General features: G+C 45.2%; 1 protein-coding gene across 1 annotated transcript; it reads left to right on the forward strand.

Moving 5' to 3' along the window:
• Window positions 1-1,406: 1,406 nt before the first annotated feature.
• NID1 (nidogen 1) lies at window positions 1,407-102,393 on the forward strand. Its single transcript, XM_052639469.1, has 20 exons — window positions 1,407-1,756; window positions 32,822-33,121; window positions 35,347-35,573; window positions 38,134-38,507; window positions 42,515-42,664; window positions 47,272-47,523; window positions 49,075-49,275; window positions 51,712-51,957; window positions 53,719-53,862; window positions 61,363-61,488; window positions 67,591-67,740; window positions 70,389-70,511; window positions 82,397-82,615; window positions 85,014-85,186; window positions 90,828-90,954; window positions 95,965-96,136; window positions 97,327-97,484; window positions 98,642-98,765; window positions 100,026-100,138; window positions 101,112-102,393. The coding sequence occupies exons 1-20, from the start codon at window positions 1,532-1,534 to the stop codon at window positions 101,231-101,233; spliced, it is 3,726 nt and encodes a 1,241-aa protein (XP_052495429.1). The 5' UTR covers window positions 1,407-1,531; the 3' UTR covers window positions 101,234-102,393.
• The last annotated feature ends 41,786 nt before the right edge of the window (window positions 102,394-144,179 follow it).

Consider the following 144,179-nt stretch of genomic DNA (forward strand, 5'->3'; position numbering starts at 1 on the left):
GATGTTGAAGCTGAAACTCTAATACTGTGGCCACCTGATGTGAGGAACTGACTCATCTGAAAAGATCCTGATGCTGGGAGGGATTGGGGGCAGAAGGAGAAGGGGACGACCGAGGATGAGATGGCTGGATGGCATCACTGCCTCGATGGACATGAGTCTGAGTGAACTCTGAGAGTTGGTGATAGACAGGAAGGCCTGGCGTGCTGCAATTCATGGGGTCGCAAAGAGTTGGACACTACTGAGCAAGTGAACTGAACTGAACTGAGCTGAACTGAGGCAAAGAGTCGGACACGACTGAGCGACTGAACTGAACTGAGGCTCAAAACTTTCCACTCAATTTAAACGTTTCTCCCCTCTCCCTTCCCATATCAAATTTATAATAAGGTTTTATTCCTTTCATTGTAATGCCTTTTAGATTCATTTTCCCCTCAACTTCCACTTTTTTTTCTCATCCTTTTTTTATTTTTCCTGTCAATGATTCTTGGATGACCCCTGCGTCTCTTCTTTCAACCCGGGGCCAAATTAATGATCAAGGGATTATTTAGGATACAATTTACACCGTTTATCTCCCGTTGTCAAAAACTCTACATAGTTCTGTGGATGTTAGAGAGAGTTCAAATTCCTAGCTGTGGTATTAAAGGTTTTACTAGGAATAAGATTCCTTTCCTTGGGGAACGGCATCAACTCCAGCTTCTAGAAAGTTCCTTCTCCAGCCCCCTGGGTGAAATTTTATCCTTTCTGGAAAACCTGATTTGATTTCCATATCCCCAGAGACGCTATCCTTGACCAATTATTCCAGTCCTGATGTCCTTTATGACTTGGGGGCCTTAGCCTGCCTAACTCTGAATGATGTTCTACACCCATGACTTTGACTCTGGAGGTTGGACCGGATTTTTGGCCCAACTTTCCATTACGAAGCACAGGATCCCACACTCAATGTTAAGTTGAAAGAATGGATGTTTGAGTCAATAGCCGTGGTCCTGGCCGGATCCCTTCTTGTACTCCCTCTTCCTACCAGTCTGACCATGTCAGTCCGACCTCCGGACGCCACCAAACAGCTTTGGGATGGACTGTGTCCGAATGCGGGGCAGTTCCACGTCGCCGGATCTCTACGACTTAGCCTTGGGCCAAGGACAGTGGTGCAGAGCCCGGCACTCTGTTCCTAGCTCCCGGAGGGGCCGTTCGGTGGGAACTGGGTTGGTTTTGGGAATCGCGGCCTCTAGCGCCCATTACCCGGCGGGGAACGAGGGCGACCGGACCCGAACTGCTGGGGGATTCGGTGTCGCCCCTCGCCCTCCCCCTCACGGCCATTGGGCAGCCTCCGCGGACGGGGCGGGGCGGGGCGGGGCCCTCTCCATCTCCCCTCGGCTGCCCTCGGCTCCCCTCCCCTATTTCCCGGTGTGGGAACCTCGCGAGGCGGGACGCGCCGAGGGGCTGCCGAGGGGCTGCCGAGGGGCGTCCGGTTACATCTCCGCCTTTCTCACCCTCCGGCCGCAGAGCTCCTCGGTGTGCGGGACGGCGCTCCGGGAGCATGTTGGCCACAGTCCGCCGGAGCGGAGCTGCGTGGACCCGGGCGCTGCTGCTGCAGCTGCTGTTAGCGGGGCCTGGGGGCTGCTTGAGCCGCCAGGAGCTCTTTCCTTTCGGCCCCGAACATGGGGACCTGGAGCTGGAGGCCGGGGACGACCTGGTCTCTCCAGCCCTGGAGCTGAGCACTGCGCTCCACTTCTTCGACAGATCCGACATCGACTCGGTCTACGTGAGTGCGACCCCGGGCGGGAGGTGGGGGCGCTTGGGCGAGAGCCCGGGAGGGGCTGAGGCGGCGTCTGGAGGAAGGCCCGGGCGGGCCGGGGCCGCCCGCGGAGCCGGACGGACCGGGGCGTCGTGGGCGGGCACGCGCACCCGGTGGTCGCCCGGGCGCGGGGTGCGGCGCTCCGTCTCCAAGCCCAAGGGGGCTCCCGCCTCCGCCCGGCCAGCCGACGCCTCCGCGCCGCCTGGTCACGATCGCTCGAGGAGGGTCACTGGGTTCTGGGGAGCTCGCCCCGTCTGCGCCGCCTCGCGAGCGCACTGCCAGGCTCCAGGACTCTGTGACCCGGGACCCCGGGACCCCGGGACCCGGGCGGGGTTTCCTCTCCCGCAGCAGTGGGCCGGGAAGTCTGTCCGCGTCGCGCTATTGTCCCCTGCTTTTGGGGGACAGGACCCGGTCCGCTTGGGACCAGGCGCCGGACGAAGGCCAGAGCTGGGTAGCAGATGGTTCGCGGGCCCCGGGACTCCTGTAGGTGCCGGGGCAGATAAAGACCGCCAAGCCCAGCTCTCGGCCCGGGGAATGCAGTCGACAGCCCCTGCATTTGTGTGTGCGGACTCCGGATACGTCTTGGCAATGATTCTGCTCTGTGTCCAGAGTTCAGGGCTGGGAAAGCAGAGCGCCCCGGTGATCCAATTTCCTGTAGCCAACCATTGTCACCATGGGGGGTGGGGAGCCAGATGGGGAGAGGGACAGGGAGGGACCTTTCGCTCTCTGGAGCCTTCTCCGGAGTGGCTGGGCGCGGGGACGCTGTCAACTTGGTAAAGTCCTTTCGTGCCGCCTCCTGTCGCTGCCGCGCACCATGTGGATTTCATATAAAGCTGTGTGCATTCCAGAAGAGAGGCGGGGGAACAACTCCAACAGCGGCTGGAGCCTGTCCTGCCCCTGACATGGCTCTGCTGGTCTGATCCCGGCAGACTGCGCCCGGGACAACACCCACGTGGAGCTTGTCGGCTTTGCAGAAAAAGAATGAGTCCTTGAATTCTCCACCCATAGAGAGTGTCCCCTTGCTATCCCCACCGCCCTGACCTCCTTTGGCAGTCTGCTGTAGCCTAGAAAACTCCCTTTTAGGTTTTTAAATGTGCAAGATAAAATCCACAGGATTGCCAAGGAAATAAATTCTGTTGAAATAAGAGTTAAAATATTAAAAAAAAATGTTTGAAGTAAGATATGTCATTAAAAAAATAATTATATTAAATAACAAGGTGAAGCAGTGGCTCCAGTGTATGGTCAGCTAATGACTGAACTTTCAAGGTCATGGGACTGTAAACAGTATTCAGAGACACCTACTATACACCTACACCTCAGTTCAGTCAGTTCAGTCGCTCAGTCGCTCAGTCGTGACTCTTTGCGACCCCATCAATCGCAGCACGCCAGGCCTTCCTGTCCATCCTCCCGGAGTTCACTCAGACTGACGTCCATCGAGTCCTACACCTACTATAATGACTGTATAGTGATAGGAGCATATCTGTGACTTCTATTAGTGGCATAGTCATTAAGCGCTAATAGAGTTGTTGCCTACACTTACAGTGGAAGGAAATGCTAAATTTGGGTATGAGCTACTGAAAATTAAGTTTATTTTTCTAAGTTGACAGACCCATGAATTCTATGGGGGGCAGGTAGTCATTGGATCCTAAGTTCAGAACCTCCATGTTAAATTCAGGCTCTTCTCTCCTTTACTTGTGGCATCAGACTAGACACATTACATTCTACAGACCTAGAAAATCTATTGTTGAAAAGTGATTCCTGTCAATCCACACCTTCTGAGCCTCTTTGTTTGTTTATAAAAATGTTTATATATTTGGCTGCTCCGGGTCTTGATTGTGGCATGCAGAGTCTTTAGTTGCAGCCTGAGTATCTTTTTTTTTTTCTTTTTAAGTTGCAGCTTTGGAACCCTTAGTTGTGGCATATGGGATCTATTCTCTGACCAGGGATCGAACCCTAGCTCTCTGCATTGGGAGCGTGGAGTATTAGCCCCTGGACCACCAGGGAAGTCCCCTGAGCCTATTTGGGGTTTTAATCTACGTATCAAGGAGAAAGACTCCCAGAGCTCTCTTCACATCTTAACTTCTGTGCTACAGGTTCAGTTCCCAGGAAGGACCCTGAGATAGAGATTGTATGTGAAAGCGTTAGTCACTTAGTCATGTTGGACTCTTTGCAACCCCATGGACTGTAGCTGGCCAGGCTCCTCTGTCCGTGGGACTCTCCAGGAAGAATATTGGAGTGGGTTGCCAGTCCCTTCTCCAGGGGATCTTCCTGACCCCGGGATCAAACCCAGGTCTCCCAAATTGCATGCAGATTCTTTACTGTCTGAGCCACCAGGGAAGCCCTGAGATAGAGATTAGCAGGCAGGTTATTTCATTAGGGGGAGCTCCTCAGATCCACCCCTGTGGAAGGGAGGGCAGTGAAGTAGCTGAGCTGCAATGAAGGTCAGCAAGATGCCTGCTTCCCCTCTGGGAGCTCTTGAGGTGGGATAAGCCTTTCAAAGCTCTCTCAAGTCTCCTGAGAAGGTGATCAGTGATTAGATTAGGGCTGCCCTGGAAGGAGTTATGACCCTTGGGTGAGGCAGTTTTTTCCATGGAAACAACAGGCAGTGTCAAAGAGGAGGGCTGTGGGCTGCATTCCCGGGAGCTGAAGGGGGATCTGGTGCCATGTCACAGCATCCACCACTATCTGTTGTGTAGATCCTCTTTAGCTGGTGGAAACCCTTACAGGGCTCTGAATGAAAAAGCGAATTGACAGGGAGTGTGAGTATGAACTAGATGGTCTGTACTGTTCTGGGCACTAGATTAGGAAAAAGAAAGGAAGGCCATCGAAATGGAAAACAGTTGCTGGGTGAGTATATCTACATGTGTCAGGGTCTAGCTAGTCTTACATTATTTAATCCTCACAGCAACTTGCCCCTCTTTTTTCAGATGAAGAAATAATAATTAGTAATTACTCAAGGCCATAGCATCAATTAAAAATGCCCAAGCTAGGATATCAGCCCAAGTCTATGTCTGACTCATAATGCATTCAACATCAACCCTAAAACATGCCATGGACCAAAGGGATTGCTGTGAATTAGAGTAGTGAGGGAAGATTTTACAGAGGAGATTACACTTAAGATTTTTTTAAATTTAAATTTATTTATTTTAATTGGAGGCTAATTACTTTACAATATAGTATTGGTTTTACCATACATCAACATGAATCCACCGCGGGTGTACACATGTTCCCCATCCTGAACCCCCCTCCCTCCTCCCTCCCTGTACCATCCCTCTGGGTCATCCCAGTGCACCAGCCCCAAGCATCCTGTATCCTGCATCAAACCTGGACTGGCGATTCGTTTCTTTTTTTTTTTTTTTACTTTATTTTACTTTACAATAGTGTATTGGTTTTTCCATACATTGACATGAATCCGCCACAGGTGTACATGAGTTCCCAAACATGAACCCCCTCCCACCTCCCACCCCATATCATCTCTCTGGATCATCCCTGTGCACCAGCCCCAAGCATCCTGTATCCTGCATCGAACATAGACTGGCGATTCATTTCTTACATGATAGTATACATGTTTCAACGCCATTCTCCCAAATCATCCCACCCTCTCCCTCTCCCAGAGTCCAAAAGACTGTTCTATACATCTGTGTCTCTTTTGCTGTCTTGCATACAGGGTTATCATTACCATCTTTCTAAATTCCATATATGTGTTAGTATACTGTATTGGTGTTTTTCTTTCTGGCTTACTTCACTCAGTATAATCGGCTCCAGTTTCATCCACCTCATTAGAACTGATTCAGATGTATTCTTTTTAATGGCGGAGTAATACTCCATTGTGTATATGTACCACAGCTTTCTTATCCATTCATCTGCTGATGGACATCTAGGTTGCTTCCACGTCCTGGCTATTACAAACAGTGCTGCGATGAACATTGGGCTACACGTGTCTCTTTCAATTCTGGTTTCCTCAGTGTGTATGCCCTGCAGTGGGATTGCTGGGTCACAAGGCAGTTCTATTTCCAGCATTTTAAGGAATCTCCACACTGTTCTCCATAGTGGCTGTACTAGTTTGCATTCCCACCAACAGTGTAAGAGGGTTCCCTTTTCTCCACACCCTCTCCAGCATTTATTGCTTGTAGACTTCTGGATCGCAGCCATTCTGACTGGCGTGAAATGGTACCTCATTGTGGTTTTGATTTACATTTCTCTGATAATGAGTGATGTTGAGCATCTTTTCATGTGTTTGTTAGCCATCCGTATGTCTTCTTTGGAGAAATGTCTATTTAGTTCTTTGGCCCATTTTTTGATTGGGTTGCTTATTTTTCTGGAATTGAGCTGCAGGAGTTGCTTGTATATTTTTGAGATTAGTTGCTTGTCAGTTGCTTCATTTGCTATTATTTTGTCCCATTATGAAGGCTGTCTTTTCACCTTGCTTATAGTTTCCTTTGTTGTGCAGAAGCTTTTAATTTTAATTAGGTCCCATTTGTTTATTTTTGCTTTTATTTCCAGTATTCTGGGAGGTGGGTCATAGAGGATCCTGCTGTGATTTATGTTGGAGAGTGTTTTGCCTATGTTCTCCTCTAGAAGTTTTATAGTTTCTGGTCTTACATTTAGATCTTTAATCCATTTTGAGTTTATTTTTGTGTATGGTGTTAGAAAATGTTCTAGTTTCATTCTTTTACAAGTGGCTGACCAGTTTTCCCAGCACCAGTTGCTAAAGAGATTGTCTTTAATCCATTGTATATTCTTGCCTCCTTTGTCAAAGATAAGGTGTCCATAGGTGTGTGGATTTATCTCTGGGCTTTCTATTTTGTTCCATTGAACTATATTTCTGTCTTTGTGCCAGTACCATACTGTCTTGATGACTGTGGCTTTGTAGTAGAGCCTGAAGTCAGGCAGGTTGATTCCTCCAGGTCCATTCTTCTTTCTCAAGATTGATTTGGCTATTCGAGGTTTTTTGTATTTCCATACAAATTGTGAAATTATTTGTTCTAGCTCTGTGAAATACCATTGGTAGCTTGATAGGGCTTGCATTGAATGTATAGATTGCTTTGGGTAGTATACTCATTTTCACTATATTGATTCTTCCGATCCCGGTATATTTCTCTATCTATTAGTGTCCTCTTTGATTTCTTTCACCAGTGTTTTATAGTTTTCTATATATAGGTCTTTAGTTTCTTTAGGTAGATATATTCCTAAGTATTTTATTCTTTCTGTTGCAATGGTGAATGGAATTATTTCCTTAATTTCTCTTTCTATTTTCTCATTATTAGTGTATAGGAATGCAAGGGATTTCTGTGTGTTGATTTTATATCCTGCCACTTTACTATATTCATTGATTAGCTCTAGTAATTTTCTGGTGAGTCTTTAGAGTTTTCTATGTAGAGGATCATGTCATCTGCAAACAGTGAGAGTTTTACTTCTTCTTTTCCAATTTGGATTCCTTTTATTTCTCTTTCTGCTCTGATTGCTGTGGCCAAAACTTCCAGAACTATGTTGAATGGTAGTGGTGAAAGTGGGCACTCTTGTCTTGTTCCTGACTTTAGGGGAAGTGCTTTTACATTTAAGATTTGAAAGACAGGTACAATTTCATTAGACGGAGGCAGAAATGGAGAGGCCAGAAATAGAAGATACTGCTGGGGCAAGGGCATGACGGTGGAACAAGCTTGCCAGGTGCTGGGAAAGTGAGGAATATGACCCCACTGGAGCAGAATGTTTTGTTGGAATAGGAGGATTCTTCCTGGGATAGGCAGGTGGGAGTCAGGAAATAAATGTATCAGTCAGCTCTTGCTGTGTAACAAACAACCACAAAACCTCAGTGGCATGTAACAATAAGCATCTGTTGCTCGTGTGTCTGGAATTAGTAGATGGTGGGTTCATATAGGGTGGCTTCAGCAGGAGCAACTGGGATGATCTGGTTCTACTCTAGGCAGGGAGGTGGGAAGTGTCTATCATTTATCATAGCTGTTTTGCCTAACATGGTAGCCATTTAGCTATGTATAGCTATTTTAAATTAAATTAATTAAAATGAAATAATATTAAAATTTCAGCTTTTGAATCACAATAGCTGACATTGCTGCTGTTGAATGTATGCATTAACACTTTATTCTATTAGATGGTGATGTTTCAGAGGGCCAGCATGTTCTTTTTTCATGGGGATGTCAAAAATGTAAGAGAGTAAGTGGAAATGCATAGTGCTTTTTCAAGTCTTCTCTTTTGGGTCACATTTCCTAACATCTCATAGACTAAAGCAAGTCTCATGACTAAGCCATGGTGGGGCGAGGGGCCATCTTGGTTGCCCAGCTTGCTCTTGTGGGCCGTTGCATGATAAGATCTATTTCTCCGTGTGGAAAAACCTCATATTTTTGAAGTGGCAGTCCCGGTGATGAAGCCAGTCATTCTTTGGACCCTATCCTGAATAATGAGTGGGGAGTGGGCCAGTCTGTAAATCTGCTTAGCCAGCTCGCTGAGCCAACGAGCATATTCCATGAGCTCTGCTGCCTTGGCCAATGCTGTGAACTCCCCCAGGCAAGAGTTCTTCAAAAACTCGATGCAGTTGTACAGAACAGTCAAGACATTTGCTTCTTTTGTTTGGAATCTTATTACCTCGATTTACTGAGGCTGGTTATCTCATGCTGACTGAAAGCTCTAATTGCCTGTAGGCCAATAGAAGAAATTCTAGAATGTGATTCAATTGCATATGATATTCTTTATGTCTTGATTCATACACATGGTGAAATGAATTAGTTATTATTTAATATGTTCAGTTGGTGTGGGAAATAAAATTCTTCCTGTGATGGAAAAACAATAAAAGGATATCCTTGGAAGAAAAAAGATTGTATCCTGACTCTCCTGACTCATCTCTTCATCTTCCTTGTGTACGACTGTCTGTCTGTGTCTGTCTCACACACACACCACGTCTTCCACAAATTGATTTTCATTATCACTTACACATAGGAATCTTTCCTTAGGTAGGGTAAATTTAACTCTCCTTTTAAGATCTTCTCACATTCTTCCAACTTTTACCCTACCTTCTATGCCAATGTAGGCTGCTCATTTTCATCAAAACTTGCTTCATTCCCACCAGGGGATTACCAAGGGATTCTTGTGTGTTGTATGGGACTGTGGTAGGCGCTGGGGCTCTAAACCATGTGAAATGCAGCTTCTGAATATGACCAGATCCGTGCCCTCCTCAAGGAAGTCCCAGTGTCAGGAGGGAGCCACAGAGGAACAGGTGGTCCCAGTGCCCTGCACTGTGAATCGTGATGAAGGAACAACACTCAACACTTGAGGAGCTCAGAGTCTCCAGACAAGCTCCACTCAACTGGGTTCAGTCCCTGACCCCTTAGTAGGTTTGAGCTAAGTCCTTGAAGCATTGTACTGTGATCATTGCTGATCTCATCCTCTATTCTGTCTGTCCACAAACAAATGACAAAGCCCCTAAAGTTGCAGAGTATGGTGCATTTCCTTTGTTCAGTTTTCCTTTCTTTGGGGATTATAACCAAACTCTGTGGCTTCATCTGCCTGCTCCGTGGCAGCGTCTCTGGGTTGTGTTTAAAGCACTATCCTGAGGCAATGTGCTCTAAAACTGGGCTTTCTTCTCCACTGAGAGCAGAGATCGCATCTTTTTTAAAAATAAAATCCAAACCTTTCTTCTATACTTCACTCTTGGTATTAGATTTTTAAATATTTATTTTTATTTATTCATTTGACTGAGCCACATCTTAGTTTCTGCATGCAGGATCTTTAGTTGTGGCATGCAAATGCTTAGTTGCAGCATGTGGGATCTAGTTCCCTGACAAAGGGGCAAACTTGGGCCCCCTACATTGGGAGTGAGGAGTCTTAGCCACTGGACCACCAAGGAAGTCTGTGGTGTTCAATTTTTTGATGTAACTTTTGAGAAACCTGTTTCACGCACAACAAACTAATGCTACTCTTTCAAAGACATCAACAAAAAGATGTCCCTTGTACATGTAATATACAGAACCATAAAATATGTCAAAATGGAAACTCCCTGCAATTTCTTAATGTACTAGGAAGTATAGCAAAGCAAAATAAAGCATTACAGACAAATAGTGTTTAGACATTCTGGCATATATAGTGTTCTTAGTGTAATTGGAATGAAACTTTTCTGTATATACACACAAAATATTTTAGAAGCAAGTAAAGTAAACAGAAGCACCAGTTCTGTAAATTACTCTTGATCATGCAGGCAAGCAAGTCTCATATAGTTTATGGTGTTTCATTGAGGCAACACTTGTGCCCACAGAACCTACTGACTCCGTGGCAGTTGCATTTGAGATCAAGACCAGCCTCATCTGCCATTTCCTTTTTTTCTATTATTTATTAAAAAATTTTTTTATTCGGGTCTAGTTGTTTTACAACGTGGTTTTAGTTTCTACTGTACAGCAAAGTGAATTAGCTGTATGTATACATATATCTCTTTTTTTGGATTCCCTCGCATTTAGGTCACCACAGAGCACGGAGTAGAGTTCCCTGTGCCATACAGTAGGTTCTCATTAGTTATCTGTTTATCAATAGTGTCATTGATATAGTGTCATCTGCCATTTCCTGAAGCAACATGCTGCTGCTGCTAAGTCACTCAGTTGTGTCCGACTCTGTGCAATCCCATGGACTGCAGCCTACCAGGCTCCTCCGTCCATGGGAGTTTCCAGGCAAGAGAACATACCCACTTGGTTTTGTGGTGGTGTTAGGGTGTGGGACTACTCGTCCTATCTTCCTTTTGTTGTGTTTGAACCTTCAGCATTTCCAGTTGATGTTCTCATGTACCTATGCTAAGTCACTTCAGTCGTGTCCGACTCTGTGTGACCCCATAGATGGCAGCCCACCAGGCTCCCCCATGTACCTATCAGGGCAAAATCTTTTCAAGGTTCATATTTTTAGTGTAGCATCTGCAGACCCAACCAGCAGCTGTGAACTTTGTCACTTTGCTGGTAGTTTGAACTTCCTGCTGCCACAGCAGGAAGCCCAGTGTTCATGCTCAAGAAATTAATTGCTTGCTTGTATAGCTACGGCTGATTCATGTTGATGTATGGCAGAAACCAACACAGTACTGTAAAGCAATTATCCTTCGATTAAAAATAAATAAATTAAAAACAACAAAAAAGAAATTAATTGTTTGGCTCTTCTGGTGGATTGCATTTTCAGCATGTGTTCTTGTAACTTTTGGATTGCTCTTCTGAATTGGTTTTTTAATCTTGGCCTTTCCAACCTTTTATGATTTCTCGTATGTCTTGGCACTCCGATTAAGTTCTTTTTTAGCAGACTACAAGCTGATTAGATGTTTCTCTATATTCAACATGTTCCCATGACTTTTTTGGGGAGGCTAGAGTCTGGGTTTGATGGGAGGTTGCATGCAGCTCTATCCTAGTTGTGAGTGGCTTGCAGGCCATCCTGGCTCCCTGAGGTTGTTGTATGCCTCTTGCCATCACTCATGGACCTGCTGCACTTACTGGCACAAAGGAAGTTTATAGTTACGTCCAAGGCCACCACCCATGGTTATGCAAGTGGCTTGCAGCACAGGGCTCTGGCTGAGAGGACAGACTGGCTAAAATCCAGCCCACAGGCCACTCACCAAGTCCTGAACCTCAGCATGGGCCTTTCCATTCAGAGAAAAGAGTGCCTGCTTCTATTTTGCCTAAAGGCCTCCTGTGGTCTAACAGTGGCCCTGGCTGGGTCACAGAATACTTAAGAGAGTATTAATTTCCATCAGAAGTGAAAAGGAAATTGATGAATCATGTTGATTAACTGATTTATAATTGAGGTCCAGTCATTTCATATATCACCCGGTTACTATTCCAGACCTCTTTTTGTTATTAAATGAAGAGGTTTGACAGGATTATCTCTAAGGTTCATTTTATCATGGATCTTTGATGTTCTCTGATCAAGTGACCAGATGTTGAATAGGTACCTTTACTTGCTCAGTTGCATCTGACTCTTTGAGACCCCATGGACTGTAGCCCGCCAGGCTCCTCCGTCCATGAAATTTTCCAGGCAAGAATACTGGAGTGGGTTACCATTTCCTACTCCAGGGGATCTTCTTGACCCAAAGATCAAACCCGTGTCTCTTGAGTCTCCTGCATTGGCAGGTGGGTTCTTTACCACTGCACCACCCGGGAAGCTCTGTTTCAGGACACTGGCTGTTTCTTATAAAATGTAGTGCAGTGTTGAAATACATTGCCTAGTCATTCAACAAATATTTAATTTGTTGCCTAACATGCCAGGACGAGTGCTAAGCTTTGGAGCTAGAGATTGAACCCAGACCAGTGTTGTTTTTGCTCTTCATAGTCTAGTGAGGAAGAAGTATCAGTAATGATACAGATCATTGACCAATTGCCACTGTGATAAGTGCTATGAAGAAGAAGTTCATGTATTGTGGTGAAACTGAGGTAGGTGGAGGATCAGGAGGATCTTCTCAACCTGAAACTGAAGCCTGGAAAAAGAGGGTTAGCCATGTTAAAAAGGGAAAGGTCAGGATGGTGGCTCACTACTGAGTGTAAGACCAGGAGCAGGTAGAGAGGAAAAGCTTGGCATGTCTTTGGGATGGGATGAGAGCCAATGTGAGTGAGAGTGGTGGGGCAAGAACTGGAGGAGCTAAGCCAGACTCGGACACGCCAGGTTAAAGCCCTCCAAGCATTTCCCTTTGCACTTGACATCCAGCTTCTCACCACGTGTCTGCAACTTGCATGGTGCAGCGTGCTGGCTATCTGCCCTCATCCTATTGCCCTGCTCTTCTCTCATGCCAGACTGCTGCCTCAGCAGCCACTTTTTCTTCCTTGAGTGCAGCCAGCTTGTCCCACCCTGGTGCAGGCTCTTCTCTCTCCTCTGATCTCCGTGTGTCTGCACCTGCCTGTCACACAGGTGCTCACACGCAGACCCCCATGTGTGATGTTTTGTTGCATTGTCGATTTCATCCCAGCATGTGTAGCCACCTAAAACTAGTTTGTTTATTTGTTCACTTGTTTGTTACTCGTCTTTTTTCACTAGACTCTGAGCCCTTTGAGGGTGGGGCAGTCTGACCTGACTTATTCACTGCTCTCTGCCTGGTACCGGGAGTAGTGTCTGGGGGACAGTAGGTGCTTTGTTATGGTTTGTTGAATGAATGAAGGAAGGAATGACTCCTAGGTATTTCTTTATTCTATAAAGCAGTGGGATGCCATTAGAGATTCTGAGTCGATGAGTGACTTGATTTTTTTTAAACTTTTATTTTATATTGGAGTATGTGTGTGTGTTAACTGCTTAGGTGTGTTCAGTCTTTGCGACCCTGTGGACTGTAGCCTGTCAGGTTCCTCAGTCCATGGAATTCTCCAGCAAGAGTACTGGAGTGGGTTGCCATTTCCTTCTCCAGTATTGGAGTATAGTTGATTTACAATGTTGCGTTAGTTCCAGGTATACAGCAGAGTGATTCAATTATATATAATTACTGCATATATTTATTTTTCAAATTATTTTCCCATTTAGGTTATTATAGAATATTGAATAGACTTCCCTGTGTTATATAGTATCCTTGTTGGTTATCAACAACAATATCCTTGTTGGTTATCTGTTTTAAATATAGCAGTGTGTAATTTCAATCCCACGATCCTAATTTATCCCCATCCCCTCCTGACATGATTTATTTTTAAAAGATTTCCATTTCCTCAACAAAAACAAAATGGTGTTAGAGAAAAAGGAGGGACAACTGCCTAGATTAAAAGGGTTTTAGAAACAAGTTAGTCAAATGCAAAGTGAGGACTTTGTTGAATCCTGATGGAGACGAAGTGGCCGGAAAAGACATTTTTGAGACAAACTGCTTTTCTAGAAAAGCTACATATGGAGTTATTGATGGGTGAAATAATCTGATGCCTTGGATTTCATTTAAAATACTTCAAAAGAGAAAAAAAAATAATGCACATATGTGGAAAGAACAGATAAAATGAGAACTAGAGCGTGTGGATACTTTTGGTGATTCTTGTGTGTTTGAAATTTTTCCCTTGTAAGTAACTTATCATAAGAAGCTTTTAAAAAATTATGCTGCCTCCGGATAGACGATTTTGGGGGGAAGTGTGGAGGAGGAAGAGTGAAGTCCACAGCTAGAGACCTGTTGCCAGCGTACAGGAGAGGGTGTGACAGTGTCTGGACAGCGGTTGTGTGTGTAAGGAGGCTTGCTCGCGTGTTATCACATCTGAGACATGCAGCTGCCTTGTGAGGTCATTCGGGCAGGTGATAGGACCAGCCCCATATTATAGAGAGGAAAACTGACCCCTGCAGCTTGTCAAATACCTTGTCAAAATAGACTCAGCTAGTGCTGAGGTGGACCTTGAGCTCGGATCTTACCATTCCTAGCTCCATGGTCTTTGTACTGTGCCACCTTGGACACTGATTTCTTCCCTTCCTTCACTGATTTATTCATTTCACAGTCTCTTATCAGCACTGTAGTGTACAGATTTGGGGACCAGGTGTGTGTGGCTACATCAGATGATGAGTGACACCTCATATGGTTCCTGCTGTCATGGAACTCACTACTGTCACACCATTCACACTGCATCACAACATACACTGCATCACAACACTCACCATTGCATTGCTTGTGAAAACAGTTGGTTCTTAGTCCTTAAGGAGCAGGCTTATTAACTCGGGTAAATTTTTTCCTTTTCTTTTTATCTGGCCGTGGCACGGGGCATGTGGGGTCTTAGTTTCCCCACCAGGGGTTGGACCTGTGCCCCTGCAGTGGAAGTGCCATCTTAACTACTTGACTGCTAGGGAAGTCCCTTTAATTTTCACTCAGAAGTGTTTTCACACAGATACAAAAAAGGGGAGAAATGAGTATCATGAACACCCATAGACACATTACATAAATGTAACCATTGTTAGCATTTTCCCTGTTTAATTAATTCTTCTTTACTCATGTATCCAAAGTAAAGTCAGTATGACATTTCCTCACTAAATATTTTATATGCATTCCTAAAACAATAAGAGCATTTCCCTAACCAGCATACTTTTATCTCACTAAACAAAATCAACGTGTGTGTGTTAGTCACTCAGTCGTGTCCAACTCCTTGTGATCCCATAGAGTGTAGCCTGCCAGGCTTCTCTGTCTATGGAATTCTCCAGGCAAGAATACTGGAGTGAGTTGCCATTTTCTCCTCCAGGGGATCTTCCAGACCCAGGGATCAAACCCAGGTGTCCTGCATTGCAGGCAGATTCTTTACTGCCTGAGTCACCAGGGAGGCCCTAACAAAATCAATAATAACAAAAACAAAATCAACAATAATTTCCTATTTTCAGTTTAAGCCTTGTCCATATCAAATCTCTGATATCCCCAAAGCTGTCTTTATAAGCTAGAATTATTCGGATTGGGGACCAAAGAATGACAGGCGCTGCATTTGACTTTTTAGTCTCTTAATTTTACCGATCCTCTCCCCACTTTTGATTTATCAAGTTATTTAAGAGTCACTGCTTATTGTCCTATATAATGTCCTATTTTCTGCATTGACTTTTTCTGTAATGTAGTCTAGCCTGTTATTGCATCTCTATAATTTCTGAAAACTGGTAATTTGGAAATATTCAGGTTAAACATTGTTTTTGTTAGAAAACGTAGAATTTTACTTTAAAATTAACTTGGGGAATAGTAAGACAGTGCAAATGGGTAAAAAAAAAAACTTGCAAAAATACTGCTAAGTTTTCTTACTAGCCTGGCCTTCAGCCCCATTGATCTCTCCCCAGAGGCAATTACTATTCATGAATTTTTTATCTCCTTGCAGAGAGATTCTCAAATGTACAAACGTGTGTGTACACATTCCTTCTTGTTTTGTATACTTCCTTGATTTTCTAAATAACAGCTTTATGAGATATAATTCATGTACTATAAAATTCACCCCTTTACAGTGTACAACTCAATGATTTTGTATATCCCAGGGAACTGTGCAACCATCATCACGGTCTGGTGGGCTGCCGTCTATGGGGTTGCACAGAGTTGGACCCGACTGAAGTGACTTAGCAGCAGCAGCATGGTCTAACTCTGGAGTATTTTGCTCACACCTCACCCCACTCCACTCCACCCCCACCCAAACAAACCCAGTAACCTTTAGCAATCATTCCCATCTCCCCCCACCTCCCTCAGCCCCTGGAAACCACTTATCTACTGCCCGTCTCTATGGACATGTCTGCTCTGGACTTTTCACATAAATAGAATCATACAACATGTGATCCTTTGTGATGGATTCCTTTCACCCAGCATAACATTTTCAAGGCTTGTCCAGTTTGTTGTACATGTCAGTTCCTGGTTCTATGACTGAATAATATTCTGTTGTTGAATTTGTCCATCCATAAGCTCATGGATATTCAGCTTGTTTCTCCTTTCTGGCTGTTAGGAATAATGCTGCTGTGAATGTCGTGTCCAGGTTTTGTGTGGACATCTGCTTTCAGGTCTCTTAGATATACCTAGGAGTGGAATTGTGTATGGATGTGAGAGTTGGACTGTGAAGAAGGCTGAGCACCAAAGAACTGATGCTTTTGAACTGTGGTGTTGGAGAAGACTCTTGAGAGTCCCTTGGACTGCAAGGAGATCCAACCAGTCCATTCTAAAGGAGATCAGTCCTGGGTGTTCTTTGAAAAGAATGATGCTAAAGCTGAAACTCCAGTACTTTGGCCACCTCATGCGAAGAGTTGACTCATTGGAAAAGACTCTGATGCTGGGAGGGATTGGGGGCAGGAGGAGAAGGGGACGACAGAGGATGAGATGGCTGGATGGCATCACTGACTCAATGGACGTGAGTCTGAGTGAACTCCCGGAGTTGGTGATGGACAGGGAGGCCTGGCGTGCTGCGATTCATGGGGTCGCAAAGAGTTGGACATGACTGAGCGACTGAACTGAACTGAACTGAACTGATGGTAACTCTATGTTTAATATTTTGAGGAACTGTCAAACCAGTTTTCAAAGAAGCTGTACCATTTAACATTCCCATCAGCAACGTATGAGGGTTCCAGTTTCTCCACATCATCCTCAACACTCATTGTTACCTAACTTTATGATTTTAGCATCCTAGTGGGTGTAATGTGGTATCTCATTGTGCTTTTGATTTGCATGTCCCTGATGCTAATGATGTTGAGCATATTTTCATGTCCTTATTGGCTGTTTGTATATCTGCTTTGGAAAACATCTGTTCGTATCCCTTGCTCATTTTTAATTGGGTTTGTATTTTCATTGATGAGTAGGTTAAACATTTAACAAGAATATTTCATGAATGAAGCTGTGTATGTCACACTGTATAACATCAGGAGGCAAGTGATGTCTGCTTACTCTGTTAGCTGCTTGTGTTAAGGTGATGACAGCTTAGATCATGTCTGTTGGGTTACATTTTTCCTCTTGTGAGCAGGGAGCAAGCAATGGGGTGATACTTTGACTTTACACAGCTGTCCTCTTGCCCACCAACCTTTCACTTAATGTCTTTGGCAACTATTGATACTCTGCCTAAATCAATTACTAAATTAAGGGTTGCAAAATGGTGTTCTATTTTGTCTTGCTTGTTGGCTTGTTGCCTTTGCTGTTTGGTTTCTAGCATTCTTTCAGTTAATACATTATTAGCTGGCTTCACATGTGGAGTGAGTGAAGTGAAAGTCCTTCATCAAATGGGGCTTTGGGGTTATACTGACTTGGTTCATTCTGGAAAAGCAGATGAGTGCTTAATTCTTTCCTTGTGATACTTGATGTTCAAATTAAGGGGTTGATATAATCCAAATTCAGGGAGTCCTGGTGCCCTAGTCAGCACAGGTGAACGTCTGATTTCTCCATTGGAGGTGTTAGAGAGGCAGGCTTCTCCCCAGAGGCTGCCGGTTTGGACAAGGTCCTTCTCTTCCCTTCCCTGATCACCTACTGTTCTGGAATGCTGAAGGACACTTCTACCTCTTCTGTGATAGACACATCAGAAGTTAAAATTTAAAGACTCTCAACCACTTTTCAATGTCTCAGTAGTAATTCCCTGCAGAAGAAATGGCCAACTGATCCAGAGCCTCTCATTAGGCCTTAGCTGGATTAAGTTTAAAACATTGACTCATCTTTTAACTATTACCCTAGGTTGCCCCTTGTTTTTAATCTGCTAATCCTTTTGTTTCTGTCTCTAATTCAAGCCAGAGTCATTTCCCTGGCTCAGTGGGGTTAAGAGAAAACATTTGCAATTGACTCAAGAGTTTTGTTCTGGCACTTTTGTTGTAGCCACGCGTTCTGGGAAACAAACTCGCTCAGAAGGACAATGCAGTTACTGGAGTGCAGTTTATTACACCGGCGGGCCCAAAAGGCAGAGTCTCCTCTTAGCCAAGGACCCCGACCAGTCTTTCTGAAAACCTTATATACCCTAAGTGTACGTGCCCAAACCCACCTCCCCAATTCCCTGAAACTAGTCTGAGCAAAGGAAAAGAAAGATACAATCAAAGTCAGCCTGTGATTCATATGCCTTAAGCCTAAGTAGTTAACAGTGGACAATTATCAATAGGCCTGTGGTCATACCCCAATAAGCATAATAGAATTTATGATTCTATTCGGTTACACAGATAATTAGGGTATTCTTTTAGGCAACAGAGAGTCTAGGTACAAGCCCTGGGGCTCTTCCATTCAGGGGGCCTGGTTTTCCAGTTGGTATGTCGTTTCCATAGATACTGGGCATATAGCTCAAAGTCCACAGTCCGGCTCAAGATAGAGTCCTACTTTCAAGATGGAGCCTGTTCTGTCTGTTTCCTCCTTCATTCCCCCCTCTTGATGCTCTTAACTCATAATATGAGCATCACTCATAGGGATATATTGCGCCCTGACTCTCCGACCTCCAGTTTGGGAGAACGCCATCAACTTTTGGGTTGCAAAGTTCATAATACACTGTAAAATAAAGGGTCCACAAACCAGAACTATCAAGGCAACTATAACAATGGTAAATATAGTTTTTCACCAATCACCCTTCACTCAGATAGGACCGAAATCCAAAAAGAAAGATTATCATCAGACATAACTTTTACGTGACCTTTCATGTCATCTGCTGCTGCTGCTGCTGCTAAGTCACTTCAGTCGTGTCTGACTCATATCATCTGGGGTGGCTGATGTATAGCCGGATAAATCAGGAATATTTACACAACATTCAACATTAATTATAGCACAGGTCCCTCTTTGTACTGAAACTATGGTTAGTCTCAAGATGATACCAGCAAGTCCTTGTCGCAGCAGTTGATTGTAGAGCTTCACCTCTTGTTCTTCTTTAAGATGACCTTGGTTTCACAGGGGTCAGTGGGGTCCTTTTGTGTAGTCCGCTCGGTGTCCTCCGGGTCTGCGTGGTATGCTCTCTTCACCCTCATGTGGAGGATCCAGGGAGTGACACCCGCAACTTTAACTGCAGCAGGGCTGGTTAGAACAACAGTATATGGACCCTTCCAATGTGGGGCCAAGGAGTCATGTTTCCAGTCCTTGGCCACACCTGATCCCCGGGCACAAATTCGTGAATCTGTTCCCCAAGGGGGAATGGCGCCCTTTCTTGTACACACTTAGTTACCTGATTTATTACCGTACCCAGTTGTTCCATCTGCTGTGAAATCTCATCTCCCCTTACCTGAGGCAAATTTGTTGACACCTGTTTTATTATGGGAGGAGGCCTCCCATACACAGTTTTGTATGGAGAAGAGCCTTGGGACTGTGGGGTCATCCTGAGTCTTGAGCAGAGCCGTCGGAAACAAGTCCACCCAGGAACAGTCAGTCTCTAAGATCCACTTGGAGAGTGTCTCTTTAAGTGTTCAGTTGGTTCCTTCCACCATCCCAGAACTCTGGGGCCTATATGCTGTACGTAATTTCCGCTTGATGTTTAAAGTTTTGCTTACTTGTTATACTAAATCAGTTACAAAAGCTGGGCCATTGTTTGATCCAATGCTGGTAGGAAGTCCAAATCTGGAAACTGTCTCCCTAAGCAGGCACCAGGCTACTTTTGATGTTCTTTCAGTCGGCGTAGGAAAAGCTTCTACCCATCCCGAGAACGTACATATCATGACCAGCAGGTAATGGTAGTGTTGATGAGGTTTCATTTCAGTGAAGTCCACATCCAGATGTTCAAAGGGCAGCGAGCCTTTCACCTGAATCCCTGGAGGTTTCTGTCTGTGCCGAGAGGCAGCCTTGACCTGTGAGCAGGCAGTGCAGTTCTGAGATTTTGTCCTGCATAGGGAAGAGAGGCGCGGAACCAAGAAATATTTTCAAATTAGCTCTTCCAATTTGTCATGGCCTAGATGGGTCACTTGGTGCGTTTGGCTTACCAGAGTGGGTGCCAGCTCCTCCGGTACCAATAATTTGCCACTTGGCAATTTTCACCATCCCTTTTCAGTCTTGATGGCCCCTTCTGCTTTGGCTGGTTGTTTTGGGCTTCAGTGTATTTTGGAGAGTCTAACGTTAGCTCAGGTAGCTCCGCCAATATGAGAGCTTTAATAGGGGCTTCACTTGTCACCCCCAAGCCCTCAGATGCTTGTTTAGCAGTCTTATCTGCCAGTCTGTTCCCTGAGCCTGGGGGGTATCCTCTTTGTGACGTCCTCAGCAGTGTATGACTGCAACACTTTGTGGTTTCCAGGCAGCATCTGCTAAGTCACTTCAGTCGTGTCTGACTCTGTGCGACCCCATAGACGGCAGCCAACCAGGCTCCCCCGTCCCTGGGATTCTCCAGGCAAGAACACTGGAGTGGGTTGCCATTTCCTTCTCCAGTGCATGGAAGTGAAAAGTGAAAGTGAAGATGCTCAGTCGTGTCCGACTCTTGGCGACCCCATGGACTGCAGCCTTCCAGGCTCCTCTGTCCATGGGATTTTCCAGGCAAGAGTACTGGAGTGGGGTGCCATTGCCTTCTCCAGGCAGCATCTAATAGGGTCTTAATTTCTTTCTTATTTTAATCTCTTTTTCACTAGCTGTCAAAGGCTTCTCTCCTTATACAGAGCCCTGTAGCGTGGCAAAAGCATACTTGGAGTCTGTGTCAGTGTTTGTCTTCTTACCTTTTGACAGCTGGAGGGTGTGGGTTAGAGCATATAGTTCGGCCTGTTGAGCGGACCAGTATGATGGCAGAGAGCTAGCCTCAACGATGGTTTCTTCCACTACTACTGCATATCCCAACAGTCTACTGTATAGACTGCTTCCACTATTTTTAAGTTCATGGTGCTCTCTGGTGGCCATCCTACTCCCATAGGGGGCCATTCGACCTCACAGAGTATGTGGAGGTGGTTAGGCTTCATCTTCACCCCATGCTGCTGCTGCTAAGTCGCTTCAGTCGCATCCGACTCCATGCAACCCCATAGATGTCAGCCTACCAGGCCCCTTCGTCCTTGGGATTCTCCAGGCAAGAACGCTGGAGTGGGTTGCCATTTCCTTCTCCAATGCATGAAAGTGAAAAGTGAAGTCACTCAGTTGTGTCCGACTCTTAGCGACCCCATGGAGCCTACCAGGGATTTTCCAGGCAAGAGTACTGGAGTGGGTTGCCATTGCCTTCTCCGGCTTCACCCCATAGTCTCCTCCTAATCCCTTCTTTAAATTTTTAATCATGCACTCCAGTACAGTTGCCTTAGATTCACTTCCCCTCATCTTGCTTACCTTCTCGGACCTTCTTCTCCTTTTCCTTTTCATTCTGTCTACGAAGTTCTCAGTAACCCTATGTACTTCTGATATTTCCACTCAATGACACTTAAATTGACATTCTGCCTCCTTCCTAACTGGGGTGAGAAGAGCCTTACCTGCCAGATCCCAGAGGGAGAAGGGCGATCGGTGTGTCTTCATCTGCTGGTCAGCACAGCCGAACCAGAACGCCATGTGATCCAAGACTGTGTCTCCCTTAACTTTAAAAGTCCGTTCTGCCTTGGTGGGCTTGATCAGGTGCGGATGAAAATACAGATGGGTTAAATATCCCACGTCCCAGGCCATCTCCGGAAAAGCCAATTTGTACTCACTTTGACTTCTCTGGTGGCTCAGATGGTAAAGCGTCTGTCTAGAGTGCGGGAAACCCAGGTTTGATCCCTGGGTTGGGAAGATCCACTGGAGAAGGAAATGGCAATCCACTCCAGTACTATTGCCTGGAAAACCCCATGGACAGAGGAGCCTGATAGGCTACAGTCCATGGGGTCGCAAAGAGTCGGACACGACTGAGCAACTTCATTCATTCATTCATTCATGTATCCCCCTCCTTCTAGCCTGACAATTCTGAGGGGGTCAAGAATTTTATAGAAGATGGGACACCTCCTTGGGGAGAGCAGAATACGAACACACAAAAACCAAGTTTCTTCTCCTAAAAATCCCCTGCCAATTGCTTGGTAATAATTTTCCCCAAGACGGCATGGACACCATCTCCTAAATTTCATGTACAAATTTCCACGTACAAATTTCCTTCCTAAGCCTTAACACGCTCGTCAACCTGTGTACCAAGCAATCGTTGCCACCTGCCAAATCCAGGCTTCTGTGGGTCCCTGCTCCTTCTAGTCCCTCCCACGGGGGTGATCAGGCCCCTCTTCCACCCTACCAGGTGGGTTCCTCCTCACCTGAGCGCTCAGTTTCCCTGCCGTCCACTACCTGCTAACATGAAAGGTCTGGGCATTGAGAAGCAGAATCCTTCCAGAAGGGCGAGGCACCTTCCTCCCTCTAGAAGATTCGAGCCGAAGGGCCTCGGAGTAGTCCCAAATGGGACTTGTTTCCTCAAAGTGAGGAGTTTCCCGGCCCATGCACCAAATGTTGTAGCCACGTGTTCTGGGAAACAAACTCACTCAGAAGGACAATGCAGATAGTGGAGTGCAGTTTATTACACCGGCGGGCCCAAGGCAGAGTCTCCTCTTAGCCAAGGACCCCGACCAGTCTTTCTGAAAACCTTATATACCCTAAGTGCATGTGCCCAAACTCACCTCCCCAAATTCCCCGGAACTAGTCTGAACAAAGGAAAAGAAAGATACAATCAAAGTTAACCTGTGATTCATATGCCTTAAGCCTAGGTAGTTAACAGTGGACAATTATCAATAGGCCTGTGGTCATACCCCAATAACCATAATAGAATTTATGATTCTATTCGGTTACACAGATAATTAGGGTATTCTTTTAGGCAACAGAGAGTCTAGGTACGAGCCCTGGGGCTCTTCCATTCAGGGGGCCTGGTTTTCCCGTTGGTGTGTCATTTCAATAGATACTGGACATATGGTTCAAAGGCCACAGTCCAGCCCAAGATGAGAGTCCTGCTTTCAAGATGGAGCCTGTTCTGTTTCCTCCTTCACTTTTAGTGTATGATCTTAGGCAAGTCTTATAAACGGAAATTCATTTTTTTCTCAAATGAAGGATGAATATGATACTGAATCTGCCTGCCAATGCAGTGAGACACAAGAGAGGCAGATTTGATCCCTGGGTCAGGAAGATCCCCTGGAGTAGGAAATGACAACGCACTCTGGTATTCTTGCTGGGAAAATTCCATGGACAGAGGAGCCTGCCAGGCTACAGTCCATGCAGCCACAAAGAGTTGGACACCACTGAGCAACCGAGCACTTACTAGATTCACTGTGATAGCTGGAGTGAAAATGCTTCGTAAACTGTCAAATACCGCAAAAGCGGGTCAGGGGTTTCCTGGTGGTCCAGCGGCTAAGACTCCACGTTCCCAGCGCAGGGGGCCTGGGTTCAATCCCTGGTAAGGGAACTAGATCCCACATGCTGCAGCCAAATTAAAAAAAAAAAAAAGTGGGTCCGGCCCCAGGCCCCGCTTTGGGCTCTAAGCTGGAATCAGTCAGTCTCCACCACCTTGACTGTTACTAGTTCAGGCTATTTCAGGAGCTTCTTTCTCAAGGTTCTGTTTTCTTAGGCCTTTTTGTTTTCCAGCTTTTCCTAGCTGCCCGGCCTCTAAGCATGAAGCCAACCCATGAAGCTTTGCAACTTCCTTTGGATTTGCTCCCAGCAGGTTACTTTTGCTCCCAATTTCTCTAAACTACATGGCTGAATATAACGGCTGAGCGCAGGTCATGGACCCGACCAGGTGTGGGTTCAAATCTTGGTCCCGTCTCTTGCGGACTGTGTGACTGGAAGCTAAATTAAGTCTTGTCATTTCTTTATCTGTTTCATATACCTGAAAAGCCGGGTGGTGGTATTAAACTTTTTAAAAATGGGAACAGCTTTAGTAAAAGGCCTCAAACTTAGCAGGAGGCATTTGCTGCCTTTTCCTTCTTGGCCCCAAATTACTTTCCCTTAGGTTCCTGCTTCCTCCCACCCTTAGAGTTTGCTTTTGCAACTCCTACCAATTTCATTGTCTTCCCAGTACAGCTATTTGCATTTCTGAAAGGGTCCCATTTGTTTCTTATTTGTGCCTACCTCAAGTATTCTTAACCACGTCTGTTCTAAAGAAGGCTTTCCCCTCAGTGTTGCAGGCTGCTTTCTGCCCTGAGGTTCTGCTAAGAGGCTCATTGAAGCCAGAAAATGGATGTTATTTCACTGCCTCAGTGTGCACTTAAATGTGAGAAATCTAACACATAATTTTAATGTTTGGAGTATCTGCCTTTGGCTTTCTCCTGGGCGTCACGTGTCTCTAGGTTCACTTTAAAGATGCATGGAGATTGGAAGTGCTTTTTAAAATAGGGACCGCTCCTCCATTGCGAGTTTGTGCTCTGTCCCACATCTTCTTACTGTCAACAGAGTTGAAAGGATTGTAAGTGGATCCAGCTGTTAGCTGTGTGGGGCTTGCATTTTCACCAGAGGCATTTTGTGATGTAATTGATGGTGCAGCTGGATGAAGAGCCTGGTGTTTGGTGTGTTCCTTGGGGTGAATGAATAGGTGTGTTCTGTACAGGGGTGTTAAGTTGCGCTAGTAAAACGTTAGGCTGAACATTACCTTTGCTGAAGGAACCTCTTTTTTCGCAGTGTAAACTGTCAGCAGGATTCAGGGAGGTGTTTACATTGGTCAATGTGCTGTATGTGGCTGTTTTTCAATAAAGAAGCAAGGTATTATTTACTCTACCAAAAACCTCAGCTAGGCAGTATTTGGTGAGAGTTACCCTACCTAAGACAATAATATTATTACTACTTTAGCCCTCAATGATCCAGACAGACTTTCTCAGGAATGCATTCAATTCACAAGAGTTTTGGAAATTCCCTGGCAGTGCACTGGTTAGGACTCCGAGCATCCACTGCAAGGGACACAGGTTCAATCTCTGGTCAGGGAACTAAGATTCCACAAGCCACATGGCACAGCACCTTCCCCCCTCACCCCCCTCCAAAATTCACAAGAGTTTTGCCATGTAACAGTTGCCAAGTCCAAGCTCATACTGCTTACCTCTTGACAAGCCAATAAATGAGAGAGTGGTTGGGGCAAGGAATAGTGGCTTTTTCAGAAAGTAAGCAGACCAAGGAGATGGTGGACTTGTGTCCCCAAAAACCATCTTTCCCGAGTTACGAGTCAGGTTGTTTTTTATACCAAACAGGAAGGGTTGTTGGTTGCTGCAAACTTTTTGGTATGAGAATCTTTTGTTCTTACAACAGTCCTCCATGTAGGTTTGGTGACAATGTCCCTATACACTTCCAGCAAGACAAATGTTATTCTCTGTTCTGCAACTTTTTATCTGTAGTGAATGGAAAGTGTTATACCTTTAAAGGCCAGAGCCTTGAAAATGCCTGTCTATTTCAGACCCTAGGCAACATTCCTGTAGCAAAAGCAATAGGATACAAAGGATAAAGGAAAAGAAAGATCCAATATGGAGTCAGGTTTGCTCTTCCCTATTACATAATCTGCAGCAAGGAATGTGCTGGTGCCATTGCAACTCAGGGAACCTGAATCAGGATTCCATGGTGCTAATTTGCAAACTGTTAAAAGATAAACTGAGGCATATATTTTAAAAATTAAGAGTTTATTTGAGCAAAAATTGTTTTGAATTGGACAGCATCCAACCCAGCAAATAGAAAGGAGCTCTGAGGAGCTGTATGAAATGAAAGACTTTATTAGGCAGAAGGGAGTGGGAAGAGGAAAGTTATCTGGCAAAAGAAAAAAGTAGGTTGTATTATTGCAAATTTATTTTTCTTTAAGGTAGCAGGGGTCTACCCAGCAGGTTACCTCACTACTGCTAATCAGATGGTTCCTGCATATAGTGGAAACTATAATTAAGCCTCGATTTGGTGATGTGGGGCTTAGCATAAGCGACTCCATTTTGGGCATGTTGTCTTTTTCTTTGTTTTTTCCTTTTTTTGTTATTGTTGTTTGTTCCTTTTTTTTTCCTGTTGTTTTTTAACTAAAGAGAGAGAGGTGCAGATGTACAGGAGCTGGTGGTAAACCCTACTTGGAGAGGGCAGGAGGGCTTCACAGGGAGAAATGGGACTTTGCCAAGGATGAAAGCTGAGCAAGGATCTTTGAGGCCAAGGGAACCATAGATGCAAAAACTTCTATGCAGTTAAGTAGGTGAAACACCAAGGTGAGTTTGGAGAAGTGTAAGCAATTAAACACATTTTTCTAGCCCATGTATTTCTACTTTAGCCTTCTCCTTACCACCCATTTCTCCTCAACCCTCTCTGCCCCCACTCTGCCGTCCTGCCCCTCTAGGTTGTCACAGAGCACCAGGCTGGGCTTCCTGTGTTATACAGCAGCTTCCCACTAGGCATCTGTTTTACAGATGGTAGTGTATATATGTCAATAGCACTTTCTCAGTTTGTCTCATCCTCTACATCCCCTGCTGCGTCCACAAGTCCATTCTCCACGTCTGTGTCTGCATTCCTTCCCTGCAAATAGGTTCATCAGTATCATTTTTCTGGATTCCATATATATGCATCAATATACAGTATTTGCTTTTCTCTTTCTGTCTTACTTCACTCTGTATTAATAGGCTGTAGGTTCACACACTTCACTACAACTTACTCAAATTTGTACTTTTTTTGGCTGAGTAATATTCCTTTGTATATATGTAAAATAATGTCTTATCCATTCATCTGTTGAAGGACATTTAGGTTGCTTTCATGTCCTGGCTATCGTAAATAGTGTTGCAATGAACATCGAGGTGCTGCTGCTGCTGCTAAGTTGCTTCAGTCATGTCCGACTCTGAAACCCCACGGACTGTAGCCCACCAGACTCCTCTGTCCATGGGATTCTCCAGGCAAGAAAACTGTAGTGGGTTGCCATTTCCTTCTCCAGAGGATTTTCCCAACCCAGGGACCAAACCCAATTCTCTACGTCTCTCCTGTATTGGCAAGCAGGTTCTTTACCACTAGTGACACCTGGGAAGCCTGAATGTCCACAAGGGGTACGTGTCTTTTAGAATTGTGGTTTTCTCAGGGTATGTGGCCAGTAGTGGGATTGCTGGGTCATATGGTAGCTTTATTCCTAGTTTTTTGAAGAATCTCCATACTGTTCTCCATAGCAGCTGTATCAATTTCCATTCCCACCAACAGTGCAAGAAGGTTTCCTTTTCTCCACATCCTCTCCAGCATTTATAGCTTGTAGATTTTTTGATGATAGCCATTCTGACTGGTGTGAGGTGGTACCTCATTGTAGTTTTGATTTGTATTTCTCTAATAATGAGCGGTATTGAGCATCTTTTCATATGTTTATTGGCCATCTGTGTGTCTTCTTTGGAGAAGTGTCTGCTTAGGTCTTCTGCCCATTTTTTTTTTTTTATTGGATTGCTTGTTTTTCTAATATTGAATTGCATGAGCTGCTTATATATTTTGGAAATTAATCCTTTGTTGATTGTTTCATTTGCAGTTATTTTCTCCTGTTCTAAGGGTTGTCTTTTCATCTTGTTTATAGTTTCCTTTGCTGTGCAAAAGCTTGTAAATTTAATTATATCCCATTTGTTTTTTTTGTTTTTATTTCCATTGAGCTAGGAGATGGGTCAAAGAGGGTCTTGCTTTGATTTACGTCAGAGTGTTCTACCTATGTTTTCCTCTAAGAGTTTTATAGTTTCTGGCCTTACATTAAAGATTTTAATCCATTTTGAATTCATATTTGTGTATGGTGTTTGGAAGTGTTCTAATTCTTTCTTTTACATGTAGCTGTCCAGTTGTCCTAGCACCACTTATTGAAGAGGCTGTCTTTTCTCCATTGTATATTCTTTCCTCCTTTGTCAAAGGTAAGGTACCCACTGGTGCGTGGTTTATCTCTAGGCTTTCTATTTTGTTCCATTGGCCGATTTCTGTGCCAGTACCATACTCTTTTGATGACTGTGACTTTGTAGTATAGTCTGAAGTCAAGTTCCACTAGTTCCATTTTTCTTTCTCAAGATTGCTTTGGCTACTCAGGGTTTTTTGTGTTTCCATACAAATTGTGAAATTTTTTTGCCTAGTTCTTTTGAAAAATACCTAGGAATAAACCTACCTAAAGGGATTAAAGACCTGTATGCAGAAAATTATGACACTGATGAAAGAAATGAAAGATGACACAAACAGACGGAGAGATATACCATGTTCTTGGAAGAATCAGTACTGTGAAAATGACTGTACTACCCAAAGAAATCTCAGAAGGTGTTATTTCAGTGGAGCCCTGGAAGATGTGAGAAATAGCCCATTATGTGGATGCAAGAGGTGAGGAAGAGGGTGCTGGTGGTCTCAGGAATGGAGAAAGTGCTGTATACTTCAGAGACAGGACACACAGAACATGGGATGAGAAAGAGGAAGGAATCAAGCCAGGTTTCCTAGCTTAAGCAGCTGGGTCAATCAGTGTCTGTTATGGGCACAGCCCTGGGCAGCTGGACAGGGGGACTGCATGACTCTCTATGGTCTGCAGTCTCGTCCCCTTGGAGATGCTGTTACGCACCTGGTTCTTGGACTCTTTAATCAATAGAAATTTATAAGAAGCCAGACAAGAAACTCAGGCAAGGCTCTACGGGGACTCATGCTGTAGCACGAGGGAGCAAAAGCAAGAAACAGGTGCCCTTGCTCGCTCTCCTAGAGAGAAGTGAACTGGTCCCCTAAACGGAGTGAGGGGAGGGGAAGGGGAAGAGGACCGAAGGGGAGGCCTGTGTGGTCTGCCCGCCCCCTTGGTGGTGCTGTGTGCAGGGATCATGTGCAGTGACCTGCTTTTGCTCCAGGATCCTCAGGAGTGGCCCTTAGTTTGTGGCCTTTCACAATGTGTCTCAACTGCCCATGCATGTGGCTATTGTTAGTACTTAATAGTTTCTTTGTATTCTGTTGCTGGGGGAGGCATTTGTCCAGGTCCAAGTGCCAGTGCCCAATAGAGGGTCCCAGGTCCCAGCCTGTCTCAGTTGTACTCAGTCTCTCCCCCTGGTCCACTAGGGGCCTTTCAGGCTCTTCTTTATGTGCGCCTGCCCTGCTACTGAATTGCTCAACTTCAAAAAGATTGAGAAAAGGAACCAGTCCAGTAGGAGCATTACAAGCTGGATGGATTTGTGAGATGAGACTGGCACCCAAATGTAAGAGAACGTTGTTCATCAGCTCTGCCATTAACTGTTACATCTGGAGAAAACAAAAATAAAATCAAAAGTGTTTACTGAGACGTTTAAGAATCAAAACTTCAGGATGTTCTGTATATGACATCTTTTTTTCATTATCACAGAGAAGTGAGTTGAATGTGCCATAAAACTGGCTGAAAAGTAATTTTCCTAATAGTGCTAATATTAATGAGGGTTATCTGGTCTTTGTCCAAAGTATTTGCAGGCAGGGATTCATACTTGTCTAAAACCTCAATTCCTAAAGCATTTCTTATGAAAATAGGAACATTCCTGTGCCCAGATTCTCAATAATAAAAGACACCGGGAGCGTTTTCAAAACTGTTGGCCTGATTTAAATTTCACTGGAAAACAGCTTTTTAAAACCAAGTTGTCTGTATGTGGCCTCCGTGTGATCGCTTCTCACTGGCAGCTGGTAACTGCCAACTTCTGGTGGCTTGAGAAAGTGAGCTGTTTCCCACGCTCCCACACGGCAACCCAATCAGGATGTTTGTGCTGGGAGATGTTTGGATGGGGTTGGGGCGAAAAGGGCGAGAGACCAGCTGGACGAGGCTCCTTCCCCAACTGCCTTCTCTACAGCCTGTCCATGCTTTCCAGAAGACCATTGCTGGTGCCAGGTGGTGATGGAGATTATGTCACCTGAACACTTAACAGCCCGTGAACTTTGGTAAAATGGGAGGGTTTTTCTAAGTCTCCAGTAACTCCCAAACCTGTTGCTCTTCTCCCTTCTCGGGGCCCAAATTGGCTCCATCAATGCTGAACCTTTTTACCTGGTTCTTGGCATGTTGTAGGGTTTCTTGTCTGCCCCTGCCCCCTCCTGTAGGAATGAGGTCTGAAGTGACTGAATGATGAGGCCATGGGAAGAGGAGGGAGGGAAGGAAGTCACCTGGAAAACTCACAGGACTTCTAATCAACTGAACAGCTGCAACTCCCTTCCACGCATTCCCGTTCTTCCAATCTGTAGCTTCTTGAAGTGCAAACTAGGGTGCCATATGCAAAGTCACTCCCATTGCAGTCAGGATTTTTTAAAAAATTCATGGACTCCAGAAGTAAAAAGATCACTTGTGTGGTGTTCTTTGCCCCCAGTGGACTATGTATTAAGAAGGATATGTGTGTGTTAATCACTCAGTCATGTCCGACTCTTTGTGATCCCTTGAACTGTAGCCTACCAGGTTCCTCTGTCCTTGGAATTCTCCAGGCAAGAATACTGGAGTGGGTTGCCATTTTCTTCTCCAGGGGATCTTCCCGACCCTGGATCTCCTACACTGCGGGCAGATTCTTTACCACTGAGTCACCAGGGAAGCCCTGGAAGGATATAGGAGAGACTCAAAGCCTCATCCTAAGCCCGGTTTTGCAAGGAGGCCCAAGCATGCCCACCCCCAGGGGTCTGTGGTCCCTTCCCCATTTTCCCAGGGAATGTGGATTTTACTTGGGTAAGAATGCAGCAATATTTTCATAGGCTTTAGACTGGTTTCAGGAAATGTTAACTGGACTTCCCTGGTGGTCCAGTGGTTAAGAATCTGCCTGCCAATGCAGGAGACGTGGGTTTGATCCCTGGTCCTGGAGGACCCCACATGCCACGGGGCAACTGAGCCTGTGTGCCACAGCTACTGAGCCTCAACTCTAGAGCCCCATGCTTTGCAACAAGAAAGGCCGCCACAGTGAGGAACCCAGCATTGCAACCAGAAAGTAGCCTTGCTTGCCACAACTAGAGAAAGCCCTCGTGCAGCAGCGAAGATCCGGTGCAGATAAAAGAGAAAAAACGTGATAGCTGATTTCAAGAAGTGGTAACTGATAACTGGTTTCAAGAAGGCTGAATTAAGTGGTTAAGTGAACACAGTGAACTAAGTGAATTAAGTGAACATAGTGATTAAGAAGGGTCAGTTTGGAGTTGGTCTCCCTGGGTTCAAATCCTGGTGCTGCCACTTACTGGTAACTTTGGACAAATTGATTCACTTATTAATACCTTATTTTCCACTTCAGAAAAATGTGGATAATAGCAACAGCTATTCTTGGGTCCTTCCTCCATGACAAATAGCGAAAGTTCTATTTGACAACTTCATTGGCAAAAGACAGGTTTAATCGAGGTTTGATTCATTATCATACTCATTTTTCTTATTTTAGAAGAAATTCAAATGCATACATCTTTGGGACCCCAGACACTGTGCCTGCTATCTACCTGGCGGGGCTGTTAAAAACACTCTCAGCTGAGAGTAGCACCTTATTGCTTTTCTTGGCACCTTTTGATAACTGGTGAGGTTGAAATGGAACATGTTCCTCTTATTGGTCTTTCTTCTTGAAAACTGTTTGAAATACCCTTTGGCCTGCTTCCCATTGGAATCTTGATGTTCTTTTATTTACATATAAACTTTGTTTTCTGATCATGCACATAATACATGTATCTTGAAAAATTTGGGGAAAAGCAAATTTATTAGAATAAAAATGACCCTCAGAACTTTAAAAAATAGTAATAGCTCTTCTTATGGGGTTCTTTTGAGGATTCACTATTAATAAGAGGTCTGGAACATGGTAAACATCCAATAAAGTTAGCTGTTGATGCAGGTCATTAATCTGTTTAAAGTAATGACAGCCTCGTGGCCCATTCACATTTACTTCTTGACTCTCATTTGCTTATTTTCCCATCATCTGTTTGTGTTAGTCCTCCACATCCTTCTGGATTGTGGGTGCCTTGAAAGCAGAGTCTGGGTTGTGCCCATTTGTGGACCCACAGCTCTAGCTCAGCCCTGGTTTGTCATGATTAGTTCATCTGTTGAGTAAATTAAGGCAGGCTTTGATGATGACTTATGTTTGAATGGTGCTTTTTGTGCCACAAAGCACACACATAGGAAGCCTAAGACTCAAAGTTTAGGACCCTTGCCCAAGTCATATGCCAGAGTCAGGTCCTGTGAGTCTTTTCTTTATGTATTTGTTTAGCTGGGTCAGGTCTTAGTTGCAGCTCTTGGGCTCTCCAGTTGCTGTGTTAGGGCTTAGCTGCTCCAAGGCATGTGGGATCTTAGTTCCCCAACTGAATTAAGCCTGTGTCACGTGCACTGCAAGGCAGATTCTTAACCACTGGATTATTAACCCAAGGTCTACGATTCTTGCCCTTGCTCCTTCCAGTATGCTGTCCTCTCTAGGAAGAGAGTGCTGAGTTTTATAATTCCAGATCATGGCTTTTGCTGATTCTGTTGTATTTGAATCTCACGTAGGTGAAATTATATAGCATGTATTACGGTTGTGTCTGGATTCTTTTGCTCAGCTTAATACGTGTGAGATTCACTCATGTTGTTTTATGTATTTTTAAAAATCACTGTATAATATTCCACTGTATGCTAAGACCAGAATTTATTTACCTGTTCTCTTGTTGATGGGTATCTGGGTGGTTCCCAATATTTGGTTGGGCTTCCCAGGTGGCTCAATGGTAAAAAAATCCCTCTGCCAATGCAGGAGATGTGGGTTCAATCCCTGGGTCAGGAAATGGCAACCTGCTCCAGTATTCTTGCCTGGAGAACGCCATGGACAGAGGAGCCTGGTGGGCTATCGTCCCATAGGGTCATAAAGAGTTGGACGTGACTGAGCATGCACAAAATTTGGTTCTAAGTCTCTGCACTCCTTTTAATGATGCTTGGTTTTTTACAGGTCACCACAAATGGCATCATTGCCATGAGTGAACCCCCAGCCAAAGAAACCCACCCTGGGCCCTTCCCACCAACCTTTGGAGCAGTCGCCCCTTTCCTGGCGGACTTGGACACAACAGATGGCCTGGGGAAAGTCTACTATCGGGAAGACTTGTCTCCCTCCGTCACTCAGCTGGCAGCGGAGTGTGTCCAGAGAGGGTTCCCAGAAGTCTCTTTCAAGCCCAGCAGCGCGGTGGTTGTCACTTGGGAATCCGTGGCTCCCTACCAAGGGCCTAGCAAGGACCCCACCCTGGAAGGCAAGGTAAGCACCCATCCAGGCACAGGGGCAAATAGTCTAATGCGTTGGCTTTGCACACTTTGGTCTTCTGGTTTGTGCTACTCTCATGTACACCACATCCATGTGATTGGTAAAGATAGGACATCCACAGCAAAATCTAATAAGTTATTTATTGCAGGTCTAAAATGTTCAAAATCTTATCTGCAGGATACCTAAATCTGTGTTGTAATGATGATCAGATGTAAAGAAAGCCAAGATCCCTGAGATAACTAGCCACATGGCAAGAACAGAGTTGATAAATTACAGCCCTAGATAGAGAATTTATTACAAGTTTATGAATATGCAGTGATAAATTAAAATAATAAAGCAGTCCCAAGGGATGTGAAGAACTAAAGATAAGACCCATGTTCTAGTTGGGGGGACAACCCCCCCACCATCTATTTGTACCATGTGAATGGTTCAGGACACAGGTTTCTTCATAAGCAGGGCTGTGGTTTCTTTAGATTCAGTGGTTGGGAAAGATGTTAGGGTATGTAGAGCTTGGACCTGCACTTAGAAGGGGAATATTTGAGCAGGTCAAGAAGCCCTCACTAGTTCTGAAGTGAGACTTTAGGACACGCTTCAGTTTCTCCTTGGAAAAATAATTTCACTCCACCATTATTTAAGTTTTGTACCATGACAGGGTAGAGTACAACTTGAAAGGTCCAAAAGCATCTTTAAATGGAGGAGATGGTCCAGGCTGGTGGTTCCCAAAGTGTGTACCCCAGAATACTGTTCCTACAGACAGTCCTTGAGGAAGAAGACTCCTTGGGCCAAATAAGTTTGGGAAATGCTGAAACTATAGGTTCCTCTTAGTGTCTCACTCTGGAAAGCCCTACGGTACAGACACCTGCTTCACTTAGTTTAATTTAGTCATCCCTAAACCTCTTGGCTGTACCGTTTTCCCTCCCAAATAGGACACATTGCGTCCCATAGAGCACACTTTGGAGAAATCTGACACGTTTTGCTTTGCCACCTGTACCCACCTGAGTGGCGTGCTTGAAAACTTTAAAACCTTCAGTTTCTTGGGACTTCCCTGGTGGTCCAGTGGTTAAGACATGCGTCCATGACAGGGGCCTGGATTCCTTCCCTGGTGGGGGATCTAAGATCCCACATGCCGCATGGCATGGCAAAAAAATAAATCGATAAAGTAGAACCTGAAATTTCTCAAGTGTGCATGCTCTTTACTTGAGTGATAACTGCCCGGCCCATTGTACAGAGCTCTTGCCTGCCTCGTGGGCCCAGGCTCCTCTCATCCTGACTTCTCCGCTCCCCCCTGTAGCAGCTAGACCAGATTATTGGCAATCCCCTGATGAGGCTTTTTGCTTGTTTGCTTTAGCCGCAATCTCATCACTAGCTGTGCTCTGCCTGTGATGGCCTCTCCCTGACCCTCACTGCGTTAAGCGCCTGCTTGTTCACTCAGCCTCCTCTGCCCCCGCCCCTTCCAGCACTGGGCACTTTGCCTGCACGCAGCTTGGTTACAGAATCCATTCTTTAGTTTGGGAATGTTTTGTTCAGATGTCAGTCTTCCCACCTAAACTGTAAATTCTCAAGTGCCAGGATCATGTATTTTTATCCTTCGTCTTCACAGTGTTTGGGGCAATGTCTGGTGCACAGGAAAGGTACTAACATGAAGGAATACGTTCTCTGCCCGATTCTCATATGCTGGCTCACATAGTCCTCGTAACATTTCTGTGCAGTAGGTGATTTTCTCTCCATTTTACAGATTCAAAAATCAAGGTTCAGAGAGGTTAGGTAACATGCCCAAGGTCACTCAGCCAATGATGAGGGCAAGGAGTTGGATCCAGATCTGTTTTCTCCCAAAGCTCATGTTCTTTCTTACTGAACAGTGCTAGGGCTCAATAAACTAAATAATAAATGTGGTTGAATATGTTTAATGGCTGTGGAAATAACTTCTGGGGATAAGAATTTGCAAATTTGCTTCAGAGAGAGAGGTAGCATCTCTATAATTTTTGGTTAGCCTTAGGGTCACAGTTATGCAGAAGGTATTCATTGACTAATTAGAAAATTTCATGTTGACATAACGTTAGAGATATTTAAGTGGAATTATCCTGGAATACTGTCCTTGCTACAGAAATATTTCTTTAGAATAAGGTGCAAATAGTGCCATCTCTGTATTTTTTGTATGTAGTCTGGTAAATAGCACAGTTTAAGATCCTGAGTAACTGAATCTTAACTCATCTTCACAGAGAAACACATTCCAGTGCATTCTGGCCTCCTCTGATTCCAGCACCTATGCCATTTTCCTTTATCCTGAGAATGGTCTGCAGTTCTACACGGCATTCTCAAAGAAGGAGGAGAACCAAGTTCCTGCGGTGGTTGCTTTCAGCCAAGGTTTAACAGGATTAATATGGAAGAGTGACGGAGCTTATAATATATTTGCTAATGACAGAGAATCAGTTGGAAATCTGGCCAAGTATGCTTTTTTATGCTTCAGTAGATTCTCCCTTTAATAAGATTCTCATCTGACTGTTTTATAAGAATAATGTAATGGGCTTTATAGAATATTACCTAAAAATGTGGATTTAAATTCTGTAGGGGACTTTCCTGGCAGTTCAATGGTTAGGACTCTGCGCTCTCACTGCCGACAGCCTAGGTTCAGTCCCTGCTTGGGGAATTAAAATCATTTAAGCTGTGCAGTGTGACCAGAAACAAATAAGAAATTTAAATTTCGTATATAGTTTTTATATTATGTAGTACTTTTTTCCTGATGAACTCAGGGAATATGCTCTTAGAATGAAAGGCATCCAAGTTTTTAGATATCATTTTCATTTGAAACAGTTTTATCATCTCTTCTATAAAGTCAGAAATACAAAGTATTCAAAACTATCTCTTGCTATGAACCCATGGCTGAGAGGGTTTTTCCCTACACTGACTGGGGGTGGGGAATGTTGTTATAATAGAAACAGTGCTCTCTTGGGCTATTTTGCAGAATTTGGCAAAGGGGGAAAAGCTCAGACTTTTTTTTTCTAATAATTAAACTTAATTATTCTTTTAAAAATTAAGCACCTCCTCCTCCCAATTTCACTTTGTCAATGGAGTCTAAAACTCCTCAACCCTTTGACAGTGTACTGGTAAATATTTAACAACTGACTTTATGCAGGTTGAGGAAGCCCTCACTCATTTATAGCATTTCCCTATTTCCGTGGTATAAATACTTCTACCACGGCCAGTTTTCAGCTGTTACATTATGTCACTCACCTGGAGGTTGAGAAAAGGTGAACCATTATATAGTATTCTCACCCTAGAGGTGCAGTAGATTCAAATAACTTCAAGAACATAGCTAATAGGAACATAATTCATATGGGATGAGTTTTGAGTATTTATTGCCTCTGCTTTTAATATAGTTTGTTTAATTGTAAGTTTATATAATTTGATTTTTCATAAGCTGGTTCAAGCAGGCTCCTGTATATCACTGCCTTTTCTCAAGTCCCAGGTGGACAGACTGATTAGACTTCCGATTTCTGCAGGACTTTCTCGATTTCTCTTTCCCTGTCCCAGCCCAGTCTTTTGCTCAGTGTTCTCCACTGAATAATGTATGTCCCTTCTTTCTATCGTATAATCTGGTCACTTTATACAATTTCTGATAGTAAAACGGTATCAGAACAGTAAAAATGGTAGTGCAAGAAGTCGAAATTAGGGTTATTCTGTTGTGTTTTATAACTATAAAATGCCTTTAGATTCTGAATATCATTTGCATTTTACTATACCCTCTGAGCATAAAAAGGTAAACTGAGACCTATCCAAGGTTCCACAGCTAACAGTGTCAGGATTTCTAGTAAACCAAGTCTGGCCTGTTTTCACTCACAACTTTTGACACTAACGACATGGGTTTTTTTTTCCCTCTTACCAACTAATTCTTTAACTCTTCAGATACCAACTGGGTATCCTATAATTCAGTTCTGACACTAACTGCTTAGAATCAGCACAGACCTCATAGCTTAAGAGCTCAGTCCTACAAGGTTGCCCCCGCTTCAGACATCCCTTGAAAGTCCCAAGTTGCTGCCTACACTTCCTATCAACCAGCTATAAACTGGGGGCTCCATGACTCCCTGCTCCGGTTTGATAATTTGCTAGAATGGCTCACAGAATTCAGGAAAGTACTTCACTGACTATTACTAGTTTATTATAAAGGACACAACTCAGGAATAGCCAAATAGAAGAGATACATAGGGCAAGGGGCATTGTATGAGGGGAGGGGGAGGGGAAGGGCTTCCAAGCCCTCTCTGGGCACACCACCCTCCTAGCACACCTCAACTGTGTCCACCAGTCCAAAAGCTCTGTCAACCTGATAACTTAGGAATTTTTATTACATAGGCACGATTGATTAAATCATTGGCCATTGGTGATTAACTATCTCCAACCCCACTTCCCCACCCTCTTCCTGGAAGTCAGGGTGTGGGGCTGAAAATTCCTACCCTATCATCATGCCTTGGTCTTCCTAGTGACCAGCCGCCTTTCTGAAGCTACCCAGGGTCCCCAGCCACTAGCCATCTCATTAGCATACAAAAAGGCATTCTTATCACTCCAGAGATTACAAGGATCTTAGGAGTTATATGCCAGAACCAGAGACAAAGGCCAAATACTATCATATCACAGCATGTCCCCAGAAAGAGCATGATGGAAAAAAATGCACGCAAATCCAGTCAGCAGGTTACTCATACTGACCAGTGATTCATATAAACACATTTTAAGGTCTGAAAATATCTCTGAGCATGCCTCTGGAATGGCTGAGAAGAAGCCTTTGCTAGGGTTGTGCCCACTGGATACAGCTTCACCATATCCTGCTGGATGGTCTCAGCTCTATGAGGACCAGACAGGACCACATCTGCCCTCCTATCCTGCACCAAGGCTGTGGGCAGTAGCAGGCCATGGGGTTCTTAATTGACATGGATCTCAGGGCTCCTTCTGCTTGGTTGGTGGGGGCTGTTTGTAGGTTGCTGGCCTGTTTCCAAGAAGCCTGTCCTTCCCTCTAGGAGCAGCAACTCTGGGCTACAGGGCATCTGGGTGTTTGAGATTGGGAGTCCAGCCACGGCCAGCGGCGTGATCCCTGCGGATGTGAACCTGGAACTGGACGACGGAGCAGAGTATGACGATGAGGATTATGACTCAGTGACGCATCTAGGCCTGGAGGATGTGGTTACTACATCCTTCCCCTATGAGGCCCCAAGAAGGGGAGACAGTGGCACGTACAACACGCCCAGTGACCTCTCCCCCCGCCGCATGGCTACCGAGAGACCCCTCACACCTCCCACGGAGAAGACCAGATCTTTCCAGCTGCCCGGGGAGAGGTTTCCCCAGCAGCAGCCACAAGTCATAGATGTGGATGAAGTCGAGGAAACAGGAATTGGTAAGGCCGTTTGTGTGGCAGGTGGTATGTTGTTGGATACTTGGATTTCCACACAGGGGAGCGTTGCTGGAGGGGTGTCAGCTGTGTGCATTATTTGGAGGTTTGTAAGGTTTGTAAGGATGAGAGCCTGGAGAAGGAGGGGTGGAACTTACAGAGCATGGGTGAAGTGAAAAGTGAAAGTGTTAGCTGCTCAGTCGTGTCCAACTCTTTGTGACCCCATGGACTGTAGCCTGCCAGGTTCTTCTGTCCATGGAATTCTCCAGGCAAGAATGCTGAATTGGGTAGCCATAACCATCTCTAGGGGATCCTCCTGACCCAGGGACTGAACCCAGGTTACCCACGTTGAAGGCATGTTCTTTACCATCGGAGCCACCAGAGCGTGGGTGGAGGGACCCAAAGGCTGCAAAGACACCAAGGGATCCAGGATTAGGGCTGGGGTTATGGAGACTGTAGAATGTGTCCTCTTTCAAGTTTCCTATTCTTCTTTTTGTGTGTGTTTTAAAGAGAAAAGTACTTTAGAATTATTTTGAAAGTCAGATTTCCTTATTTGTGATTTTTGAGATCAGCAATATATTCACCCACCTGAAAAAACATTTTAGAAGTTCCTCTGTTGACACGGTTTATCTTTGACATTTATTTCCTCTTGCTTTATGGAAGGAGGATGGTTGATTATTTTTCCTCCAGGCTCCAGTCAGTTTCAGAGTTAGTTTGTGAACATTAAAAATACAAAATAACTGGATCCACTTTTCAAGGATGGTTTTAAAATATAACATCTGATTTTTCCATAAGATGTTATGGAAAAACCCAAATGAACTTAACTTTTTGGCCAAATCAATATATCAGACCATCACTTCATGGCAAATAGATGGGGAAACAACGGAAACAGTGACAGACTTTATTTTCTTTGGCTCCAAAATCACTTCAGATGGTGATTGCAGCCATGAATTTAAAAGACGCTTGCTCCTTGGAAGAAAAGCTACGACCAACCTAGACAGCATACTAAAAAGCAGAGACATTACTTTGCCAACAAAGGTCCGTCTAGTCAAAGCTATGGTTTTCCAGTAGTCATGTGTGGATATGAGAGTTTAACTATAAAGAAAGCTGAGCGCTAAAGAATTGATGCTTTTGAACTGTGGTGTTGGAGAAGACTCTTGAGAGTCTCTTGGACTGCAAGCAGATCCAGCCGGTCTATCCTAAAGGAAATCAGTCCTGAATATTCATTGGAAGGACTGATGGTAAAGCTGAAGCTCCAATACTTTGGCCACCTGATGCGAACAACTGACTCATTTGAAAAGACCCTGATGCTGGGAAAGATTGAAGGCAGGAGAAGGGGACGACAGAGGATGGGATGGTTGGATGGCATCAGTGACTCAATGGACATGAGTTTGAGCAAGCTCCGGGAGTTGGTGATAGACAGGGAAGCCTGGCATGTTGCAGTCCATGGGGTTGCAAAGAGTGGGACAGGACTGAGATACTGAACTGAACTGAACAGAAGAATGTATCACATTTTTGCTAGTTTCAGAGGAAAATGTAGCATTTTCAAGTGTACCATTTGAATCCCAGCATGCTTTGAATTGTCTTATAAAAGACATGGGAACTAGACTGTGTTCTTTTTTTTTTTTTTGCCCTTCAGGTTGACCAATAATATTCCTGTCAAGGGGATGGCCCAAGCCTTTAAATGATAATCATTTCTACTATGAAAAGGCCCTCAAAAAATCTACTCCCCCCTATAAAAAAGAGTTTAAGATAAAGTCACATTTCCCACACTTGAAAACCTTGAAGAAATAGAGTAGAAGCTAATAATAAACACATAATCACACTCAAAAAAAGACAGATCTATCCCATTCCACGTTATCCACCCATTTTTATTTCTCCTTACTTGTTGTGGTTTGTCTTATAGCAATAATCATAAATGTTTGTTCTTATCGAGTATCCCAAAGCATGGACAGGATCTGGTGGCCAGGGAAGTGTGCTTGCTTACTTCTGAGGCACAGAGATGGAGAGGTGACATTTAGTGACATGATGAAGACACGGGCTCATGTCTCAGGGCTCGCCTTACACACATGGCACCCTGGATTTCCTGGGGTGATGCTGCCATCTAGCACGTGGCACTCCGCTCTTATAGCTGGCTCTCAGAGTGATCTCCCCAAGATAGGTCATGGGCATGTTTGTTTGCATATGTTGAGTTTTGAGGGCTTCCCACGTGGCGCTAGTGGTAAAGAAAGTGTTAGTCGCTCAGTCGTGTCTGACTCTTTGTGACCCCATGGACTACAGGCCGCCAGGCTCCTCTGTCCATGAAATTCTACAGGCAAGAATACTGGAGTCAGTTGCCATGCCCTCCTCTAGGGTATCTTCCCAACCCAGGGATTGAACCAAGGTTTCCTGCATTGCAGACAGACTCTTTACTGTCAGATCCACCAGGGAAACCCCTTAGTGGTAAAGAACTCACCTGCCGATGCAGAAGATGTTAAGAGAGGCGTGTTTGATCCCTGGGTTGAGAAGATCCCCTGGAAGAGGGCATGGCAACCCACTCCAGTATTCTTGTCTAGAGAATCCCATGGACAGAGCCTGGTGAGCTGTAGTCAGAGTCAGCAAAAAATAAGACGCAACTGAAGTGACTCAGCATGCGTGCATGCATGTTGAGTTTTGAGTCTCATCCTATTTTCACCCCACATAGGTGTCTCTGAAATTCTCATTTGTGAAGCCATCACTTTGAAATCAGAGCATAGCTAGTCCCAACAACTCATGGTAATATATTACTTGGTACTGATAACAACAACAACAAAAAGCCTAGATCTGAACCCCAACTGTGTTTAAAAGAGATCTTTCTCTGCCCTTGATCCCAGTTATTTCACTGTTTTTGTTAGAAAGGTCGGTCTTCTGTAGCCAGTAGTGCATTCCTCGTGTTATTTGAATAGTCATCCACGGATACATCAGCCATAACAGACCCGCTGGGAGCTGAGCTTAAGCAATCAGTAGCATCACATGTGTTCAGCTCAGGGCCCAAGTGTTCTTTGCTCCAAATGCCATTTATACATCCCGGAAATTCCCTTCTGGGTGTGTAGAACTCCTGGAATCTACCTGGGGTCAAACTTTACTTTTATTTTCACTCATAACAATTATAAATTGGGTCATTATCCCCTCCAAAAGTTCATCCCTCCTTGTTCTTTTGAATTCATTCCAAATTAGTGTGCTCTGCATTTTTAAGTTTAATGAACTGGCTCATCATTCTAATAAAATCAACCTGGGAGGGAGAGCCATTTGCACTAGGGAGAAATACATGTTTCTTGGGCCAAAGGCTGTTAGAGCAGGTATGACTGAGGAATTATTTCTAACCAGCTTTTAACTCTAAGAGCTTCTGATTTATACCCTGGTGAGAAGAATGAGGCCAAAAAGTTTAAAATACTTTAAGCTCATTAAAATGGCACATTTTATGTTGTATGTATTTTACCACGATAAAATATAATTTTTAAATATTTTAATGTCTGCACCCAAATTTGATGCTGTTTTTATTAGAAAGGTCAGTCTGATGCATATCTGATGATGTTTAATGGATGCCATATTAAGATTGACATTGGACAGCTATCACCCAATATTGATTCATTGATACTAAGGACATTGGATTATAGCATTTCAAAAAAATTCACCCTTGAGACTTCCCTGGCAGTCCAGTGGTTAAGACTCCATGCTTCCATCGCAAGGGGAGCAGGTTCAATCCCTGGTCAGGAAACTAAGATCCCACATCCCTCATGGCACAGCCAAAAAGTGAAAATTAAAATAGTAATAATTCACCCACGTGATTTCCCAAACTCCTTTGAGACCTACATGCCTCAGTGATTTGAGTGATGGAACCACTGTACTAGTTAAGTGGCCACACATAGACAGCCCTGTGTCTGAACTGCCTGAGTAGACGTCCAGTCTTGCACAGCTGAGGTGCAGTGTTCTAAAGTCTTCTCATCTGGAGCCCGGTGAAGCGCTTACTGGTGTGCTGTGTTCTCTCCGAGCAGTTTTCAGCTACAACACGGATTCCCGGCAGACGTGCACCAACAACAGACACCAGTGCTCTGTGCACGCACAGTGCAGGGACTTTGCCACCGGCTTCTGTTGCAGCTGTGTTGCTGGCTACACGGGGAACGGCCGGCAGTGTGTTGCCGAAGGTACTGTGTCTTTGTCTGATCCTTTTTAAGGGGGAGAAAAGGGAGGAGTGATTTTGTTTTGGTGCTTGTTTTGAAATCTTGCCTTTACCCAGATCTCTAAAGGTAGGTGGTGTTTTCGGCTGGGCAGTGGTATTTCATCTCTCATTCCTTGTTCTTGCCTGTATTTCTCTATGGGGGTGCGGGGGGTGGGGGGAGGTCCTGGGGAATGCCCTTTTTACTAAAAAGGGGAGGTCTCTTTCTTTCCTGTGGTGTTTCTCCATCTCTGAAGTGATGGCCGTTGAGAACCCATCTTCAGGCTGAAATGTTGAAATTAGGCAGCCTGGACCAGGAATCGTCAGCCCCCCTCGCTTTCCTCCGTTTCTTTCAAACCTCTTCTTTTGGCGTCGCTCAGACTATGCTGATAGTGGTTCAGCTCCAGCAGGGCCATGGTGGGCTGGTGAAGACCAAAATGTTGGGTTGGCCCAAAAGTTTGTTCAATAAATACTTTGCTCAGTAAAGGTCTTGAAAAATGTGTCTTTTATTTGTACTTAAAACCAATCGAACTTTCTGGCCAACGCAGTATGTAGGAGGTAAGGACTATTCCGTCCCCTGCTCCCTGGTGTTCCTGTCCTTGTGTCCCGGGAACCCCAGCATGGTGATGGAGGAGCACAAGGGGCGCATTACAGCTAACTTTGGAGACCAGACCCATTGTGCTGTCAACTCCAAAACATATTTGGCTGGGGGCTGGCATCAGTCCTGAGCTCTGCACCCCCAAAAAAGGATCAACCAGTCTTGATGTTTTCAGATGTTCTGAAAAATCTCTGCAAAAGTCTAGAGGGTCCAGATAACAGTTTACTTAGAGAGGGAACCCAAGACCGTAAATTAGAATGAAAGCAAAAATAAAGCAAACCATACTGAACACCTGTCTCTGCAGATGCCAAATCACTCCACTTGTCACCCGTCATTTTCCTCGTATGTTTAAGCAGGAACCTCAGTTGCTTGGCAAAATATGACTAAATAAAACTCAGTTGGAGGAATGCTTTTCTGTTTTTCAGATTTCCTGCCATAGCTAAAGTTAAATCAGTTATTTTAATTTGTTTAAAAAAAAGAAAGGTTCGGAAAAAAAAAAGACGTTCCTTCTAGGTCACAATTAGTTTTGTAAAATACTGTCTTTAGCAAGGACAGAAAATTCTGTATGCTTTGCATATTAATTTGGGGGGATGTTTATAACATCTATAAATGTGTTATCTCTTTTCTTGCCCGTTGCCCCAGGAATGAGATGCTTCTGCTGCTTTGTTTCAGGCTTGGCTTTTATATTTTGCTTGCCCTGAGAAGAACTTCCCCAATTTACAATGAACCCTTCTTCTCAAAGATCGATCTCAGAAGCTCTTTCCATGCCAAATGTCAGAGCTGGAAATGCTGACAGGTTGCATTTGGCAGCAAGCTTGCATATGAAAGATTGCTCAGCTACATTTTTTGACGTTCTAAACACGCCCTGTCATAGTTTTGTGGTTTAAATATTTGTTGGAATCTTACTACTTTTGAAATATTTTTCTAGCTCCAAGTTGGATGGAAAAAATTTGGTTTTCTTCCCTTGGCTTTCCTGCTTGTTTCTGTAATTGTTTTGGGGGAGGCATTTTTTCGATATTAGTCTTCTAACTTCATAGCATTCCTCCAGTGTAATGACACAGTCTATGTGCAGAAATCCTCTGTGTGTCGAATCTGCCTTGGCTTGTCAGTGACCTTGTTGTGGGGGGTTTTGTTGCTTTGGGGGCCACACCATGTGGCATGAGGGCCCAACCAGGGATTGAACCCATGCCCCCTCCAGTGCAAGTGTGGGATCTTAACTGCTGGACTGCCGAGGAAGTCCCTCAGTGATCCTGTTTAGCAGCTGTGCTGTGCTTAGTTGCTCAATCGTGTCTGACTCTTTGTGACCCCATGGACTATAACTTACCAGGCTCCGCTGTCCATGGGGGTTCACCAGGCAAAAATGCTGGAGTGGATTGCCATGTCCTCCTCCAAGGGATCTCCCCAACCCAGGGATTGATCTCAGGCGGATTCTTTACCGTTTGAGCCACCGGGGAAGCCCTGCTGCTGCTGCTGAGTCGCTTCAGTCGTGTCCGACTCTGTGTAACCCCATGGACGGCAGCCCACCAGGCTCCCCGTCCCTGGGCTTCTCCAGGCAGGAACACTGGAGTGGGTTGCCATTTCCTTCTCCAATGCATGAAAGTGAAAAGTGAAAGTGAAGTCCAGTTGTGTCCGACTCTGTGCGACCCCATAGACGGCAGCCCACCAGGCTCCCCCGTCCCTGGGCTTCTCCAGGCAAGAACACTGGAGTGGGTTGCCATTGCCTTCTCCAGTGCATGAAAGTGAAGAGGGTATATTAAACACAGCAGAAAGTCTTCAGAACACAGACGATGGTGCTCGGATGAGAGCTCATTTGTCTGAGGTTAGTCTATACGCTTTACTGAGAACTTACCACGTACAGAAAACTCTGCTACGACGGAACCAGGGAGTTGGGTGTGAAGGTCCTGACTCTAGTCATTTACAGTCTAGGAAGAGAAACATGATATGTACAATCAGTAAGTGGTAGAAATTAATTCTACATCAAACCTGATGTACTTACCTCTTCCTTCAGCTTTTTTTTTTTTTTTTTAAGATGTCAGTAACACAATCAAAGTATACCATTTGGTGGTTTTTAGTATATTCACTAAGTTATTCAACTGTTACCTCTAATTTTAGAGCATTTTCTTCATGCCAGAAGGGAACCTGGATCTTTTAGCTGCCACCCTCAATTCATCCTCATTCCCAGGCTCTGTCAGCGCCGAATCTGCTGTCTGTCCATGTGGGTTTTCCTGTTCTGGACATTCCATATAAATGGAATCATATGTCATGGGACCTTTGTGTTTGGCTTCTTTTACTTAGCATAATGTTTTCAGGGTGTATCCATGTTTAGGATGTATCGATACCTTATTCCTTTTTCCTAGCTAAATAATATTCTATTGTATGGATTTTCCACATTTTATTTCTCTATGCTTCAGTTGATGGACATTTGAGTCCTTTCCCATTTTGGCTGTTAATGAATAACTGCTAAGAACATTCATGTACAAGTTTTCAAGTGAACATATGTTTTCTGTTTTATTGGGTATATACTCAGGAGTTGGAATTGCTGGGTCATATGGCAACCTTCCATTTTCTTATTCAAATATAAGAACAACTTAATTTCTTGAGTTTTTTTTTTCTTTTCCTGATTAAGCAATAATAAATACATGCAAGTTATTAATATCCCAACATTATAGAGATATATAGTATAGGAAATGAAAGTTCACCATATCACCCTGAATTAACCTCTGTTAGCAATTTGGTGTAGCTCTCTTCAGACATTTTTCCTCTATGAGTATGCTAGCGTCTGTCTACAATGTGGGAGACCCGGGTTTGATCCCTGGGTCGGGAAGATCCCCTGCAGAAGGAAATGGCAATCCACTCCAGTACTATTGCCTGGAAAATCCCATGGACAGAGGAGCCTGGTGGGCTACAGCCCATGGGGTCGCAAAGAGTCGGACACGACTGAGCGACTTTACCTTACCTTACCTTACCTTACCTTAGCATTCATCATTAATGCAATTTTTAAAAATGGTGTCCTACATATACTGTTTGGTAATATATGAATAAAGCTTATAAATATGCCATAGTAAGTTTCACATCTTTCCCAGTAAAGGAAATGACCAACAACGAACACACCCTAGCCCACAAGCTGGTTATGGGTCAGAGGGCATATTTGTGTGACCTCCAGTACCCAGTGTGGCTACTTCTATCTGGCTTGGGTTAGTGAGGGTCTAGGACTCAGACTGGCCAACTTATATTTGAGCCAGAGATGCTCTTTAAGAGAAGCCCCTGAGTCTTAGGGACTTCCCTGGTGGCCCAGTAGGTGAGAATCCACCTGCCAGTGCAGGGGACGTGGATCTGATCCCTGAACCAAGAAGGTTCCACACACTGTGGAGCAACTAAACCTGTGCACCACACCTCCTGAAGCCCGGGCACCTGGAGCCCACGCTCCGAAACAAGAGAAGCCGCTGCAGTGAGGGTCCCGCACATCGCAGTGAAGAGTAGCTCCCCTGGCCCCTGTGTACTGCATCTGAGAAAAGCCCGTGCACAGCAACAGAGACCTAGCTCAGCCAAATAGTTACTTTTTTAAAAAAAAGATACGTTAGAAATCAGACAACCTAATGTCCCATCCCATTTAGCCCCATTGTCCCAGGGAAATGACTAACTCTCTCCCTAATATTCTCAAAAGTAATCAGCTATATATCACCTAGTTCTGGATCACCCATGATGCTATTCTCCTGAAATTGTTTTACTTGCCTCTGATGTTCCTTCATCATACAATGGGTCCCACTTCTCTGCTATCTATTATCCATCAGCATGGAAGAGAGGAAGAAAGTTGAATTTCTACAGCTCATAGACACAGCTGCAGGGACTGCCTTCGTCTTGGGAAGAATGACTTCTTTCACTTACCCCGAAAGCGCTTTACCCCAGCACTGTTGGGCTCTTTGCTTTACAGGTACAGAGCCCACCAGACACACTATTCTATTCTGAAGGGCTGGCTTCTTTCTTTGTTTCTCGTTCAGGTTCCCCGCAGCGAGTTAATGGCAAGGTGAAAGGGAGGATCTTTGTGGGGGACAGCCAGGTTCCCATTGTCTTTGAGAATACTGACCTCCATTCTTACGTGGTGATGAACCATGGGCGGTCCTACACAGCCATCAGCACCATTCCTGAGACTGTTGGGTACTCTCTGCTCCCTCTGGCCCCTATTGGAGGCATCATTGGATGGATGTTTGCAGTGGAGCAAGATGGATTCAAGAATGGCTTCAGCATCACAGGTAATTGACCTTAAAATTAATGGGCTGGGTTGAATGGAAAGGGAATTCTATGTGTCTGAAAATAAGTTACAAATAACTATTTTGTGGCTCTGGAAATAAGGTGTTGGGGTAAAATCATCAAGTTTTTCATTAGTATACAAGGAGATCAGACCAGTCAATCCTAAAGGAAATCACCCCTGAATATTCATTGGGAGGACTGATGCTGAAGTTCCATTACTTTGGCCACTTAAAGCGAAGAACCAACTCATTGGAAAAGAATCTGATGCTGGGAAAGACTGAGGGCAAGAGGAGAAGGGGGCGAGAGATGATGAGATGGCTAGATGACATCAATGGACATAAGTTGGAACAAACTCTGGGAGATAGTGAAGGACAGAGAAGCCAGGCGTGCTGCAGTTCATGGGGTCACAAAGAGTTGGACATGACTGAACAACAACAACAATACATTACCCAAGACTATCTAGAACTGCATGATCAGGGAGCAATTTCATATTGGTGATGCTTTGTATATGGGTTGATTTAAATTGAAGTTACGTTGTAACTTACATCAACTTCAGGGAGGCAAAGGTAATCTTTACAAATTCCCTACAACAGCAAATATTTGTTTCTACAGTAGTCCTTCTTAACTGCCTCAGGACATGTGTTATCAGCGGGATATCTGCCTGGACCTGGGGACTGTAAAGCAGGAGTTGTCAGACTTTTTCTGCAAAGGGCCAGAGAATAAATATTTTAAACTTTGCCTAAATATTTTGGGCTATTCGTTCTCTGTTGCAGCTATTCAGCTCTGTTGTTATCAGTTGAAACCAGGCATAGATAATACACAAATGAATGAGCATGACTGTGTTCCAGTGAAATTATTCATGGGCACTGAAAGGTAAATTTCATATAATTTTCACATATCATGACATAGCTGCCAGCCATGCTATCAGGGGAGACTGCAAACATGGAAAAGGGAGGAAGCTGGAAGAAGGTGGAGCATTTTTTTCATGCTTGTCTGGGGCTGCTGCCCTGCGTAGACCAAGGAGGGGTCCCGAGCCAGCACCCACGGTATGTGCTCCTAGGATGGTGTCTGGACTTGGTGATGGTTTGCCCTGGCCGGGGCTTACCTGTGAACAATAGTCATCCCCTAGCTGATGTCTTAGAGCACCTGACATTTGGCAGAGCACTTTTTAACATACTTATCTAATTTCCGCAAGATAGATATTGTTCACCATTTTCATCATCAGGAAATGGAGGCTCAGTGGGTTTAAGTAACTCATTTAAGTTCACCCAACCAGTACTGAGCACAAATCCCAATACCCTGCTTTTTCCAGCACAAATCCTGAGCCCACCCGTCTCAGATGCTGGTTTTCGGATGGGAAATGGCTTTTGTTTCTTGTGCGTGACTGAGTTGGGCTGCGAGGATGGCCCTTTCATTGACATCACCGGCCCTATTTCTACACACCAGACTAAAGCGTCTGTAGAGGAGGTGTGAACCTGTCCCCACCATGAGTCTGGGCAGGCATGAATGTGACTTCTTTGACAGCAAAGTGACAGACTGACCTTGCTTTGCAGGGGGGGAGTTCACCCGCCAGGCTGAGGTGACCTTCGTGGGGCACCCGGACAAGCTGATCATTAAGCAGCAGTTCAGCGGCATTGATGAGCACGGACACCTGACCATCGACACGGAGCTGGAGGGCCGCGTGCCCCAGATTGCCTTTGGCTCCTCGGTGCACATCGAACCCTACACGGAGCTCTACCACTACTCACGGCAGGGTGAGCCACGTCCCGCATCCAGCGTTCCAGGGCAGTGCTGCACACAGGCTGTCTCCTGGCCTCCAGAAAGGGAAACGCAGGGGTTAGCTTATTCAGATCGCCTTCCCTTAATTACAGACATTGAGCATGCTCATTGGAGAGACTTTAGTGCAGAAAAGAAAATAAAGATAACTACACACCTAAAACCAGGACACAATTATTAAATTAAGTGTATTTCTTTCAGCCTTTTCCTTATATACAAAATATATCCCAACGTATATATACCTCACGTATATATTTATGTATCAACACATATTCTATCCTTATATATGAAAAATCATATACTTCTCTTTATATATAAAAAATATCCCAACATATGTATATTACACATATATTCACATATATATCAACATGTATACTAGCCCAGCATAAATAGCTCATCATATTATATAATTTCAGAATAAAATAATTTTATTATATATCTAAATGTAGTTTTTAAACTTTTTATTTCAAATTTACAGAAAGTTGAAAATAGCACAATAGCCACATATCATTTCCCCAGCTTCACCAATTGTTAACATTTTGTTACATTCTCTTAATTGTTCCCTCCCTTCCTTATATATAAGAGAGAGTAAGTTGTAGATGCTATGATCCTGCATCTCCTAAATATTTTACAATATTTCACGTTTTTTTCTAATGACAAGAATTTTCTCTCATGGTCCCAGTACAACCATCAAAATCAGGAAGTTTAACATTGATGCAATACTGTTATACACTCTACAGTCAAGTATATAGTTTCAGTTTAAATTGCAATCATACCACATTATTGTACGTTCACTTTTCTGGTTAGGTCAAATCATGACAGCTTGATAGTTCCATTGAATAGGCTTTGCAAACACTTTTTAATGAATCTATACCATTTTATTGTATGGCTATCAATTTAAACCATTCTCTTTTCCAAAGCTTACATTATTTCCAATTTTTCCTTGTCTCCATGAGTTGCAGTGTCCATCTTCATCATACACCTTGACCACATTTCTGATTCTTTTCTGACCGAATTCCTAGAAATCGAAGCGATGAGTCAAAGGAAACTCTTTAAAGTCTCTTATTAAATTGCCATCTAGAAGGGTTGTACCAGTTACCATGACTTCGTGGCCTGCTCGGGCTCTGCTGGGGAAAATGAGAGGGTGGGTAGGGGGTGGGAGGAGTATCAGGAGGACCCCACCTGCAAGTCAGGCTGTGACCAGATGGTGTTTCTGGCAGTCCAGCACATGGGAGCTGGACTAGAGGCAGCTTACATCAATCTTTTATTTATCCTCTGGCTTTTATTACCAACTACAGCAGAGCACACAAATATAAAGAGCCTTTTGTACTTCTTTTTTTTAAATAGGAAGTCAAGATTTTTCACTGCATGGGCCAAAAGTAAACTAGCTCTCTTCTGAGTAGGGAAGACTGTCTCTCTTCTCTGTTGAGATTGCTCACAGCTCTTTAGTAATTTATAGAAATTGGCTACTGAAGCCTATTACTGTCTCATTTTTATACATCAGAGAACCGTTTAATCTAGGGTTATTTATAGCAGCCACTATTTGTTGAATCCTAAGTGAGATAACCCACAGAAAGCAGTTAGCACTCTGCTTCTCACGTGGTCAATGCTCCATAAATGGTAGTTTGCCTTATAGAGTATTAGCCTGCTTGATTCCAGAAATTCTATATACATTATCTCATCCTTACCCAGTCCATGTTGTAGAGGAAACAGGGTAAAGAAGTTAGTAACTGGTCTGTGATCATGCTCCTTGTGAACGAAGGTACAAGTTGTGAATTCTCGCGTATCTCCAAGCTGGTGCTCTTTCCATCAGGCCTTAGTCCCTGGGTTGACTAAGGAACTTACAGAGAAACACTTGATGAGAAAAAGCAATAAATATTCCTAATGCAAATAACAGCAATAATAGGAAATCTAGGTAGTAGAATGAATCTCAACACGGAAATAAATGGTCTTATTTATCCTGTTCCATCTGACCTCTCATCTGGTCACATTATGAGCAGAGAATACTGCTGATTATTTTATTTATTTCTTTTGGGTTTTGCTGGGTCTTCGTTTCTGGTCAGGCTTTTCCTCTAGTTTCTGCCAGTGGGGGCTGCTCTCTAGTTGTGGTGGGCAGGCTTCTCATCGCAGTGGCTTCGCTTGTTATGGAACACCAGCTCTACGGTCCCAGGGTTTCAGTAGTTGCAGCTCCTGGGCTCTAGAGCACCAGCTTAATAGTTTCGGCGCAGGGATTTAGTTGCTCCACAGCATGTGGTATCTTCCCGGACCAGGGATCGAACCCGTGTTCCCTGCATTGGCAGGCAGATTCTTTACCACTGAGCTGCCAGGGAAGCCCTGCTGATGATTTTCATGTCCTAAGCTTCTTGCATCCTCAAGCTCTCTCCTCTGTCTCCCTGCCTGCCGCCCACATCCAGTGATCACATCATCCTCCACCCGGGAGTACACGGTGACGGAGCCCGAGCAACATGGCACTGCCCCTTCGCACGTCCACACTTACCAGTGGCGCCAGACCATCACCTTCCAGGAGTGCGTCCACGACGACTCCCGGCCGGTCCTGCCCAGCACCCAGCAGCTCTCTGTGGACAGCGTGTTTGTCCTGTACAACCAGGAGGAGAGGATCCTGCGCTATGCTCTGAGCAACTCCATTGGTCCTGTGAGGGGTAAGAGGTGGCGGCTCAGACTGGGCATTGTGTGTGTGTGTGTCCACCTGCATGGCCCTCTCTGTGTTTTTGACGTGTTGTTCTTCATCTCTTGTTCTCGGTAAGAAGAAAGTCATGCTAAAATAGCTCCTGACAAAAATAAACATCTTCTCATCTATGATTCTTAGAAAACCTAAGGTAACAAGTAGATCATTCAAGGGCTGCACCTGCCTGCAGCCGTGCGTTTATTTCTATTTATGTATTTATTTTTTACTCTTTTCCATTATGCTTTATGACAGGATATTGAATATAGTTCCCTGTGCTATACAGTAGGGCCTTGTTCTCTATCCGTTCTATACCATTCTGTATGTAATAGTCTGTATCTGCTAATCCCAAACTCCCCAGCCCTACCCTCCCCTTCTCCCCAACCCCTGCCCTCACCACTTGACAACACAGGTCTGTTGTCTGTATCTGTGAGTCTGTTTCTGTTTTGTAAATAAGTTCATTTGTGTCATATTTTAGGTCGCACATAGAAATGATAACATTTCTGACTTCTTCACTTAGTATGGTAGTCTCTAGGTTCATCCATGTAGCTGCAAAATGACATTGTTTCATTCCTTTTTCCCTCTTATGGCTGAGTAATATTCTATTGTATCTATGTATCACGTCTTTATCCATTCATCTGTCAATGGGCGTTTGGGTTCTTCCCTGTCTTGGCTGTTGTGAATAGTGCTGCTGTGAACATAGGGACATCTATCTTCTTGTAGTTTTGTCTGGATATATGCTCCGGAGTGGGATTGCTGGATCATATTGCAACTCTGGTTTTTAGCTTTTTGAGGAACCTCCATACCGTTTTCCATAGTAGCTACACAAATTTACATTCCTGCCACAGTGCAGGAGGGTTCCATTTTCTCCACACTCTCTCCAGCATTGTTAGGTGTAGACTTTTTAATGATGGCCATTCTGACTGGTGAAAGGTAGTATCCCTTGTAGTTTTTATTTGCATTTACCTAATAATTAGTGATATTGAGCATCTTTTCATGTGCCTATTTTAAAAAACTCTGACACTCAACTGTGAAAGGAATGTGTACTCAGGGCTTGGGGAAATCCAAATCAAATCTGCTAAAAGTCAGGCCCAGAGCCTACGGTGAGCTCTCTGCCCTGGGACAGCACAACGTGGAGCTGGGGTCTGGTCTAGGGTGCTTCTGGTTGTGGAAGAAGCTGGAGCTAGTGTGACCGCCCAGCCTCAAGGTCTCACATAGTCCAAATCTTTAAGCCGTAGAGGTTCTGTATATTTGGTGTCTGGGTGTGGTGTTTCTCTATCTCAGTTATTTTTGGTTCTCCCTCCATACACAGGTCACTTCTCCAGCTGGTCAGATTGGCCCTTGGCTCTCCATACACCAGAAGAGGACAGGTGTTTCTCACCCTTCTTTGACCACTGTAGCGCCAGGCATCAGGGGTTGGCATGTTTTTTCTTAAAAGGCCAAACAGCAAATATTGGAGGCTCTGCTCGTCGTGCAGTTTCGGTCATGAGTGCAGTTCTACAACAGTAGCACAAAAACAGCCATAGACCACTTGCAAGTAAATGCATGTGGCCGGTTTCCAATAAAACTTTATGAAAATAGACATGAGTCCAAAGGGATGTAGTTTGCTGATCCCACTTCAAGTGAGCAGGAGTCGGCAGGTTTCCTGGTCATCAGTCCTGTCCTGCTTTCTGGGGGAAGAGGTAACCTGTAAGCGTTTCTGAGTCCTCATGTGGTTTCAATGTCTCTGCCTTTGCAGATGGCTCCCCTGATGCCCTTCAGAATCCTTGCTACACTGGCAGTCATGGGTGTGACGCCAACGCGGCCTGTCGCCCCGGCCCAGGGACCCAGTTCACCTGCGAGTGCTCCATCGGCTTCCGAGGAGACGGACGGACCTGCTACGGTACAGCCATTCACTCGGACGTGTGTGGGGAGGTTTGCAGGGGGCAAACAGATACTGTAAAGCAGAGAGCTGGGAGAGGCAAGGAAACACAGGGGAGATAAATACTGATGGGCATGCCGAGTTGTTTAAGCCCCACACTTAGTGTTTCCCCACGATGTTAAGGGTCCTGGCCCCTTCATCATCTGATCAGATGCCCTGACTCTAAGCAGCAGAGCAGAATTTATAAGGCCATACACCACTTCATCTTGAGAATACTCAGGTTTAAAGGAAAGAGAAAGTCAGGGCTGCTAATAACTACACATAATATGACCATGCTGCTGCTGCTGCTGCTAAGTCGCTTCAGTCGTGTCCGACTCTGTGCGACCCCATAGACGGCAGCCCACCAGGCTCCCCTGTCCCTGGGATTCTCCAGGCAAGAACACTGGCGTGGGTTGCCATTTCCTTCTCCAATGCGTGAAAGTGAAGTCACTGAGTCATGTCCAACTCTCAGTGACCCCATGGACTGCAGCCTACCAGGCTCCTCCGTCCATGGGAGTTTCCAGGCAAGAAACTGGAAGTGGGGTGCCATTGCCTTCTCCGTAATATGACCATATGGAGTAGGAAATGGCAACCCACTCCGGTATGCTCTGGAAAATTCCAGGGACAGAGGAGCCTGGTGGGCTACAGTCCATGAGGTCACAAAGAGTCTGACATGACTGAAGTGACTTAGCGTGTGACCATAAGTGGTAGTAACATTGTTGTGTTAGGCGCTTCACACACAGCATCTCATCTAATTCAGCAACTCTGATGAGATAGATGTTTTCATTTCTGTCTTTTAAAAATCATTTTTAATTGTGGTAAAATGCACATAATATAAAATTGATCATTCTCACCATTTCTAAGCGTACAGTTCAGTGGCATTAAGTACTTTCACGTTGTTGTGTGACCATCACCACCGTCTATGTCCAGATCTCTTCATTTGCAAAATCGAAACAGTATTGCCATGAAGTAATGACTTTCCATAGCCCCTGGCCCCAGCCCCTGGCAACCACCATTCTACTTTCTACAAATTCCAGGACTCTAGGCAACTCATGTAAGTGGAATCATGCACTATTTGTCCTCTTGTGACTGGCGTGTTTCACATAGCATCATATCCTCAAGGTTCATACATATTGTAGCCTGCGTCACAATTTCCTTACTTTAAAAAAAAATTTTATTGGACTATAGTCGATTTACAATGTGGCATTAGTTTCAGCTGTATAGCAAAGTGAATATGTTATGCATGTACACATATCTACTCATTTTTAGATTCTTTGCCCTTATAGGCCATTACAGAGTATTGAGTAGGGTTCCCTGTGTGAAACAGTAGGCCCTTATTAGTTACCTATTTTATATGTAGTAGTGTGTTTGTGTTATCCCGATCTTCCAGTTTGTCCCTTCCCTCTTCCCCCCTTCCCTCCTTTTTAAAACTGAGAAATAGTCCATGGGATGCATATATTCCTTTTTTACAAAAACCATTCATTTGTCTGTGGACAGTTGGGTTGCTTCACTTCTTGGGCTCTTGTGAATATTTCTGCTCTGAACATGGGGGTACAAATATCTGTTTAAGATTCTGCTTTCAACTCTTCTGGGGATATACCCAGATGTAGAATTGCTGGATCACATCAATTCTGTGTTTGACTTTTTTGAAGAACCGTCACGTTGTTTTCCACAGCACCTGCATCATTTTATATCCCACCACCAGTACACAAGGGCTGCAATTTCTGCACATCCTTGCCAACACTTGTTTTGTTTTTTTGATAGCAGCCACCCTAATGGGTGGGAAGTTTACTCCCGTTTTTACAGATGAGAAACTTGATCCAAGGATATTAGAATGTTGGACCTTGAGTAACTGACTCAAGTGTCTCTATTCCACTGTCTTCATTGTATAATACTTATTACTTATAATTGCACTTTGAATACTTTCATATAAACAGCTTGATATTTATGTTTGTTACTAAAGTTTAATTCACCACCAAAAGACAGTTAGTTGACTCCTATCTCGATGAAAAATCCACACAGATGCAACTAGTGTAAGAATACCAAACGCTAGGAATGCCCTGGTGGTCCAGTGGTTAGGACTCTGAGCTCCTACTGCAAGGGGCACAGGTTTGATCCCTGACTGGGGGACTAAGATCCCACAAGCTGAGCTTTATGGCCAAAAACCCACAATGTCGAATGCTTCTTTAACCTGCCACGGTAGGCTCACCAACAAATGTAAGAATGCTAGAGGTAAGCTTCCCTAGTAAAATGGGTAGTGTGCACATATCTGTTTGGTTAGAATGATGAGCAGCCCCCTTGAATGACTGTAGCCAAAATAATCTGGGGAGCCCAGCAGAATTTAGAGTATGGGAATGATGCCTCTGGTCTGGAATCCACTGAATTGAATCCAGTGAATGCCTTCAATTAATGGCAGCTTTAGTGTGCTTATTTAATGTGATAGTTAGCTGATCATGCTGCATTTGCTTCAGAGTGAAATTTACGAATGGTGTTCACTGGAACGTCTGAAAGGATGAAGAACAGAAACTAGGCTTACGGGAATAGCTTGTACGATTGTTCAGCCAGCTTGCTGATAACTTTGTCCGTGTGATAAAATTCAGTCTGAGACTTGTTTCCCTTGTAACGTACCACTGCGTAAGGGACATAGTTCCTACTCACCTCTGATCTTCAGAGTTTCCCAGTATTTCCCCAGAGAGCCCACCAGTCTTGAATGGCTGAATTGGCTCAGGCCAGTTTAGAGCAGCATGATCCCGTGTGTATGTGAGCAGAGCCCTGCCAGACAACACATAGAGATGGGGCGACCCCATTTCTCCAGAAGAAGCCTGCAGCTCTGTAGTCTTTATGCAGCCCAGCTTCAGCTTCCTAAGCAAATTGAACGTTAATGAAACGTGGAGCCATCTTCTCCAACTGCTGAAGCCATACGCGCATGAGTGCTTAGTGGCTCCAGTCGTGTCCAGCTCTTTGTGACCCTAGGGACTGTAGCCCACCAGGCTCCTCTGTCCAAGGGAGTCTCCAGGCAGGAATACTGGAGTGGGTCCCTGGGCCCGCCTCGCTGAAGCCATAATCCTTTGGCTAATCCTGCTTTGGCTGGCTGCCTCATCTCCCAAGACACTACCAGCCATGCTTTATGGATTGATGTGTTGCTGTCCTGGAAACCCTTCTTATGTCCTTGCCCACGAAGGCATGTGTACTTGCTTTTGCCCTGTGATTAGCCCTCAGCGTGGCAGATTTGCACCATGGAATGTCGGTCTGTTCCTAGTCCTGCTACTGTTTGTTCTGGGTCACGAGAATAAGCCTTGTAGTATTAATGCATTGAGACACCAGGCCGTTGGTAGGAAATTGCATTAAGCAGATCACTTCACATATTATTTTGACCTGGAAAGTGCCTCAGAAGAGAAGAATGAGGATGAGCCTTTGTCATTCAGCGTGTGTCGCCTTGATATAATGATAGGTGACATCCAGAACAAGGATGGGGTTGGTTGGACACTGTAGGGTGACCGTTCAGGGTAATTTGGAGAAGATTTCCAGTTGAATCAGAGCTCTGGTGCCTGGTAGGATGACTTCCCTGTATTTCTCAGTTGGGAGGCTGTAGGAGAAAGTTTTGGACAACCTCCCATTGAGTAATTTTGAGTGCACTCAAGGCATTTAACAAATCTGTCCTGAGACGATTCTCCTCCCAGAGCCTGGCGTTTATGAGGAGGACACACTGGAGAAACTATTATTTGTTGGAGTTTTTGAAAATATGTGAAAAGTAGCCACTCAGAAAAAAAGTCAAAATGGAAGCAGTGATTACAAGAGTAATTCAGGATCTTCCTGTTGGGTTAGGGAGTGATTTATTTGAGAGGAAATCTCTTCCTAGAGAAAACGTTGTCCAGATATTGGCCAGTAAGAACAGTAATGGACTTCCCAGGTGGCTCAGCGGTAAGGAACCCGCCTGCCAATGCAGGAGGCAGGAGAGACGCAGGTTCCAGTCCTGAGTCAGGAAGATCCCTGGAGTAGGAAACGGCAACCCACTCCAGTTTTCTTGCCTGGGAAATTCCATGGACAGAGGAGCCTGGAGGGCCACAGTCCACAGGGTTGCAAAGAGCTGGACACTACTGAGAGCATATGCACACACACACACACACACACACACACACACACACACAAGAACAATAATCTTCAGGGAGGTATTGTGGTGTTCTACAAGGAACGGTTATCACTAGTGCATGGTTTCTACTGAAGAAGGGATTAGAGTCCTAGCCTCCATTTACAGAAGAGAGGGTTTCAATCAGGCATTCAAAGAATTTCCAAACTGTAATGACCGTGAGATATCAGCAGGGAGATTGCTAGGGTTTTTTTGTTTAAAAAAAAAAAAAAAGGGCATCACCCAACTTGGCTTTTATGTGTAGACCTGCATGGAGGTGGGAATGCTGGGGGACCATTCCCTCCCTCATCCCAGGAGCCCCCAGATCCTATTTGCCAGTGCTTCCCCCAGTAGGGCCTGCCAGAGAACATCCTTCCAAGCACCTAAGAAGCTTTCTTGAAACATGCAGTCTCCCTTTCCATAAACCTTCCAGTGGAAGGCTTCCCTGGTGATCCAGTGGATAAGACTCTGCACCCCCAGGGCAGGGAGGCTGAGTTCCGTCCCTGGTCAAGGAACTAAGGCTCTCACATACTGCAACTAAAGATCCCACATGCCACAACTAAGACCCAGCACAGCCAAATAAATAAGTGATTTTAAGAAACCTTCCGGGGGGAAATGAAGCTTGGAAAATTTCCCCTGGTGATTCTGTTCTGTCCCTGTGATTGAAAACTGCTGCTCTGCGCTCTGGCAGCTCAGCCTCGGCTGTGGAGCCCTGCAGTCTGCACGGGGGGGTCCTCTGAGAGCTGCAGTGCAGACAGTGAAGCCAGAATGAGCTTTTCCTCCCATGTTGCTGAGGCAGCAGCTGGTGGATAGAGCTGGGAAGCCACACTTGCTGAATATCCCTCTACCCCAGCCCAGCTCCAGCTTCTTAAAAGGGGGCTTCGGTGGGGCTTTGTTCTGTAACCTTCCAGCAGTGCTTGGACTTGTCCCCTGGTCTGACATCTTGTAGCTTTTTTTTTTTTTAATTGAAGTATAGTTGACTTACAGTGTTGTGCCAATCTCTGCTATTTGGTAAAGAACTCAGTTATACACACATATACTTTGCTTTTTTAAATATTCTTTTCCATTATGGTTTATCTCAGGATATTGAATGTAGTTTCTGGTGCTATACACTAGGACCTTGGTTTTTATCCATTCTAAATGTAATAGTTTGCATGTACTAAACCCAGACTCCCAGTCCATTCCTCCCACCCTGCCTCTTGGCAACCACAAGTCAGCTCTTTGTCTGTGAGTCAGTTTCAGGTTTGTTGTTGTTCTTGTTGTTCAGTTGTTAAGTCGTGTCCAACTCTTTGTAACCCAATGGTCTGCCACACACCAGGTTTCCCTGTCCTTCACCATCTCCCGGAGTTTGCTCAAACCCATGTCCATTGAGTCAGTGATGCCATCCAACCATCTCATCCTCTGTCACCCCCTTTTCTTCCTGCCCTCAATCTTTCCCAGCATCAGAGTCTTTTTCAGTGAGTCGGCTCTTCACATCAGGTGGCCAGAGTATTGGAGCGTCAGCTTCAGCATCAGTCCTTTCAATGAATATTCAGGATTGATTTCCTTTAGGATGGACTGGTTTGATCTGTTTTGTGGATAGGTTCATTTGTGCCATAGTTTAGATTCCACATATAAGTGATATGAGATTTTATATCTTAAGCATGTCACAGAAATGTACGTTGCAGTATAGTTTCAAAAAGCTGAATGCCATTTGGTTTGTGTTTTTGTCTGAGTGTAGGTCCAGCTATGGGGCTGAAGTGGCAAAAATGCTTGTGTTGTGTGACATTGTCTAATAAGCCAGCAGGACTTTTGCCTCATCAGGAAAGAGACTGGCTAGACAGGCCATTGGAGGTGGGTGCATGAGCAAGATTCATGTTATGGAATTGAGGAGGGGAGGTTGAGAGGCGAGGGGAGTTGTGTGGCCTCAGCCATTATGAAATCTTCCTCACACACATCTCCAAGAATTTGAAAAATGCCAGAAGTAACTACACCCGGAGAATGAGGTTGGCACAGAGGGATCTTGTGTGACTGTGTTTATTTCAGATCATCAGTGGGCAGGTAACTGAGGTGATGACAGCTCAGCTTGATTTTCATCTGGGCCAACCAGCCTCACTGTAGTGGTGACTACAGACTGGCCTCCCAGTGCCGTGGCCATCCAGGGGCTGTGTTTCTAGAAATGGAACAGCCCCATGCTGGTGGTATAGGTATTATACTTAATAATAGGCACATTTCTTTTATTTTTAATTTTTTTTCTTTTTTTGGCCATGCCACATGACATGAGAAATCTTAGTTTTCCAACCAGGGATCGAACCCATGCCTCTGCACTGGAAGCGTGAAATCTTAACCAGTGGACCACTAGGCAAGTCCCAATAGGTACATTTCTTGAGCAGGTTAGGCTTGCATCTATTTTCTATAAACTTCAGAAGGACTTCTCAAGATGAATAGTATTGTATGTACTTACTAACAGGGAAACTGAGGCAGAGTAGTTTGGCAGCTTCTCCAGGACCACACAAGCTAGTCACCAAAGGAGGCCGGATTTGAACCTAGCCGTGTTCGGCTCCAGTATTCTTGCCTGGAGAATTCCATGGACAGAGGAGCCTGGCGGGCTACAGTCCACAGGGTCGCAAAGAGTCGGACACGACTGAGTGACTCACACATGTATATGTATGTATGTGTTCAGCTTTGAAATGTGTATTTCTTTGTTCCCGTCACACCGCTCGATGACTGCAGAATTGTCCTATGAGAGAACATCACTTTTAATCTTATGAGTTAATGGTTTGCCTTTTAGTGCATTAAACTCAGGATGGTGGCACATGCGTGATCAGTCATGTCTGACTCTTTGCAACCTCATGAACTGTAGCCCACCAGACTCCTCTGTCCATGGGATTCTCCATGCAAAACTACATGCCTTCTTCCAGGGGATCTTCCCCACCCAAGGACTGAACCTGCATCTCTTATGTCTCCTGCATTGAAGGCTGGTTCTTTATCACTAGCACCACCAGAGCATATTTAATTACAGTTAGTAGCTTAGGAACCTTATTCAGAGTCGGGAGACTTGTCTGCACATCTTTCTAACACAGATGTGCCCATCTGATGTTAGTGGTCCCTGGGTCAACAACTAACTCCAGGAGATGGAAGGTGGGAAGGGTCAGGGGGAGGTGGGAGAAGCAGTTTTATTTATGAGGAGGGCCTTGGGATCACTATCTCCAGTTATTCACAGAAGAAAATATTTAGCGATACTTTTGGAATACTAAAAATGTGTTTTAAAATGGATCCATTTGCAGGCCAAAATACTTTATATTTTATTATGTATAGTGATGTTGGGAGAGGTGTTTTTTTTTTAAGTCTGCATTTAAAACAAAATTTTGCTTTAGATATCGACGAATGTTCAGAGCAGCCCTTGGTGTGTGGCAATCACGCAGTCTGCAATAACCACCCAGGAACCTTCCGCTGTGAGTGTGTGGAGGGCTACCGGTTTTCAGAGGCGGGAACATGTGTGGGTAAGTTCTGTGCGTGACTTTTTTTTACGTTCTTTTACCATATTCTTTTCTGTTGTAGTTTATCCCAGGATATTGAGTATAGCTCCCTGCATTACCCAGCAGGACCTTGCTGTTTATTCTATACATGAGTTTGGATCTGCTAATCCCAAAGTCCCAATCCTTCCCTTTCCCACCTCCCTTCCCCAGGCAACCACAAGTCTGTTCTTTACGTCTGTGAGTAGGTGACTTTTCAAAACAAGTGTTCATAGGATGTATGTCAGTGCCTGTGTGAATGGTATTGCCTCAGTAATTATCCTGGCTGAGATGGAAGATTCCTGGTTTTGTTGTTGGGGAATGCCATTTACAAAGGTGAATCAGTCTCTGTTTCTTTCTTCTGACTACCTGGAGAGTCACAGGTACAAGGCATAAGCAGTATTATTTGTCTACACTAGTAATACCATTCTCTTCTTAATAAAACTCCTTTTAATTCTTTCCATTATTCTTTAAATAGCTATTCAAACAATTAGACATGTTCCTCCTTATAATCAGTGGCCTTGGGATTCATGTGGAGGGAACACCTTATAGGTATTTGTGTCATTATCTGCCTTTGATTAAATTCTTCTTGGTTTGCATCTAAAACTCATTTGGGGCCTTTCTGTTTGTGGATTTCCATTTTACAAACCACAAGTACTAGCATAACTTCATAGCCTATCAAAGTTAGAAGTTAAGGGGACTTCCTTGGCGGTCCAGTGGTTAAGACTGCATCTGCCAAGGCAGAGGCCCTTGGTTCAATCCTTGACCGGGGAACTAAGATCCCACATGGTGGTGATGATGGGCCAACTACAAAGAGCCAGATTGTTTCAATCTCCCCTCCTTTCCCCACTGCTGCACTTTGACCTGTAGTTTCCAAGACTTTCAGGTTCAAAGATTCTTGGATATTTCCAGGTCTGGAGGGCAGCATGCTGAAGGGGGCATCTGAGCTCAACATTTATTCCCAATTTAAAGCATATTTCTCTTTCACTGCATCAAGGAACCATCTCTTTGCCTCTTCCTTGCTGTTTACTAAACCCTAGCAGGCTTTGTGTTTGCTCTGTCTTGAAACTCATAAGAGGCTGCCAAGGTCCCAGGGTGAGGTGGTGTCTTGAGGGTGGAGGGAACAGGCCGTTCTCATATTTTGAGTATGACCCAAACATCTGTGTACTGAGACACAGCCAGGCCCCTTTGCACAGAGCTGAGATTTCAGCTCTGCTAAAGTTACCTCTATCTTTTTTTTCCCATTGAGAACAACAATTTCTGTGAACTTGACCTGACTTCTTTCTCTGCTTTTTTCAATGAAGGAGATTCAAAGGTCTATTTTTGTGGCAGTACCATTTACATTACATTTCGGCTCAAACTTGGGTGGCAGATCCTTTAACCCTTGGGTGGTGACATGAACAATGCTGGGACAGACATGTGTGAGGCATGATGTCCTGGGTTTCTGTTTCCAGCTGTTCCTGGCATCCATCCTCCTGGAGGGGCTAGAGCAGGGTATAACACAGGTGGTAAGCAAATGTCTACTCCTAGGCTTTTGATTTTGAGGAGGACACTTAACTTCTCTGTCACCTGTACAATGAGGTGATTAGACCACTGGACCACGGGCTTCCTGTGTCCCAAGGAGCCCTTAGAGATGCCCCAGGATCTGCCAATAGGGACACAAGTAAGCCATGGACAGACTATTTCATTTTGCTATATATGAAATTCCGAGTAACGTTTTGTTTGAGTAAAGGATCCCATTGCTCAGAAACAAGTATGAAAACCACTTGAAGGTCATCGAGTTCAAGTGCTTCTCCCTGTCAGTAGCCCCTGTGCAATTCCGTTTTACTTGGCCTTTTGTCTCTTTTAACTGCCTCCTTTGAGACTTAACCACACAGAGTGATGGCTCACTGGATAAAACCAAGTCTGCCTGAAAGCAAAAAAAATACTCTGGCTCATCACTGGATAATTTAGTGGTCAGTTTCACTCTCCCAGAATTCCTTGGTAAAACTGGATCCTGGGAACTGGTGGTCCAGTGGTTAAAAGACTCCATGCTTCCACTGCAGGGGGCACAGTTTCAACCCCTGGTTGGAGGAGTAAGGTACCACAAGCCTTACAGCTTGGCTGCCCCCCAGATAATAATAAAATAAATAGAGGCATAGATGAAGGTGATGGCTGAGCAGGACCCATCCATCTAGGCTGTAGCAAGGTCCTTCCCTGTTATGATGGGTGGGATGAAATGAGGCAGGAGCAAACAACATGTGAAGTGATCATTCACATACTTTAAATGACAACTATTTAATGGAGGAGGACTGAGACTCCTTTGCTGGTTGTTCTATCTGAATACATTTTTTCTACCTTTTTTTGACCCCAATTCTCCAAGAGTGTCCTTTTCACATTTTGTGAGCTGAAGGAATTGGTCAAGAGAGGACCCTGGAGGAAAGAAGAATGTTAGAAACAATGGGAAGTGAGATGACGAGAGGCGTTCAAGGAAACAGTGTGTCCTTGGGTTGGTTCTGTGTAATCTGGTTTTCTGTTTTCCAGGCAGAAATTTGGACCGCTTTAGCAATTTAAAATCTAGTAACCCTCTGGCCCATAGGAGTTGCTTCAGTGATCCCTGTTCCATTCCATGGGAGTTAGTTAACATTTCAGCTTCAGGAGTTTAAGCTGCTAAGTCCGCAGGCTGGGCCTTCATCCATCAATACGGTACTTTGCTAACCTCTCGTGGACCTAGACCTTTGAAGAGCATCCTCTTTACCTGTTCTCTGGCAGTGTTAAGAACTCTCTCCTGAAGCCCTTGAGGCAGGATAAACTGGAATTAATCTTGGGAAGACTCACTGAGGAAAAAGATGAGGAGTTCTCTTGTATCCAGGATAATCTAAACACTGAGGGCCTCCTTGGAGAGAAGGAAAGGTTCTGTTATGACATTGTGAGGGCCAGTACTCTGACCTGGGCCTTAGTACTATAAAACCAGAAGTTAAAGTACATTATGAACCCCAGAGTATCTGAACTACCCATCAGAAATCACCTCCTAGACCTCAGCCCTTGACTTTTTTTTAGGCTTAAATTATTGGTATTATGGATAATTTCAAACATATACAGAAGTAGAGAGAAAAACATAATGAACCCTGGTGTGCCTGTTATTCAATTTCCATATTATAAAGCATTTTGTTCAGTTCAGTTCAGTTCAGTCGCTCAGTCGTGTCCGACTCTTTGCAACCCCATGAATTGCAGCACGCCAGGCCTCCCTGTCCAACACCATCTTTCGGAGTTCAATCAGACTCATGTCCGTCGAGTTGGTGATGCCATCCAGCCATCTCATCCTCTGTCGTCCCCTTTTCCTCCTGCCCCCAATCCCTCCCAGCATCAGAGTCTTTTCCAATGAGTCAACTCTTTGCATGAGGTGGCCAAAGTACTGGAGTTTCAGCTTTAGCAACATTCCTTCCAAAGAACACCCAGGGCTGATCTCTTTCAGAATGGACTGGTTGGATCTCCTTGCAGTCCAAGGGACTCTCAAGAGTCTTCTCCAACACCACACTTCAAAAGCATCAGTTCTTTGGTGCTCGGCTTTCTTCACAGTCCAACTCTCACATCCATACTTGACCACTGGAAAAACCATAGCCTTGACTAGATGGACCTTTGTTGGCAAAGTAATGTCTCTGCTTTTGAATATGCTGTCTAGGTTGGTCATAACTTTCCTTCCAAGGAGTAAGGGTCTTTTAATTTCATGGCTGCAGTCACCATCTGCAGTGATTTTGGAGCCCCCCAAAATAAAGTCTGACACTGTTTCCACTGTTTCCCCTTCTATTTGCCATGAAGTGATGGGACTAGATGCCATGATCTTCGTTTTCTGAATGTTGAGCTTTAAGCCAACCTTTTCACTCTCCTCTTTCCCTTTCATCAAGAGGCTTTTTAGTCCCTCTTCACTTTCTGCCATAAGGGTGGTGTCATCTGCATACCTGAGGTTATTGATATTTCTCCCAGCAATCTCGATTCCAGCTTGTGCTTCTTCCAGCCAGCGTTTCTCATGATGTACTCTGCATAGAAGTTAAATAAGCAGGGTGACAATATACAGCCTTGACGTACTCCTTTTCCTATTTGGAACCAGTCTGTTGTTCCATGTCCAGTTCTAACTGTTGCTTCCTGACCTGAATATAGGTTTCTCAAAAGGCAGATCAGGTGGTCTGGTATTCCCATCTCTTTCAGAATTTTCCACAGTTTCTTGTGATCCACACAGTCAAAGGCTTTGGCATAGTCAATAAAGCAGAAATAGATGTTTTTCTGGAACTCTCTTGCTTTTTCGATGATCCAGCGGATGTTGGCAATTTGATCTCTGGTTCCTCTGCCTTTTCTAAAACCAGCTTGAATATCTGGAAGTACCTGGAAGTTCATGTATTGCTGCAGCCTGACTTGGAGAATTTTGAGCATTACTTTACTAGCGTGTGAGATGAGTGCAATTGTGTGGTAGTTTGAGCATTCTTTGGCATTGCCTTTGGGATTGGAATGAAAACTGACCTTTTCCAGTCCTGTAGCCACTGCTGAGTCTTCGAAATTTGCTGACATATTGAGTGCAGCACTTTCACAGCATCATCTTTCAGGATTTGAAATAGCTCAACTGGAATTCCATCCCCTCCACTAGCTTTGTTCTAGTGATGCTTTCTAAGGCCCACTTGACTTCACATTCCAGGATGTCTGGCTCTAGGTGAGTGATCATACCATCGCGATTATCTTGGTCGTGAAGATCTTTTCCATCCCTATTACTACTACTGCTACTGCTGGGGAGGGTGGTAGTATTTTGCTGGTATATTTCAGTCTTTAAAGAAAACCCCAAATATCGTGTCACCTAACTAGAGTTACTAGTTTTTTATGCACATTATATGCATAATATATATCTGAAATATAAGGGCAAATTTTAAAAATACAAATACAATGCTGTTACCATACCTAACAAAATGAACAATTTCTTAACATGATTGAATACCCAGTCCATATTCAAGTTTCCTTGATTATTTCAAGCATTTTTTAGAGTTAGTTCGTCTCAACCCTTGACTGTCATCTTGAGGCAAGAGTACAAGATGGAGTCTGATTGTCTAGCCTCTGTGCCATATGCCTACTTCCTGAGTCCGCATCCTAGGAGTCTTGTTATCAGGACCCTTTAGAAAATAATAATCCCATCTCCTGGACCTCTGTGCTTGGAAAGCTGGAAGTCATTCCTGTTCTACAGAGGAAGAAAGTACAACTCTGGAAAGTTAATAGGATTTATCCTAAGTCACATAGGGGACTCATATGCACCTGGTTGAAACCCAGGGCTTCCCTCCCCAGAGCCCCGCAGTCATTCCACTCTCCCTGTCTCACTTCCTGGGAGTTTATTTCTCCTTCCTTGGTGGGAAATGGATGACTTTGACTTTGGCATTCATAATAAATATTCCTCCCACCTAGTGAGCCAAGGGCTTCCCAGGTGGCTCAGTGGTGAAGAACCCACCTGCCAATGCAGGAGACGTAAGAGATGCAGGTTCGATCCCTGGGTCAGGAAGATCCCCTGGAGGAGGGCATGGCTACCCACTCCAATATTCTTGCCTGGAGAATCCCATGGACAGAGGAGCCTGGTGGGCTACAGTCCATAGGGTCATAAAGAGTCGGGCTTTGAAGTCACAAAGTAACTTCACGCACGCTCAGTGAGCCAAAGTCAAAAATGCCGTGTGGAAGGCTCAGATCCTCAGGCCCAAATGCTCCACCAACAGAGTTACACAGGAAGCGTGTCTGCCTGCAGCGGTCCACCTCCACATCCAGATGAAGGGGGAATTGGGTTCTGGGCACTGGGTGTGGAGAGTGACCTGAGACAGAGCCCTGGGTTGAAGTTGAGGTCAAAAGCCAAGCTGTATGACCCACTGTGGGGTCAGTCTGCACACACTTAGCAGAGGTGGTATCCAGGGGAGGAAACAAAGGAGCGCAGGGCTAGCACCCCACTGTGAGCAGGGATGAACCTGAAGAGATGTCTGGGAGTCTGGGCCCCAGGCACAGTCTCCAGCTCATTGGACTACACTGCTTGGAAGGCCTGGGGACTGCTTAGGGGACTCACCTAAACATTGTGTGTTAACTTTCTGTCTGAAGCTGACGTGGACCTGCGCCCCATCAACCACTGCGAGACGGGCCTTCATGACTGTGACATCCCCCAGCGGGCCCAGTGCAAATTCATGGGCGACGGCTCCTACACTTGCATCTGCCTCCCAGGCTTCTCTGGGGATGGCCGAGCCTGCCAAGGTGAGTGGTTGCTCTGACTTTCCTCTCTGTGAGACCTGAAACAGTTCCCCAGGCGATGCTTATCATAGGCTAGTTACTCACCCACCTCTGAATTCAAGAGAATTATTCTCTATAGGAAACAGCAACCCACTCCAGTATTCTTGCCTGGGAAATCCCATGGCCAGAGGACCCTGGCAGGCTACGGTCCATGAGATCACAAACACAACTTAGCAACTAAACAACAACAAATTCTCTCAGCTCTATTGAGTAAACAGGCTGCATTTTGTGTCTCTGGTAGTTTGAATTATGCATTTTGTTTGGGGAGCTGTGTCTTGTTGGAGAAGACACCTGTTCTCCCTGTACTATTTTGTTCCATGTATATCACTTGCTTGTTCAGTTCAGTTCAGTTCAGTTCAGTCGCTCAGTCATGTCCGACTCTTTGCGACCCCAGGAACCGCAGCACGCCAGGCCTCCCTGTCCATCACCAACTCCCGGAGTTCACTCAGACTCACGTCCATTGAGTCGGTGATTCCATCCAGCCATCTCATCCTCGGTTGTCCCCTTCTCCTCCTGTCTCCAATCCCTCCCAGTGTCAGAGTCTTTTCCAATGAGTCAACTCTTCGCATGAGGTGGCCAAAGTACTGGAGTTTCAGCTTTAGCATCATTCCTTCTAAAGAAATCCCAGGGCTGATCTCCTTCAGAATGGATTGGTTGGATCTCCTTGGAGTCCAAGGGACTCTCAAGAGTCTTCTCCAACACCACAGTTCAAAAGCATCAATTCTTCAGCGCTCAGCCTTCTTCACAGCCTAACTCTCACATCCATACATGACCACAGGAAAAACCATAGCCTTGACATGTATGTCACTTGCTTGTTCAGGCATAATTAAATGCCTGCTGTCTGCTAGGGACTAAGGAGATTGAGATTGTTTGTCTTTAATGAAAAGACTAACAGTGCTTACACACATGTAACTTAAAGTCCAGCCTTTTATTTACTAAGATATATGCAGTTGTCCCAGAGAAGGCAATGGCACCCCACTCCAGTACTCTTGCCTGGAAAATCCCATGGACGGAGGAGCCTGGAAGGCAGCAGTCCATGGGGTCACTGAGGGTCGGATACGACTGAGCGACTTCACTTTCACTTTTCACCTTCCTGCATTGGAGAAGGAAATGGCAGCCCACTCCAGTGTTCTTGCCTGGAGAATCCCAGGGACGGGGGAGCCTAGTGGGCTGCCGTCTGTGGAGTCGCACAGAGTCGGACATGACTGAAGCGACTTAGCAGCAACAGCAGCAGCAGCAGCAGCATGCAGTTGTTCATCTGGGCTGCTCTAATTTTGTGCTTCCCCCAAAATTAAGCCCCCTTTTTGACTGCAGAGGCAGAGAATAAATGACTCCACAAAATTCTCTCAGATCTCAGATCAGCCGATCACTGGTGGCCAGCATGTTGTTCAAGATAATTTGAAATAAGATAACTCTGAACAAAGTTTCCTGGTCCTTTGGTTTGCAAAATTACTTAACATTATACCCTAGAGTATTTCTGGAAAGTCCAAGCCTTTCTAAGAGATCATGATTTCTGAAATACTTTCTCTTTGTTACTGAGAATATGAATTTTCTCTGGTCTCTGAGATTTTTCTGTCAATCAGTTAATCACCTGTCTCCCAACTCTTAGACATTTTTGAAGCTCTCATTTATAAGCAGGAAATACCAAAAAAAAAATCCTTTCATTTTTTTTGTTTTGTATGCTTGATTTTTCATGAAAACATCACTGATTCCTCGATTTCTATCTAACTTTGATGTTTGAAAACATCATCCTCTGTCATCCCCTTCTCCTCCTGCCCCCAATCCCTCCCAGCATCAGTCTTTTCTAATAAGTCAACTCTTCGCATGAGGTGGCCGAAGTACTGGAGCTTCAGCTTTAGCATCATTCCTTCTAAAGAAATCCCAGGGCTGATCTCCTTCAGAATGGACTGGTTGGATCTCCTTGCAGTCCAAGGGACTCTCAAGAGTCTTCTCCAACACCACAGTTCAAAAGCATCAATTCTTCAGCGCTCAGCCTTCTTCACAGCCTAACTCTCACATCCATACATGACCACAGGAAAAACCATAGCCTTGACATGTATGTCACTTGCTTGTTCAGGCATAATTAAATGCCTGCTGTCTGCTAGGGACTAAGGAGATTGAGATTGTTTGTCTTTAATGAAAAGACTAACAGTGCTTACACACATGTAACTTAAAGTCCAGCCTTTTATTTACTAAGATATATGCAGTTGTTCCAGAGAAGGCAATGGCACCCCACTCCAGTACTCTTGCCTGGAAAATCCCATGGACGGAGGAGCCTGGAGGAGCCTGAAAACATCAAAGTTAGATAGAAATCGAGGAATCAGTGTTTTTATAATTAATGTTTAGTGAGTTCTTAAATCATGGTTCCCAGATCAGAAATTCTTTGATGTTTTCATGAAACATTGGAGTCCAGTGTTTCATGAAAACATCAAAGTTAGATAGAAATCGAGGAATCAGTGTTTTTATAATTAATGTTTAGTGAGTTCTTAAATCATGGTTCCCAGATCAGAAATTGGGTCCCTAAAAGTGAAGAGAGAGTGACTTGTATTATTGTGTAAACTAGGAATTCTGGAAGAAATCTCACTCTCCTGGGCTTGGTGACTGTCTTGCAGATGTGAATGAATGCCAGCCAAGCCGATGCCACCCCGATGCTTTCTGCTACAATACGCCAGGGTCCTTTGTGTGCCGCTGCAAATATGGTTACCAAGGAGATGGCTTCCATTGCGTGCCTGGAGGTGAGGTGTTGGGGTGTTTGGAGTAGATAGATCATTGCTGTCTATATCCATGAGTACTGAGTCCATAGCTCTGGGAGAGAAGACAAGGTGGGTATGTGGGAGGCTCGTGGAGAGCTGAGGTGGGTGATCAGAGTGCAGCTGTGGTATTGAGCAGTACAGTTATGTAGTGCACAATTCCAAGGGTACCACACCTAGATCAGAAGAGTAAGAACTGATCTGTATTAGTCAGGGTTCTCCAGAGAAGTAGATCTAATGAATGTGTGTATGTGTGTCTAGAGAGAGAGAGAGAAATGTATTTATTTATATATAAAGAGATTTATTAGAAGGAATTGACCCACACACAGTTATAGAGGTCTGTTAGTTGCCGGGACTGTAGTCAGCAGCCTGAACACCCAGGAATAGCCAGTGTTTCTGTTCAAGTCCAAAGGCAACAAAGAGCTTGTGCTCCATTCAAGGTCATCAAGAAGGGAGGATTCTTTTTACTTGGGGAAGGGTCCACATTTGTGTTCAATTCTGGCCTTCAACTGATTGGATGAGGCCCACCCACGTAAGGGAGGGCTATCTGCTTTACCTCGTTTATGGCGGGAAAGGTTAGTCTCAGGCAAAAACACCCTCACGGAAACCACCCAGAATAATGTTTGACCAAATATCTGGGCACTCTGTGGCCCAATCGAGTTGACACCTAGAATTAACCATTGCAGGTTCTGAAGAGTCATGGGGAACAGACCTGGGGTGGGGGTGAGGACGGTGAAGGCCCACCAGTTATGGGAAGAGGCAGACTGAGGACTTTTCAGAATTGTCTGTATTACCTATTATACCTGGACTGTGCAGCTTCTAAAGTTGCCTACTGACCTGAGACTTCTGTGATAATCTCGTTAGACCATAATGACAATGATGACCCTAGTTCTGAATCTGGAATGATCCTGGATCTCAGCAAACACTTTTGAATGAATACATATCATTGGCTGTCTTTTGTGTGGTGCCTACTGTGTGCTGGGTACTTTTATCTACTGTTTCATGTAGTGTTCATCTCTTTAAAGCAAGTAGTATTACTATTTCTATTTATATAAAGGATGCTAAAACATAAAGAAATAAAAGCACAATCAAGATCTCAGAGTGCTAGAACTAAGACTCAAACTAAGACTAAACTCTGCCCAATGGATTCTAACTTGAAGTCAGTTCCCCAAACCACACGGTAACCTGCCATGAGATTAAGGATGCATTTGGTGCCTCTGACTGGAGTTTACCAGTTGTGTTGGTATTTACTTTAATTGTTGCTACTGTTGTTGGTCAAGTATATTTATCAGTGTTTCAATAAGAAATACATGGAACTTTCCATATAACCACTTTTTTGAGTGATTAAGAACTATTTTAATGTCTGTCTCCTCCACTAGCCTTGAATGCCTTGAGCATAGGTGCCTATGCATTTTATTTTCATGTTTCCAGTGTCCAGCAGAATGACGTGGTGCATGGTGGGGCTCATAGTTCTTTCTAGTTATCAAGGAAATAAATGACCGCATTAGTTTCCATTCCTGCTGTGGTTTATACAAGTATTTATTCATTCATACGCTCAGCAGGACTGGTGTGACTGGTTTTTAGAACAGTTGAGGATCCAAAATGAGAAAAATATTAAATTAAGTTTAAATTTTGATGCATAATACTACATATTGCTGGTCTAAATTGTTTTCTTCTGCTTAGGACAGAGGTCAGTGCTGGGGTCCAGCCCCGGTGGATCCAGGGTGATTCGAAGCGGGGATGGAGTTGGCAAGGAAAAACTTTTTTATTTAGAAATATAAGATTAAGAAAAAATAGTATAGTAGGAAAATTAGTGGAGAAAAGATGCTGAATAACTTGGTTTACGTGGAAAGCTAATAAAACCTCAGGTCAAGAGGTTTGCACCATCTACATTAGGCCACCGGTGCCCGTTTGAATAGTGGAGGGTGCCCCGCCTTGGACTCCCTCTCGCGTGGATCTTAGAAGCCAGGGCAAGTAAGTAGACATGGTGAGCCTCCACGCCCCAGATGGGAATTCAGCCTGAAAAGGAGAGAGAGAGAGGAAGAAAGAGAGAGAGAGATTTGACACAGGGGAAACCAGCCTTTCCAGTGACTGGCTCCTCCTCTATTGTCCGGAAAGGCCTCTTATACTTTTGATTGTACATAGAGATCAATGGATAATACAAAATTATGCAGCGTCAGCAACCCTGACTCTTATCGAGACCAGGCTTTCTCTCTGCATACCTAGTTGTATACACAAGTCTTGGGTGATTTACATCATCTGGCCAGAAGGCCAATTAACATTTTACGGCCCTTTTCTGATAAGGGTCTGTCAACCAGAGAACTTATTTGTGTTGTTCTTCCCAAAGTCTGATGCCACTCTCAGAAAGCACTAAATAAAGTTACATTCTTACATAGCAAGGACACAACAATTTATAACAATGAAAGAAGTACAGTGATTTATAACAAAGAAAAGTAACTAACTCAAAAGTCTAGTGTTGCCAACATCAAAACTACTACATTCCTATTTCTATATCCCAATTACCTTGATTGATATCCTCCCAGGTGCCTAAAAGATAGAGAATATGGAGGCCTGGCAGCAGTCATTGACTCAACAGTGAAACCCATCACCAATATAATTTTTAGCTCTTTAAAAAAGGCTCTGTATCTTTAAGATGCTTTAAGCTTCATGCCTCTCGCGGTTGGGGGGGCTGTAAACAACTCACAAGTTGTAAAAGTCCGGGCTGACCGGTCAGGTAAGTTAGAAAGCTATCAGAGGGGTTTAAGCCGAGACATTCTTTTCATATGCAGGAGACTGTTAACTGGAGCCCTAAGTTAATTACTTTTAGAGGAAGGTGATCAGGGATGGCCCCCTGTTATGTCAGAGGAGTGGAAAGCACAGTACAATAAGGCAGGCAGACTCTGGTTTGGGGGGGTAGATTCTCAGGCAGAGGTCCCTTTGAGACCTGACTCGCCTTGCCCATCGGGTCTCTCCCCATGACCTTGTCATGGGTGGGATCTCCCGTGCTGGCTCCTGGCAGGTCAGTAAACTATGACTCGCAAGTCATATCTGGCCCACTGCCTGTGTTTTTGCAAATAAAGTTTTATTGGAACACTCAGGCTCTTTAGTTTCTCAATAGTCTACAACTGCTTTCATTCCACAAAGCCAGAGGTCAGCAGTTGTGGCAGAGCCTTCAAGGCCTGCAAAGCCTGAAATATTCACTACCTGGCTCTTGACAGAAAAAATTTACCAACCCCCAGCCTAGATGAACCCAGGCAGCATCAACCTTTTGTGCCTGAAATTAATTAAGACATTCCAGCAACTATTAAAAATGACTAAGTCATTATTTCCTTAGGCTTCCTTCACATCTTTCCAGTTCAAAAGGAAGCAGATGTTTCATTTTTTTATTTTTGTTTTTTTAACCCAACTCCTTGCCCCCCTTGGCTCTGTTGACTACACAGAAACAAATCCAGACCTGTAGCCTGGGTTACAAAAGCGGGACAAGGATAAAACCAGAGTTCTTTGCTAGGATTATTTTGGTATTTAATCCTGTTTTCTTAAGAAATTCATCATCTATTTGTATGCTCGAGAGAGAATGTACTTTAGAAATACACATGTCTCCATCAAGTATTGTTTATAAGAGAAAAAATATCTAAGAGAGTATTAACAGGAGAAATGGACAAATGAGTTTGGGTGCAATCCATACCATGAAATGATATATAGCAATAGTTGAAATGAGTGAACTAAAGGGAATTCCCTAGTGGTCCAGGGGTTAGGACTGTGCACTTTGACTGCCATGGACCTGGGTTCAGTCCCTGGTCAGGGAACTAGGATCCCACAAGCCATACAGTGTGGCCCCCAAAATTAATTAATTAAATGAATGAATAAATCTCAACAGTCTATTGGGCAAAAAATCTAGTCATACAAAGCTCTCACTTTTCGAGATGGCCCACACTCTGTGTCTCTTTCTCTCGATAAATTTACTTCTTAGCTATTAAAAAAATAGTCACAAAAGAATATAGGCAGTGTGTCACATTTATATAAAATATAAGTCTATATGAAAAGAAACCCACATATGTATATACATATACAATAAAATGATAAACTGCACGCATGAGAGTGAGAAACCAAAACTTCAGGATAAAGGTTACCTTCTGTGATAGGAGAGGAAATTGGGGTTAGGGAGCCTTGCTGCATTTGCATTTTAATGTATTTCCAGTTGGAATAGGAACACTGAGGTTTTCATCATGTTTTTTTAAATTTTATATGACTACCTGATGAAATATTGACAAATGAATACCTAATGAAATATTGACAAAAAAATTAAGTATAGTATCATTCAAACTCCTATTGCCAAACATAATGAAGTGTAGGGATTAGACATTCAGCATTTTTTGATACCTACTCTATACAGAGGGGATTGATTTTTAAATAAAAAACTAGCTTTAGAGGTTAGTCAGTTAAGGTCATGGCTATTGCAGTATCAACCAACGATAAGCAAAACAGAAAAAAATGATGACTTGTTCTCTGCTGTCCTTCTGCACTCTTTGCCCAAAATGCGTGTGTGGATTGTGAAATCAGCTTAGTGGGTTGTTATTTTCATTTAAATGGGATGGAATGAAATAGAAACCAATAATCAAGAAAACAGAGCGTGCAGAGTGTGTACAGTAGGAATGAGTCTTGTCTCGTGAAATGGTGGCTGTATATCCTTGTCTGGTGCGTGACTGAGTTGTGTGCACGTGTGTATATGGGTAAGTGTGCACGTGTGTATATGGGTGTGTGTGCACATGTGTATATGGGTAAGTGTGCACGTGTGTATATGGGTAAGTGTGTGTGTGTATATGTGTGTGTGTGTGTAAGTGTGTGTGTGTATATGGGTAAGTGTGCACATGTGTATATGGGTAAGTGTGTGTGTGTGTATATGGGTGTGTGTGTGTGTATATGGGTAAGTGTGCACATGTGTATATGTGTAAGTGTGTGCACGTGTGTATATGGGTAAGTGTGTGTGTGTGTATGTGTAAGTGTGTGCACATGTGTATATGGGTAAGTGTGTGTGTGTGTATGTGTAAGTGTGTGCACATGTGTATATGGGTAAGTGTGTGTGTGTGTATATGGGTGTGTGTGTGTGTATATGGGTAAGTGTGCACATGTGTATATGTGTAAGTGTGTGTGCACGTGTGTATATGGGTAAGTGTGTGTGTGTGTATATGGGTAAGTGTGTGCACATGTGTATATGGGTAAGTGTGTGTGTGTGTATGTGTAAGTGTGTGTGCACATGTGTATATGGGTAAGTGTGCACGTGTGTATATGGGTGTGTGTGCACATGTGTATATGGGTAAGTGTGCACGTGTGTATATGGGTAAGTGTGTGTGTGTATATGTGTGTGTGTGTGTGTGTGTGTGTATATGGGTAAGTGTGCACATGTGTATATGGGTAAGTGTGTGTGTGTGTATATGGGTGTGTGTGTGTGTATATGGGTAAGTGTGCACATGTGTATATGTGTAAGTGTGTGCACATGTGTATATGGGTAAGTGTGTGTGTGTGTATGTGTAAGTGTGTGCACATGTGTATATGGGTAAGTGTGTGTGTGTGTATGTGTAAGTGTGTGCACATGTGTATATGGGTAAGTGTGTGTGTGTGTGTATATGGGTGTGTGTGTGTGTATATGGGTAAGTGTGCACATGTGTATATGTGTAAGTGTGTGTGCACGTGTGTATATGGGTAAGTGTGTGTGTGTGTATATGGGTAAGTGTGTGCACATGTGTATATGGGTAAGTGTGTGTGTGTGTATGTGTAAGTGTGTGTGCACATGTGTATATGGGTAAGTGTGCACGTGTGTATATGGGTGTGTGTGCACATGTGTATATGGGTAAGTGTGCATGTGTGTATATGTGTAAGTGTGTGTGTGTATATGTGTGTGTGTGTGTAAGTGTGTGTGTGTGTATATGGGTAAGTGTGCACATGTGTATATGGGTAAGTGTGTGTGTGTATATGGGTGTGTGTGTGTATATGGGTAAGTGTGCACATGTGTATATGTGTAAGTGTGTGTGCACGTGTGTATATGGGTAAGTGTGTGTGTGTGTATATGGGTAAGTGTGTGCACATGTGTATATGGGTAAGTGTGTGTGTGTGTATGTGTGTGTGTGCACATGTGTATATGGGTAAGTGTGTGTGTGTGTATATGGGTAAGTGTGTGTGTGTGTATATGGGTGTGTGTGTGTATATGGGTAAGTGTGCACATGTGTATATGTGTAAGTGTGTGTGCACGTGTGTATATGGGTAAGTGTGTGTGTGTGTATATGGGTAAGTGTGTGCACATGTGTATATGGGTAAGTGTGTGTGTGTGTATGTGTAAGTGTGTGTGCACATGTGTATATGGGTGTGTGTGTGTATATGTGTAAGTGTGTGTGTGTATATGTGTAAGTGTGTGTGTATATGTGTGTGTGTGTATGTGTAAGTGTGTGTATGTATATGTGTAAGTGTGTGTGTGTATATGGGTAAGTGTGTGTGTATATGTGTAAGTGTGTGTATGTGTATATGTGTGTGTGCATATGTGTAAGTGTGTGTGTGTGTATATGTGTAAGTGTGTGTATGTGTATATGTGTAAGTGTGTGTATGTGTATATGGGTAAGTGTGTGTGTGTGTATATGGGTAAGTGTGTGTGTGTGTATGTCCTGAATTGCAGAGTGGAATGCATTTCTACGGATCATGGTCAGGAAGTTTAAAGACTGCCATATTAGTTATCTATTTCTCTGAAACAAATTATCCTCTAGGGTTAGCCTCTAAATGTACATTACCTTACAGTTTCTGTCGGTCAAGGATTTAGGAGCATAGCTTATTTTTCTGTCTGTAGTTCCCTCTGCCATCGCTTTCTTATCCTTCATCTATTGAAGGATGTCCTGTCATTCTCTTTGTCCTCAGTTTGAGAAAAGTCACCCCAGACTCCCTGCTGTTCCCTGGATTAGTATATCCTCGAGCAAATAAAGAGATGAGTAAAGAGAGGAAAGAATAAAGATAAGTAAAGAGAGTAGATGAGTAAAGACTAAGGAGAATCTTGGCTCAGTTGTCATTTTATCAACCAGCAGCCAGGACGGGATATGTGTCTTTACCATCCCACCCCTACCCCACCCATAGTGGGACCCTCCCCACGTGGGCCTGGAGGGGCCGCCGTGGGCCAGGCTGAGAAGCCATTCCCAGGAACACAGTGATGTCATAAGCACAGCCTCCATAAACACACTTGAAGTTCTGTTTCCTGAGGCACCATTGAGGTCTCCCCCAACTGTTAGGTAAGTTCAAGTTATAGCACTTCACAGCTCCACTGGAAATTCTAGATCACTGGAGATTTCGTATATTGGCTCACACAGTCCTGTCAGCCACAGAAAAGAGAGGTACCCCATTCCCTTAAAAGTTCAGTTTTGTTGACAGTATACAGAACACCAGGCGTGCTTTCTGATTGGAAAGGCAACACCAAATATAGATGTTGACGGAAGGAAACAAGTCTGTGGGCCACAGATAATTCCGGTGAGTGTGTTAAGCTAGTGTGTGTGTGTGTGTGTGTGTGTGTGTGTGTGAGAGAGAGAGAGAGAGAGAGAGACCACGGGCAGGCCGTCCTGGGCACTGAGCATGTGTGTGCAGAGGGCCCGGGGCTGGGCTGGGGATCCAGAGACCTGGATTCTAGCTTGAGCTAAAGCATTTGCTAGTGCTGTGGCCTGGGGGAGCCAGTCCAAACTTCAATTCTCTCATTTGACATAAAAGCCATAGTTGCCTGTTGCACAGGATTATAGTGAGAATTAAGTGAACCCTGTGTGAACAGAGACAGCTGGTACAGAAACTAAAACCCTGTACAAATGTAAGATACTGAGGACATAAGCAAGCCCTACACCTAAGAGTGAGCAAGACCAACATTTTTATTATCAACCGGATGGCTTATTTTGTATCTTTGTTTGGCTCTTCCTACATCAAATACTTTTTGTTTGTTTTTCTTTTTTTAACTGAGGTATACTGACGGACAGGGAAGCCTGGTGTGCTGCAGTCCATGGGGTCACAAAGAGTTGGACACGACTGAGTGACTGAACAGAAATCGTTGATTTACAGTGTTGTGCTAATCTCTGCTGTACCGGTGGCTGTTACACACATATGGACATTGTTTTTGTAATATTCTTTACCATTCTGGTTTATCACAGAATATTGAATATAGCTCACTATGCTGTTTTTGGTTTTTCTATTAGCCTCTGGGACAAAAGAGCAGACCCAGTTGCCCCTCACCAGGCTCAACACACAGTTTTCTGGCGGGCTTACTGCTTCTAATCAAGGGGGCAGCCACATCCAGCAGGCTGACGTGAGAACTGGCAGTGCAGACAAAGGCACTTGAAACATTCACTGGCAGCACACACCGAATGCCACTGCGAAGGCCTCGTGAAGATACTGTCACAGATGAACATTGGAGTGCAGAACTTAAAATTCCAGCTGCGCACATTGTCTCAACACATTCCACTCTTGTCTCGTATAATACCAGGGGATTAGTCCTGACATCACTGGTTGACCAGCACTGCTGACAAGAGCAGAAGTGGTGGAACTGAGGAACAAAAACATTTTTCAGATGTAAAAGTCTATGAAATATGTAATATATTATTATCTGTTCTATTATTACTATATATATAATATTAACACGGTAATATATTAATACATGAGTATTTATATGAGGTTTCTCCCTAATGTAACTAGCAATGTCCTAGAGCCAGGGTTGAAAGCTACATCCCCCACAGGCCAAATATGGCCCACCATTTGTGTCTGTTAATAAAGTTTTATTGAAACACACATTCATTTATGCATTAAACTTGGATGCTTTCATGCCACATCCATAGATTTGAATTGTGACAGAGGTCATATGCCCCACAAAACCCAAATATTTACTCTCTGCTCCTTAGCAGAAAAAGTCAGTAGAGCCCTGCCCTGGATTGTATAACCACAGTCTTCCAATAAAGATTAAAATAAAAAAGGACACCACCACACCTTTGCTCTCCAAGCCCTACAGAGAGGATATTTCGGGAATTCCTGATGGTCCAATGTCTAGGACTCCATAGTCTCACTGCCGAGGACTCGGGTTTGATCCCTGGTTGGGGAACTAAGATTCTGCAAGCCATGTGGTGCAGCCAAGAAGAAAAAGGAAAGGATGTCTTGTGTGTATCTTTTGTGTCATAGGCTCTCCTGTCAAGCAATGACTCACTGGATTGTTGCTCTGTGTTCTTGTTCCCTTCCCTCCAGACTATGAGCTCCTTGAACGCAGGACCTGGGAGTTAGTCCGATGTGCACTCTGACTCCAGCCCAGAAGTGCTTCCCAAGTCAAGGCTAAGGGAATGCAGTCACTCACTGTCTTAGAGCCTAAAATCTGCTCAGGGAGACAGACAGGGAACAGCCTCTGAGTCTCAGGATCAGAGTGACGAGAATCCAGAGCATCCTGGGAACTCTTGGAGGGCCCGAGAAGCCTTCCTGCAGGGAGTACATGCCTGAGCTGATTCTGAAAGGATTCACCGAGGAGGAGGAGGGGGAGTCACACGATAAATGAATGAATGGATGAGTGAGGGAATGGAAGGGCCTGCAAAAGAAGGGCAGCTGACATGGTTCAGTTTGGCTGAAGTGTGGCCCTCAGCTGGGCATCTCTGTATGGAGGATGTGCACAGGCCATGGCGATGCTGGCCTGTCTGCCTCTGTCTGATGCTGTCGTGGCTGAGCTCTAGTCAGCGCGGAAGCGGCTTTTGTTGTAGTTGTTCAGTTGCTTAGTCAGGTCTGACTCTTTGTGACCCCATGGACTGCAGCACATCAGGCTCCTCTCTGTCCTTCACTGTCTCCTGGAGTTTGCTAAAATTCATGTCCATTGAGTCAGTGATGCCATCCAGCCATCTCATTCTCTGGTGCCCCCTTCTCCTTTTGCCTTCAGTCTTTCCCAGCATCAGGGTCTTTTCCAGTGAGTCTGCTTTTAGCATCAAGAGGCTAAAGTTTTGGAGCTTCAGCTTCAACATCAGTCCTTCCAGTGAATATTCAGGTTGATTTCCTTTAGGATTGGCTGGTTTGATCTCCTTGCTGTCCAGGGTATTCTCAAGAGTCTTCTCCAACACCACAGTTCAAAATCATCAATTCTTTGGCACTCAGCCTTCTTTATGGTCCAACTCTCATATTCATACATGACTACTGGAAAAACTATAGCTTTGACTATATGGATCTTTATTGGCAAAGTGATGTCTCTGCTTTTTAATATGCTCTCTGGGTTTGTCATAGCTTTCCTTCCAAGGAGCAAGCATCTTTTAATTTCATGGCTGCAGTCACCATCCGCAGTGATTTTGGAGCTCCCCAAAATAAAATCTATCACTGCTTCCACTTTTTCCCCTTCTATGCCGTGAAGTGATGGGGGTGGTGCATACTTGAGAACTGTTTACTATAGCATATAGCATCTCATCAGCAATTCCACACATATGGAATGGTATTTACCAGCCTCGGGATAGGAGTTGCATAGTTGAAAGGCCATATTTCACACTAGCCCATAATTAAAAGGAAACACACATATGCTGGTAAATGTGCCCTAGGGTCACCCATATCTTTGATTTGGACTCAGTGTGGGTAATCAAGAGGCTGGTGATGACAAAAAGAACACATTTAAGAAAAATTTAAAGTTTCTTAAAACGAATGTCAGTGCTGTCCATAAAGTGATGAATAGTAAACAAAATGTGGTGTAGACATGCAAGAGAATATTATTCAGCTATGAATAAAGAACTAAGTACTGTTACATGGCCACAATGTGGATAAACCTTGAAAACAGCCTGCTGAGTGAAAGCAGCTAGACACAAAAGGCCACATATTGTAAGATTCCATTTATGAGAACAAACCAAAATAGGTAAATCCATAGAGACAGAGGCAGACTTGTGGTTGCCAGGGGCTGGGAGGAAGGAGGAAGTGGAGACAACTATTTAATAGATCTGGGATTTCCTTTTGAGGTGAGGAAAATGTGTTGCTACTACTAGAGGGAGGTGGTGGTCACTCAGCATTGTGACTGCACTAACTACCCCTGAACTGTTCAGTGTAAAATGGTTGATTATATATTATGTCCATTTTGCCTCCGTTTTTCAAAACTGAAAAAAAAATGGCTTAGAAAGGAAAAGAAAATGTAGACATACTCTTCTTGACCATTAAGTCCACTAATTAATAATGCTGTTTAAAATTTTTAATTAATAAAACATCCCAGAGCACAAGGAACTCCACTCAATACACTGTAATCTGAAAAAGAATGCATACATGTATATGTATAACGGAATTACTTAGCTGTATGCCTGAAACTAACACAACATTGTAAATCAACTATACTCCAATATAAAGTAAAAATTAAATTAAATTTTTTAAATAAGCTCTAAGGATATATTGTACAACATAGAGAATATAGGGCTTTCGAGGTGGCTCAGTGGTAAAGAATCTGCCTGCCAAGAAGGATACTCAAGTTCGATCCCTGGGTCAGGAAGATCCCCTGGAGGAGGAAATGGCAACCCACTCCAGTATTCTTGCCTGGGAAACCCCATGGACAGAGGACCCTGTCCGGCTACAGTCCATGGTGTCACAAAGAGTCAGACATGACTGACCGACTGAACAACGATAGAAACAACATAGAGAATAAAATCAGTATTTTATAAGTTTAAAAGGAGTAAAATCTATAAAAATTTTGAATCATTGTCATGTACCTGAAACTAATAGAATACTGTAAGTCAACATCCTTCTATAAGGGTGAACAAAAAAAAATTTTTTAATTAATAATACAAAACAGGGCAATGACCAGGCAGCTCCCCAGGTTCCGAGCTGGGTGTGGGGGCTTGAACTGATGACCCTCTTTTTGCCCCTCTCTCTAACAGGAGTGGAGAAAACCCGATGCCAGCAGGAGCGGGAGCGCGTCGTTGGGACGGCGGACTCCCCGCGGCCCCAGCCCCCTGGGCTGTTCGTCCCCGAATGTGATGAGCAGGGACACTACGTGCCCACCCAGTGCCACAGCAGCACTGGCTACTGCTGGTGTGTGGACCGTGATGGCCAAGAGGTGGAGGGGACCAGGACTGGGTCTGGGATGAGGCCACCATGTAAGTCGGAGAGCCGCGCTGGAGGTGGGACGTCCGGGCATCCGCGAGCATTGCTGGGGACCCTTGGCTGGGGCACAGTTGGCGCTTTCTACCTGCCCTGAATCCTGACCTGCTCCACTGACTCGAAGCCTGTCCCCTCCCTTCCTCTTTCCCCTCTGCAGCCCCCTTTTCCATCCCCCCATAACTTACACCCCTCTTCACCCTCTCACACCCCTCTTCACCCTCTCTCTCCCCACTTACCCTCTCCCTCCTCTCACCCTTTTCTTTTCCTTTTTGGCACCAAACCTGCCTTGTGCAAATGATGGGCAGGGCCTGCTGGATAAGATTGCAATTGATAGCAGAAGGTGTGTGTGTGTGTGCTTGGGGCTCCTCTGGGTAAACCCTGCGCTAGGCAGCCTGGCCCTTCAGTGGCTCTGTGCTGGGGCATAGCAGGAATGGGAGAGACCAACCAGAGCCCCTCCTCAGCACCCTGTTACTCAGGCATGGAACTCTTATGTCACACCAGCCTCCTGCAAGGTTGTGCCTGGACCTTTAGGTACTTGATCCATTTGTAATGATGCCAGGAACCAACAGCCACAAAGGTTTGTGCCAGCTGGCTCTGAGACAGTTGTGCTGGTAGGAAGGCGCTGAGTTGGGACTGGGGCCAGGCTGTGTGGCACTGGACAGACACTTGCCTGAGTCTTGGCGTCCTTGGCTTCAACATCTCACTTGAGCAGAATAATCTCTAGGATGCTTCTTGGCTCTGAAATTCAGTCCCAGATGTAGAAAATGCTAATTGTCACAAATTACCAAAATCGAATATAATCATTCTTGACATCTCCATTCACCAGATAGCCAGTAATCATAAATTGATCCCCTACCAGATAGTTTCCCACAGCTGCTAAGAGGCTGCTAAGAAGGGATCACTCACTAACTTCATTATCCCACCCAGCCAGCATTAACCTGGTGTGTCAGATGCCATGGTCTTGGGGGCATCTGCAGAGGGAAAGGCCCCAGTGTGGGCCCTAGAACCTCAGGGGGTGGGGAAACAGAGGCAGGGTAGGGAAAGGAACCCTGAGAGAGATGCAGACCAAGGACCACAGTGTCCCTGACTTGGGGGGCCGTGGGTTGGTCAGGGAAGGCTTTGCAGGCAATACCGCCTGACCCAAGGTTTTGACAGGACCAGAGTCACCTGCACTGGGGAAGTGGGGTTGAGGAGATCCGTGCTCCAGGTAGCAGGAGCAGGTTGAGGGGCAGGAAGGAAGCCATCAGGAGTTTGTGTCCCATGCCGGGGGAGCAGAGTGGAAGTGAAGACATCAGAGGCTCTGTGCAGGGATCTGCCTTGATCCTGAGAGCAGCGGGGGCAGCCCAGGAAGGGTTTTGAGCAGGTGCTGATGGACCAGGTTTCAGTTTTAGAAGAGCCGAGAGGAAGGAATGAGACCATGGCCATGGGGAGGCGGGGGCTGCTGCAGTATTTAGTTAATCCAGGTGAGAAATGGCGAGGGTTGACCTGAGGTGCAGGCAGTGTGTTTGGAGGGATAGATTCTAGAGATTTCAAGAGATCCACCAGATTGGTTTATGTCACTGAGTGGGTATAACAGGCAAGATGGATCGGAGAAAAGAACAGAAAATGAGCTTGGCCATGAGCTGGTTCTGCCCTCTCACTGCAGAGGTCCATAATGTGTCCACGTGGTGAGGGGCCGGACCAGGTCGGGGACCCAGGTTTCCCGACATGCACTGTGTGTTCCTTACCCTCAGGCAGGATGCATGTCCCCTCCTGGGAGGTTCTCCCGTCAGGCGAGCCAGAGCTTTGCTGGACATGCAGGTCAGCAGGTAGGAGGCAAGGCTGCCTCTAAGGGAAGATGAGCCTCCCCCCTCGTTTTGTCCTGGAAAGTCCCGAAGGACTGTGTTCCTGCTTGTGGGGCCTGAGACCCTCCTGCCCCCGTGGGATGGGGTGAGCAGGGCAAGTCCACTCTGATGGACTTGCCTGGACTTTCAAGTCCACTGGGCATGAAAATACTCAGCAGCTTCCTATGGGGGTGCAAGCTCCCGGTGGCCAGGATTTCAGGGGTTTTGCTGTTTCTTTGTTTTGGATTGCTGCTACAGCCAGGGCACCCATAGCCAGGTTAGTTCCATTAAGGGGGAGGCTGAGCCATTTTTTCCACTTGACGTTTAATGTTACACTCAAGCCCTGTGTCATCTTCATCACAAATGCCCTTTGATTGGCTGCGGTCTTCCTGCTCCTTGTGCTCTCAGACATTAATAGGCACGTGTGATTGTGCAGTTTGTGGTGCTGAGAAGGTGACGTGACCAGGGTGTGTGGGTGCAGGTGTGTGAGTCCGTGCATGTGCCCGCACGTGTGTATTTGTGCGTTCCTGCTGCATACAGGCCTTGCTCAATGCCATCTCCTGCCACCCAGGTCTGAGTACATTGGCTCCTCCAGTTCACTTTGGACCCCCGGTCCTTACTGCTGTGATCCCCCCGCCTCCTGGGACCCATCTACTCTTCGCCCAGACAGGGAAGATAGAGCGCCTTCCCCTGGAGGGAAGCACCATGACCAAGTCGGAAGCCAAGACACTGCTTCACGCCCCGGTGAGTGTTAGCTGATGGCACTTCAGTGACAGTCTCTGCTTCCATGACCTGGAGCAACAAGCAGGGGGTGGTCAGACCAGGGACTGGGACTAGATCCCTGGACCCAGGGCCTCTTCATTCTGTGTGACCCTGGGTGTCCATCTCTAAATAAGACCACTTTATTCCTAAGTCCCCTCCCCTCCCCCCAGGAGATTGAAGGGTGGGAACAGAAACAGAATGCCTGCTAGAGACCACTTTGGAATCTGACCCCTAGTGGGGGGCATCACTTGCGCTTACTATATCTTATCTGCGAGCATCTGTCAGGTTTGATCTCACCATCCCTGCTAAATTCACAAAATGACTCATCTTTTGGCAGCCACTCAACTCAAGATCCTCATGTCTGGCAGGAGGCAGAGAAGGCAGTAACCAGAGCTTTTCAAAGCTTCAAAGATGTGTTTTGTGAGCTAGGGAATTTTTGTCTGTTAGATAGAGGTCGGACACTTCTGAGAAGCTGTTGTTTTAGCTGGGATCCTGACCCTCTGCCAGGAAACCAAACTTAAGACCTGGTGGAGGCTTCCGACTGTGGACTTCAGGGGTGCCAGGACACTGGTGGGCCATCAGGGTCCTCTAAGGAGGGGGAAAGTAGCAGCGAGTGGTCCATCAGGCCTTGGAGATGAAAGTCCAGCAGAAATCCTCATCACCCCTCAGTGCTGGTTGCAGAGCTTTCTTGAAAACTCTGGATAGAAATGTTGCTTTCTTCTCACCTTCCTTCCCCGCTCCCCTGTCTCTGCTGCCTGCCCTATTTTCTCTTCCTGCATCAATCTCCACGTCACAGATGCCACACACGGCCACACCCATTCTTCTTTTTGACTAAGATCAAAAAAAGTCTGCAAAGTAAAAAATGCTTCTTTTTTTAAATTTTATTTTATTGAAGTATAGTTGATTTACAATGTAGCGTTAATTTCTGCTGTACAGCAAAGTGACTCAGTTATACACACACACACATATATACATGCTTTTTCACACTCTTTTCCTTTATGGTTTTTCACGGGATAGTGAATGTAGTTCCCTATGCTATACAGTAGGACCTTGTTGTTTATCCATTCTCTACACAATAGTTTGCATCTGCTAATCCCAAACTCCCGTTCCTGCCCCTTCACACCCCACTGCCCTGGCGACCACAAGTCTGCTCTCTGTCTGGATGTGTTTCTGTTTCATAGATAAGCTCACTTGTGTCATATTTTAGATTCCACATGTGAGTGATGTTGGATGGTATTTGTCTTTCTCTTTCTGGCTTACTAACTTACTAGAGATCTTTAGGTCCATCCATGGTAAAAAAAAAAAAAACAAACATGCTTTTCAAAAGCCTCTTGCAAAGCAGCCTTGATTGTTCTTCCCCAGCACAAAGCCCTCTGATGGATTCCCCTTTCACCCAGAGGAAAAAAAATCAGTTATTTTCATGGCCTTTGGCTACCTGTCCCAACCCCATTTCCTACCCCTGCCCTCTCACTCACTGGCTGCAGCCCTCTGGCCTTCTAGCTGATCCTCAGCTCACCACACACGCTTGCACCTCAGGGCGTTTGCATTTGCTGTCCCCTGCCTGCAGTTTTCTCAGTCTAGACCCTTGCACGGCTCACGTGCACATTGCACGGTTGACATGTACATAGACACGGCCACATGTACCTTCCACAAATTTCTGCTGCACATCACCTCTGGGAGAAGCCTGTCCTGGCTGCCCTGTTCAGCCTGCAGCCTCCAGTCACCCTTCTCTGTCTTTTAGCAAACACTCAGCACTACTCAGTACATTGTATATCAGGGTACATGTTCTTTATCTCATGTATCTCTTCCCACCAAGAGTAGAGGCCTGGATGGACCTAATGTCGGTCATATAGAGTGAAATAAATCAGAGGAAAACAAGTACATATACTAAAGCATGTGTGTGGGGTCTAGAAAACGGTACGGACGACCCTGTTTGCAACACAGGAATAGACAGAGACATAGGGAACGGAGGAGTGGATGGGGTGGGGGTGGGGGGATGGCAGGTAAGATGAACTGGGAGATTGGGGTTGACATGTGCGCTCCCATGTGTAAAACAGGTAGCTAATGGGAACCTGCTGTCTTGCACAGGAAGCTCAGCTCAGTGCTGCGATGACCTAGAGGGGATGGGTAAGGGGGAGGTCCAAGAGAGAGGAGATACATATGGCTGATTTACTTTGTTGTGCAGCAGAAACTAACACAGCATTGTAAAGCAACTATACCCCAATTAAAAGAATATAAGCACACCAAGACCAGAGATTGTCCATCTGTTTCATGGAGGTATTTGTTTCACAGTGGTGTTTCCAGACCCCCAACAGTGTTTGCCACTTGAGAAGTATTTACTGAAGGAATGCCTGAGTGATCTTTATGATGTCCTGTTGCCTCACTGAAGCACAGATCCCTCAAGGGGCAATCATTGTTCTTCTCTTGTATCCACCAGCACACACTCCCAGGTAGTAGGAGTCGGGAAAGCCATTCCCCCAACACCCGGGGGGAGGCTTAAGTGTCAAATGAGACTGTGAGAAGCAGGAAGCTGAGATGTGATTCGTGGAGGGGAAGGTGCTGAAACAATATTCACTGTGTCTTTCCTATCTATTATCTATCTATCAATCATTTATCCATTTATGGATACTTCTATCTAGCTATCTGTTTTTACCATCTAGGTATTTTAGTTTAACTGTACCGAATGCCTCCGTTCAGTGGCATTAAATACCACCGTCATCACCATCCATCGTCCCAAACTGAAACTCTGGATCCCTTCACCAATGACTCCCTTCTCCTCCTCCTCCTCCAGTCTTCTGGAACTTCATTCTTTCTATCTCTATGAATTAGCCTGTTCTAGGGAAGCTCCTCGCAGTGCTTGCTTGCTCTCTTGTAACTGGCTTACTTCACTTAACATAGTATCTTCAGATTTCATCCATATTGTGACATGTGTCAGAATTTCCTTCCTTTTTATGACCGAGTAATATTCCATCATATGGATATTTCATATTTTGTCTATCTGTTCATCAGTGGAGAACTTGGGCTGCTTCTACTTTTTTACTATTATGAATAATGTTTCTATAAACATGAGTTTACAAACATCTGTTCAAGTCCTTACTTTCACTTCTTTTGGAAATAAACCAGACATGGAATTACATGGTAATTCTATTTTTGATTTTTTGAGGAACTGCCATACTGTTTTCCTTAGCAACTGCACCATTTTGCATTCCCGCCACCAGAGCACAAAAATTCCAGATTTCCCTGCTACTTTGCTAACACTTATTATTTTGTTTTTTTCTTTAATTGTAGCCATACTAATATGTGTGAAGTGGTATTTTGTGATTTTGATTTGCATTTCTCTAGTTAGTAAGGAATCCATCTGCAATGCAGGAGACTCCAGTTCAACTCCTGGGTCGGGAAGATCCCCTGGAGAAAGGATAGGCTACCCACTCCAGTATTATGGAGCTTCCCTTGTAGCTCAGCTGGTAAAGAATCCTCCTGCAGTGTGGGAGACCTGGGTTCGATCCCTCGGTTGGGAAGATCCCCTGGAGAAGGGAAAGGCTACCCACTCCAGGATTCTGGCCTGGAGAATTCCATGGACTATATAATCCATGGGGTCACAAAGAGTTGAACACGACTGAGTGACTTTCACTTCACATTCACAAGGAATGTGAATGAGATGTTCAGTTCATTTCAGTTCAGTTGCTCAGTCCTGTCCAACTCTTTGCAACCCCATGGACTGCAGACGCCAGGCCTCCCTGTCCATCACCAACTCCCTGAGCTTACTCAAACTCATGTCCATTGAGTCGGTGATGCCATCTAACCATCTCATCCTCTGTCATCCCTTTCTCCTCCCGCCTTCAATCTTTCCCAGCATCAGGGTCTTTTCCAATGAGTCACTTCTTTGTATCACATGGCCAAAGTATTGGAGTTTCAGCTTCATCATCAGTCCTTCCAATGAGTATTCAGGACCTGTTTCCTTTAGGATGGACTGGTTGGATCTCCTTGCAGTCCAAGAGACTCTCAAGAGTCTCCTCCAACACCACAGTTCAAAAGCATCAATTCTTTGGTGCTCAGCTTTCTTTATAGTCCAGCTCTCACATCCATACATGACTACTGAAAAAAACCATAACTTTGACTAGATGGACCTTTGTTAGCATCTTTTCATGTGCTTAAGGGCCACTTATATATCTTCTTTGGAAAAATATCTATTCATATCCTTTGCCCATTTTGTGGTTGGGTTATTTTGTTGTTGTTACTGAGCTGTAGGAGTTCTTCATATATTTTATCAACCCCTCATCAGATACATGATTTGCAAATATTTCCTCACCTTCCATGAGTTGGTTACCTTTTCACTTTGTTGACTGTATCTTTTACTGAACAGAAGTTTTCCATTTTGATAAGATCCAATTTACCTATTTTTTGCTTTTGATGTCATAGCCAATAAATTATTGCCAAATCAAACGCTATGAGGCTTTCAACCATGTTTTCTTCTAAGAAATTTATAGTTTTAATTGTTACATTTGGGTTTCTGATTCATTTTGAGCTTATTTTTGTATATGGTGTAAGGTAAGGGTCTCTGTGTCCTTTATGACCTGACCTCTAAAGGGGAAGTGTTTGCTGATAACTGGTTCTCTCCTAAAACATCTTCCTGGTCTTCCACTTCTGTGGTGTCCAGGGACTTTACTTATGTTTCCATATATATTTTAGAGTGAACTTGTAAGTTTCTACTTTAAAAAAAGGAAAGAAAGAAAAGCCTTCTGGGATTTTGATATGGATAGCATTGGATCTTTAATGCTTAATTAGGGAGAATTGATATCTTAGCAGTGTTAAATCTCATGATCCATTAAACTAATATCTCTTCATTTATTTGCATCTTCTTTAATTTTGCTATGCAATGTTTTATAGTATTCAGCCTAAAATATTTTGGTTTTCTTGCTATTATAAACATTATTATCTTAAAATTCTACTTCTTGCTGGTATGTGGAAATACAGTTTTATGTTGATCTTGGATTCTGCAACCTTGCTAGATTCAATTATTAATTTAAATATTAGTATAGATTCCCCAGGAGTTTCTACATAAATAATCATATTGTCTTAAAATAGAATAATTTTACTTCTTCCTTTCCAATATTTATGTGTTTTATTTCTTTTTTATGATCTTCAGTTTGTCAAAGGTTTCTTAGATAATATACAAAAAGCATTATCCATAAAAGAATAATAAATTGGACTTTACAAAAATTTAAAACTTTTGCTCCCAAAAAACATCATTTAAGAAAATGAAAAAGTGCTATTTGCTGAGAGAAACTGAAGCAGGTTGCCATGCCCTCCTCCAGGGCATCTTCCTGACCCAGGGATCAAACCCATGTCTCTTACGTCTCCTACATGGGCAGATGGGTCTTTACCACTAGCGCCACCTGGGAAGCCCCATACATATACATGCTTATACACATATGACAACAGATTTTTATCTGAAGTTTATAAAGGGCTCCTGCCACTCAATAATTTAATTTTAAAAATGGACAAAAGACTTGAAGACACTTCATTTTGAAAGGTGTCCAAACTCCTGTAAGCACATGAAAGATTCCTACTATCATGAGGCACGAGTAGATGGACCACTCTCACCACTGGTCTACACTTCCAGGATAAAGTCATCATTGGACTGGCCTTCGACTGTGTGGACAAGATGATATACTGGACTGACATCAGTCAACCTTCCATCGGGAGAGCCAGTCTGCATGGCGGAGAGCCAACCACCATCATTCGACAAGGTGGGCAAGCAAGCATCATTCTTGGTTTTGCTTTTAGTAGCCCACGTGGCTCTTGGGGGAGAGAGCAGAGTCATGCGGTGTATGGTTGCTTGTAGGATATGGTGATTGGAGATAGGTTGGGTTCTTGGGCCCAAACATCACCCTTTCTAGCCTTCTCTGAATAGTCCTCCAAGAACTCATCACTAAATCATGAACATCTTAGCTGGGATGTGTTGCTGAAATAAAATTAAAACAGGGTACATGTCCATGCCCGTCTCTGAAAGCTTATGTAGCCAGTTTTGAGGAATAATAAAGGCTAAACTCAACCATCCAGTTTGGATATATGCATCTTCCTCTGGCTGCTGAGCCTCGAGTTGATTCTCAGACTGTCTGCCCCTTGGGGTGGTCCATTAGGCAATAAACAGAAAAATCATAAAGACAGGAGGGTCACAAGCATATTGGCAAATACTGTCCCTGAGAGGTGAGTCTATTCCCAAGACAGTTTTCAATTTGAAGGGTTATCACTTCAACCTGTAACCTCATGGTGGGGTGGGTCTCCTCTATTCCATCTCACCCTCACTGGACCTTGCTCAGATTGCCAGAGGAGTACAGCAAATTAGGCTGAACTTTTACCGACATTTCTGTTTTTGTTGCATCAGTAATGGTAAACCACATGACACTTTGGCACAGCCTACCCCTCAACGTTTAACCTCAATTCCTTAATTTACAGGTGCCAATTTAAGCCAAGGACTCTATTATTTTAATGCCTACATTCAACAAGTCGAGACTATTTTAAATGGATATGCTTTATCAAGATTCAAGTCCATTATGACAAAAAGTCCAAGGACCTGTAAAAATTCTCCTCTACTGAAAAGGTCAAATACTGCACATTGCTCAGTCTATGACTTAACCAGCTGCCTTGCAGAAAATTTCAATCAAAAGACATTGCCATGCCAATGATATGTGCTATGTAAAATCATCTTGTTTTCTCTGCAAAACACTCAAAGGTACATCTTTAAGGACTTCCTGGCTTGGGGGAAAAAGCAAAGATACATCTTTAAAATATTTGAGCCTCTTTGGTATTTCTTTTTACTGATGCTTGGGGCTGAGTGTTATTGTTCAGTTGCCAAGTTGTGTCTGACTCTTTGCAACCCCATGGACTGCAGCACGCCAGGCCTCCCTGTCCCTTACCATCTCCTGGAGTTTGCTCAAACTCATGTCCATTGAGTCAGTGATGCCATCCAACCATCTCATCCTCTGTCATCCCCTTCTCCTCCTGCCTTTAGTCTTTCCCAGCATCAGGGTCTTTTCCAATGAGTCCGCTTTTAGCGTCAAGAGGCTAAAGTTTTGGAGCTTCAGCTTCAGCATCAGTCCTTCCAATGAATATTTAGGTTGATTTCCTTTAGGATTGGCTGGTTTGATCTCCTTGCAGTCCAAAGGACTCTCAAGAGTCCTCTCCAGCACCACAATTCAAAAGTATCAGTTCTTTGGCACTCAGCCCTCTTTATGGTCCAACTCTCACATCTGAACATGACTCCTGGAAAAAGCAAAGCCTTGACTAGACAAACCTTTGTCAGCAAAGTGATGTCTCTGTTTTTTAATACTCTACCTAGGTTTGTCATAGCTTTTCTTCCAGGGGCTAAGTGTAGCTTTTCTAATTTAATGTCTCCCTACAACTTTTGATAGTATCAGAACGGCCCTTGTGCCTGTGGAACAGCCCCTGGGATATATTTTTCCTTCCTTGGCTCCTTCATAAGAGATAATACAGCAGGAATTAAGCTGAGGTTGAGTTAAACAGGTCGACTATGGGCACAGACCTCAAATACTTTTCTGGAAGCCAACGTGCTATTTAAATAATGTCTGCTAGTTTTCATGGCTTGCTTTAATGAATGGAATGAAGTTTCTAATGAATACAAGTTTGAAGATGCCTTTTTGCATCTTAATGCTGTTGAAAATGTTGTTTCTATTATCAGTAATTTGACTTCAAAACCCACAGGAAGTGGGGAGTAGGTCATCCTTTGCTATTTCCTGTTGTTTTTGGAACTGATAATGATCCAAGAAAGCTTTAAGACCAGTAAGAAACATTCCAGACAAAAGCCCACTGTGAAAACACAGAATTAAATCAAAATGTGATCTTTGTAGAAGAAAGATCACTAGGAATACATTGTCTTTTTAATTTCCAAAAAGAGAAAGAAGCTTCCACTTACGTTTTCATCATGGTATTTTCCTAGTGAGTGAAAGTGGCAGTGGGTATCTTCTTTTTCTTCCTAATTTCATAATGTCTGAATCCCAGGCTTCTCTGTTTTTCCTTGAGTTAAAGTCCTAGCCAGATAACTTTAATAAGTATCATCATCTGTTTCCTTTTGATACAATCAGTGTGGAATATATTGCCCTGCAGTTTTCCAATCTTGCCCTGACTCACAGGAAAGGATGAGGTTTTCCAGGCCTTTCCTTTGGCTCCTTAGCCTATAAAGAAGTATTTTTCTGGTTGGGGGAGGAGTTCTGGTTCCTCTTGGGTTTGACGTCAAGACCAGACTGTTTCTAAAAAGACAATTGGCAAGGAGTTCCTTCCGGGAACTTGTAAAGATACTCTCATTAAACAGCCTTCCCTGGTCCCACCATTTCTGAATAGCCCATGCCTCTTAGACAGGATGTTCTCGTTCTAAATATACCCTAGAATGATTTCTTCTGATTTTGTCTGGAGGTCTGAAGGGGTCTTTGGAGGTCAGTCTCACTGTCTCTTTGCCTCCAAGGATGTGGGAAATATTTTCAGTCGGTTCAGTCGCTCAGTCGTGTCCGACTCTTTGTGACCCCATGGACTGCAGCACACCAGGCTTCCCTGTCCATCACCAACTCCCGGAGCTTACCCAAACTCACGTCCATTGAGTCAGTGATGCCATCCAACCATCCCATCCTCTGTCATCCCCTTCTCCTCCCGCCTTCAATATTTCCCAACTTGAAGGTCTTTCAGATGAGTCAGCTCTTCGCATCAGGTGGCCAAAGTATTGGAGCTTCAGCTTCAGCATCAGTCCTTCCAATGAATATTCAGGACTGATTTCCTTTAGGATGGACCAGTTGGATCTGCTTGCTGTCCAAAGGACTCTCAAAAGTCTTCTCCAACACCACAGTTCAAAAGCATCAGTTCTTTGGCACTCAGCTTTCTTTATAGTCCAACTCTCACATCCATGCATGACTACTGGAAAAACCATAGCTTTGACTAGTCAGAACTTTGTTGGCAAAGTAATGTCTCTGCTTTTTAGTATGCTGTCTAGGTTGGTCATAGCTTTTCTTTCAAGGAGCAAGCATCTTTTAATTTCATGGCTGCAATCACCATCTGCAGGGATTTTGGAGCCCCGCAAAATAAAGTCTGTCACTGTTTCCATTGTTTCCCCGTCTATTTGCCATGAAGTGATGGGACCAGATGCCATGATCTTCATTTTCTGAATATTGAGTTTTAAACCAGCATTTTCACTCTCTTCTTTCATTAAGAGGCTCTTTAGTTCTTCTTCGCTTTCTGCCATAAGGGTGGTGTCATCTGCATATCTGAGGTTATTGCTATTTGTCCTGGCAATCTTGATTCCAGCTTGTGCTTCATCCAGCCTGGCATTTTGCATGATGTACTCTGCATGTAATTTAAATAAACAGGGTGACAATATACATCCTTGATGTTCTCCTTTCCCAATTTGGAACCAGTTTGTTGTACTTTATAAATCTTTGCTTTGAGTTGGAATAATAAAGACCTTGTTTAGAATTAGAAACGATTGTTTCTAAGTCTTAATAAGCTTTCTCTGGTGGGAGTCCTTCAGGGGGGCTTAGATGTTTCCATCATTCATAGTCATGATCATTGTAGGAGTTTAGTGAAAGCTGATATGGAGGGGACTGAGGGTTGGGACTGTTTCGCTGTTGATGAAAGAACACAGTGCTGCAGGGATGGTTTATACCAAGTCCCTGGGGCAGGGTAGCTCCATCCTTGGCTCGTCCCCTTCCTGTTTCCACTTCCAGCTGTACTAAATGACCTTCAACTCCATAATCAGCTGAGGGGAAAGAGTCCAAGGTGACCCCAGTAAAACCCTGGTAGGGTTTTAGCTTTTAATTTGGTTGTATTTATAGTCAGGAAACTATTGCAATCTTGAACTCCTGATTAGGTTTGGTGGGTGCTAAAGGCTCCCATTGCAGTCAGCTTATACTGTGGCAACCCCTGGCTTGAAAATCAGTTACTTAGAGCCTAGTAAAGACTTCTGGGGTGTTATTTGCAATCACTGATACCCCTTCTTTGTACTCTTAACACTTGCATGAAAGTAATAACAGCTGTGATTTCTTGCATATATTATTTCTCGGCAATGACCTATTTTCCCCCATTGATGAATAAGATAAGTCTGTCCCATTCCCCCTCTTTAGATCTTCCTGTGCCTCCCCTTTACATAAGAGATAAGGTCTAAGCTTGTTAACACATGCATCCTAACTTTATCTCTGGCCACTCTCCACCCTCGGGGTCTCCAGCCACACAGAATGACAGCGTATACTTCAAGCCATACCCGTTCTTCCTTTATATCAGTGTGCTGGTCTCCCTGCTTGGAAAGCTTTGACCGGGATCCCTGCCTGAGAAAGCCCTGTTGTTCCTGCAGCAGCCAGCCTTATGAGGCATTGCCTCCCCCAGGAAGTGTTCCTCGGTCTCCCCAGGCTAAGTACAGCGTTCCTGCTCCATGCTCCGCAGAGCCTGGAACTCAGCCTGAGCTGTGATTGGCTGCAGGCTCCTGGAAGGCAGGGCCACAGCTTCAGCATCCGTATGGGTTGGGTTCCCAGTATGGTACCCATCCATCCATTCCCAATATGGATGGCCATCGAGGGAATGAGTAGCACTGTAACATTTGTCCCTGAGTGTTATTTATCTTAACAAGCATTTAACACTCCCATGGGTTTTCTCAAAATGCAAGGGTTCGATGACAGATGAAATAGCACGGAGAAATCAGAAAAACCTCATCTTACTCATTTAAAAAAAAAAAATCAATAATGTTTGGTGTTTACTTCTAGATCTTGGAAGCCCCGAAGGCATTGCTCTTGACCACCTTGGGCGCAACATCTTCTGGACGGATTCTCAACTGGATCGGATAGAAGTTGCGAAGCTAGATGGGACCCAGCGCCGGGTGCTGTTTGAGACTGACTTGGTGAATCCCAGAGGCATCGTAACAGATTCCGTGAGAGGGTGCGTGCATGCTAAGTCCCTTCAGTCGTGTCCAACTCTGTGTGACCCTGTGGACTATAGCCCGCCAGGCTGCTCTGTCCTTGGGATTCTCCAGGCAAGGATACTGGGATGGGTTGCCCTCCTCCAGAGGATCTTGCCACCAGGGAAGCCCCCATGAAAGGGTATCTTTGTGTAAATCTGTGTGTGTGTCTATTCAATTTACATCTGCCCTTGTGCATATTCTCAAAGGTTGACTGTAACTCCAGCATTGCTGTCCTGAAATGAATGAGTTTAGGATGAATGAGTCCACAGTTGGTGGTGTATAGATATCTGAGGTGAAGCCAGAACATTTATTATAATCCACCGGAATCATGAACTCAGTACCATGTTCCACTTTCAAATCTTTTACCAAGAGCTTTGTAAGTTGACGGCTCAGAAATTGGATATTTCCGCTTGGATTGAATGTTAATCAAATATTTGAGTTGTATCAACCCCAGAAGAATATCAAGGTAGCATCACTGTCCCCCTGGGGCTCCTTCTGGGGGCCCAACCCAGCATGAACACCTTGGGGGCCCTGCCTCGGGGTTTTGTGAGCACAGTCTTTCCCTCACTGCAGGCTCTGAGTCTTACACCCTAGGCTCATGTCTCCTTGATGCTTTGACGTGAGACCACGTCTCCTGTTCTGTGGCCATTTGGCCGCCTCTCTGATTTCAGGTGCCTTGACCACTTATCCTGCCAGTGTTGCTTCTGGGCTTCATCCTCTGGGTCTGCTTTGCCTTCCTGAGTGCTGACAGCATATGAGAATCCCCATGTGTTTATGTCAGTTATGGTGCTCTATTTTTTAAAAACAGTTTCATTGAGATATGTCAGTTATATTTAAGGGAAGTGAAGTTGTTAGTAACAGAATGATTCAAGGGAAAAACCAAATAGAGGGATCTTTACAAAGGCAGTGTGTCTTGGCACCTCCCGATCCTTTATAGCCATTAATTTTTATTTTATTTTTAAATTTCTTGGTTGCACTGTATGACCTGCAGGATCTTAATTCCCTGGCCAGGTTTTGAACTCATGCCCCCTGCAGTGGAAATGCAAAGTTCTAACCCCTGGACCGCCAGGGAATTCCCTATCATAGGTTCTTTTTAAGTGTCTTTAAGTCAACTTTTTCTCATACATCTTCATTATTTCTCTTCCCCTTTCACTTCCTTTTCCTCCAGGAATCTTTATTGGACAGATTGGAACAGAGATAACCCCAAAATTGAAACTTCCTACATGGATGGCACAAACCGGAGGATCCTGGTGCAGGATGACCTGGGCTTGCCCAATGGGCTGACCTTCGATGCCTACTCATCTCAGCTCTGCTGGGTGGATGCAGGTGATGGAAAGCCCCAGGCCTGGCTCCTGGGTCGGAACAGGGCTTCATTTTTTACCAAATAATCATTGTTATCCACTGTACTATCGAGAGTAGCTATTGAACTGCTATTTTTCTGCACAAACATCAGCTGCATATCTTTGCTTGGAAACTGTTTCCCACAGCTTGATGTAGCCCAGGGAGTATTCTCAATCTTCCAGGTCAGGGGTCAGCAAACTATAGCCTGGGGCCAAATGGTATGGCCACCTGTTTTGGTATAACCTGGGAGCTGTAAAAGGTTTTTACATTTTCAAATGTTACATTTTAAAAGCTTATACAAATTCTTGTATAATGTCCTTGATTTCACCTCTTGGCTCACACAACCTAAAATAGTTACTATCTGGCCCTTTAAGAAAAAGTTTGCTGACCCCCAGAGCCTGTCCTCATCCTGGTACCTATTAAGCAATTCATGACTTACATCTTTGTAGCTCCTGCTTGTCCCCAAGCAGGGCTAAGGCAGGACTTGAAGCCAAGGAAGATAAAGTAAGGCAGTCCCGATGTGTGCTCCTGCCTGGGCAGATTTGGGGTGCCCCTGCTGTGGGCAGGATGCTCAGTTGGGAAAGAATGTCAATCATCCATCAAGTCTCTGTTGAGTTCCTCCTTCGTTCTAGACACTGTCAGGTACCACGGGAGATGCAGGAAGTAAAGCATGCACAGTTAAGTGGAAACCCAAGCCTTAAGTTGGTCATAATGCAGGCATTGATGCGCGGCTGTGCGCAGCTGCTCACCCAGTGGGAGCAGCTTAGCAATTCTAAGGCCTCTGAAAACAGGGAGCGAAGGTCTAGAGGGGCTTCAAGCAGGAGGGATTTGAACAGAAGCTGGAACATGGCTTCCTTCTTACTAAGCCCCTGGCTGCTCCAGAAATGGGTGAAATGGGGTGCTCTTCCTCTGCTCTCGCTCCCTTCTCCCCATCAGAACCAGGTGTGGGTACCGGATGGAGGTGGCACTGAGCAATGAGAGGGGCGTGGGAGGATGAACAGATAACTTCCCAGTTTAGAAGAGCACATCTTGTGTTCTCTCGGATCTGAGTGTGTAATGCTTGCCCTCCTTGCTTTTCGTTTTGGACACAAAGGGGCCATTTCTTGTGTGAACAATGGAGGACTTGTTCTCACCCCACACAGGCACCCATCGGGCTGAGTGCCTGAACCCCGGTCAGCCCAACAGACGCAAGGTTCTTGAAGGGCTGCAGTATCCTTTTGCCGTTACGAGCTTCGGGAAGAATCTGTACTACACAGACTGGAAGACGTACGTCAGCTGCTGCAGCGCGGGGGCTGGGGGACCTGCCCTGCTGCCCTCTCTGGAGGCCACACCCTTTCCAAGCAGCCTCTTGGCTTGACCTTCCCGCCTCCAGAGATGCCCCCTCTGCCTCGCCCTCTGATTGTCAGAGAGGAGGGCAAGAAAGGAGAGGGCAGTAACCCTAGGGAAGCAGGGGGTGCCATGTATCATCTGGATGCTCTTGGATGAGCAGCTTCAAGTCCACAAATGGGGACTTCCTGCGCATGTCCTTTCTCTCCCTAGGAGACACCATGCCTACTCCATGCCACTATTTTATTATAATTCTTAAACTGCAGTATTCCCAAAGCTCCTTCTTGACGTTTCCTGCAGAAAAGTAGGCTTAAACCAAGCCAGCAGCTGTGGCAGGCGCTTCAGTATAGAAAGTGGATTTCCCAGCTTGGGATTTAGAGCCATAGGGCAGAGCTAGCTGACCTTTGTCCTTTCTGTAAGAAGCCAGGGAATTGCAGGCTTCAGGAAGAGGGAGGGATGGCTAGGAAGTAAGGCCAGTGTATCTGTTTGATTTTTTTTTTCACGTCTGTCTGTGCTATCTTGTCTGATTCTTTGCCACCCCACAGACTGTAGCCCACCAGGCTTCTCTGTCCATGGGATTTCCCTGGCAAGAATACTTGAGTGGGTTGCCATTTCCTCCTCCAGGGGATATTCCCAACCCAGAGATGAAACCCACGTCTCCTGTGTCTCCTGCATGGGCAGGCAGATTCTTGACTGTCTGAGCCACCTGGGGAGCCATTTATGGCCTCCAATTTATCGCCCAAGGGCTTCCCTGGGGCTCCGATGGTAAAGAATCCACCTGCAATGCAGGAGACCCAGGTTCGATCCCAGGGTCGGGAAGATCCCCCGGAGAAGAGAATAGCTACCCACTCCAGTGTTCTTGCCTGGAGAATCCCATGGACAGAGGAGCCTGGCAGGTTACAGCCCATGGGGTCACAAAGAGTCGGACAGGACTGAGAGACTAACACGTTCACTTTACCCTCCAAGCAACAAAAGAGGTTGCCCTGTAGAGAAAAGTTTAAGCCATTAGATGTGTTTTTTTGTTGTTAGTATATTTTTGGGTTTTGTTTGGCCATGCCGCATAGCATGAGGGAATCTTAGTTCACCCACCAGGGATCAAACCACGCCCCCTGCATTGAAAGTGAAAAGTCTTTTCCACTGGACCATCAGGGAAATCCTGCCGTTAGATGTGTCTTAACTTTCCATCCTTTGACACTCTAGGAATTCTGTGGTCGCTGTAGATCTCGCTGTTTCCAAAGAGATGGATTCCTTCCACCCCCACAAGCAGACCCGGCTCTATGGCATCACTTCCGCCCTGTTGCAGTGTCCTGAAGGTAACTCACCTGTGCTCTATGTAGTCAGGGGCTGGGTTGACCCCTGGGGCTCAGAGCCCACACTCTGGCCGCCCCCTATATGGCCTCTGGTAGCCCTGATCACAGGGCAGGTGAGACCTAGTCCATTCCATCAAGGGTCTTCATTAATTAGTAGGTAAACCAGATGGATCAATAGAAAATGGTAGGGAATGAAGTGGATAGTGGATAAGGGTGAGGAAAAGTATCGACTCTTGGAGTGAGTCTAAAAGTATGCTGTCTTCAGGCTCCAAGGAGGAAAAGCAGTGTTACGGTCTCTCCTGCTTTAAAAGTTCATCCATTTGTCCAGACAGCAACAATAATAATTGATAGTCATAATAATTGCAAACATAGATGTGATACTTCCTGTGAGCTGGGTACATCCCATGTATTAAAAGTCACTGCGTGCTTTGTATCCACTGATTCACTTAATCCTCGTAGCAGCCCTATGATGTAGGTGTTATTATTTTGCCCACTTTATAAATGAGGATACTGAAACCACTTGCCCAGAGTCACAGATCACTTCCAGTATTCATGGCAGCAGACTTGGGGGTAAGTTAGGCAGCCTGGCTGCAGAGTCTATGCCATGGCTTCCTCCTTCCTGGCTTCCCTCTTGCCCCCTAGTGAAGCGGCCAAGCTGCATAGAAAGCACATTCTGCTTTAAAATTCCAGCTCCATGTTATGACCAGAGCTGGAAAACCCTCCCTGAGCTCTGCTAATAGCTTTGTTGGTAAATCTGCATATCCCCCAGATCAGGAATCAAGGTTTTTGCACATTTGGCAAATCCTTAATGATGAGGAAACAGCCAGGAGATAAGCTGAGTTAAAATTTCTATACAGCTTCCTTGTTCTCCAGGACCCTCCCATAAGCTTGGCCTCCCAGAGACCGAACAGGGGGCTAGTATTGAGGTCACTCTCTTAACTGATTGAACCACTGAGCTTACCTCTGCCTTTTCCAGGTCACAACTACTGCTCAGTGAACAATGGTGGCTGCACCCATCTCTGCTTGGCCACCCCAGGAAGCAGGACCTGCCGTTGCCCTGACAATACCCTGGGAGTTGACTGTATCGAGCAGAAATGAAGAGTTCCTTGTGTGCTCTCCAAAGTATTTCACAGCAGCACCCTTCTTGAAAGGGTCCAGACTGAAAACTGTCTGACCTGGTGGCTGAATGGCCACCAGGCCCAGGTCCAACCCAGCCTGAGCCCCAACAGCATTGCCCTCACTGTTCCCCAAAACACATGCCCTCAGCTTCTGGAATGGGAAAGCCTCTACTCCTACACAAAGTCTCCCTGACCCTAACCCTCAGACTAGCTTATACAGCCCTGAGTGAGGATTATATGCCCCATCCTGGTGCTGGAAACTGGCCCCAGCCTTCATACCCCCATAGTGAGCAGAGCTTCCCAGGGCCTGAGCTGCCCGCCTTCTTTGTGGCCTTACGAGCTCAGCCTCACTTTGAGACACCCATTGTTCCCTCAGCTGCTGGACACATCGAGGCTGTGAGCAAAGGAGGGAGTTTGCTCTCCCACAGTTTTTCTTGGTGCTCTGATTTCCCTCTTTATACTCCTAGCATTGAACCCCTGAGTTCTATATCGCCTGCATCCTGCCCAAGGCAGGATGTGAGCAAGCCCTGCCTTTTGGTCAAAACTCATCGTGTCCAAAAGATAGATGGGTATTTGGTGGATGATACTGAGCAGCCTCTCCCAGATAAGTTATTGGCATTTCTGAAGTAGTTGTTGGTAGTCAAAAGCTTAAATCAAGAGTGTCCAGAGAAATTCAAGGTGCAGAGTCAGATGTTTGAGGATGGGGATTTTATTGATGTGCCTTAAATTATACCAAAGAGTACCAAAGTATTCCTCTTTATCCAAAGCACTTGGATCCTAGCATCTGGTTCTTGGGGCAACACAGCCCTATTGCTGGCACCTGTGTCCAGCCTCCACGTGGAGACCCATCTGAGATACAGGCTGGGACTGGGGACCCCCTGAAGTCCCTCATCTCTGCCCTCCACCCCAGAGAGCCAATCTACAATCAGTCGTGAGCTCTGTGCTCTTTTGTTCATCCTCCATCCATGGCCCTTGCTCACTGTATTCTCATCCAAAGACACAGTCCAGGAAGGCCAAACTGAATATTTATATGAGTCCTCCAGACACTTTGTTCCTCATTGGTGTAATTAAAAGGACCATTACCACATTTCACATTTATCTTTCTAGAGCTTGTTTAGAAAACATCTCCTGACCATATATAGCTAGTGGTATTTGGTGGGGTGGGTGGGGGGGGCTGGGTGGGGAGGCAGTGACTATTTCCCAAAGTCCTAAAAGAATGGAAATTTTGAATTGAAAGCTAAGGATAAGGAATTTGCGTCAGTGAAGATCGGGTTAAGGAAGTGAGAAGACTCAGTGAAAAGTATCACGAAGAGATTGATGAAGAGCAGAAATGGAAAACCCAAGAGGAAGGATAAAGGAGAAGATTTAACAATAGCAATAAGAAAAGCTCTTAAATAATGCCAAAGAAAATATGATATGTTCTTTGTCAGAGGACACTTCTATGCTTAAGGACATGGAAGAATTTCCCTGTTTTTCTCCTTAAGGAAGATATCCCTCTTCTAATCTGCAAACCTCAGTACCCTCAACTCCCCCTTAACACACTGCTTTTCTACAGCACATAGGAGCCTGAGTGGAAAGAGCCTTTCCTTGAATAATTGGAGTTTGTTTTGAGAAGCAACTATATCCCCAAGAATCACAAGGTTTGGGGAACACATAAGTCTTTTATGTAGCCCAACCACATAAATTAGTTTAACTTTCCTTTTCTATTTATCATTCCATATCCAACCCTCTATATCAAATGTTTTGTCATGATTTTTGTATAATGTTTATAACTGTTTTATTCATTTTGCTAGATTCATTCTAAAGTTTTTTAAAACAGTAAATTCTTAAACTGTGGAAACCATTGAAGGTGCTTATTAACTGTTCCCCAGATTTGTACAAGTATTGGATAACTCCTTGAGTTTACAGCTGTATAAATTTTAGTGCAGAAAATAAACTTTTTTTGTTAAAAAAAAGTCTTCTTTTATCTTGTTTGAATGAGGCAGATTAATCTCAGGAGGCAGATTCACAATGGAAAGACAGTCATTTAATAATCTGCAAAACCTATTTAGCCCCTAGTGTTATAAGGGATGGTATTTTCCCCAAGTGAGTCCTCAAACTTAAGTTCAGTTCAGTCACTCAGTCGTGTGCAACTCTTTGCGCACATGCCAGGCCTCCCTGTCCATCACCAGCTCCTGGAGTTCACCCAAACTCATGTGCATCAAGTTGGTGATGCCATCCAGCCATCTCATCCTCTGTCGTCCCCTTCTCCTCCTGGCCCCAATCCCTCCCAGCATCAGGGTCTTTTCCAATGAGTCAACTCTTCACATGAGGTGGCCAAAGTATTGGAGTTTCAGCCTCAGCATCAGTCCTTCCAATGAACACCCAGGACTGGTCTCCTTTAGAATGGACTGGTTGGATCTCCTTGCAGTCCAAGGGACTCTCAAGAGTCTTCTCCAACACCACAGTACAAAAGCATCAAGTCTTTGGTGCTCAGCTTTCTTCACAGTCCAATTCTCACATCCATACATGACCACTGGAAAAACCATAGCCTTGACTAGACGGACATTTTTTGGCAAAGTAATGTCTCTGCTTTCTAATATGCTGTCTAGGTTGGTCATAACTTTCCTTCCAAGGAGTAAGCGTCTTTTAATTTCATGGCTGCAATCACCATCTGCAGTGATTTTGGAGCTCCCCCTAAAATAAAGTCTGACACTGTTTCCATTGTTCCCCATCTATTTCCCATGAAGGGATGGGACCAGATGCCATGATCTTCGTTTTCTGAATGTTGAGCTTTAAGCCAACTTTTTAACTCTCACTTTCATCAAGAGGCTTTTTAGTTCCTCTTCACTTTCTGCCATAAAGGTGATGTCATCTGCATATCTGAGGTTATTGATATTTCTCCCGGCAATCTTGATTCCAGCTTGTGCTTCTTCCAGCCCAGCGTTTCTCATGATGTACTCTGCGTAGAAGTTAAATAAGCAGGGTGATAATATACAGCCTTGATGTACTCCTTTTCCTATTTGGAACCAGTCTGTTGCTCCATGTCCAGTTCTAACTGTTGCTTCCTGACCTGCATATAGGTTTCTCAAGAGGCAGGTCAGGTGGTCTGGTATTCCCACCTCCTTCAGAATTTTCCACAGTTTCTTGTGATCCACACAGTCAAAGGCTTTGGCATAGTCAATAAAGCAGAAATAGATGTTTTTGTGGAACTCTCTTGCTTTTCCACAAACTTAGGAGCTGATAATTGACTTTAAAATAATTCTATCATGGACTTCACCCTTTTAAACATTGTTTTCATTTTTATAAAAATTTTAGCTATAGGCGGTAGCATTTCCTGGTTCAGTTCTGAAGATGAGCTGTGTTTTTTCCCCATTTTCATATCCAGAAGGAACAAAGATATCTTCCTGGCATTGGCCATGGAGTGAGATCCCTTGGTCTGTTCTCAACTGCCACCAGTGCATAGTGCTACCTATGTTGGCCCCTGAGGGGGATGATAATGGGCCTTTGACTTGGACAGAGTGAAGCAGGCTCAAAAATGGCAGGAATGAGGTTGAAATCATTGAAGAGAAGGGACCTGGTGCATCAGGGCCTACCCATAAAATGGCACCACCAATGGAATCAGTTATTAATACATCCTGCTGATGTGGACTTACTGACAGACAACTGATATTAGGTCTAAATGCTAAGACCAGTGTTTTATTCTGGTCATAAAATCTAGATACATTAAAGTGATGTCAGGGAAGATGGTGCAGTAGGAAGCTTTAGGAATCCACCCCTCTATAAAACAATAGTTGAACTGGCAGGAGCCATCTGAATAAACTACTTTAGAACTTTGTGTCTAGTGGAATGCTTGCAGCTCCCAGGAGAGAGTTTGATCAAGAGACTGGTAAGTTTCAGCTTCCCCTTAATAGTGGTAGCCATCCCCTTTCCCCAGCCCCAAGACACTCAGCTACGGGGACAGCAGCCCGTGTTCCTAGCGCAGTTTACTAAGACCAGGTTGAGCGATAAGAACCAGCATTGCTCTCCAAAAATCAGATTTGTGGGTTCTGACTACTGCTTCTAATTGGGGGCCAGCATAGGGGAAAAATCTTCCTGACATAGGATTTGGCAATAATTTCTTGTATATGACACCAAAAGCACAAGCAACAAAAGAAAAAGACAAATACAAATACTAATTGCTGGGGAGGGTGTGGAGAAAAGGGAGCCCTCCTAAACTGCTGGTGGGAGTGTAGATTGGTACCATTATGGAGAACACTGTAGAGGTTCCTTAAAAAAAAAAAAAGTTGCCATATATCCAACAAACCCACTCTTGGGCATATGTCCAGAGAACACCATAATTCAAAAAGATACATGCACCTCAGCATTCACTGCAGCATTATTAACAATAGCCAAGACATGGAAACCACCAAAATATCCATTCACTGAGGAATGGATAAAGAAGATGTGGTATACTGGAATATTACTTAGCCATAAAAAATGAAATAATGCCATTTACAGCATTATTTATTATCTAGGTCCATGGATGAACCTAGAAATTGTCATACTGCGTGAAGTAAATCAGACAGAGACAAATATCATATGATATCATGCCGGGAGCCAGCGTGAGGAACTCCGCCCATAGCAAAGGTCATGAGGAAGGAGGCTTCAGCATACACAAAGGCAGGATCGAGCCTCAGGAAACCCCCTGTTCCCGAGCATCTACCCCCAAAACCAGAGTCTGCCTACTTTACTGGTTTATGCTCTCACCTACACCTCTGACTTTATGGGGGCCTGTCTCCCATCACCTCTCTCGGAGAAGGAGTTAACTTATAGCTCCAGTTAATAAAAATTCCTGGGCATGACAAGAGTGTTTCAACTTACGAACTCCTCTGAAGGTTATCTAGCCTGACTGTACAGGTTCGTCTGCCCACATGTGATTGTTTACAGTCTCCCAACTGTGAGAGGCACAAGATGTTTTAGACTTATTAAAGGGAGATTCTTTTAGGAAGTTAGAAATTATTAGTATAGTGGGTTGATTAGAAATTATATTGGTGAAGGGTTTTTCATTTATTGGGCCAATGTTTGCTGCTAAATCCCCTGCCCTTATATATGTTAATGAATATATAACTAGCATATAGGAGAAACAAGTATTAACCTTTAGATTAATCATGTTAACCTTAGGCTAAGTAAATTCCTTTCTTAGTTATAACCCACTACACCCTCACCCTATAGGAATGCAACTTTATCTGGTACCTTTGGAGGGTGATGCCTGGTTTAAGAAAAATCACCCCTGGAAAATAAGTTTTTTGGTTATCAGGAAGAAAGGATCATAAAATGTCAGCAGGCCTAATGGCCAGAAGATGATGTAAAACCCCTAAGACCTTTATGTATAAATGTATATGAAGCACCTGATTTTGATAAAGGTCAGGACTGCTGACCCCTGCGTGACTTTAAAATTTCCATTTGTCTCTATGTGCAACAAAAGGTATATAAGCAAACCTAGAAATAAAGAAATCGGATCAATTTCTGGAAAGACTGATTCCTCCGTGTCGTTCTTTCTTGTTCTCCGTTTTTTAGGCTGAATTCCCATCTGGAGTGTGGGTGCTCACCAAGCCTGCTAATTTTGCCCTGGCATTTAAGTTCCACGAGAGAGGGAGCCCAAGGCGGGGCACCCTCTGATATTCAAGTGGGCACCGGTGGCCTATGTAGGTGGTGCAAGTTTCTTGTCTTGAAGCTTTATTGGTATCCCACATAAACCAAGTTATTCAGCCTCTTTTTCTCCACTAATTTTCCTACTACACTATTTCTTTCTAATCTCCCTCTATATCTTTAATTAAGCAATTAATTCCTAGGACGCTGACTCCATCCCCGCTTTGAATTACCCTGGATCCACCGGGGCTGGACCCCCGCAATATCACTTACATGTGCACTGAAAAAATGGTACAAATGAACTTATTTCCAGAACAGAAGTAGTTACAGATATAACAAAACAAAACAAATTTGTGGTTATCAGGGGGGAGGTGGAGGGATAAATTGGAAGATTAGGATAAACGTATACACACTACTATATACAAATTGGACAACTAATTAGCACCTACTGTATAGCACAGGGAATTCCACTCAACACCCTGTAATGACCTACATGGGAAAAGCATCTAAAAGAAGTCTGGATGTATGTATACGTATAACTGATTCACTTTGCTGTACAGCAGAAAGTGACACAACATTGGAAATCAACTACACTCCAATAAAAAAAATTTTTTAAGAAAGATTGGTCTTCCTCAAAATTCAAAACTTTTGTGCATCAAAGGATACTATCAAGAGAGTGAAATGACAACCAACCCATGAAAGGGTAGAAAGTATATGTGAATCCTATATCTGATAATGGTTAATATCCAGAATATATAAAGAACTACAACTCAATAATAGCAAAAACAATCCAATTAAAAAATGAACAAAGGATTTGAATAAACATTTTTTCAAAGAAGATATACAAATGGCCAATAAGCACATGAAAAGATGGTCAACATTATCATTCTTTAAGGAAATGCCAATCAAAATCACAATTAGATACCACTGCATACCTATTAAGATGGAGGATGGCTATCAAAAACAGAAACAGGAAGGAACAAGTGTTGAGGACATGGAGAATTGGAACCCTTGTGTGTTTCCACTGGGAATGTAAAATGGTGCTGTCACCATGGAAGTCAGTTTTGCAGTTCCTAAAAGTGTTGGATATAGAATTACCACATGACCCACTTGGAGGAATATACCCAAAAAATTGAAAGCAGGGACTAGGATGCTTTAAGTACACCACTGTTTACAGCAGCATTATTCACAAAAGCCAGAAAATGGAAATAACCAGAGTCCATCCACAGATGAAAGGAGAAACAAAATCTAATGTACACATACAGTGGAGTAATATCAAGCCATAAAAAGATATGCAGTTCTTACATATGCTATAACATGGATAAACCTTGAAGTCATTGTGCCAAATGAAATAAGCCAGTCACAAAGGAATGAATATTATTATTCCACTTATGTGAATAGACACGTTCATCGAGACACAAAGTAGATTAGAGGCTACCTGATGCTAGGGGCAGGAGGAATGGGGATTATTGTTTTATGGTTTCAGAGTTTTTGCTTAGGGTAATTAAGTTTTGAATATAAATAGTGGTGATGGTTACAGAACACTATGAATATACTTAATGCCACTGAATTGTACACTTAAAAATGGCAAATTTTATGCAATATATAATCTGCCACAATTTTAAAAAATTACTAACATACCAAAAAACACTGAATGTACACTTTATGGGTGAATTGCATGGCATGTAAATTATATCTCAATAAATCTGCTCTCTATAAGATCGCTGTAATTTTTTTAAAAGCGAGTAACATAAGCTTGGCAAAATGCTGATCACTGTTGTAGTTGGCTGAGTTCTAACATTTCCAAGATTCTAATCTAGGTGCTTTGCAGATGAAACTAAGATTATTGGTTAGCTGGACCCCAAGAGGCCAATCCATTCAAGGATGACATCTGTGTCTCCTTTGCCACCTGGCTTCCTAGCAGAGAGGGAGGGAGAGAGGAGCATGAATCCAGGTGTTTATTCCCCTCTCCCTCCCTGCTGAGTTGCTGAAGGCTGTCTGTACCCCTTGACCACTGAAGGTCACTGCCCCTCTCCAGGTGTCCCCTCTGTCTGTTAGGGCCCCAGAACCACTCCCTTCCCTGGTCTCTGGGTCTCAGGGAGTTGGCAGGCCCCTGGCATCATCTACTAGGATTGCTGTATTCTGAGGTTTCCCACAGCCAAGCCATAACTTTAAGCTTCCCTCAAATTATCCAAATATGAGTACATTTGGCTTTTTTTGAGACTTGCTCTTGTTCAGTCGCTAAGTCATGTCTGACCCTTTGCGATCCCATGGACTGTAGCACGTCAGGCTTCCCTGTCCTTCACCATCTCCCGGAGTTTGCTCAAACTCACATCTATTGAGTCAGTGATGCTATCCAACCATCTCGTACTCTGTCATTCCCTTCTCCTCCTGCCTTCAATCTGTTGAGACTGCCAACTGAAAAATATTGTACAACCTGAAAGTTGAGAATTATATTCTATTCTGCAGACTTATGAGGACTTTACAGTCTCAGATTACTCTGAGGGTCTGCTCCGAAGAGATAAGAGAGGAGCCGGGATACAAGAGTTTTGCAAAAGCAAAAAGCAAAAAAAAGAGAGTCAGAACATCAAAAAGTTACTGTTAATTAAAGAAAACCAGACATATCAATGAATTTAGCACTTTTCTATGCATCCATGCATGCTAGGAAATGGCCACCCACTCCAGTATTCTTGCCTGGAGAATTCCATGGAGAGAGGAGCCTGGAAGGCTACAGTCAGACACACGAGAAAGGTGTGCTCATGGGAGGTCACAGAGAGTCGGGCACGACTGAGTGACTAACACACATGCATGCTAAGTCGCTTCAGTCGTGTCGGACTCTGTGTGACCCTATGGACTATAGCCTTCCAGGCTCCTCTGTCCATGGGATTCTCCAGGCAAGAATACTGGAGTGGGTGAAAGTGTCCTTCTCCAGGGGATCTTCGCAACCCAGGAATCGAACCCAGGTCTCTTTACTTACTGTCTGAGCCCCGAGGGCAAGGAAAGATGTATGGGAAGATGTCTATATATGGGGAGATGCAAACATCTGGGTTTATTAAAGCTGCTCCTTTGCTGTGCATCTTATCTGGGTATCTAGGGCCAGTATTCTGTTTTCCTCCGTCCTGAATCCCCTCAGGGTGTGCAGCCCAAGGTGACTAATGGCATCGACATCCTTTGTTTACTGATAATCCACAAGCCCTAACTGATATGTAAGTTCATACCTGTGTGATCTGCTTTTGAGCTTGGGGTTGCTTTTTTTTTTTTTTTTTTTGAGTTTGTTTTTAAATGTTTGTAGTTAAGTCTAAAAATATTAAAATCTTTTTTTTAACCCCACTTTAGGATATATGTCAGTTACAGTGTAACTAAAAGGTATGAATTATACAGATGTACCAAAAAAATGTACCCAAAGGTCCTATTTATTTTGTAGCTCATTTTGATTTTCAGATACAGAGCCTGCAACTGCAGAAAGACTCTGCTCACGCTGGGGGATTCCAGTTCAGCACAGTGATTGCTCAGTCACTCTGGGGTCATAACTCAGTTATATTAAGGAGCATCATTGCCCCAATCTTCCTCAGGTTCTCCCCCAGACCCAAATCTAAACTTCATGTGAAACTGAGCAGGAACCTGTGAGATTCTCCTGGGCACAAAAACCTTGTGTCCCCAGTTTCTTGTTTGCAGGGTAAAGGCTTCAACCTCCTAGACCTTCCTGAGTACCAAAGAGCAGATTCAAACAATTACTAATCAAGGAAGGCAGAAAATGCAGAAACAAAAGAGGCTCAATCAAGAAAATGGTGCAGCCAGTAAAGCAGGATCCTGGTTCCTCCTCAAGCGAAATACATGTCGACTTAAAAAATATTCACAACCTAAAAGTTGAGAGTTATGTTTTATTTGGTGGGAATTTTTAGGACTTCAAGCCTGGGAAGCAGCATCTCAAGTACCCCAAGAAAACTGCCCTGAGGAGGCGAGAGGAGGATCCAGGTTATAAGTTTTACAGGTAGTCTGAACACCAAAAAATTATTGCTAATTAAAGAAAGTGGGCTTCCCTGGTGGCTCAGATGATAAACTATTTGCCTGTAATGCGGGAGACCCAGGTTCAATCCCTGGGTCGGGAAGACCTCCTGGAGAAGGGAATGGCTACCCACTCCAGTATTCTTGCCTGGAGGATTCCATGGACTTGCAGACTACAGTCCATGGGGTGGCAAAGGGTAGGGACACAACTGAGCGACTCCTTTCACTTTCAAGGTAAACCAGGTATCTCAAGTTAAGGAATGTAGCGCTTTTCTATGTGTGGGAAGATGCCAGAGTCTGGGCTCACTGGAACCTTTCAGAGCGCCTCAGCTATCTGGGACCGGTGTCCTGTGTTTTCACATCCTGAGCTTCCTTTCCTCAGGGCTCACCTCAGGGAGTGGCTGTCATGTGATGGCTGCTGGATGGCAGGTCTTCTACCCCTTCCTGAGTTCCCCGAGGGCTCCCCATCTCACATTGGAGGGCTGCAGTTCCCCATGACTGTGACATACTTGTTTACTGATATGGTAGGACACATTTGATTTCTCGTACATAACAATACCTTTGAGTTCTTCTTCAGGAACCAAGCCCTCATCCAGGTGGAGGAGGGTAACTTCAGGCTGAGCAGAAGGCACCTCACCACAAAGTAATCAGGAGAAAGACACACACTCTGCCCCCTCACCCCACGTTTTGCCTATAACAACTTCTCTCCCCAAACCAGTTTGGGGTTGTTGAGCATGAACCATTCATTCTCCTTGCTTGGCCCTGCAATAAACCTTTCTCTGCTCCAAACTCCTGAAACTACACAACTCAGATGGGATTTGAACCCAGCCAAAACTCAGATTTGGGACTTGAGCCCACGGGCTGGGACTCAACCCCACTATCTTTTCTAAAAAATTATTTATCTATTTTAACTGGAGGCTAATTATTTTACAATATTGTGGTGGTTTTTGCCATACATTGACATGAATCAGGCATGGGTGTACATGTGTTCCCCATCCCAAATCACCCTCCTACCTCCCTCCCATCCATGAAGCTCAAGTTCTTTATCCCTCAGGGCAGAAGGGATTCAGCAAGAGGCAAAGTGATAGGTAAAAAGTGGATTTATTTAAAGAGCTACACATTCCATTGACAGAATATGAGCTATCTCAAAGGCGAGCACGTACTATTTTCTATGGGCGGGGCAATCTCCCAGCTAATAAGTGGGAGGATTATTCCTACTATTTTCAAGAAGAGGCGGGAATTTCCAGTGAGCTACCTGTGGGTGTATTATTAGCATACGCTAATATATTACAGTGAGTGCCCAGGGAGTCTCAAGGTCTGCTGGAAGTCGAATTTCCACCATGTTGAGTCTAACACTTCTAACCAGTTTTTGTCACGTCCTCAAAGACCCCGTCATCCTCTTAAAGGCTGTGCCCTGCCCCCTCCCCTCCTGTTTCGCTGCCTCCGCCTCGCTGTGTGTCTGGCCCTTGAACCTGTTTGGCAGCGCCTGGGCCTTGCGGACCTGCTCCTTAGGTTGCGTCCAGTTTCCCTCCAAGTGGCTCTCTGGGGGTGCTGCCTGTGCGCTGAAGCTCTCTTGCCCCAGCGTCTCCCTCAGTGGGTTTCAGGATCTTTGGTCGCCTGATCCTCACGGGTCACTCTGTAGCCTCCTCGTCCTGACCACTTGCCCTGCCCGGACTGCGGCTCCCCAGTCATTCTACAGATGGGGTGAGGTAAGCTGTCCTCCCCTCTCCCAGGGAGACAGGGCGGTGGGTGGGCTGCCTTCCTCCCTCGATGCCCTTTCTTAGGGCCTTCCCTGCGGAGGTCCCTGTGGGATCTGAGAGGGGCCTCCACACCCCCCACTCCCCGCAGGCTCTGCTCCCCCCACCAGCCTCCCCCACAAGAGCGCTTGCCTCTGTTTCCCCGCCCAGCTCTTCTAGGAGTGATGAGGGTGCGGACTTCTCTGCCCACAGGCATGGTGCCACCTTGTTCACCATCATTCCAACTACAGCCTTCCTGGGGCCAATGTAGTCCCAGGGGTGTAGACCCAGTGGGTCAGAGGGTAGAGAGAAAGGATATTCCATAGGTTGATGCCTCAAATGATCAATTTACCTACACATGCACACACAGAGTTTAAGAAGCCAGTAAAGATGGGGAGTTTCCTGGCTGTCCAGTGGCTGATTCCATGCTTCCACTGCAGGGGGGCATGGGTTCAATCCCTGATTGGGAAACAGATCTTTTATGTTGCATGATGTAGCCAAGGAAAAAAAAAAAGAAGAAGAAGAAAGAAAGAAGGATATATCGACCTAAAAAAAATTGAGAGTTGCAAGTTAAGTTTTATTTAGGGCAAAATGAGGACTGCCGCCCCAGAGAGATCACCTCAGATAGCTCTGAGAAACTGCTCCGAGGAGGTGGGGACCTAGGTCAGTACAGATGCGATTTTGGTGAAAGGGGAGTTCATAGAATCAAGCACATATTTTTGCAGAAGGTTTAGTTAGTAGGTGTCACTGTGAAGGAATTTAGTGCTTTCCTAGATATGAGGAGATACAAGAACTGGGCTCATAATATCAGCTCCTGAAAATATCTAACTATCTGAAGACCTGTTCTGCCTGTTTTTCGGAAGACAGAGTGCTTCATTTCCGCTCTCCACCCTGAACTCCCTTCAGCGGGTATTGAAGGTCAGCAGCTGTAGCAGCGTATGACTTAATCCTTGTAGAGGTAGATGGCTAGTCCCCATAGCAAGTGCCAATTTGTAGCTGACAGGTATAAGTAATGCAAAAAGGCTTCTCAGAAGAAATAAACTGTTAGGTCTTAAAAGACAGACATGCTGTGCAAATACAGTTGCTTTGATCAGCCTTCCTCAAGGCCAAATGAATCCCCTCTATTACTTAAGCCATTTCATTTTAATACTTATAGCAACTAACTTTTCTTACCTGAGCAATAAAGGTTCAGGGATCTGATTACTAAGCCCAAGAGGGCTTCCATGGTTTTGTTTATCCATTTACAGATTTAGTTTAAAAACGACCACCATGCACTGAGTATCTGTTAGGCGCACACATGGTGCTGGGCTTAGATAACATAAATATTAACACTTAGAATTTCTGACAGTACAGGAGGCATGCAAGAACGGGATCCCTTCCAGGGCCCGACAGCAGGCTGTTGTCTAATACTCAGAAATGAAACGTCCAAAGAGACACATGTGCTGCAAAGCAAGAGAGCTTATTGGGAAGGGGCACCCGATGGGAGAGCAGGCAGGTACAGGAACCCAGGAGAACTGCTCCGCCGCTTGGCTCCCAGCCCCAGGCTTCACGGCAGGGGGGTGAGTTTCCAGGCTGTTTCTGGCCAATCACTCTGACTCAGGGTCTTTCCTGGTGGCACACGCGTCACTCATTCAAGATGGATTCCAGTTTGAAGGATCCTGGGAGGTTGGTGGGATATATGAACTGGCATCGCCTCTCTCCTTTTGACCTTTCCTGAGTTCTGGTTGGTGGTAGCTTGTTCGTTCGGAGTTCCTTACCATGACCTTACCTGGTAAGTGATTACTACTGGGCCTGGCCAAGGCAGGCAGTTTTGGACTGTGGTTCCCCTAACAAAATGAAAAGTCTCATAACAGAAGGAGGTGAGGGGAGACTTCCCGGGGGCCCAGTGGTTAAGCCACCATACTGCCAAGGGAGAAGACTTGGGTTCCATCTCTGGTCGGGCTATTAAAATCTCACACGCCAGGAGGCAGGGCCAAACGATTAAAAAAAAAGAGGTGAGGGGAGTTCAGGCACGTTCCCGCAGGAACCGAGCTCTCTGGGAGCAGGCACGGCATTGGGAGGGGGCAGCTGCCAGGACCTCTGGCATTTCTGGCTGGCATCCATCTGTGCCGAGTTGCCCTCCAGCTGCTGAGCCTGTGGGTCTGTGTTCCTCTCTGCTCCACAGAGGCCTCTGGGGTCTTTGGTGTTGATGCCCACATGCCCCCTGCAGCCCCCCTCCCCCAAGTCCAGACTGCCATATTCCTCCTCAAAAGTCTCCAAGGAGAAGCAGAGCAGGGGGCAGACCCTGCCTCCCCCCCACCTCCTTCCGCAGCAGCGCTCCAGGTATTGCAGTGAGGTGTCAGAGCCTCCAGAAGCAAGCTCGGGGACGGAGAATATTAGTGGGTAGTCCACGAGGCAGCCCTGCACATCCCTCAGCCTCGCTCCTCAGACCTGGAACCCCGTCTCCTCCCTTCTCTGTGTGTCTGCACAAAGTTATAAGACACTTGCTCCTTGAAGAAAAGCTATGACAAACCTAGACAGCGTATTAAAAAGCAGAGACATTACTTTGCCGACAAAGCTCCGTCTAGTCAAAGCTACGGTTTTTCCAGTAGTCTTGTATGGATATGAGAGTTGGGCCACAAAGAAAGCTGAGCGCCGAAGAACTGATGCCTTCAAACTGTGGTGCTGGAGAAGACTCTTGAGAGTCCCTTGGACAGCAAGAAGATGTAACCAGTCCATCCTAAAGGAAATCAATTCTGAATATTCATTGGAAGGACTGATGCTGAAGCTGAAGTTCCAATACTTTGGCCACTAGATGTGAAGAACCGACTCATTAGAAAAGACGCTGATGCTGGGAAAGATTGAGGGCAGGAGGAGAAGAACACGGCAGAGGAGGAGAGGATTGGCTGGCATCAATGGATATGAGTTTGAGCAAACTCAGGGAGATAGTGAAGAACAGGAAAGCCTGGTGTGCTGCAGTCCATGGCATCGCAAAGAGTCAGGCAGGACTGAACGACTGACAACAGAGACGACCACCTGACAGGCTTCCCTGCCCTTCCCCATGGGGTGCCTCACTCCGGCATTCTTTCCTTCCCCTCCGATCTGGATTATTCAGTTCATCGTAGTGAATAAAAGATTTTCCAGGGCAAAAGCATATCCCCTTACAATAACATTTTAGGGAACGGGAATGCAAGTACAAAGAGAGAAAGGACGTAAGGGATTTATTCAGTTCTTTTCAACCGCTGACAGCAGATCTAAAATGCTCTTGTATTCGGGTTCGCTGAATAAATTAGTGGAGTGAAGTGACAGTTTAATTTTTAAGTATCGATATGGACAGTACACCTGAAGTTACATCTTTCTGTAACTGAGCAAACCTCTGTTGAAAAATGTTTTGAATACAAATGCAAGAGGAAATCTGGTTTTGCAAAATTCTTTTAGCAGATCCTGGAGCAGGCAGGTTGAGGAGGACTGGAAAGACCCAGCCACTCTGGCGGGATGGTCACTGCCCACCTGCAGCTCAGAGGTCCAGCCCTGGCTGCTCGCCAAACTCTTGACCCAGGATGCCTAAAGGAGAGTCCCTTATTTTGGAGAAGAACGCTTAGAAGGGGCCCTTGTCAAAACAACACACCATTATGCAGTGGAAGGGCCAAAAAGCCATGAAAAGCAGGCTCTGAGACTGGCTGCTGGTGGTGTGAAGGGAAGTGCAGGTGAAGGACACGCGCGTGCTCAGTTGCTTCCGTCATGTCCAATTCTGTGACCCTATGCACTGTAATTGGAGAAGGCAATGGCACCCCACTCCAGTACTCTTGCCTGGAAAATCCCATGGATGGAGGAGCCTGATAGTCCATGGGGTCGCTAAGAGTCGGACACGACTGAAGTGACTTAGCAGCATGCACTGTAATCTGCCAGGTTCCTCTGTCCATGGGATTCTCCAGGCAGAATACTGGAGTGGGTTGTCATGCCCTCCTTTGGGGGATCTTCCCGACCCAGGGATCAAACCTACGTCTCTTGTGTCTCCTGCATTGACAGGTGGATTCTTTACCCACTGAGCCACCTGAGGATAGATAGACCAGAATGAGAGTGTGAGAACTCTCCAGCCCCAGTGAGTCAAGGTTTCTCCTAGGAGACAATTCCAGAAGCGACCACTAGAGGGCAGGAAATACCTCTCAATGTCTGCTTGGGTCAGTGATCAGACAACCTCCCCAAAAGAAGCTGGGTTTCAGGCTTTCCCCACAATTCTGCTAAAGAACTTTTTTGGCCCTACTGCCTGTGGAATCTTAGTTCCCAGACTAGGGGTCAACCATGCCTGCTGAAATGGAAGCACAGAGTCTTAACTACTGGACCCTTGTTGTTTGGTTGATCAGCTGTGGCCAATTCTTGGAGACTCCATGGACTGCAGCACTCCAGGCATCCCTGACTTGCACCATCTCCCAGAGCTTGCTCAAAAGTTGGTGATGCCACCCAATCATCTCATCCTCTGTCGTCCCCTTCTCCTTCTGCCTTCAATCTTTCCCAGCATCAGGGTCTTTTCCAATGAGTCAGCTCTTCACATCAGGTGTCCAAAGTATTGAAGCTTCAGCTTCAGCATCAGTCTTTCCAATGAGTATTCAGGATTGATTTCCTTTAGGATTGACTGGTTGGATCTCCTTGCAGTCCAAGGGACTCTCAAGAGTCTTCTCCAACACCACAGTTCAAAAGCATCAGTTCTTTGGTGCTCAGCTTTCTTTATGGGCCAGCTCTCACATCTGTACATAACTGCTGGAAAAACCATAATTTTGACTAGACTGAGCTTTGTTGGCAAAGTAATATCTCTGTTTTTTAATATGCTGTCTACGTTTGTCATAGCTTTTCTTCCAAGAAACAAGTGTCTTTTAATTTCATGGCTGCAGTCACCATCTGCAGTGATTTTGGAGCCCAAGAAAATAATCCGTCACTATTTCTATTGTTTCCCCACCTATTTGCCATGAAGTGATGGGACCGGATGCCATGATCTTCTTAGTTTTTTCAGTGTTGAGTTTTAAACCAACTTTTCACTCTCCTCTTTCACCTCTATCAAGAGGCTCTTTAGTTCCTCTTTGCTTTCTACCATAAGGGTGGTGTCGTACTGGACACTTAGGGAATTCTTTTTACCTGTCTATCTAGCTATCTGTGGAGGAGCTGGAAGCCTGTAAGCAAATACTGAAAAGGTATTTGCTCCACTCATGACAAAGGTTGGAAGCTGGAACGAGCATAACAAAGGGTTATGAGCGTTCACCGAGTGCCTGAGGCTGGGAACGGATAACGAAGGGTTATACACCTGGCCTTGAGGCGTTCGAAGGCTTCCTTCTGACCACCTGTTTCTGAGAGCAAAGACTGTTGTTTCGTGATAAGACTCCCTTTAGAGTTTCACCAAAGCTATGTTATGTCTTGGGCGACGGGAACTGTATTTATGCTTGAATGCTTGAATGTTTATCTAGAATGGCTACATGCAAGTCTGCCTTATGCTCCATTCCCTGAGAATTATAAAACTGCGCAGTTAGATAATAAACTTTGTCAGCCCACTAGAGGCTGTCCCCGAGTGTCCTTTTCAGAGTGTGGTTCTCCGAGCCTGACACTATCATCTATCTATCTGTCATCTGATCTATCTATTTATTTTTATTTTTGGCTGTGCTGGGTCTTTGTTGCTGCATGGGCTGTCTCTAGTTGCAGCAAACAGGGGCTCCCCTCTGTAGCTGCAGGAGTTTCTTGTTGCGGTGGCTTCTCTTGCTGCAGAGCCCAGCCTCTAGGGTGCATCGGCTTCAGTAGTTGAAGCGCATGGAATCAGTAGTTGCGGCTTCCAGGCTCTAGAGCACAGGTTCAATAGTTATGGCCCCCGGCTTAGTTGCTCCATGGGATGTGGGAACGGCGCAGATCAGGGATCAACCTGGTGTCTCCTGCATTGTCAGGCGAATTCTTTACCACTGAGCCACCAGGGAACCATGCCTTAGGGAATTCTTAAAGAAGTTTCTCAAGACCGGCTACCAGAGAAAGTCTAAATTTTGCTGTCCCAAATGTGTTCAAGCCTCTACATTTTAATGCAGGTTTCCCCTAAACAGCCCAGTGTTTCCTCTCAGAGTCATTTTTTTAAACTGAACTTCTGGGCTTCCCTGGTGGCTCAACAGTAAAGAATACACCCGCCACTGCAGGAGACGTGGCTCGACCCCTGGGTTGGGAGGATCCCCTGGAGAAGGAAATGACAACCTGCCTGGTTATATTCTTGCCTGGAAAATTCCATGGACAGAGGAGACTGGCGGGATACGGTCCACGAGGTTGAAACGACTGAGAAGCTGAGGGCACATGGTTGGTTTCTAGTGGATGTTAGTTTCAGGCGCACAGCAAAGTGATTCAGATAGGAGAGCTGGTGAGTTTATTATCCATTCATATAACAGATGAACAGTCGTTAAAAATGATATTCATCAGACTTATAGTTACCAAAGAGGAAGAGGGGAGAAGGGAGACACCTTGCTCTGATATGACAAGTCCTTGTTTATTTCTCTAAATACTGGAGTGGGTTGCCATTTCCTTCTCCAGGGGATCTTCCCAAGCCAGGGATCGAACGCAGTTCTCCAGCATTGCAGGCATATTCTTTACCACTCGAGTCACCAGGGAAGCCCAGAGTAAATTCCAACTCACGATTGAAATGTTTAAGCTTTTAATAACTATTGCCCAACTGCTCCCAGAAAGTTGTACCAACTTATCCTCCCGCCAGCAGGAGTGCTTGAGAGTGCCCATTCGCAATATTTGTGCCTTTGGAAAGTTCTTTTTTCACCTTTGACAATCAGATTAGATACACATGGGAGGGGTGTTGTTTATGTTTTTAAACATATACTTCTCATTTTACTTTCGATTGTCTCTTTAAGTGTTTATTTTTTAAAATATTGGGACAATCAGTGGTTTATAAGTGCTTAACATATTTTTGAAACATTGCTTTATTTGGCTGCACCAGCTCTTAGTTGAAACAAGTAGAACCTGTAGTTGCAACGATGTGAACGCTCAGTTGTGGCATAGCTGAGTCTAGTTTCCTGGCCAGGAATCGAACCTGGCCGAATGCATTGGGAGCGCAGAGTCTTAGCCACTGGACAACCAGGGAAGTGCCGGAGCCCTGTATATTTTAAAGTGAACTCACCTAGAGCCAGACACTCTGGAATGTGGAATCAAGTGGGCCTTAAGAAGCATTACTATGAACAAAGCTAGTGGAGGTGACGAAATTCCAGCTGAGCTATTTCAGATCCTAAAAGTTGATTCTGTTAAAGTGCTGCATTCAATATGCCAGCAAATCTGAAAAAACTCAGCAGAGGCCACAGGACTGGAAAAGGTCAGTTTTCATTCCAATCCCAAAGAAACACTATGTCGAAGAAGTTCAAGCTACTGTACAACTGCAGTCATTTCACATGCTAGCAAGAGCATGCTCAAAATCCTTCAAGCTAGGTTTCAGCAGTATGTCAACCGAGAACTTCCAGATGTACAAGCTCGATTTAGAAAAGGCAGAGGAACCAGAGATCAAAGTGAAATCATCTGCTGGACCATAAAAAAAGCAAGGGAATTCCAAAAAAAACCTTCTACTTCCACCTCATTGAGTACATTAAAGCCTTTGACTGTGTGAATCACAACAAACTGTGGAAAATTCTTAAAGAGATGGGAATACCAGACCGCGTCACCTGCCTCCTGAGAAATCTGTATGCAGGTCAAGAACCAACAGTTAGAATCAGATAGGGAACAATGGACTGGTTCCAAATTGGAAAAGGAGTACGTCAAGGCTGTATATTGTCACCCTGTTTATTTAACTTATATGCAGAGTACATCATGGGAAATGCCTGGCTGGATGAAGCACAAGCTGGAATTGAGATTGCTGGGAGAAATATCAACAACCTCAGATATACAAATGACATCACCCTAGAAGAAAGTGGAAGAAAGTGAAGAGGAACTAAAGAGCCTCTCGATGAAAGCAAAAGAGGAGAGTGAAAAGCTGGCTTAATACTCAACATTCAAAAAACGAAGATCACGGCATATGGTTCTATCATTTCACGGCAAATAGATGGGGAAACAATGGAAACAGTGACAGATTTTATTTTCTTGGGCTCCAAAATCACTGCAGACAGTGACTGCAGCCATGAAATTAAAAGATGCTCACTCCTTGGAAGAAAAGCTATGACAAACCTAGACAGCGTATTAAAAAAACAGAGACATCACTTTGCTGACAAAGGTCCATATAGTCAAATCTATGGGGTTTTTTTTAGTAGTCATGTATGGATATGAGAGCTGGACCATAAGGAAGGCTTAGTGCTGTAGGATTGATACTTTCAAACTAGTGGTGCTGGAGAAGACTTTTAAGAGTCCCTTGGAAAGCAAGGAGATCAAAACAGTCAATCCTAAAGGAAGTCAATCCTGAATACTCATTGCAAAGACTGATGCTGAAGCTGAAGCTTCAATACTTTGGACACCTGATGTGAAGAGCTTTTCTCATTGGAAAAGACCCTGATGCTGGGAAAAATTGAAGGCAGGAGGAGTAGGGGATGACAGAGGATGAGATGGTTGGATGGCATCACCAACTCAATGGACAGGAGTTTGAGCAAGCTCTGGGAGATGGTGAAGGTCAGGGAAGCCTGGTGTGCCACAGTTCATGGGGTTTCGAAGAGTTGGACATGACTTAGTGACTGAACAACAGCAACAGGCCTTTTGTCACAGATATTGCAAATAATATACCCCAGGGATTTTTTTGTTTCATTTTGAGGGTTTCTGTATCATATAGAAGGGTTTAATCTATAGGTGGTCAACTTTACTACCCCATATGCCTCCCAAAGCAGTGAACTGAAGTAAAAGCACTGAGCTAGAGGTCACAAAGTCAAGCTCGTCCAGCTCCACACTGCAGATAATATTTTCCAAGATGGCTTCAGCACCATCTTCCATCACATATGTCCTTAAAGAGTTGTGTTGACGTGATGCTGTGTTGATGCGTTGTTGCGTTGACGTAATGTTGACATTCCTCCTATTGGGAAGCAGGATCATGTTCCCTCTCTGAATTGGGAGAGGGGAAAAACTGACTAAAGAGGAGCTGCAGTGTGATTTCCAAGGCCAGGCTATGCAGGGTGAAAGAGCTTCCCTCTGGTCCTCCTGGATTCTCTCTCTAGGAACCCAGCCTCCATAATGTGAGGAAGTTCAGGCCACACAAGGAGGCCACGGGTAGGTGTCTGGGAGGGCAGCCCTCCCTGAGGTCCTAGTCAATGACAGGCATCAACTATCAGATGTACAGGTAAGGAGATCACCCCTCACCCGAGCCACTGTCTGACAGCAACCCCAAGAGCACAGCTCAAGTGACCCCAGTTCACACCCATGAGCGCAGGAGACAGTAATAAAGTGATTACTGTGTTCAGCTCAGTGTTAGGGAGAGCTCATCAGACAGCAATGAATAGCTGGCATCACTGGGGCTGACGGCTACTGAAAGCCCTGAAACAAGCAGTGCCCTGGCCCTTCCTCAGTTTTCTTATTTGGAAAAAGTAGACAGACACAGAGCAAGCAGGATCCTGCTCTCTGGGCAGTCTATCACAGAACTTGAATCCTTGGCCCTGCCACACGTGGCTGACACACAGAGGATGCTCTGCACAATCTGTAAGCAAGGGGGTGGGCTGTCCTCCCTTGAGAAGCACCTGGCTCCTTCTACTCAACTGGAAAAACAAGAAGAAGAGGAAGAGTGGTCCCCTGGTCTCTGCCTATCCTGAAATACATCTTGGCAAGTGGTCAGATTTGAAATTGCTTTGTGTCCCTGTTCACTCGGTCCTACCAAATCAGAAAATAACCTGATTTGATGCAGAAACATCCTTCTAGCATTGAGGCAAGAGTAGAATCCTTTGGGAGAGGGGAAGCAAGAAACTGTGAATCTGAGATAAACAGTGACTTTTGGTATGTTTAGAGGTTCATTGGGGTTTTGGTTTGAATAACTCCTAAGTAAGCGGCTGTTTGCCAGCCCTTCAGCCATTGCCAATCAGAGTTGAGCTCTTTGGGGTCCTTGTTCTGGGATATGTGCCCCTTCCTGCCACTCGGCAAGCAGACGTGCCTCCTGGGAGTGGCAGCATTAGTCACTCAGTTGTGTTGGACTCTTTGCGAGCCCACGCCCTTGGAATTCTCCAGACGAAAACACTGGAGTGGGTTGCCATTCCCTCCTCCAGGAGATCTTCCCGACCCAGGGATTGAACCCAGGTCTCCATCATTGCAGGCAGATTCTTTACCATCTGAACCACCAGGGAGTTTGAGGGATATGTGTAAAGCCTGGGTCTGCCATGTGTTGAGGCAAGTTCCTGCACCTGCCTGAATCTTCATGTTCTTCTTTGTAAACTTAAGGTTTTAACATCCCTCTCCCAGTCACTGTGGGGCTCCCTGGGATAGCAGGTGAGAGAGCCTGCAGGAAGCAAGAACACAGAAGTGCTGGTTGTAAACGGTTATTTCTGGCATTGGGAGAAGCACTCGAAAATTCACATAATGCTTTCACCTTAGCCAAGCTGTGGATAATGCAGCGTAAAATATTTCTGTCCTGTTTCCTGTGTGATTACACCGAGGCAGAAGTAGGCGAAGTCTCTTGTTCAAGGTCTCCCCGTTGGTACATTTCAGGTCTCAGATGCAAATGGACCTCTCTCCAGAGCCAGGAGCCCAGGCTGTCTCCATAATCCACTCATCTTGCCTGAAAGTTCATTCATCTTATGCATTCAACATATGCATTCGTTGAGCACCTGTGTTGTGCCAGATGCTGGGGGTAGAGGTGGGGTGCAGAGATAAACAGCAGGATGGGGAGGGCCATGCCTGAGCTGAATCTTGAAGGGAGAGAGGAGTTTACCAAGCAGATAAAGGAAGAGTGGGCAATCCAGGAGGTCCCTACTTCAGGCTTTCACAAAGGCTTTCTTGAGTTACTATTTTCCTTTCCTGGTCCTAGGTGCACGTGTGTAGTTTGGCTCCTGCCTCCAAGGTCCAGGAAAAAACCCAACAACGGTGGAACTGAAGTAACAGACAGGTTCTGAAATATGTCATCTCCCCCATTACCATCAATGATGCCAGAGCCTTTGTGAAAACTGAAAAAACAGGAAGAGAATGAACAGAGGTCTGGGACTCGGAAATGTCATGCAGAGCCACAGTGGGCCACTAGTCTTTTTAAAAGTCATTTTATTTGTCTGTGACTGTCCTGGGTCTCCAGCACTGCGCCGGGCTTTCTCTGGTTGTAGCGAGCAGGTGCTGCTATCTAGCTGCAGTGCTCAGGTTTCTCACTGGGGTGGCTTCTCTTGTTGCAGAGCACAGGCCCCAGGGTGCGTGGACTCAGTAGATGTAGCACGCGGGCTTAGTTGCCCTGCAGCATGTGGAATCCTCCTGGACCAGAGATCAAACCCCTGTCCCCTGCATTGGCAGCTGGATTCTTATCCACTGGACCACCAGGAAAGTCCAATGGGTCTCTTTAAGAGGAACAAGAAAGGGCAGGACTCCTAGAACTCGACCCCTGAGGCCTCTAATGAGCATTACTTATAAATAGTACCTCTGCCTACCCTGCAGAAAGGAGGAAGGGCAGGACTGGTCCATGGTTCCCCCCAGAATGACTGGCACCCACTCGTGGCTCTCATCTTGGCCTCTCCAGCCCTCAGAGGGCATGGCTCTGAGACACCTCTGTTACATTTCGGTAATTCTTGCAGTATTTCAAATCTTTTCATTATTATTATACTTGTTATGACCTGTGTTTAGTGATTTTTGATGTTGCTTTAACTCACTGAAGGCTCAGATAATGGTTAGCATACTTTAGCAATAAAATAATTTTTAATTAACAGTAGCTGTGAAGTGCACAACCCCAAGCCGGGAGCCTCTGCAAGGCCCAGCTCATTCAAAACTCAATGAGTCCCATGTGCAGCAGGTGAGAACCATTGTAAGTATTCAGGGGTAAAAAAAAAAAAAGCCCTAATGGGATGTTGATGGGGCTGGAGTTGCATCTACAAACCAATTTGGGGAGAATTCCTTAATCCTTAGTGGCACTAGTGGAAAAGAACCTGCCCACCAATGCAGGAGACGCAAGGGACCCGAGTTTGATTCCTGAGTCAGGAAGATCCCCTGGAGGAGGGCATGGCAACCCGCACTAGTATTCTTGCCTGGAGAATCCCCATGGCCAGAGGAGCCTGGCGGGCCACAGTCCATAGGGTTGCAAAGAGTCAGACACATCTGAAGTGACTTAGCAAGCATGCCCTCAATTCTTCGTAACATTGAGGCTTCTAATCCATCAACATGGAATGTCTCTCCATGTATTTAAGAAGAGCTACAATTCTTTTTTTTTTTCCTATATAAGCTTTGGAATTTTTTAATTTTAAAATTTATTTATTTGTAATTGGAGGATAATTGCTTTACAATATTGTGCTGGTTTCTGCCATATATTAACATGAATCAGCCATAGGCATACATATGTGCCCTCCTGTTTACACCTCCCTCCCACCTCCCACCCCATCCTATCCCTCTAGGTTGTTGCAGAGCGCCAGGTTTCCTGCGTCACACAGCGAATTCCCACTGGCTATCTATTTTACACATGGTAATTTACATGTTTCAATGCTAGTCTCTCAATTCCTCCCACCCGCTTCCCCCACTGTGTCCACAAGTCTTCGGTATGCCCGCGTCTCCATTGCTGCCCTGCAAATAGGTTCATTAGTACAATGCTTGAGCGACTGTTACACTCCAACCCTTAACCTAAATCAACAGTAATCTGCATTTTATGGATGTGGCATCTGAGCCCATAGAAGTGTAGAAATCTACAAAGGCAACTCAGCAAGCACACTGGAATTCTGGGCTCGATCTGTCGAATGCTTTTTCCACTTCATTCCGTGGCCTCTTCTGCTACTAAGATGGGCAATAGCCCCCAGCCAGTTCTAGTTTATGGTCTTTCACGAGCGTAAGCCATTGCCTCGAAAAACAGACAAGGGATTGAAAAAAAGAAAAGGTTAAGTTGGGTTGTCTATAGTAACACGGAAAAATATCCAAAATGTAGAGATAAGTGAATAAGCAGCTCACAGAACACTCTATCCCCCCCACCTGCCTATCTCCCTCCAGCCAGAGATATGTATGTTTTTCACTTGGGGAAGCAGACACAAGAATTGGTGACCGTGGTCCTCTCTGGGGAGAGTAACATGGCGGTGGGTTAATGAGAAGGGTTTTAACTTCTCAAACCTAGACTGCCCTCTACTGTCATTCTGTCGTTGAAGGTTTTACCAGAAGCCTGCATTGCCTTGACAACTAAAAGAACTTCCAGTAGAGAGATGGGGAAAGAGTCCCCTGATGTTGCCTGTTGCAGAAACTTGAAAATGGGAAGTTGCTTGGTTCCCCTTCACAAGTGTGTGATAACCACCTTCCTGAGGGTCTCTCATGGGGAGGGGGTGGGTAGGCTGATGGGTACACCAGAAGGAACACATCTGGCACTGCCCGCCCCAGGGTCCTCAGCTAGGCTGGCCGTGAGTGTAGCCATTGCTGCTGCACTGAAGCTTGAGCGGTTGGTTGCCCCCCTGGGGTGTGAAGCCCCCCCCCCTTACACATCTCCAGAGCTGCTTCCCCCACAGGTGCTCAGGGCTTTGCAGCAGTTCCTGTTTGGGGGCCATGTGAAAGTGACAAAGAGGAAGATGTGGCTGTGACAGTGGGAGTGAAGTGGGGAGAGGTCTGATCCTTGCCCTCTGGGGAAGAAGTGCCCCTGGCACGTCTGCAAAAGGCTCAGCCAGTAGGGGGATGCTCCCTTGTGCTGCCCTGGGGATCCCTGAAGACCACGGAGAGGTCTGATCCTTGCCCTCTGGGGAAGAAGTGCCCCTGGCACGTCTCCAAAAGGCTCAGCCAGTAGGGGGATGCTCCCTTGTGCTGCCCTGGGGATCCCTGAAGACCACGGAGAGGTCTGATCCTTGCCCTCTGGGGATGAAATGCCCCTGGCACGTCTGCAAAAGGCTCAGCCAGTAGGGGGATGCTCCCTTGTGCTGCCCTGGGGATCCCTGAAGACCACGGAGAGGTCTGATCCTTGCCCTCTGGGGAAGAAATGCCCCTGGCACGTCTGCAAAAGGCTCAGCCAGTAGGGGGATGCTCCCTTGTGCTGCCCTGGGGATCCCTGAAGACCACGGAGAGGTCTGATCCTTGCCCTCTGGGGAAGAAATGCCCCTGGCACGTCTGCAAAAGGCTCAGCCAGTAGGGGGATGCTCCCTTGTGCTGCCCTGGGGATCCCTGAAGACCACGGAGAGGTCTGATCCTTGCCCTCTGGGGATGAAATGCCCCTGGCACGTCTGCAAAAGGCTCAGCCAGTAGGGGGATGCTCCCTTGTGCTGCCCTGGGGATCCCTGAAGACCACGGATAGGTGAGACCTTCGCCCTGATTCTCCTCCCGTCCAGTGGTCTTCCCCACCCTCACTGTACCTACCAGGCACTTTCTCATCCTGCACTGAAATGACCTGTTTCTTTTTCCACTTCTCAGACCGGCCTGTGTGGTTTTAGAAGGCAAGCTGAGGACTCTGTTTTTACTCCTCTTTGTTTTCCTAATGCCTGGAATCAGGCAGGGTACATAATGGGCACACCTTATGTATCGGGTGGATGGACAGATGGATGGATGGAGCTAGTACAATGAAAGCTGACATACTTCCATCCATTCCTCCAATCCAATCCATCTCCCACCGCCTAGATGTGGCCCCAAACGTCAGCCTGCTGCCCTGTGAGTGTGGGCACACACGACATACGCTGGAGACCCTGGGTGTCTGTCCTCATTGGCCCTCTGAGCATCTGGAAGGAGAACAGACTCACAAGAACGAGAAGACAAGTCATAGACTGGGAGAAGATATTTGCAAAACATGTATCTGAAAAGGATCGGTATCCAAAAATACACAGAGAATTCTCAAAACTCAATAGTAAGAAAGCAAATGGCCCAACTTAAAAATGGGCAAAAGATCTATATGTCTCACCAAAGAAGACATACAGGTGACAAATATCATATGAAAAGATGCTCAGCATCATATATAATTAGGGAATTTTTAATTTAAGCAATGATGAGATACCACTATATAGCTATTCAGTTCAGTTCAGTTCAGTTCAGTCGCTCAGTCGTGTCCGACTCTTTGCGACCCCATGAATCGCAGCATGCCAGGCCTCCCTGTCCATCACCAACTCCCGGAGTTCACTCAGACTCACATCCATCGAGTCAGTGATGCCATCCAGCCATCTCATTAGAATGAACAAAATCCAGAACATTGAAAATGCCAGATGGTGACAAAGATGTCAAGCAACAGGGACTCTTGTTAATTTCTGTGGGAATTCACAATGGAACAGACACTTTGGAAGACAGCTTGATCATTTCATGCCAAATAAATATACTCCTACCATATGATCCAGCAATCATACTCCTTGGTGTTTATTGAAAGAAGTTGAAAACTTATGTCCATATTACAAAAGCCTGTACGCAAATGCTTATTCATAATTGACAAAACTTGGAAACAATGAAAATGTCTTTCAGAAGGTGAATGGATCAATAAACTTTGGTATATCTGAACAGTAGAATATTAGTGCTAAAAATGTATGAGCTATCAAGCCAGGAAAAGACATGGATGAGCCTTAATTGTGTGTTACTAACTGAAAGAAGCCAATCTGAAAGTCTACATACTATATAACTATATATATAGTGCAATTATATAATATTCTGGAAAGGAAAAACTTAGTGACAGTATAAAAATCAATGGTTTCCAGGGAGGTGGGGGGGATGAATAAACGGGTAAGAGTGCAGAGGGGTTTTAGAACTATGAAACTATTGTGTTGATATTGTATTAGTGAATACATGTCATTATACTGGGCAAAACTCATAGAATGTACAGCACCATGAGAGAACTTTAATGTAAATTGGACTTTATTCAATAACAGTGTGTCAATATTGGTTCATCTACTATAACAAGTGTACCACGTTCAATAAGGCAAGATGTTAATAATTGGGTAAATGTGTGTGTATGCAAGAAGGGTATATGGGAACTATGTACTTTTAAAAAATAGGATCTGTTCTGTTCTATTTATTTTGGCTGCACCGTGTCTCAGTTGAAGCAGGCAGGATCTTCGATCTTCCTTGTAGTATGTGAACCCTTCGTCCAGCATGTGGGATCTAGTTCCCTGACCAGATAGCAAACCCAGGCCCCCTATATTGGGAGCAGAGAGTCTTAGCCACTGGACCACCAGGGAAGTCTTCATTATGCACTTTCTTCTGCTCAATTTTTTTCTGTAAATATAAAACAGCTCACAAAACAAAGTCCATAAAAAAAAAAACCAACAACAAAAAAAACAAAAAGCAGCCTCTGCCAACTAATTATTTGACACATAGAAATATGGAAGTGTCAGGGTAGCCATAAAAATCTCTCCCTGCAACCATTATTAGCATCAGATATTTACAAATCAAGGGTCTTCTCTGTGCCAGGGACTGCACTGGGAAGGAAGCACAGAGGTATGGCAGGACAGTCTGGTAGTAGATCACTTCTGCCCCACGCTCTCCAGGCTGGCCATCTCATCTGCTCTGGGCCCTGTCCTTGCTCTGTGACACGAGCCATGGAACACGGGACCGAGCCTCCCATTCTCAAGGACCTGAGTCCCTTCAGCAAGCCAGCTGGCTGGCTATTTATAGCACCCTTGCTTCCCCACGAAACTCCCTTGTGGCTCAGATTCTCAGGTAAAGAGTCTGCCTGCAATGCAGGAGACCCAGGTTCCATCCCTGGGTTGGGAAGATCTCCTGGATATGGGAATGACAACACACTCCAGTATTCTTGCCTGGAGAATCCTACGGACAGAGGAACCTGGTGGACTATAGTCCATGGGATCGCAAAGAGTCAGACCCAACTGAGTGACTTAACACTTTCAATTTCATTTTCACTGCTTCCTCAGGAAGACATCTTCTTCCACCTTCTCTGGTGTTTTCCAGGGATGCTCTTAGGGAGAGTGCTCCTGGAACAGGGCACAGGTCAGCGGTCTGCTCAGGAGAGTTGTCCCTGACAGCTAAACATGGGAATGATTAGAGCCCTTCACCTCTGGGCAGTGGAACTGGGCTGGAAGGACAAGAGCCTGGGAGCTGCTGCCTTTTAATAGAAGCCTGTTTATACACACTGAGTTTTAAAACTGCATATATAGTCATCCTGAAATATTCAAAACAAAATAAAAGACAAAATCAGAAGTTTCATTTCGGGACCAGAGATTAAAGGGCTGGAACTGAAGTGGTTGAAGATGTGGGACTGTGTTGGTCGGAGAGCTCCTGGGCTGGGCAGAGGACCGCACTGGCTGTGTCAGCGTCCTGGGGCTGCCACCGCAGAGCTCACAGAAAGGTTGATTTAGACAACAGACGTTTTTTGTCTCAGAGTTCTGGAGTCTGGACGTCTGAGGTGGAAGCTTGGGCAGGGCTGGTTCCTTCTGACGGCTGTCGGGGAGTGATCGGTTCCAGGCTTCCCTTCCTGGCTTGTAGATGGCCATCTTCATGCTTACGTGGCACTCTCTCAGTGTGTGTGTCCAAACTGCCGCTTTCTATAGTCTAGTCAAGGCGATGGTTTTTCCAGTGGTCATGTACGGGTGTGAGAGTTGGACTGTGAAGAAAGCTGAGTGCCAAAGAATTGATGCTTTTGAACTGTGGTGTTGGAGAAGACTCTTGAGAGTCCCTTGGACTGCAAGGAGATCCAACCAGTCCATTCTGAAGGAGATCAGCCCTGGGGTTTCCTTGGAAGGAATGATGCTAAAGCTGAAGCTCCAGTGCTTTGGCCACCTCATGCAAAGAGTTGACTCATTGGAGAAGACTCTGATGCTGGGAGGGATTGGGGGCAGGAGGTGAAGGGGATGACAGAGGATGAGATGGCTGGATGGCATCACGGACTCGATGGATGTGAGTCTGAGTGAACTCCGGGAGTTGGTGATGGACAGGGAGGCCTGGCGTGCTGTGATTCATGGGGTCACAAAGAGTCGGACACAACTGAGCGACTGAACCGAACTGAACTGACAGGGACACCTGTCAAACAGGGTTAGCATCCACCCTAATGACCTCGTTGTAACTTGATGGCCTCTATAAAGATCATACCTCCAAATATGGTCCCATTTTGAAATAGTGAGGGTTGGGACTTCAGCAGGTGGATTTAGGGGGATACAACTCAGCCTGTAACAACATCAGAGCGTCTAACAGCCAGATGGGAGGTTTTTACAGTAATGAAAGAGGTTCTTACAGTAATCAAATCCCAGGTCCCCAGGATCCTGGGTGATGCGAAGGACACAGAGATGCTTCAGTCACCTCAGGAAAAAGGCTACTAGTGCAGGAGCTCAAGGAATGACAGGTCAGCAGGGTCCGGGGCAGATGGGCTCAAAAAGCCCTTGGCTGTCCACCCAGCTGGCTCTGTCTTGGACCACATGGCTCTCCCTTCTCCTCTCCTGCATTTGCTGCTGTGGCTGCTAACTGATTGCAGCACCCATCCCCCTGTCTTACTCCCTCGGGCCAGCGGTCACCCACCCTTGCTCTTGTCAGTATGCTGGGGCCAGGAATGAAGCAGGAGGGTCCAGCGCTTTATGATCATCCCAGCTCTGAGCTTAGTCCTTTAATGTTTTGATTTCCTAAGTTCTCCCTGCCTTGGATAAACTCTGGTGTTACAATTGAGAAATAATTCCTCTTTTGAAAAGCTAGAGGTTGTTGGCCACTCCTTTAATTTTTATAGAATTTACTTTCTCAATTAGAGTTTCAGCAAAGATGAAACTGGACTCTTGCCCTGGGGCAATGTATCCTCAGCTCAACGTTAACAAGTCCTTCAAAAATGTAAGGGAACTAGCCATTTTAGCATGGGTTTTGTTAATGATTAGACTCCCTTTGCCGTATTGCTTTCTTCATTACTACTCAAATATCCACCCAGTGTTTATAGATGACTGACAAAACTTCACAGATATTTAAAAAAATTTTTAGATATAATTGACACATAACATTCTATTGGTTTCAGGTATACAACATGATTCAACACTTGTATATATTGTGAAATGATCACCACCGTAAGTCTAGCTAACATCTGTCACCACAGTCGGTACAAACTCTGTCTTCTTTTGTGATAAGATCTTTAAGATCTATTCAGCAGCTCTCAAACACACAATACAGGGACTTCTCTGTTGGTCCAGTGGTTAAGACTCTGCACTTCCAAAGCTGAGGCTTGGGTTTGATCCCTGGTCGAGAAGCTAGGATCCTGCATGCTATACAACTTAGCGAAAAATGGGGGGGGGGGGGGAATACCCAAATACACAATGCAGTATTATTAACTAGAGTCACTGCGCTGTTTGCTACATTTCCAGGACTTACTTATCTTGTCACTGCCGTCTGTACCGCTTGACCCCTTTCACTGTAAGCGCATTGTCGCAGTAAGATGGATTGCTTGTTTTACGTCTGCCTGGCTGCGCTGAGCAAGAGAAACTCAACGCCTGTGATGTTACTCACTACGTGTTTGCCTGGAGCCTCCGTGAGACCCTCAGCTGGCATCAATCACCCCTAAGCCCCAAGCACAACACGGGGGAGGAGACTGCTCACGGGGCTGGGTCACGAAGGCCACAGAGCTCCCTCCAGAACCGAGTAAACCCATCGCTGGGACCACGTCTCTTCTCTGGGAGTGTATCCCAGTGAGGAAGCTTGTTCAGGAACCATGCCCATCAGTTATTGCCGGGGTTTTACATAACGGTAGGAGGAACACGGATCTGGAGGCAGGAGCGGCAGCCTGGAGCTCTGATTTCCCCCTTGGCGGGCTGTACCGCTCCGCCTTGCCGAGCCCTGGCAGCCTCCTGACGGGCCCTGGTGAGCCTGTGTGCCCCTGGTGGTGTGCTGGCCTGTGTTCACCCGTTGATCTCACACACGAGGTTATCCCTGCAAGGAGCTTCCTGACTGTCTGGAGTGCTCATCTGTCTGGGAGGTGCTCTCTGTTTCCAGATCCTAGAGGGCAGCAGGGGCCCACCTATCCCAAATTCTGGACCATCCCAGAGGAATACAGGGAAACAGACGAGCCAAGTCCATGCAGCTGATGGTTGGGCCTCGGCTCATGGAATTATCCAGGATTCCCAGAGGATCCATTGAGTCGGAGGGGCCAAGCCCAGGGGAAGAGAAGGAATTGGGGGTATCAGGTCTTAACGTGGACACACAAGGCATGGGGGGTTGGGGGGGTGGTCCCAGTCTGGTCAGGTGACAAGGACATCCTAAGAAACCCGGATGTAACCTTATGCAAAACCTTTCCCTGAATGAAAAAGCAGCGAAGGAAGGACTCGTCCACAAATAGTAAGTGAAACCAAACCTCGCATCACTTACAGTGAAAGTTCAGCCCACAAAACCTCCTTGGTGAGCCTCCAGATCCTGCCCAATTAGCCCTGCCCACAAGGAAGCTGGCCGGTTCAGTCTGAGTCCAGACTCAGCCAAGTTTACAGGTGTGGAACCCGCTGCGGTCGTGTCAGTGACCTTTCTGTACTCAGCACAAGTGATCATTAAGCAGACCTCACGCATGATCAGGTCTCAGGCCTGATTTCCAATTTGCGTTTCTTTTCCTTTAGCTTCAGCTCGGATTTGTCTCCATAGGCCTGTACTGTGTGATGATCCATTCTCATACTCTGTCCCGCTGTGGTTTTCTTCTGCCCCGTCACCAGCCTCCTTCTGCCCAGCTGTCATGTCCTGCCATTAAAAAAAAAAAAGTATTTATTTGGCTGCACCAGGTTTTAGTTGTGATGGGGCTATGCTCAGTCGTGTCTGACCCTTTGCGACCCCATGGACTGTAGCCCGCAAGGCTCCTCTGTCCATGGAGTTTTCCAGGCAAGAATACTGGAGTGGGTTGCCACTTCCTTCTCCAGGGGATCTTCCCCACCCAGGGATTGAAACTGCGTCTCTTGTGTTTCCTGCGTTGGTAGGCAGATTCTTTACCACTGCACCACCTGGAAACTCCCCCTTAGTTGTGGCACACAGGATCTTTAGTTGCAGCCTGCAGGATCTAGTTCCCCGACCAGGGAACCCCCGCGCTGGGAGTGTGGAGTCGTAGCCACTGGACTGCCAGGGAAGGCCCTGTCCTGTCTCTTTCTTCTCTTCTCCCGTTGGCTCCTCCACCAGCCCCAGAGCATGAGCACATGTGTGTACATACATGAATGCAAAGCTGCCCCTGATGAAACATCTAGTAGCTGGAACAAGAGTTCATTCATTCAATCAATAATTTGGCACTTCCTGTATGTAAAAACTTAGGCTAGAGCAGACAGAACTCCTCTTGTCCTGGTGAGGCCCGGCGGTGCACTGCTAAGGAGACCTGGGTGAGGCGCTAGGGGGCCAGGAGGGGCAGCCTCAGGGGGACCTGGCTTCTCTGCTCACACCAGTCCCGGGGTGGGCCCTCCTTCTGCTCGGTGCCCACAAGCCCCACGAACAAGGGGGAAGCCTTGTTCTCCCGCGGGATTTCGCATCACGTGAGGATCAAGTCTCAACATCACCTGCAGGAGGCTTTTCTGTTAGAGGGAGTTGAGGGGTGAGGCTGTGTGTTTTCAGGCCATCACAGGCCTGAACTTAGGCCTGGTCTCTTTCCTCTAGGAGCCAAGTTGGCTCCAACAGTGGTGTCGACCTGTGCACCGGTTGTGATGACTCTGTTCATTACCTTGGAAGTCGGAGGAAGGCAGGACTTGGCGCTGGACTGAGGGTGGGAGGAGGGGCCGAGCTGGAAGGTACTGTAACAGGGAGGCCAGGGAGGGAGGCTGGCATGTTGTTAAGGTGGGAAGAGCAGGACCACCAGAAAGTGAGCGACCTCCACGGAATGCTGACAGGGGGCCAGGCCCTCATCAGTTTGGTAGCCCAGGTGGAGTGGTAGGGAACCACGCGATGAGGGGGCCAAGGTGCAAAGCTTTCTCCTGCTTATCTCCAGCTGTGTGTGTGAGTTACTTAACCTCTCTGGGCCTCATTTCATGCACATGGAAAATACATTTAATGACACCTACTTTAGAGGGTTGTTATAGAGACAATGTTTGCAAAGAGCCAGGCACATTGAAGTTATTTCATAAATAATACCCACCGTAATGACCACAGGTCTGGTAGGTTTATCCTCTCTAGCAGGAATTTTAGAAATCTTCCAGTTCAGTGGTTCTCAAACCTTAGCCTGCACCAGGACTGCCCAAAGAACATGTTAAAAACTGACTTCTGGGCTCCTCTCCCCTGCCCCTCTTAGGTTCTGATGAGTAGGTCTGGGTGGGGCCTTGTATCTGTTCCTGTAACAAGTTCCAGGTGGTTCTGACGCCGCTGTCTGGGGGCCATATTTTGAGAACTGCTGTGCTAGCGTAAACCCTGATTTTGGAGATGAGGATCTTGAGGTTCTGAGTGTTTTCTCCTTGCCATGGTCAGCAGAGTCTAGGCCTCCCAGCTCCTGGTCCAGGCCAAGGTCAGCACAGAGAGCATGTTGCTAGGGTCAGGATGCAGGAAGTCAAGAGTGCAGGCAGAGGGCCCAGGATGCATCTGAGGCTCTAGTGAGAGGAGTGAGCTTGACAGAGAGCAAAGCCCACCATTCAAGGAAGGGAACTGGCCTCGGGGTGGGCCTGAGCCACAGTCAAAACCGCAGCTGGAGTCTCTGGCCTCAGGAAGTATGTGAGAGCATGTGAGAAAGTGTGTGCATGGAGCAAGTCTTGTGTAGATGGCATGGGGATGGGAGATGGGGTAAGTGTGTGTGTGTGTGTGGCAGAGGTAAGTGTTTGAGTGTGAGAGTCTGTGTGAGCCTCATGTGGGTGAGTGATTTTTGTATGAGTGTGTCTGGGTGTGTGCACGTGTGAGTTTGTGGGAAGACTATTTGTCTGCTCAGGTTGGCATAACAAAGTACCAGAGTTTGAGCACCTTTAAGCAGACGGTGTTTATTGCCTCACAGATTTGGAGGCTGGAAGTCTGAGATCAAGGTGTGTGCAGGCTGGGCTTCTCCTGAGGCGTCTCCCCTTGGCTTGTAGATGGCCGTCTCCTCCCCCATGTCCACAGGGTTTTCCTCTGTGTCTGTCTGTGCCCTGATCACCTCTCATAGTGACACCAGTCATATTGGATTAGGGCCCAGCCTCATGATCTTATTTTATGTTTATCATCTCTTTAAAGGCCCCGTCTCCAAATAGAGTCACGTTCTGAGGTTCTGGGGGCGAAGACTTCAACATGTGGGTATTAGGGAGACTCAACTCAGCCTGTGACCGTGTGTGTGTGTGGGTGTGTGTGTGTGCGAGTACATATGGAAAGTCCACAGTTCTGAAGGATACACTGCTCAGCCGCCTGCCCCATCAGAGTGCAGTATGTGAGAAATTCGACTTTCTTTCCTGCCTCATCCTGAGTTCCTGAGTTTATGGGGAGGCTGAGGCACCACCCCTTCCCTGCCCCAGTCCCGGGGGGCCTATGGTTCTGTAGGTCTCAGGATTGGAGGTGAATTCTTCAAAGCTGGTGTAGAATTTTGCCTCCATCCAAGCAATCCCTTCCTCTGAGCCCCATCCTTCAGCAACATGACCTTTCTGAGCCCACCCTCCTGGACATTTCCTGAAGAAGAAGCTTGGAAAGGCAGCTTCCTGCCCAGGGGGGCCTCACTGCCTCAACCCCAGTGCCTGGAGCTCCCCTCAAGCACCCCTCATCTCCCTGAGGTCAGAGTCCCCGTTCTCTTTAAAGCTAGAAACGACATTTTGGGCTCTCTGTAGTTAGTTAAGCCTCCTTGTTTCAGAGTGGAAGGGACTGTTTGTGGCCTCAGGGTGATGTGGCAAGAGTTTATTTCAGGCTTTACAAAAGGCTTGTTTTCCATTTGGAATGGATTATTACCTAACAGCCCAGCCTTCATAGCAACGGAACAAGGGCTCTCTGACGCAATCTCAACCGTGGGCTTTCTTAGTGCAGCTGGACAGTCATTCTGCTTCCGAGTACAGCTCACACAAAAGAAGGGTCCTGGGGGGCACATGGACTCCTGGTTGGAACTGGAAGAGTCTTGAACAATGCAGGGTCCTGGGAGCAGTGGGGCTGCAGGGGTGCTGGTGGGGGCAACGTACAGGCTGCAGGGAGCCCACGCCCCAGGGAAGTGAGCACAAGGCCCAGTCTGGGGCCTGCTGTGTGGTTAGCACTTACATTTGTTGGCTAGTACTTGCTTCCCTGGTGGCTCAGATGGTAAAGCGTCTGCCTGCAATGCGGGAGACCCGGGTTCGATCCCTGGATTGGGAAGATCCCCTGGAGAAGGAAATGGCAACCCACTCTAGTACTCTTGCCTGGAAAATTCCATGGGCAGAGGAGCCTGGTAGGCTATAGTCCAAGGGGTCGCAAAGAGTCCGACATGACTGAGCGACTTCACTTTCTTTCTTTGTTGACGAAAATGTTTGTTGACCGAATGAATATAAAGGAATAAAAACAAGATTCAAAGGGAAGGAATTCCCTAGCTGTCTCCTGGTTGGAACCTCTGTGCTTTCACTGCCAAGGCCTGGGTTGGATCCTTGGTTGGGGAACTGAGATCCAACAAGTTGGGGAGGGGAAAGGTTTAAAGGAAAAAAGTGGGTTTGGGGTAGAAAAACGAGGACCAGAAATGATGGAGAGCTATGATCACAGGCTTCCTTCTGCAGGAATCACGGCCAGGGTGACAGTGCCTTTGAGGAAAGCTAGTCAGGTTACATGCCAGTCTGCCTCAAATGACTTCTTAAGCACCCATTGTGTGTAGAACACTGGGAAGCTAATAAAAGATGTCTTATCAAGAATTTTGATTTCCCACTTACATAGTATATTTAAAAAGCCAGAATTGCAACAGTAGATATGTATTAGTAGAGGCCTCCTGAGAAACAGAGACAATAGGATATGTATAGATATGTGGAAAGAGATTTCCACCCCCCAGCTTTATTGAGATATAGCTGATACATGACATGTCAGTAAGTGTAAGGTGTACAATGTGTTGATTTGAGGAAGAGATTTATTATGAGGGATGGGCTCCTGTGTTGATAGATGTTGAGAAGTCCCACAGTCTGCCATCTGCAAGCTGGAGGCTGGTGGTGTGGTTCAGTCCAAATCTGAAGGCCTGGGAACCAGGTGTACGTCTGAGTCCAAGCCTGAAAGCCTGATGTCCAAGGGTAGAAGGTGGTCTCCCAGCTCAAGGAGAAAGAAAGAATTCACTCTTCCTTTGCCTTCTTGTTCTGTCAAGGCCCTCAGTGGATTAGACGATACCCTCCGATGAGGCTGAGAAAGATTTTTTTTTTTAATAATTATTCATTTGGCTGTGTCAGGCCTCAGTTGCGGCTTGCAGGCTCAGCTGTGTGTGGGATCTTAGTTAACTAACCAGCGATGGAAACTGAGCTCCCTGCCTTGGAAGGCACATTCTTAACCACAGGACCACCAGGGCAGACCAGGTCTTCACTCCAATCTATTGCCTTAAATGCTAATCTCCTTTGAATCACCCTCAAAGACACATACAGCATAATATTTTGCCAGTTCATCCCTTGGCCCTGTCATGATGACACATATAACTATCACAAGACAGAAGGGAAAGGACTGGAAGGGAAATTAAGACATAATAGTAATTGATTGTATTGAGGGATTATGGCTAAATTCATTTTTTTTTCTTTCTGAACTACTGTGTTATGTTTGGACTTCTAACATCAAAATAATCCTTGAAGTAAGCTTTGGTCTAGGGGTGCCCCTCCTGGAAGACTAATCCCAGCATGAAAGAATAGGGGTGTCAGTGACACAGGGGGTGACCCCAGCAAGGCAACCTGAGCAATCCGTGGGGCCACCTCTGTCCAAATTGTCTTCTATTCATTTACTCCAAATAGCCTGAAAACCTGGCTTCCGTTTTTATTCCTTTCTCATACGCTACCACTTGTTAAGCCACTTTCTATGAATCGTGATCCACATCAGGCCCTGTGCAGAACAGAATGAGAATCAGCCTTGGGTTCCCAGCTCTGACTCCTAGAGGGAGATATTTGAATAAATGGGGACAGAGACTTCCTTGGTGATCCAGTGGTTAAGACTCGAGACTTCCACTGCAGAGGGCACAGGTTTGTTCCCTGGTCAGGGAACCAAGATCCTGCAGCATGGCATGCCACCCAAAAGAGAACAACAGCAAGACAAATGGAGACAGAATAGGTTCAGGGTCAGGAAACTGAGCATCAAGGAAGGAAGGCTTCCTGGAGAAGGTGATGCATTTGAGGTGACTTTCAAACAGAAGTTAGAAGACAGTGAAAGACTGGCTGCAAAAGAATGTACTCTGCCAGAAAGGCATGGAGGATTCAGAGAGCCATGGAGGGAATGCTTGTGGTTTATAGGAAGAAGGAAGAGGGAAGGGACCATAAAGTAGGTGCGGGCAGGTTTTGGAGGGCCTGGTCTGCCCTGCATAGGAGTGTGGGCTTACTTACAGACAACAGGGTCCTTTTGGGTCTTAAAGCAGTGTGAAGACATGGTGGTACTGGCTTTTGAGCAAGAGAATTCTGGTGCCCTTTAGAAGGGTAGGGAAGGCAGACCAGGGGCCAGAGGAGCAGAGAGAGGACCAGGAGGAGGTAGGGTGATAAAAGTCTGATCTAAGGACCAGCAGTGGGTGTCGATGGGATGCTGCCTCCCCGTGACTCTCAGATCAGTGGGTGGGAGGGGGAGGATGCAGAAGCTGGTGGGTGCAGGCGACTCTGAGCAGCATCTCCTTTCATCTTCCCTCTGTCTGTCCACACTGAGTTTTGGGTGCTCATCAACCCCGTGGCTCCCGCCTGTTTGCCTTCTCTTATTATTTCCTGGTGTGAACAAACCCCACGCCAGGAGACTCCTTTATGTCCTCAGGACCCCTCTGTTTCTGCAGCTGACACTGTCCTCCCTGGGGGCTGTGTCAGGCTCACCTCCTCCAGGAAGCCTCCCCACTGAGCTCCCTCGGAGAGCCCTCTCCCTCTTCACACTTCCCCCGCGTGGATTTCTGTGCCCTACCATCCTGGATTTGCACTGTTATTTACACATTTTGAACGTTTGCCAGGTCTCTGCAAGTATAGGGTAAGCTCTTTGCGGGAAAGATGATATGACTTAAACCCTCTTCTGTACCTCTCGGAAGCTGGCACAATGCTGCTTGCACTGTGTCCTCAGTTGCTTCAGTCCCGTGTCTGACTCTCTGTGACCCTGCGGACTGCAGCCCGCCAGGCTCCTCTGTCCGTGGGATTCTCCAGGCAGGAATACTGGAGTGGGTTGCCGTGCTCGCCTCCAGGATCTTCCCAACCCAGGGATCGAACCCGCGCCTCTTTAAGCCTTCTGCACGGGCAGGCCGGTTCTTTACCGCTAGCGCCACCTGCTGCCTGCATAGTAGGGATCTACAGGTAATTGATCGATTGATCCCCTGTCAATCTGCCCATGCGGAGGCTTTTCCACAGCCCCTGTCCTCAGTGTTGCTGGCTGGTGAAGGGGCCCTGGACGTGAAGTCACAGCCTTGGCCACTTCCTGTAACTCACAACTTGGGGCCAGTCGCTTAACCTCTTTAGACTTTCATTTCCTCATCAGCGAAATGGCAAAAACTGCTCTATGGTTGACTACCTCTTAAAGGACCCCCTTTAAAATCTGGACCTGTTTACGTGCGACAGAGGGAAGTGATCCTACCGTGAGCCAGTCTCATCTTTCTCCTCCTCCCCTTCCTCCTCTCCTTTCTTCCCTTCCATCCACAGTAGACTTACAAAATTTTTTGATTTTCTTTTTTTTCGGTTCCTTTTTTAAATTGAAGTTTAGTTCATTTATAATGTTGTGTTAATTTCTGCTGTACAGATTCAGTTATACATTTATTTTTTCACATTCTTCTCCATTACGATTTATCACAGGATATTGAATATAGTTCCATGTGCTGTACAGTAGTAACTTGTTGTCTATCCGTTCTTTATATATAACAGTTTGTATCTGCTAATCCCTGACTCCCAATCCATCCCCTGAAACCCCGACTTGGAACAAAAAGTTGAAAGCCCCCCAGACTGGGTGGCTCCTTCCAAGACGCAGACCACCCAGGCTGGCAAAGAGGACTACTGTGAAGGCCCAGGCCGGGGCACCGCTCATGTCCACACGTGCTAGGTGGGGTCTAGGTGACGACTTTGGCCAGGGCCCATGCTCACTAATTATAGAGAAGCAGTTACTGCAAAATTTCCCAAGGAAACCAAAGTGAGGGTTTGGTTTCCACTTAGATTAAGCAACTTCCTTCCAGGGCACTCAACCCCCTCAACAAAATATTCTTTCATCACAGGCAGGCCGATAACACACAAGGGTTGTGATTGTTCGTTTGACATAAATATATAAACGCACCTTTGGGAGGAAGCTGGGCCCATGGTTACTCACTCCGGTGGGGATGTTTACATGGATTTTGACTGTCCACCTTAATGACCTTAAGAACTTGTGCTGGGTTGAGGTTCATGGGCAATGTGGAGACAGGGGGCAGCTAAGGATATAGTGATATTGAAACTAAAGAGTGTGACATCTATTCCCAGAGGACATTTCACATTTTACTGGCAGCCACCTAAAAATAATTTGGTTTTTTTTTTAAGACTTTTTTTTGTTTTTTGATGTGAACCATTTTTAAAGTCTTTACTGAATTTGTTACGATATTACTTTTGTTTTATATTTGGGGTTTTGGGCTGTGAAGCATATGGGATCTTAGCTCTCCAATCAGGGATCAAATCTGTAACCCCTGCTTCGGAAGGTGAAGTCTTAACCGCTGGACTACCAAGAAAGTCCCTAAAAATAATTTAAACCTGCATTTAAACCATGGATTGGGAGTTTGGGGTTAATAGGTGCAAATAATTACATATAGAGTGAATAAACAATAAGGTCCTACTATGTAGCACAGGGAACTATATTCAATTTCTTGGGATAAACTATAATGGAAAAGAATATTTAAAAAATGTATATATGTGTGTAACTGAGTCACTTTGCTGTATAGCAATTACCACAACATTGTGAATCAACTGTGTGTGTGTTAGTCACTCAGTCATGTCTGACTGTGACCTCATGGACTGTAGCCCACCAGGCTCCTCTGTCCTTGGAATTCTCCAGGCAAGAATACTGGAGTAGGTTGCCATGCCATTCTCCAGGGGATCTGCCTGACCCAGGGATTGAATGCAGGTCTCCTGCCTTGCAGGCAGATTCTTTATCATCTGAGCCACCAGGAACTATATTTCAGTTAAAGAGAAAGAGAGACAAATTTAAACCTACATTTACATGATTCAAAGATTTCATTACCTGAAGCCTACCTTCCAAAGTTTTGCTGTATCTGCAGGATATCTGAGCCCCTTGGCTCCCTCCAACTTGCCCACCACACCCCCCAGCAGGCTTGGTGGGAAATTCACTGCCTTCAGCCTAGCCAGGCTCCAAAGGGAAATAGGAGCCTGTTCCAGTTAGCCAAGTCAGTTGCCTCCAAAATGCCCAGATTCCTGAGTTCATTTTCTCTTGACCTGTTCCTTGACATTTTCAAACTAGTTTTTGCTGACGGGCTATAAGATACTGTCTTCAGATTTTCCAACTCTTTCCTCTTTCTGTGGACACCTCCATCTAGTTTTCCCACAACCTATTCATCATCATTTTCACCAAACTTTGACCTCCAGACTGCTAATTCACTTTTAGGTTGCTAATATTCTTTCTCTATAAATAACCTTCAACTTCAGCTTGTTCTATCCCACAAGGAACAACTGTAGTCAAAGATAGCCCTTTGAGCCTATCTGCCTTGAAACAGCAGAGTTCCTGTGCTTGCCCTGGGGAGGTCGTCACAGGGACTCGAGGGAACTGTGTCATCCCCAACAGAAGAGCTTCTCAGAGCAGTGGGTGGTTAGCATGTCAGACAGACTGTTGTGCTGTTACATACGCACTGGTGGGGGTTCAAACCAAGAGAACCCTGGATGGTGTGATGCTGTGATTGTGTGTGTGTGTGTAGAGACAGAAAAGGGCAGACAGACAGTCACGCCCTCCTACCTCTCACCCAGAGGATTTTGTCAGTATAAACAGGACCCAAACGTGAATGAGTCATCTATCTTGCTTTTGGGATTCCATGTCGGTGATGGTTCTCAATGTGATATTTACCATGAAATACAGGAAAGGGCCTAGAAATGGAAGGAGGTTAGAACTCCAGAACGTTCTGTTGTGGTTTCTAGTCTTCCTGTGGAAGACTGCATTTCCTGCTCTATGCGGGTTTTGCACCTAATGACTTCTCTGTCCCAAATGTGCTCTCACTTCTGTAGCCATTCATTTCTGTTTCATTACTCTCAGCCACTGATACTGGTAAGTGGAGTTTAAGGGCAACCACATTTTGGGCCCCAGGTTCCAGAATGTTCTACATGATGATATGCTTCTTTTTCTATTATAAACTTTTTAATTCTTTTTTCTTATTATTTTTTAGCACTGACAGAAAGAACAAAAGACAAAAACGTAAGCTAATTTTGCCCTTAATATTTTGGTGTATTTTTCCTTTTTTTTTTTTCAGTGATTACAAAATAATGGCTGTATTTCCCTGTACTGTGCAATATACCCTTGTTGCTTATCTATTTTATACATAGTAGTTTATATCTCTTAATCTCCCCTACCTGTATCTTGCCCCTCACTCTCCCTTTCCCCACTGGTAACCACTAGTTTGTTTTCTATAAGTCTGTTTTTGTTATATCCATTCATTTTATTTTTTATGTTCCTCATATAAGTGATAACATAGGTATTTGTCTTTCTCTGTCTGACTTAATCATAATACCCTCTAGGTTCATCCATCTTTGTTCCAAATAGCACAGATCCACTGATTTTTAATAGTTTGCCACAAATTGTTTTATCATTTTGTTTCTCTGTATACATACATGCTATTGTTATTGTTATTTCTCCTAAACTATCTGAGAGTTAAATTGCATTATTTTGCCTTTTGCCTCTGAAAACAAGGACGTTCTCTTATATAACCACAATACAATTGTCATGGTTAGGAAATTTATCATTAACACAATACAGGATCTAATATACATGCCATATTCAAATTTCACCAACTGATCCAGTAATGAATGTCCTTTAGAGACATTGCTCTTCCTGTTCCAGAATTGAACAGTCCATACTGTGACCGAGTCACCTTAATCTCTTTTTATGGGGGACAACCCCTTGGCCTGGCTCGCTCTCTCCTGTCGTTTTCTAAAGAATTTGTAGAGAACCCCTCATTCAGGTCTGTCCCATTCATTCTCCACCATTAGGTTGAGATGAGGCCCTCTTGGCAGAGATGCTACGTAACAATATCTTCTTACTGTGTCACACCAAGAGGCACGTGATGTTAGCTGTAATCTGTGAGGAGGCGCTACGAAACTAAATATCCTGTTCCTCTCAAACTTGCACACAGTGGTTTCCAGAAGAGACCGGAAGGCCACACCTCCTCGCCTGCCCCTGGGTGCCCCCCCAAGTTGTATGTTCTTCCCTGTGTGCCCGCTCCCCTTTGAGGACTAGGTGTGCTCCTGAAACCCCTTCCCCGCTTCCTTGCCTATCACTGAGGTTGGCATAGACCAGAGACTCCATGAATACTTGTCAAATAGAAATACATTAAAAATAGATGATCAGAGGTTCTGGATATCTGCTCAGGAATAAGAGCCTCAGCAGAGATGCCTTTCAGAAAGATTTCATTCATGGTTAATTGAG

This window comes from Budorcas taxicolor, chromosome 5, assembly GCF_023091745.1.
Source record: "Budorcas taxicolor isolate Tak-1 chromosome 5, Takin1.1, whole genome shotgun sequence".
In the NCBI taxonomy this organism is placed as follows: Eukaryota; Metazoa; Chordata; class Mammalia; order Artiodactyla; family Bovidae; genus Budorcas; species Budorcas taxicolor.

Excerpts from the sequence above, each read along its gene's own strand:
- NID1 (XM_052639469.1), top strand. The coding sequence starts at position 1,532 with ATGTTGGCCACAGTCCGCCGGAGCGGAGCTGCGTGGACCCGGGCGCTG. Across the intron at positions 67,741-70,388 it reads GGATGGCCGAGCCTGCCAAG|ATGTGAATGAATGCCAGCCA; the intron begins GTGAGTGGTTGC and ends ACTGTCTTGCAG. Across the intron at positions 82,616-85,013 it reads GTCTGGGATGAGGCCACCAT|GTCTGAGTACATTGGCTCCT; the intron begins GTAAGTCGGAGA and ends CCTGCCACCCAG.